We start from the raw sequence: 136,872 nt of genomic DNA, 5'->3' as shown, positions 1-136,872 counted from the left end.
CTCAGGAACAGGCACGCCCAAAGACTACAATGCCTGAGTGAAACTAATTCACCATGACTCATTTCAGAGTTTATTTCCAGTTCTTTAAATATGGAGAGAGGTGATGAGCAATTAAGTTGTGTAGAAAACCAAAACACACTTGGCCCAGAGCCCCAGAAGCAACAGGTATAATGATTACAGGTGGCCGGCTCCAGAGAGTCTGCCGTGATGGAAAGTGTTGGACCCCAAAGATGAGCCATATCATCTTGTGACCTAGGACTTTCCTGAACAGAAATATTCCATGTTGTTATGATGTCAGGTAAAAACTATGTCCCCTCACTTTTTTTTTATTTGGAAAGCATGGCCACTATAACTACCTGATGAATCCCACTGCGCCTACTCATTGTCTACTTGGCAAACACTGTAATATGCTTGAAAAATAAATCTACAGTTGAGAGAGCTGATATGGAAATCACCCCAGAGAGCTGAACAATGAACTTTACACCATACTTTTCAGGTGTCACCATTTTAATGAGTCTAATGGGACGAAGGCCAGGGGCCTCTGCTCTTCTCTTCAAGACAATAGCACCTCTGCTCTCTCCCAACCCAATTTCCGCTAAGTTCCCTAGAGTTTTGCTAAACTTTAGAAGCAAGGAATGGACCCTTGGGAGGCAGGCTGGGGCCGAGGGCCCCCTTGACCATTGCTCAACACTGCCATCCTCTTTTATGCTCAAACCCATGTCAAATAATTCCTGTCAGCTCAAATGGGACTTCATTACCTCTAAGACTATGCCATCCTAATTTTTTAATTTTATGTTCATTGGTGTTTTGTTCATATGTATGTCTGTGTACAAGTGTCAGAAGCTCTGGAAATTGAGTTTCGGACAGGAGTGAACTGACATGTGGGTCCTGGGAATTGAACTCAGGACCTCTGGAAGAGGAGCCAGTGCTCTTAACCACTGAGTCATCTCTCCAGCCCTGACATCCTCATCCTCATCCTCATTGTAGTCCCTCATACTTTCCTGAAACCAGGTTCCTTAGAAGTTCTCATTGCCCAGGCTTGTCTTGTCCCCAGGAACCTTGTAAAACTATGGTCCCTGCAATGCCTTTGGCCAGGATGCCCTGCCCTCAGCCTCTGTGTTCTGCTAACCTAGGTGAACTCAGCCATTACAAAGTATGTGTCTTAGTAGGCTCACAATAATTACGGCATTTTACCAAGGGTCAGGACAAGAAACAGGACTGGTAGCTAGAACTGGCATGCTCACCCCATCCTCCATCTGCATCTTTCCTACACCCCACCTCTCCCCAGAGAGCCAGGAAGCTGTAGACAGGCTTCCTCCTGCATCAGCTCCAGTGTCTACCTCCCTGGGGGCCTCCTTCTGTCAATGGGCTTCACTGCCAGTCGCTCAGGCTGGATGGATATGTCACAGCATCCTTGGCATCCTGCCCCCCCATTGACTTCTTTCCTGGTCCTGTCAACTGCCTGTAAGTCTCTGCTTTTCCATGTCTGTATTGGGTCCTCCTTGTCCTAAACCATGGCCATCTCTCACCCAGTCTGCCATGATGGCTGCTCACCTGGTCTTCCATTGTCTCCTCTTGCCCTCCCCCGGTCTTCACACACCAGAACAGTCTTTTCAAAATAAAATCTGGAATAGGCTTCTCCTTCATTTAGACTCCCCTCAATGACTTTTTTTTTCTTTTTGAGGCAAGGCCTCCCGGAGTCCAGGCTTCCTTATACTCACTATGCAGCTGAGAATGGCCCTGAACTCCTGATCCTCCTGCTTCTGCCTTCCCAGTGCTGGGATTACATGTGGCACCTGGTTACTTCTTTCATATGTATTTTTAAACTAATGTTTAATATTGTATTGTGTTATGCGTGTCATTATGAGGACACGAATGTCACAGTGTGCCTCAGCTGATCAGAGGCCCATATTGGAAGTCAGTTATCTCCTTCCACCGTGAGGTTGAACTCAGAGCCTAAGGTTTGTGTGGCAAGTCCTTTACCCAATAAGCCACTTCACTGCCTCTAATTACTTCCTTCTGCACTTAGAACAAAATCGGGGAAAGAAGCCCAAAGCTGCCCCAACTCTGAGCCTCACCTACTGCCTCCAAAACCTCAACAAGAACCACCACCCTCTTTGCTGTTCTCCAATCACAATGGCTTCCTTTCACTTCCTCTCTTTCATCACAGCCTCTGCTTTTGCAGCTCCCTCTTCATAACACTCTGCCGAAGGTGTGGGCCTTGCTCGCCATAGAAACCCACGTGCCAGGTAGCGCTGACTCTCCATATGTAGTATAAATGAATGATTGATGAGTAAGTATCCAGGTCAAAATGAAATGAGTGGAGAGGGGCACAGCCCAGAGGGGTGCTGGACTAAGTGTAAGAGGGCCTGAGGCCGGGCAGTTTTAGCGCATGCCTTTAATCCCAGCACTCGGGAGGCAGGGGCAGGTGAATCGCTGTCAGTTCGAGGCCAGCCTGGTTTACAAAGCTAGTTCAGGAAATCCAAGGCTACACAGAGAAACCCTGTCTCAAAAAACAAACAAACAAACAAAGGTCCTGAGAATTACTTGGCAGATCTAATCTAATGCAGGCTCTTCAAAAGCATTTCTTCCAAACTACATGGTCACGCTATGAAGACGACAAAGGAGAGATTCAAAAGGACGAACACAGTTGCCTAAGCCCATAGAGCAGACAGACAGAAGAGTCACCACAGGCTCACATTCAGACCAGAACTTCTCCCTGAGAGCACATTCCTATGTCTGCCCGCACCTCAGGCAACCTGACTGGCACTCCACCTTTGTCAAACAGACCAGCTCATTTACACTATACCTCTGATGACGTCTGTATGTCAAAGGTTAAGAACAGCCTGTTTTTCACAGCTCAGGAAGGAGAGCTTCCTGGGACTCAGTCCTATTAAGTGCAACCCTTCTCTCTGACAGGAGCTATAGATGCTGAAGAGGCAGTTAAACACTAAGTGGGCCAGCTGGTTGAGACCTGCTCAGCCTGTGGGCTCTGAGGGGTTTGCACACTACTTCCAGCCTACCTGCCTAGCCCCAAGGGAAAAGAAAGTCCCATTGCTAATGGCCAAAGCCAGAGTAGCACCACAGCTGGAAGCCACCCTCACCTTCAACTCCCACAATACAGATTTCAGAGTCAGCCACGGAGAAGATTGAATGAGGCCCTACAAGCTGACAGTGACTGACTCGCCCAGAACAGAGTTCCAGGTTTGGTTCCAGTGCTGAGCACTGAAAGTCCTGGCAAGACCACAGTGTTCCGTCTCTCTTATGGGCAGTCTGTCCAAGATAGCTGTCTAAACAAAGTACAGATCACCCCCCCTGGGTACTGGAAAGGAGCTGGACAAGGTGGTGCATGCCTTTAATCTCTGTGACGATGAGGCCAGCCTGGCTTACAAATCGAGTCCAGGACAGCCAAGGCTACACAGAGGAACCTTGTCTCGAAGGAAAAAAAAAAAAAGAGAAATGTGGGAATGAACAGGAGGGGCATAAAGAGAAGGAAAGAGAACTCATAGCCCAGACCCAGTCCTCCAAGGAGCCAAAAAAAAAAAAAAAAAAAAAGGAGAAAGAAAAAGAGAGAATCTACTATATACTGAAAGACGGACACACCCTCTAACTCATTAGAACACTTCTCCAGGCTCTTTCCACCTGACAATAAAGAAGTAGAGACACACGAGAGATCCCAGACACACAAGCCTGGGATCCACTTGTCTCAGGCAACCCAAATGTATGTTTACAACTCTAACACTCTGCCATGTGTTCATGGTGAGAGCCCGGCTCCGGTGTCTGCAGACAACAGAATATCACTCAGGAGACAGAGGCAAGAGAGTCACAAGCTCTAGGCATCCTGGGGAAAAGCAGTGAGGTTCTGTCTCCAAGAGAAAAGGACAAGAAGGAAAGAAGAAAAAGGGCCAAGTGTGCTGGTGCATGCCTGTAATCCCAGTACTCAGGAGGTGGCAGAAGACCAAGGGTTCAAGGCCAGCATTGGCTATGCAGAATATTGGAGGCCAACCTGGCCTACCTGAGACTCTGTCTCAGAAAGAAAACAAATAAATAAATAAATGATCTCATTTCAAAAATCAGGGAATAAAAGTGATTACTCAAGAATAAATGTATCAAGAAATATTTTACATCTATAAAACACCTTAAAGTCTACAACCTGAGCAACAGGCAGACATATAAAGCTGGATATTATCTCTGGGTTAGCTCTCCAAACGCTAGTGCATTTACCTAACATCACTCCCAGAAAATTAGGTGGAGAATGAAGGAGGGCAGGAAATATGATCATAAAAGAGACTGAGAAGCGTGAACAAGCAAAAGCAGCCATGAAAATAGCAGGAAAACAAGGGGGGTCCACACAGAAGACACTATTTAGAAAAGGAAGGCAGGAGGGTTATCCTGGGCTATACAGCAAGACCCTGACTTTGGGGGGGAGTTGGGGGGAGTAGCTAGGCATGATGGTACACACTTGCAATCCCAGCACTCAGGAGGCAAAAGCAGGATGATCAGGCAGCACGTGTACCATGCACGGCATGCATGTGGAGCTCAGGGGACAGCTTTCTGAGGCAGTTCTCACCTTTGCATAGGTTCTAGGGCTGGAGCTCAGGTCCTCAGTTCTGCAAGGCAGGCAAGCAAGTGCCTTCACCTGCTGAGCCAAGTCACCAACCCACCTTCCCAGGCTTTCCTTCACAGCACCACTCAAGTCCAAAGCAAAAGACGGGGATCAACAATGGCCCTTTCTTTTTGTTTGTTTGGTTTTTGTTTTGTTTTGTTTTTTGAGACAGGGTCTCTCTGTGTTAGCCTTGGCTGTTCTAGACTCACTTTCTAGACCAGGCTGGCCTCGAACTCACAGCCTACCTCTGCCTCCCAAGTGCTGGGATGCGCCACCACGCCCGGCTCATCAATGACTCTTTCTTTCCTGATAAGAGGCAAAAAAAAAGCTTGGGTAAGGACTGGCTAGAGACCGCAAAGGGGAAAAGAGGTGACCTACATAGCTAGGTGTCCAGAGTCAATGGAGCAGATGGAAAACTCTGCTTCTATCCATTCACGAGATAGGCCCAGGGAACACACTGGGATCCTGCCCCTCGAACTATCATTCTGGCACGGATCTTTGCATGGGCTCTGACCAAGAGGGCACTTTAACTGAAAAAGAGTACATAAGAGAGTTCAGATGAGTCAGGAGTGGTGGCGCACGCCTTTAATCCCAGCACTCGGGAGGCAGAGGCAGGCGATCACTGTGAGTTCGAGGCTAGCCTGGTCTACAAAGAGTCCTTGACAGCCAGGGCTACACAGAGAAACCATGTCTCAAAAAACCAAAAAGAAGAAGAAAAAGAAGAAGAAGAAGAAGAAGAAGAAGAAGAAGAAGAAGAAGAAGAAGAAGAAGAAGAAGAAGAAGAAGAAGGAGTAGTTGTTGTTCAGATGATTGGACAGGCCTCAAGAAACTGCAGGTGGAGGCTAAAGAAATGTCTCAGCTGTTAAGAACACTTGGTGCTCTTCCAAAGGATGTAAGTTTGGTGCCCAGCACCCATCTCTAACAGCTCACAGCCATCTGTACCCCCAGCTCAAAGGGACCCTACTCTGTCTTCTGGCCTCTACAGGCACCCATATCCACATGCTATACACATAGAGGGACACATAGACATAAACAAACCTTGAAAAAAATAATTAGAGCATGAGAGTCCCATGTGCCTCAAGGAGCTCAGTAGCCCCATGCATTTCCTATGCAGACTATCTCTGCCACCCCCTTCTCTTCCTGCCACACAGATACTAACACCCTTCTACGACTATTAAAAGACAAGTAAGGGGACTGGAGAAATGGCTCAGCGGTTAAGAGCACTGACTGCTGTTCCAAAGGACCCGGGGTTCAATTCCTAGCACCCACATAGCACCTCACAACTGTCTGTAACTCCATGATCTGACACCCTCACACACATACATGCAGGCAAAATATTGATGCACATAAAATAAAAATACTTAAAAAAAAAAAGACAAGTAAACCAGTACTGCAGAGAAAGACAGAGAGACAGAGACAGACAGGCAGGCAGGCAGAGAAGGGGGGCTTTTGCATGGTCCTGTCCTCATTTAATAAGCATTAGAAGATAATCAGAATGTAATCCTAGCTCCTCCCTACAGGGACAGGAAGAAAAGTCAAGACAACTTATCCTTGCCATCTTTCCATCTGGCTCTTCCTACAGAGATGATCAGCTCCACAAATGAGGAACTTTAGAAGGCAGGAGATGGCCTCTCCCCTAGTAACTTAATAACAGTTTTTAGCCAAGGACCCCAAATGATAGCTCACCGTGCTCTCCTGCAGTTACCCAGGATGCCAGGGACCAAAGAGCAAAAAGTGCCTCCATGAGGAAGAGGTATCTTAACATCCTGCCGATTTTGAGAGTTGAGACTCAGTTCAGGGCTGAGGGACTAGGTGGCTGTTTTCAATCTAATCCCAACGGTTTCATTTATGTAATAAACTCCCAAGATCATCTTCTCCTAACAATAAGGACAGTGATTGGCTGCTGGCATGTGGGAAATTTCCTGGCACTGCCAAAGAGCACATGAGAGGGGAGGGACCAAATACTGCCATGCAATATACATAACGCTCTCGGTCAAACAATGAGCATCCCAGTGGGCAGCTAGAAAAATGGATAGGTGGCTATCGTGTTAAAGGTCAGAGATTGGAAGGACTCAGTTGCAGTCAAGATGACAGAGGGTGAACCAGACCCTCTTCCTGGGTTCACACTGGGACTCCGAGGGGAGGACCAGGGATGAGAAAAAGAAACGGTCCAAAGCTGGGGGCTCGAGGGTCGGCAGGACTGATGACTCAAGCCAGCAAGTGAATTATTATCACAGCTCTTTTCAGACCCTCAGATGGGGAAGCAGAGTGCACGTCACCCAACAGCAGAACTGCAGGGAGCTCTGGTTCCTGTTTTACAAGGAACATTCTGGTACGGCAAGCAAAACATTTCATAGCTCGGGGTCTGGAACATTCACTGAACCACAGCTTACAAGGGAACTGTCAATCTCTAGGCCCTGGCTTCCCCCCCCTGCCCCCCCCCCCGCCAGAGCACCAGTCTATTGCTGGCTTTGCCAAAAATGACCCTGACAGGGAACAAAAGCTCAGTGTTCCCTGTTAAAGCCGCAGGATCAGCAAGGGCCTCTGGCCGTACCTAGCCCTTGACAGAGGCAAGAACTGGAAAGACATTTTAATAAGAAAATAACTGAAGCCGGGCGTGGTGGTGCACACCTTTAGTCCCAGCACTCGGGAGGCAGAGGCAGGTGGATCACTGTGAGTTCGAGGCCAGCCTAGTCTACAAAGTGAGTCCAGGACAGACAAGGCTACACAGAGAAACCCTGTCTCGAAAAACCAAAAAAAAAAAAAAAAAAGAAAAGAAAAGAACTGAGCTAACTATATAACTGAAACATAATATCCTGCCCATCCTTGGGAAGTATTAAAACCCATGGAAAGGCACATCAGAGTGTTTCAGCATCAATGCAAGAGCACAAAAGTTTACAGCCTGGTCCCTGAGGCCACTCAGGCAAATGAAGACAAAATGAAAGACAGTTGGTGAAATGAGAGAAGACGGCTGCTGTGACTCCGTCTTTCACATATGTCCCGCTTTATCACCTTTCCCCTTGCATTTTATTTCTGTTGCCCATGTCCTTGGTTGGCTGTCATATCTAATGGTGTCCAGTGACGCTGCTGAGCCTAAAGGATATCTAAGGCACAAGGTAAAAACTTTCTCCAGAACCAGGGGTGGTGGCACACGTCTTTAATCCCAAGGCTCAGGAGGCAGAGGCAGGCTGATCACTGTGAGTTCGAGGCCAGCCTGGTCTACAAAGCCAGTCCAGGACAGCCAAGGCTACACAGAGGAACCTTGTCTCAAAAAACAAAACAAAACCAAAACCAAAACCAAAAACTTTCTCCAGATATCCAAAAAGCCAGGCATGGGAGTGTCTGTGATTCCAGTACTTGAGAGGCAGAGACAGGTGGATTACAAAGTCAGCTTGGGCCACATCATCAGTTCAAAGTTCAAGGCCAGCCTAGAGCTACAGAGGAAGATCGTGCCAAAGAACAAAAACAAGATCCACCGGCGTTTAGAGCAAGGAAGTTACCCTTGTTAAAAGGTGGATGGTGGGGCTACAAAGATATAGCTCAGCAGTCAGGGAGCATGTGCTGCTCCTGCAGAGGACCAGCGTTCGGTTCCCAGCACCCACATGGAAACTTATAGTTACCCACAACTCCATTTCGAAAGGATCCAATGTCTTCTTCCAACTTCTGGGGGCCCAGGCACATACATGATGTACACATAGATATACAGGGCAGCAAAACACTCAGACATAAAGTAAGTAAACCTTCTTTTAAAAAAGTGAATGCTGGAGCACGGAAAAAACTGGTATTTGCTATCTAATAAATATGTATTTTGTATACAGTATTTTAACCCACATAATAGCACTTCAGAGGGAAAATCCTCTAAGTGGAGACTGATGGAAATTACTGTTAGAATAACTTAAGGATTTTACACATACAGTGGTTTTTAAGTGCATATATAAAATAATCCAGTCCTAGTATCAACCATGTGACTCTGGGGTCAGTTTCCAACACCACAGAAACCAAACACGGTGTCGCATGCCTGTGAACCTGGCACTGTGGCTGTGGCGATGGAGTCAGCTCCTCAGCTGCACATCGAACTGGAGTCCAGCCTGGAGTACTTGAGACTGCAGAAGACTGAGAGTGAGGCTGGGGTTAGCACTCAGGGGAACAATAGGTGATCCAGTCCTACAGCCAATGTTCTTAGCCCTTGGCTTTGAGACAGGGTCTTTGCTCTGCAGCCTGGACTGGCCTCAAACTCCTGAGCTTCCTGCTACTTCTTCTTGCTGGGGTAATGTAATCTCACCTGGCTGTAGCCAACGTTAATGATCATATCACACCGAGTTCGAGTCTAAACCTTTCCTTAAACAAAACTCAAACCTTTCACACTACGTGCTTATTGTAACCTGAGAAGAGGAACTTTGTCACCAACCCTTAAATGAATTCAGCTCTTTCACCGACAGCTTACTGCTGAGACAGTGCTAAGGGGGGCTCTGGAGAAAGGCAGAGTTGTTAAACCCTTCTTTCCCAACCTACCCTAGAATCAACCTTCTAGGGAAGGGAAGGCCAGTTCTCTGAACAGGGCGAGTTCTCAAGCCAAAACTCCACCTTCTTTCTGATGCCTTCAAACACAAGTGTCGGCCCACAAAGCCTAGTGTTGTGTTCCGGTGTTTGGGATGGCACGAGCAGCCTTCTTTTGCTGGCTTTTCTGGTTTCTGGATCGGACCGATACATTTGGGAGCGGGGAGGGGGGCGGGAGTGGGCGCTGTGCCAAGTTATCAGATGTTCCTGCAGTTTTCAAAGACTGAACTTCGGACTGCCGCCCCCCCCCATCCGAAGCCCTGTGCCTCTCAGCTGCAGTCTATGCTCTGCTGCCATCACACCCGCATTCATCCCTTGTCTGAAAGGTCCCTGAACACCCACACTCGGTTTCCAGTCATCGTCTTCCAGGGTGTTGGAAGCCGCAACATCATCCCTTACACCTAAGATCCGGAAATCCACCAAGACACCGCCCCTAGGCGGCAGTTCGGTTCCCATAGCAACTCCTCGGCGCACTCGCGTCGCGCTTCCGGTCTGGTGCCGGGGCGCTCCCGTGACGTCACGGCGCCGCTTTCCGGTGGCTGAGTCGAGTTGAGGTTGTTGTGGGCTGAGGGGCGCCATGGGGGCGACTGGCGACACCGAGCAGCCGCGGGGCCCCGGCGGGGCAGAGCGAGGCGGCCTGGAGCTGGGCGACGCGGGCGCGGCGGGACAGCCTGTTCTCACGGTGAGGACGCCCGGGCGAGGGCGGGGCTCGGGCCGGGCAGAGCCTCGGGCTCCCGGGCTCCAGGCCCGCGGGCGAAAGAACGCGGCGGCTGTGCGGCTCTAGGGGTGCCGTTTGCTCCGTGCGACGATCAGGATTCAGATTCTAGTTAGGTGACGTGGGCCTGATGTGACACCCTCTGAGCGACAGGTTTCTCCTCTCTGAAATGAACAGCATTAACCCCAGCTTGATGGAGTTGTGTGGTGGGATGGGCAGAGAAAGGCGGGCGGAGCGCCCTGACCCGTCACCCGCCTTGGTAGACCCTCGGTAAACACTGCTGCTCTTCCTGGAAAACCGAGCTTTGGACATATGTGGCGGAAAGCATTTTCCCAGTTCCTCCACCCTGACAGGGTCTTCCAGCCCCTGAATTCCCCTTCAGCCCAAGATGGGAGACGTGAGACGCAGGACCGTCTAGGTTTACCTCCATCCTCACTTTCTCCTCATCCTCACTATGAGAGGCCTCGGTGACACTGTCCGCTTGATCTCCACAGAACCCTTGGAACATAATGATAAAACACCGGCAGGTGCAGCGACGGGGCCGCCGCTCTCAGATGACCACAAGGTAAGGCTAGCCCTGGATGAGACCTACAGCCGGTTATGTGGACTTGGGGGAGTCCGACATCAGTGATGTGGGGGGGAAGGAGACTCGGGTGCTGCAGTTCTTACTGTAACCCTGTCAGTTCCACTTCCGAACTCCACAAAGCAGGGTAGGAATAAAAGTCTAGTAAGATCTCTGTGGTTGAGATCTGTAAGTCAAGATTCAGACATCTAGTGGAGACTGTGATGTTTGTTAACTGAACAAGTTTGGACAAGCCTTTAGCTTCTCTTAGCCTCTGTTTTCTCTGCTGTGATGTGGAGCTACTAGTTAAGTGTCCAGCCTAGGGAAGGGCCTTTGGAATTGTGCTTGTATTTTTTTTTTGACTTGGGATAGGGACGGTCATTTATTAATCACAGCACTTGGCAGAGAACAGGCCGACCTCTGTGAGTTTGAGGCCAGCCTGATCTACATAGTGAGTAGTTCCAGGGTAGCCAGAGCTACATAGTGAGACTCTGTCTCAAAGAAGAAAAGAAAAGAAAGTGTGTGTGTGTGTGTGTGTGTGTGTGTGTGTGTGTGTGTGTGTTATTTCATAAAGCCATTTGAAAATAATTTTCATTCCTCAGAATTATGATGAAATAAACATTTTAAAAATCCCATGTCAGTAACTGGCTGTGTAATCTGGGAAGGTGTGTTTGGAATGCTCCCCTGATTCTGTCTCCCTCCCGATGCAGTTTCACAGACCCAGCTATCTCTATGGATCTCCTCCGTGCTGTCTTGCAGCCTAGCATCAATGAGGAGATCCAGAGTGTCTTCAACAAGTACATGAAGGTGAGAGGGACACCGTGACTAAAACTAACAGTACTTCTAAAACAGTACAGTACAACCAGGTGCAGCGGCAAGCACAGCTACCCAGGAAGCTGAGGCAGTTGACAGCCCACCTGGACAATGTAGTAAGACCCCTTGGTCGGGGGGTGGGGGGGGGTGGGGGGGGGTGGGGATGCTTAGAATCCACTGTATAACCCAGGATAGCCTCACATCCACAACCCTCCTGCTTCTACCTGCCAATTCTGCAAAAGAATCGCTGACTTTTCTAGGGAGGGTCTCAGTAGTTAAAAGCACGTGCTGGTTTTGTATGGCAGATCCTAGTTTGTTTCTCAGCATCCACGTCAGGTGGCTTCACATCTGCCTGTAACTCCAGCTCTGAGGGATCCAACATCTCTGGTTTCTACAAGCACATTTGAATACATAAACATAATTAAAAATAATTTTATAAACCAGGCATGGTGGCATATACATACCTTTAATCCCAGCCCCTGCAAGGCAGAGGCAGGTAGATCTCTGTGCGAGGTCCGCCTGGTCTACATAGTGAGTTCCAGATGGGCTGGGGCTACATAATGACAATACATACATAGAGAGAAATAAATAGAAACGTTAATTAATATACTTTTTGATTTAATAAAATTACTGACTACAAGGTAGAGAACAGACTGCAAGAGGACCAGTTAGGAGACCAAAATAATCCCAGCAAGAGATGATAGTGGTTGGGGCCTCAGCAGTAAAGAAAAAGTTGATATATTTTTATATCCATGACTGTGATGTGGAGTGAAAGAGAAAAGGAAGTGTGTGCCTCCCAACCTATCTGTCCTGGGCAGCCATGGAAACAGCTGCCTTTGGCTCACTGTGAGGAGGGCAGGAACAAACCAGGGATCAGAGCTCAGTTTTGGGTCATTCATGTAGAAACCTACCTTCTACCCCATCTTTACATATAGTGGTCAGCTGCATGCTCCATGTCCCACTCTGGTTCAGTCCTTCACTGTTTCTCACCCAGGCCTCTACTGCTGGCCAGAGCTGACTGTTCTTCCCTTCTTTAAATCTACCCTCTACAGCTGCCAGAGGTACCTCTGAAATAAGAATAAAGCCAGTAGTGTCACTCCTGTGATGCCTGGGCTCATCTGAGCACTTTTAACACTGTTGTCAAATCTTACCTGACAATTTCTTTAAAGGTTTTTTTTGGGGGGGGGGGTTGTTGTTTTGTTTTTAAGAATTTTTGTTCTTAAATTTTTATTTATGTGAGTGCTCTATCTGTATTACACCTGCATGCCAGAAGAGGGCAGGAGATCACATCACAGATGGCTATGAGCCATCTTTAAAATTTTTTAAGTACAAGTTTTAGTTATGTCTGATCTTGCTCAAGGTGTGAATCTTTCCGGATTTATTTTTAATAAATGTATGCTACTTTTTGAAAAGATATTCTAGGGCCAGCAAGATGGCTCAGTGAGTGAAGGCCCTTCCCACCAAGCCTGACACTGACTGAGCCCCACATAGTGGAAGGAAAAAAACTGACACTCCCAAATTGTCCTCTGATTTCCACGATATGCCATGGAATACATGTTCACATACATGTACACAAAATAGATAAATAAGACTTAAAAAAAAATCAGATACCACTGTCCTCTGTCCCCACTTGCTACAGCCATGGTCAACCCCACCATGTTCTACCTTGCGGCCGATGGTGAGCCCTTGGGCTGCATCTCCAATGGCTGTGCTCTGAGTACTGGAGAGAAAGGATTGGGATATAAGGATTCCTCCTTTCACAAAATTATTCCAGGATTCTTGTGCCAGGGTGGTGAGTGACTTCACACACTAAAATGACACTGGTGGCAGGTCCATCTATGGGGAGAAATTTGAGAATGAGAACTTCATCCTGAAGCAAACAGATCCTGGCATATTGTCCATGGCAAATGCTGGACCAAGCACAAACAGTTCCCAGGTTTTATCTGCACGGCCAAGACTGAGTGGCTGGATGGCAACACGGTCTTTGGGAAGGTGAAAGAAGGCATGAGCATCACGGAAGCCATAGAGCACTTCGGGTCCAAGAATGGCAAGACCAACAAGAAGATCACCGTTTCCAACTGTGGACAGCTCTAATTCTTTTGACTTGTGGGCATCTTACCCACCAGACCATCCTTCTGTGGCTCAGGAGAGCGCCCCCACCCCATCTGCTTGCAGTACCCTGTAATCTCTGCTCTCGCTGAAGTTCTTTGGGTTCCATATTGTCCTCATTCCCCACCAAATTTAGCTGGATTGCAGAGTTAACTCTATGATTATGAATAAAAGTAAATAGGGAAAGAAATTAGGGCTAGAGAGATGGTCAGTGATTAAGAGCACTTGTTGCTCTTGCCATGGACCCAGGTTCAGTTCCCAGCACCTGATGGGGGCTCACAGCCATCCATAATTCCTAACTCCAGATCCAGCAGATCAGCAACCTATCCTGACCCCTCAGGCACCAGGCACACATGTGGTGCACACATACCTGCAGGCAAAACATATACAAAATATAAATCTTAAAATATTTTAAGATTTTTTTAAAAAAGATACTCTGATAATATAGAATATTTAATATTGTAATGCTTAATAATAGGCCTGACATGAAGTGCTTACTTGTAACTCCAGTACTCAGGAGGTGGAAGCAGGAGGATTATGAGCCCAGAGCTAACCTGAGCTACTACTAAGACTCTGTCTTAAAGAGTTAAAGGCTGGAGCCATTGAGGTGGCTCAGTGGGCAACAGTACCTGATGCCAAGCCTGGTGGCCTGAGTATAATCTCCAGAACGTGAATGACGGGAGGAGAGACCCGCCTCCACAGATTGTCATTTGACCTCCACCACATGAATGACGGGAGGAGAGACCCGCCTCCACAGATTGTCAGTTGACCTCCCCCACATGCATATACACAGTGTGTATGCATGTATACTACATGGCTTGGCCTGCCTAGCATACACTAACCCTGGGTTTGCACCTTAGCATTGCAAAAAAAATTTAATAATGTTTAATAACATTAAGTTGATGGGTAGAAGAATGAGTAGATGTGTAGAAAACAAACATAGTAGGACTTTGGACTGCATCCATGGAGGGTATTAGGTGCTTATTGGATAATTCAACTTTTCTATTTCAGTTTTTTGGTAAAATACTCTCTAAATCCAGGTGTGGCACATTTCTGTAATCTTAGTGTTTGGAGGGTAGAGACAAGAAAATCAGGAGTTCAAGCTCATCCTCAACTCCATAGCAAGTTGGAGATGAGTCTGGGGTACATGAGGCCCTGTTCTAAAAACAGACAGTAGGGCCAGTGAGACAGCTTACAGTGTGTAGAGCACTTGCCACAAAGCCTGACACCCTGGACTTGGATCCCAAACCACATGGTGGAAAGAAAGTACCAGCCCCACAGAATTGCCACCTGACCTCTGCACATACTGTGGCACCAACATGCTTGTGAACACATGACAATAGTAGACATCCTTAATGTTAAAAGCAAATAGAAAATAGTCCTTACAAAATAATACAAATGTTTTTAATAAAAGCTAAAAGTCACTAAGGCTTGCCTTCCAGAAATAGCTGACTGCCAACAGTGACCGTACAGCCTTCTAGCTATCACTTGCACAAACCTTGTCACCTTGACTGACTTCATTAATGTTTCCAGATCACATAATAGTTCACCCTGATTCTTCATAATAGTTATAGAATAGTCTCTTTCATCAATACACCAAACTTTTTTTTTGTTTTTTTTTTTGTTTTTTTTTTTTTGTTTTTTTTTTTTGAGACAGGGTTTCTCTGTGTAGCCTTGGCTGTCCTAGACTCGCTTTGTAGACAAGGCTGGCCTTGAACTCACTGTAATCCACCTGCCTCTGCCTCCCAGGTGCTGGGATTAAAGGCCAGCGCCACCACGCCTGGCAACACACCATAACTTAATTAGCTAGTTCCTAGGAGATTCCGATTGTTTACATTTTTTCTCAAGAAATACTGTAGCGGGGCTAATAAGTGGCTCAGCAGATGAAGGCCTTGCCACCAAGCCTGAAGACCTGAATTTAGACCCAAGCCTCAAATTGTGAACATTGTGGAAGGAACGCTCCCAACTCCTGGACGCTGTGCTCTAACCCCCACATGCAAACAATAAATAGATAATGAATGTAATTTTTAAATTTAGAAAACTATACTGCAGTGACACTATAAGTATGCATCTTTACTCACTTGAAAGGGTTTCTGAGGGGTTGGCTCCTTGAGGTGGAATTAAGGGGTATGGGGGAGAGAAAGTTGTTCTCCAGAAAGGCTATGTGCGGTCATTTCGTGTGTTCCCCCAGGTTTGGTTCTGTCTTTTCCTTGTTTTGTTTTGAGACAGGGTTTCGCTGTTTAGCCTTCGCTGTCCTGGAACTCACAGTGTAGACCAGGCTGGACTCGAACTCACAGAGATCTGCCTGCCTCTGCCTCCCAAGTATGCCACCATGCCTGGTACTCCCTGGTTTTTATGTTAAGCAAAGACATTGAATTGGCTAAGTGTAAAGTCACAGTGCATCCTCCTACTCGCCTCCCACAGTGGGAACATTGTAGCTTACAGAACTTCCCTATACCCAAGAGAGAACTGATACTTTTCTTTTTAGAGATACAATTCAGACACTTGTAAAAAGATTTATTTGTGCCTGGCGTGGTGGCCCACACCTTTAATCCCAGCACCTGGGAGGCAGAGGCAAGAAGATAACTGTGAGTTGGAGGCCAGACTCGTCTGAGTTTAGGACAGCCAAGGCTACACAGAGAAACCCTGTCTTGAAAGAAAAAGAAAAGATGATTTGTATGTGTTAACCCACTAGGCCATCTCCTTGGTCCAACTTGGATACTTAAATGTGTTCTCAGGTGCCTCTCCCGTGTTTGGTGCCCCATCATGAAGTCCTTAGCATCTTTGAATTAAGCTCTCCCTTTTACCCAGCAGAGGAAGCTTCTGCCCTACTTAGCCTTTGTTTGTTGATGTTGCTGGTATCTTGGGACTCTTGGACAGGTCGCCTTCCCAGTCCCATATATAAGGGATTGGGTAATGCAAATCCAGTCATGATATTCCATTGTCTGGATGTTCTCTGCCTGCATTGGCCCATTAGCTTCAGGCACAGCATTCCATCTTTACATGTGATTATAAAGTGGAGAGGCTGTGCATAAGCAAAGCCAACAGTCATCCGTAGTGTTCCCACATTACACATAAGCAAAGCCAACAGTCATCCATAATGTTCCCACATTACACATGTGCTCCTTTGGGTAATGCAGACTCCTGACCTTGTCCTGATATCCACCCCTAGTTCTTCCAGAAGGCAGCACTGAATGTACGAGACAATGTTGGAGAAGAGGTGGATGCAGAGCAGTTGATCCAGGAGGCTTGCCGGAGCTGCCTGGAGCAGGTAAGGCTAAGGATGCAGACAAAAGGTTCAGTCACTGAGTCGGCTAAGAAAAATGCTACTTTCCTTAGTGGCACTTGGGGAACATCAGGTTGAGCTCAGGGCAGCTGCTGACAAAGTAGGAAAAGAAGTAGCTTAACCATGTGCCCAGGTATCATACAGGTGGATGTAAGGGCTGTTTTGTTCATCCTTGTTTGACTATGAGGAAACTGCTTAGCAAACTCACAGAAACAGAATGAGATGGTGGTTACCTAGGAAGCTAAGGATGCTTGCAGTTAGAAGGAGGATTCATTCTGGGGTCTGACACTTGGAATGATGACAATGGTTGTTGACCTTCTTGTTTACTTGATATCTGCTAAGAAAGTACTTTTTATATATTTTTATTTATTCATTACATATACAGGCCAGAAGAGGGCACCAGATCTCATTATAGATAGTTGTGAGCCACCATGTGGGTGTTGGGAATTGAACTCAGGACCTCTGGAAGAACAGACAGTGCTCTTAACCTCTCAGCCACGTCTCCAGCCCCAAGATGATACTTAATTGTATACATGTGTGCATATACACAGTTGTAACTCTGTAGTGATATAAAACTGTGATAGCCATTCATACATACGTCAAATCAACACATTGTACCCTATATGTCTGTACTACAATAAAGAGAGAAAAAATTTAAAAGGCAAACCAGGGCCAGACAAGTGTTTGCCCGCAAGCCTGATGGCCTGAGTTTAATTCCCCTGAACCCATATCTGCAAGTTGTCCTCTGACCTACACACAAATGTCCACACATACACATGACCAGTAAATAAATAAGTGGAAATGTAACTTTTTTTTAAAAAAGGCAAACCAGGAAAACATTGTAATTCAAGATGTACCTCGTCTTTGCAAGTGGTTGGTCGCTCTCACTTCAAATAGTTATAGCCCCTTTTCTGTCTTCCTGCACCTCAAGTATCAGCAGATTTGACATCAGTTCTATAAATGGCTGTATTCCAAGACACTAGAGAACCTGTTTGCTTGTGTCAGCTGCTTTTATTAATAGGGATTGTCAGCGTCAACCACGTTCTTCACTTGACTGTGAATTTGTTAACTGCCTTGCATGGCTGTGAGAGACAAGCTACTCAGAGCCTCAGGAATAGGGCACTGCCTGAACCCCAGCTCCACCCTGAAGAGCACTGAAAACCAACGTGCCTCCTCGGAGACTGGAGTTTAAGCTGTCAAATTCCTTAGAGGCCAGATCCTTTACTCCAAGAAGGAGTGGCGTACATGAGCAGTTGTAACAGTTACTGGCAACAGACATTTGCTAGGAGGGTTTTCATACAGTTGAAGTGAAGCAGGGTTAGGTTGAGAAGACCTTCATTTACGTGCATCTCAAGTCCCCTCTGGGTGTGTATCCACATGTGCATGTGTGTGCTCCATGGCAAGCATGGAGGGTGTGTGTGCAGATGCTCTGTGGGAAGTGTTTAAAGTCAGAAGACAACTTTCTGAAGTTCTTCCTTCCACCAGATAGTTCCCGAGCATGGAACGCACTCAGATTGTCAATACGTATGTCCAAACACACACACTAATAATCAATACTTTTGTTTGAAGTTAAGCAGGCATGACCTCACTCACTGCATCACTGCTTTCCAGTCTCCTGATCCCCCGTGCATGCTGTGCAGCTAAGCCTGGCAGTGCTGCACTCCTGAGAAGCACGGCTGTGGAACTCAGGAGGTTTTGATCACTTGGAATCAGAGCAGAGCAAGGTAGGGCACAGGATGAGCATCCTTCGCTTCAGTTTTCTCATCTCTGAAGCTGGGAATAGAACACTCCTTGCTACCAGTGCTTTGCTGGGCACATTGGATGGAATAGTGTGTTTAAACTCACAGCCTAGCACAGGCACAGACACACGATACAAACATGCTACACATTAACTACATTGCAGTTAACCTGCATTTCAGAACCAGGTGTACTGGCATATACATGTAGTCCAGAGCTCAGGAAATAGAGTTTGAGGCCAGCCTGCTGAGTACATAGTGAGTTCTAGACCACCCTGGACTACACAGTAAGAATCTGTCTTTAGAAACAACACAAATGGGCTAGAGAGATGGCTCAACAGTTAAGAACACTGGCTGCTCTTCTAGAGGCCCTGAGTTGAGTTCCCAACACCTACATGTCAACTCATAGCCAGTTATAACTATAGTCCCATGGGGTCCGATGCCTCCTCTGGTGTGCAAACAAAACACCCATACAAATGAAAAATCCCAGGACCTGAGAGGCAGAAGCAGGTGGATATCTTTGAGTCCAAGGCCAACCTGGTCTACATAGTGAGTTCCTGCTCAGCCAAAGCTACACAGAGAAACCTTTTCTCAGAAGAAAAGAGAAAGAAAGAAAGAAGAAAAATAAACAAATAAACAAAAGCCATGTATTTCAGGTGACTGGGATACTTGGAAGCATTTTGTTTTGGCCTTCCCTTGTCTAAGCTTCAACCAGGTGGTGGTGGCGCACGCCTTTAATCCCAGCACTTGGGAGGCAGAGGCAAGTGGATCACTGTGAGTTCGAGGCCAGCCTGGTCTACATGGTGAGTTCCAGGACAGCCAGAGCTACCCAGAGAAACCCTTTCTTGAGGGAAAAACAGTCCATTGCCTAGTTGTGTGGCCTTAGGCAAGTTGCCTCACTTACTGTTTTCTCAGCTGCAAACTGGGGATGAAGGTTCTATCCTGAAGGTTATGAGGATTAAATGTGTTGAGGGTCTTAATACAAGCTCAATAAGAGTTCCCTGCTGCATCCTATTGATAGAGCACATACTGTACCTGATCATAGCCAAAAGACTGGACAGCAATTACTTGCTGCATTAAGATGTAAAAGTAGCTGGGCAGATGGCTCAGAGGTTAAGAGCACTGGCTGTTCTTCCAAAGGTCCTGAGTTCAATTCCCAGCAGCCACATGGAGGCTCACAACCATCTATAATGATCTAGTCACATGGAGGCAGAATACTGTATAAATAAGAAATAAATCTAAAAAAAAAAAAAAAAAGATGTAAAAGTATAGGCTGGAGAAATGGCTCACAGCTTCAATTCCTAGTCCCCCCCCATGGTAGTTCACAACTATCTACAACCCCAGTCCTAGGGGTCTAATAACCACTTCAGGCCTCTTTGGACATCAGGCACGCATGTAGACATACATAGAGACAAACACCCATACACATATAAATAAATCTTTTTAAAAGGGGGATGTGAAAGTGTGGGGATTGGGGAAGTGGCACACTGATTAGGAGCACATACTGCTCCTACAGAGGACCTGAGCTCAGTTTTCAGCACTCACATCGGTTAGCTCAACCATCTGTAACTCCAACTCTCATGCCCTTTGCCAAGTCTTCTCTCCTTGGGGTTTTTCACACCTCCTGGCTCTGTGCACGCACACACCTTTTGTTTTTGTTAGACAGTATCTAAACATGCAACAGTCCTTGTGCCTCAACCTCCTGAGTGCTGAAGTTAATGTGAGCTGGCTTTGTGCTGCAAAGCAGGTTCAGAGCCGCACACACTGTGCACACTCCAGCCTTTGTGTATTAGCTCTTCAACAATGATCATAACCAAAAAATAAAAATAAAAGGCAAATAGGTGTCTCACCAACTCCTTCCCTTTTCCTTCGTAGTCAAAAGGCAGAAACAGAATGTGCTTCATAGCCATTGTTTATAAATGGACTTACGTGCTAATCCTTGTTGGCTTGTTGATCTTTGTCCATGCTTTGTGTTGGTTATGGGAAAGTTAACCCATTCTGAGGTTGTGTTTACACACTGCTGCACTTCCCCACCAAGCTTACAATGGACAACAACACTGGTCTTTCCCTTCCAGGCAAAGCTGCTCTTTTCAGATGGAGAAAAAGTGATACCCAGATTGACCCATGAACTTCCAGGGATCAAGGTCAGAATCACTGTGCCCTAGGAATGGCCTTGGGAGGGGAGACATTCACATGGGAACAAGGTAAAATATATGGACCCAGGAAATTCCACACATCGTCCACAGGGCCACGTCCAAAAGACCCCCCTCAGGACTTCTGAGACCTGGGCCAGCTGGTGGCCAGAACATTGAGTCTAGGGGCCCTGCTTACTGTAGCTCCAAAAAATTGCAGCTCCCAGGCACTAACCTTGCACTGGCTCCCTTCCCTTTTCCTTCAGCGTGGCCGACAAGCAGAAGAGGAATCACACAGAGGAAGCCCCGTTCCCAAAAAAGTAAGTAAGTATGTCCTGTTGGAGCTTCCAGCTGGGAAAGAGCCCTTCTGTTCCAAAAGCTTTTCCAGGCCCGGGGTGGCAAGGAGAGAAACTGTCACTCTCCAGGGCACTCCCAAGGTCATTTGTCCATCTCTACTAACTGACCTGGCCCTGGCAAACTGGTGGCAGGGATGCTACCTGTGGCTAGAGCTCCACTCTCAGTAGACAACCCACTCCACTAACTGACCTGGCCCCAGCATGCTACCCACAGGTCAGGGCTCTGACAATTCTTCTTTGTGCAGAGGAAAGGTCGGCCTCCTGGACACGTCTCATCAAATGACCGGGCAGCTGCTGGCATGGTGTGAGTAGGGGTCACCAGTGCTGTAAGAGCTGAAGGGAACTGAGGGAGGAGTGGCTGTAAGTGGGAAGAGGCCAGAAGTGAAAGACCCACCGGTCCCGAGATCACTCGGGTCCATTGATCTAAGCTACTGTAGGAGACGGTTGCCCAGTATTGGGTAGTGAAGGGGCCATGAAATTGAGTTGTTTCATCCTGCTTTTACAAAACCCAGAACAGTTCCAGCGTCATTAAACATCAGACCTGATTCAGATTTGAGTGTTTAGAGTTAGTTGGTCTAAGTACCAGCTTACAGCTACTCTCTAACGAACACTGCAAGTTAGCTGGGCGTGGTGGCACTCGCCTTTAAGATCACTATGAGTTCGAGGCCAGCTTGGCCTACAAAGAGAATTCTAGGACAGCTAAAGCTACACAGAGGAACCCTGTGGGGGCAGGGGAGACGTCTGCAGTTAGCAGATTTTTAAAAAACAGTCAGAATTAGTTGCCCTAGTAGAGCATGGTAATAGGCACCTGAGACCCCTGTCCTTAGGAGGTGGAGGCAGGGGCCAGGATAATCAGGACTTAGTGGTTACTGAAAGCCAGCCTGGACTGCATGAGACACTGTCACCAAAAGAAAGGAAAAAAGATGATACAATTATTAAACAGCAAAGCACTGTTAGAGACTAGAGGATGGTTGTTTCAAAGAGCTCTTTTAAGTTTTACTCATAGAGCATTTTTAGGCGCATCACAAACTGAATAGAAGATACAGAGATATCGCAAACCCTCCCTGTCCCCTACTTCTATTTGTGTACCTGTTAGCAACACCTGACACTAGAGTGGCACGTTTGATACAATTGGTGAATTTGCCTTGGCTTAATGCCATCACCCAGTCTGAGGGCTACTGCAGGTTCATTCCTGGTGTTGTGAGTCTGAGTTTGCACAAAGTTAGTTATCATGGTCTGTACCCAGTTACTGCATCCTTCCTGAAGCCTTTTTGTTCTGTTCTGGAGACAGGGACTCCGTAACCCTTTCTGACCTGGAGCTCAGTACGTAACCAGGCTTTTCATTCCTCCTGAACACAAGGTGGGCAGGGCAGCTGCTGCCCTTACCTCTTTTCCTCAGACAAGAGAGCTGCAACTCACATTCCTGGGCTTACCCACCACAAAGTTCTAAAGTGCTTTCTGAGATGCCAGAAAACAGTGTGCCATCATCACCCTGGTGAACTTCCAGGCTCAGTCCCTCCGTCCATCACTTGGAGAATTCACCTGTCTTCTTTTCCTTCAAAGCAGATGGAAACCAAAATCGTGTGAGCCAATTCGCCGAGAAGGCCCCAAGGTATGTTGTGTGAGCCTGGCAGTAGCCGAGGCTCCGGGCCCCTGTGAGGTAGAGAGGGTGAGGTGGTAGATGATGTGCTCACGCCATTCCAGAGCCGTCTCCCCACCTCTGCCGCCAGCCTCCTTGGCCTCCAGACAGTTTCCAGAAGGAACAGGAATGAGAAGCAAAACAAAGAGCTGGGCTGGCTGTAATGTGGCTTAATCCCCAGCATGGAGAAAAAAAATGTATGTTCTTGTTTTTTGAGACAGGGTTTCTCTGTAGTCTTGGCTGTCCTGAACTTGTTTTGTAGACCAGGCTGGCCTCAAACTCACAGTGATCCACCTGCCTCTGCTTCCAGAGTGCTGGGATTAAAGACGTGCGCCACCACGCCTGACTCAAAAAAAATGTATTTTTTGTTCTGCTCTATATTTTCCTCATTGTCCACATGTATGATACACTGAGCAGGCCCTTCTCCATGCTCTGCTACTTTCCCATTAGTTCCCTTTGTTCCCCTCAGCAGTGTCACTTCTATATATATACACACATATATGATATATATGCCCTAGAAACTACATGTGAGAAAGCATACAGCATTGTCTGATACTGACTCGATTCATTATGTGATTCCTTGTGGACAGCATGACTTCATTCTTTTTTGGTTTTTGAGACAGGGTTTCTCTGTGTAGCCTTGGCTGTCCTAGGCTCACTTTGTAGACTAGGGTGGCCTTGAACTCACAGCAATCCACCTGCCTCTGCCACCACGCCCAGCCCATGACTTCATTCTTTATTGGAATTAGAGGGAAACTAAAGAGCAGGGCCTCAGGCACAGCTCCATAGCAGAGCACTTGCCTGGTATGAATGAGGCCTTTGGCTTCATTTAGTTTTTTAAGATAATTTTAAAATTCAGAGCATAGTGCTGTAAGATCACTGCAAGTTTAGGCAAAAAGTAAGTCTCTAAAGAGAGGCTGAGTCTTTTAACTGGTAGCCACTAACACTACTTTGTATGTGAGGACACCACCCAGAACCTGTTTGTGACTCTCTTACTCTCTGTGATGGTGTTACAAGATACAGTGTGTCCTGTTCTGAACTTGAGCTTCCTTTCCTGCCAACACCCTATGGGTACACATGATCTTGTTTTCTGGTGTTATTTTTTTTAAACAACTTTTTAAAAAGATTTATTTATTTATTATGTATATAGTGTTCTGCCTACACATCAGATCTCATTATAGATGGTTGTGAGCCACCATGTGTTTGCTGAGACTTGAACTCAGGGCCTTTGGAAGAACAGCGGTGCTCTTAACCTCTGAGCCATCTCTCCAGCCCTTCTGGCGTTATCTTATGCTGCCAATACATTTGAGGCTTGCCTAGCCATACAGCTAGCTGGACAGAGAGTCAACTCTCAGATCCAAAATCTGTTGGCACCTTTAGCCTCTGCCACCCCCAGGATATTTTACTATCTTTTTTATGATAAGAATTGTTTATTGAAATATGGAAGCCTGGTGGGGTAGGTAACAGTATCCCCTCTCCTTACTGTCAAGCCAGGTGGCACGTGCCTGCCTTTAATCCCAGCACTCAGGGAGGCAGAGACAAGTGGATTTGTGAGTTTGAGGCTAGCCTGGTCTACAAAGAGAAACTCTGCCTCAAACAAACAAAAGTTAGCTACTATCTTAGTTATGGTTTTTATTGCCGTGGTAACATGCCATGGCCAAAAGCAACTTGGGGAGGAAAGGATTAATTTCATCTTACACTTCCACATCACAGTCTATCAGCAAAAGGAAGTCAGGACTGGCACTCAAGGCAGGAAGTTGCTGCAGAGGTTATGGAAGGCTGCTGTTGACTGGTTTGTTCCTTGTGCCCCACTTAGCCCACTTTCTCTCTCTCTTCCCCAGGGTCTCAAAGTGTAGTTCCAGCTGTCCTGGAACTCACTATATAGACAAGGCCGGCCTTGAACTCACAGATTATCTGCCGCTTGTGCCTCCAAAGTGCTGAGATTAAAGGCATGAGCCACTGTGCCGCTGCTTTCTTGTAACATGTAGGACTATCTGCCTGGGGATAGTAGCGTCCACATTGGGCAGTGTTAAAGTAACTTATTCTCCTTGCTCATTTGTTGTCTGCGAGGCTTTCTCGGCAAGGAACTGCTCTGCTTGGCCTCAAACTAACTCAGCAATCTGCTCTAATCTTCTGGCTTCTTCTCATTTTCTGGCTCATTCTGTCTTCACCTGAGTTCTCTCTCTGCAACTCATCTCTCTATTACTGTCTTGGTAAAACTGCTCCTTTCTCTCTATAAAACTGCCTCTTAAGTAGCTTCCCTTTCCTCTCTGTTCTTGTGAGAGTTGGGCTTCTCCTGTTCTGTCAGATCTTCTTTGATTCGTCACTTTTCTGCCACTCAATTAGACATTATTTTCAAACATGGGTGCTTCCTCCTACAAACTAACTTTACCTTCGTTTGTGATTAAAGGCTTTTCTTTTCCTGATACTTGCTTTATACCAGGCTGGCCTTGAACTCAGATCTCTGCATCTGTCTCCTGGATTAAAGACATGATTGTATTCCAGCTGCATCACACAGACCTAGCTCTTTGGATATAATCTCTTGCCAGAACAGCCATGTTCTGAATTAATATTCCTCTACAGGGCAGGGCCTTCCCACATAAAACTAACTTAAAAAATGCTCTATAGACTTGTCTAAAGGGAGATGGGGTATTTTCTCAGTTAAGAGTGAGTCCAGGACAGCCAAGGCTCCACAGAGAAACCTTGTCCCTCTTCCCAAATGACTCTATCCTGTGTCAAATGGACACAAAACTGGCTGACACAGCCTCCTCATCAAGCCTCCTACAGTTGTCATGAGTTTTTAAACTTTGAAGAAATTTCAAGAATGCTAGTGATTCTGCCTCCCCTGAATCCTTCTGCTTTCTCCAAGCCCCCTCCTTGGTCTGAGCTCTTGCTCAGAGTGACCCATATACTAGGCATTCCCCGGCCCAAGTCACCTGAAGCTCCTGTGCGCCACTGTTACATTTATTTACTGTGTGTAGGTGCACAAGATCAGGTGGAGGTGAGAGCACGTCCCAGGGGAGTTGGTTCTCTCCTTCCGCTATAGGGTGCTGGGGATCAGGCACCTCCGCAGGCTCAGAGCCGGTGCTTTGCTCTTTGAGCTATCACGCTGGCTATCTAGACCTTTCTTATGTGTGTGTATGTGCGTGTATGCAGACACCAGAAAGGTCAGAAAGCATCATGTTGTTCTGAAGCAAGAAGTACAGGTGGTGTGGGCTGCCTGGTGTGAGGGCTAGGGTTCAAACAAAGTCACCTTGTCGTTGTCACACCCCTCAGCTTCATGCAGGGTGTATCTTCCTCTCTGCCTGCAGTTACACAGGCATGTCAAACTCAGCTTACCTAGGACGTGAAGGCAGTCTGGCTACATTTGTCACCCTATTGGTCACTAAAGTTGACTAAGGCGATCTGGCAGGCTAGGCAAGTGGCCTGTCCCACCCTCACCACTCCATGTGCACCCCTCCTAAAGCTGCATTCTTGTGCCAAGAGAGCAGCCCTCTTTGACAGATGAAGGTTTTTATTTGGTCAGGTATGCAGCTGTTGTGTGCGACCCCAGCCAGAACCTCCAAGCTAGCTCCAGACACAGCAGATCCAAATTGTGATGAGGATCTTTCTTTAAAAATTATTTGTGAGCCGGGCGGTGGTGGCGCATGCCTTTAATCCCAGCACTCGGGAGGCAGAGGCAGGCGGATCGCTGTGAGTTCGAGGCCAGCCTGATCTACAAAGGGAGTCCAGGACAGCCAAGGCTACACATGCCATACCTTTTTTTCCCCCTCTTCCTCCTCCTTCCTTCTTCTTCCTTCTTCTTCTACTACTACAGGGTTTCTCTATGTACCTTTGGCTGTCCTGGACTCACTTTGTAGACCAGGCTGGTCTTGAACTCACAGAGATCCACCTGCCTCTGCCTCCCGAGTGACACACGCCTTTAATCCCAGCACTTGGAAAGCAGAGGCAAGAGGGTCGCTGTGAGTTTGAGGCCAGCCTGGTCAATAAAGTGAGTCCAGGTCAGCCAGGGCTACACAAAAAAAACCCTGTCTTGAAAAACCAAAAAAAGGAAGAAAAAAAAAACCTAGTTGTTGTTGTTGTGTTATTCTGACATAGGGTCTCACTCTAGCCCAGGGTGGCCTCCCAAGTGCTGGCATTAAAGGTGTGGGCCACCACGCCCAGGGCCGCCCAGATCTTGTTTCTTTTTTGTTTTGTTTTGTTTTGTTTTTGTTTTTCAAGACAGGGTTTCTCTGTGTAGCCTTGGCTGTCCTGGACTCGCTTTGTAGACCAGGCTGGCCTCAAACTCACAGCGATCCACCTGCCTCTGCCTCCCGAGTGCTGGGATTAAAGTCCTGTGCCACCACCACCTGGCCCTGATCTTGTTTCTTGTTCCTTACCTTAGCCATCTTTTGTAGGGGAATTTTAATTTAGAACATGACTGTTCTGGCAAAAGATCATATTCAAAGGCCTTCTAGGTCTGTGTGATCCAGCTGGAATACAAACACCTTTAATCCAGGAGACAAAGGCAAGCAGATCTGAGTTCAAGGCCAGCCTGATACAGAGCAAATTTCAGGTAAAGAAAAGCTTAGGTCCAGGCGTGGTGGTACACACCTTTAATCCTAAACAATGAACGTAAAATTAGTCTATAGAAGGAAGCACCCATGTTTGAAAGTGATGTTTAGTTGAGTGGCAGAAAAAGTGGCAAATCAGAGAAAGATTTGACAGAACAGGATCTGCCCAACTCTCAACGAGAACAGGGAGGACAGAAGCTGCATGAGGGAGCAGCAGAGAATGAGCAGGAGAGCTCTACCGAGAGCATGAATGAGGGAGCCGCTACACACAGGTGAAGACAGAAGGAGCCAGAAGATTAGAAAAGACTGCTGGAGTTTGAGGCTAAGCAGAGAAATTCAGAGGCTGAGAGAGAAGCCAGTTTGGATAAGTCAGCTGGGAGAAGGGTTTGAGCCAGGACAGCTGAGTTGAACCAGCTGGCAGAGCTCCGAACAAAAGTAGCTTATTAAGCACTAAGTCTCAGAGGCTCAAAACATTCTAGGCCTCAGTTAGATTGTACTGAGAACAGACAGTTCCAAGAAGGCCTAGGTTAGCAGCCAGAGGCAGTAATCCTCAGAGACAACAATTGAAAAAAGACAAATAAAAGCCTTTTACAATCTTGGCCTGTTGTCTTCCCTCACCTCTTTGTATGCAGTCAAGCTCTCGCCCCTTGATGTCCTATAGTTCCTGTTCCCTCTTCCTCATCTTCCTCCTCCTCTCTGTTGGCTTAATTTAGGCCCTTCACCACTTGATGTTCTATTTGTCACAGCAGCCTCTGAGTTGCTCTTCTGTGATCATCCACATTGCTGAAAATAAACTGTCCTTAAAATGCACCAGGCTCTCACTTGCAGCAGAGGCTTCAGTGGTTCCCTGTGGTCTGTGGTTCCTCAGCCACCTGTCACTCACTTCCCCTCTCCTTTAGCAACACAGAGATTATATAGTTTCTTCAGTGTTCCAAACCAGTGCTCATCAACCTTGACATGTGACCCTCTCCTCCCTCTACCTGTTTGATTTGCACTCACTCTTCCAGAAGTAACTTCAGGGATTATTTCTTCAAGAGAGACTTTCTGCCTAGTCCAACCACCCCTTTAGTCGCCTCTCATGCCCTGCACCCAGCCATGTCATGGTACCATCAGGTAGTGGTCTCTCAGTATGTGTCCGGGACTCCTGGGGAACCATCTGTATCTTACCCCATCTCTCTATCATTTCTGGCACAGGGCCTAGCATATTGTAAGTACTCTGTTTCCTGCATAAACTGTTGAACAGTGGATAAGAGGGAAGGAGTGCTGCCACCCTGCCCAGCATATTAAACCTCCTCGGGGGCTGGAGAGCTGGCTCAGAGGTTAAGAGCATTGGCTGCTCTTCCAAAGGTCCTGAGTTCAATTCCCAGCAACCACATGGGGGCTTAGAACCATCTATAATGTGATCTGGTGCCCTCTTCTGTCATGCAAGGTTACATGCAGGCAGAGCATTGTATACATAAGAAATATCTACTTAAAAACAAATGAACCTCCCCATCACTGGCCTGTTTTGTTTTGTTTTGTTTTTCCAGTGGGACCCAGCTCGGCTGAATGAATCTACCACCTTTGTTTTGGGTTCTCGAGCCAACAAGTAAGTCTGAGGCCTTAGTACTAATGGGGAGGGGATTGGCTCAGGGATCCACTAACGGGGTCTGCACATGCTACCACTCATCTCATTTCAGGGCCTTAGGGATGGGAGGCACCAGAGGGAGAATCTACATCAAGCACCCACACCTCTTTAAGGTGAGTGCTGCAAGGGACAGGAGTGGGCCAGTGCATGGAGGTAGAGGCCTTAGAAACTGCAAGACACAGAAGCTTGGACATACATGACCTGGTAGTCAAAACATCTGGGTTCTACGTCCCTAGCCATCTCCTATACTTTGCCCGGCTATGCTAAGCCCAGTGTGGAGAGCTCCACTTCCTAATGGATGAGATTGTCCTGGGACAGTAGTGTAACCTGCAGTTGGCCTGCACTCTGCTATTCCAGCGAAGGCTGGGAACAGGCACAACCCACCCTGCCCAGCTTCTTTTCTGAGTTTAGGTTTTTGGAGAGTTTTGTTTTATTTTGCTTGTTTTTGGAGACAAGGTTTCTCTGTGTAGCCCTGCCTGTCCTGGAACTGACTGTGTAGGCCAAGCTAGCCTCAAATTCAGAGATCCTCCTGCCTTTATCTTCTGAGTACAGGCATCAAAGGTGTGTGCCACCACTGCCTGGCAACTGACTGGTACTTTTTACAGAAGAACCTGTTGTCAGTCTGGTAGATGACATCTTAGTGGCTTGTCTACCCTCCAGGAATATCCCTCATCTTACTTTCAACAACTGTAGAGAATTCATAGTATTCTTTTTTTGTTTTGTTTTGTTTTGTTCCAGACAGGGTTTCTCTGTGTGACCTTGACTGTCCTGGATTCTGTCCAGGCTGGCCTCTGCCTCCCTGAGTGCTGGGATTAAAGGCGTGTGCCACCGTGCCTGGCTACTTAGGACTGTTTTTCAAGACAAGGTCTCTTGTTGCCCAGGCTGTTTTTTAACTCACTCCAGGTCCTTCTGCCTCCATGTCCCAAGTGCTGGGATTATAAGCATGAGGCACCATGCCCAGCTAGTCCTTCCTTATTGGTGGATATTTCCTTCCTGCCTTCTGCTGATGAAAACTGCTCTACCAGATGATGGTGGAGAGTAAATGCCTGAAAATGAGATTACTGCATCAGCAATCACACCTTTTTAACTTTTTTATTATAATAATACTTGGGAAGTGAGATATTTCTTAAAGCCACAAGAGAAAGTAACCATATATGTGCTGGGGGTGGTCACAGGCAGAAAGCCCACATTTGAGATCAGCCTGATTTGCATATGAGACCTTGTCTCCACAAAATAAGGACAGTATTTTCAGCAGAGGGACCAGGGGTGACTCAGTGGTAAAGCGCTTGCCTAGCAATGGTGAGCTCCTATCCAGGTGTGCTGACACGTATCTGTAATCCCCAGCACTTGAGAGGCAAAGTATTGCCATGAATTCAAGGTTAACCAGGGCCATCTAGCAAGACTCCACCTCCAGGCAAGCAGTCACCTGGGTAGGATCCCCACATCTCTGTTTAAACAGCCTGCCCAATTTATGACCTAGCTCTTGAGCACTTGTGTGTCAAATAAATGCTGGCTGTCTCTTGACAAGGTCTTAGTTGGCCCAGGCAGACCCGAAATTCACCATAAAGTTGAGGGTGAACTCCAGATCCTCCTGCCTCCACCTCACAAGTGCTAGGATTATAAGCATGCGCCACCATGCCTGGTGGTACCACTCCCCATTTTACAAATGAGGAAACTGAGTCTGGAGGAAATTACTACCCAGACTTCTATCATCTATAGAGTTTAATTTAATCCTTACTCATCTTTGACTTTGGACTCTTGAACCAGGTGGTTTACATGATGCTACTTCTTGACTTTTGTTTTAGAAACTATGGTCCTGCCGGGTCCTAGCACATGCTCATAGTCTCTGTACTCAGAGGCAGAGACGGGGGATCCGCAGTTAGTCCTAGCCTGGCCTGTGTTGTGATGCCTTGTCTGAAACCAAAAATATAGAAAACACTGACCCCCCGTAATAATTAATAGGTGTTAGCAGGCACTTGTGATTATTTTTAAATAGGTTCTAAAATAATTGTCACTTGTTTCCAGAGATGCTGCATTTTAAGAAAGGGGAATTAGGGGAGAGTGGGCATATCCCCAATCTCTGGCTACTAGGTTGCAACCTCTGGCTTCCTGGCCTTGGTTTACCCTGTATTGTAGAGATTCATGCGCCTCGGGTATACACAGCTGGAACGTGTTCCCACTAACTTTATCCCTCGCAGTATGCAGCAGATCCTCAGGATAAGCACTGGCTGGCCGAGCAGCATCACATGCGGGCAACAGGTGGAAAGATGGTGAGTGTGTACCACTGCCAAAGACCCACCCAGGCCAGCTTTTGGCCACAGCTTGTCTCCAAATTTGGTAGACTGCCTAAGCACCAAAAATGTGGGGAAGGAGACACATATGAGACCTGTTCTTTCATGCTAAAGAGCAGACTGAGCATCCTAGGGCTCCCTCTCTCCCTCCCACACACCCACCCACTCCTGCAAGATTTGGATCATATTAGATGCCCATAAGAAAAAAAAAAAAGACTGTTTACAAGGCGTGTTGTTTGTTTTTCAAGACAGGGTTTTCCCTTTGTAACAGCCCTGGCTGTCCTGGAACTTGCCCAGCAGTGCTTCTTTCCAAATATGCCTATACATGGATTTTTATTCTTTGACCACAACAGTTCCCAGATACAACTGTGGGCTTCTCTCTCAGAATAGTATGGACACAGGGAACCATCAGAGACACAGCTGTGAAATGCCTTCTCAACACAGCAGGGACACAAGTCAAACGATGCTAACAGCCAGGCCTAGTGACAGACACCTTTAATCTCAGCACGTCGGAGGCAGAGGTAGGCCCACCTCTGTGAGTACAAAACCAGCCTGGTCTACACAGTGAATTCTAGGACAGCCAGAGCTACATAACAGAGAGGCCTGCCTCAAAGAAAGAAAGTAAATAAGGCCGGGTGTGGGGGTGCACGCCTTTAATCCCAGCCACTGGGATGAAGAGGCAGGGGGAATCACTGAGTTCAAGGCCAGCCTGGTCTACAAAGTGACTCTGGAACAGCCAAGGCTACACAGAGAAACCCTGTCTCAAAAAACAAAAAAAAATTTTAAAAAGTAAATAAGATGCTCACCATGGCAGGCAGAACTCTCCAGATTCTTTTGTTTTGTTTTGTTTTGTTTTTCAAGACAGGGTTTCTCTGTGTAGCCTTGACTGTCCTGGACTCACTTTGTAGACCAGGCTGGCCTTGAACTCACAGCAATCCACCTGCCTCTGCCTCCCGAGTGCTGGGGCTCTCTCCAGATTCTTATCTGCTCCAAGACGTCTCAGCTCAAACGGAGCCACGGCCATGGATCCTTGCTGTGTGTGCTGAAATGAGCATGCGTGCCTTTCTCCGCATGCAGTGTCTTCCACCTGAGTACTGTTCTGGCAACCCCATCTATGCCATCTGCTTTCTAGCAGCTTTCCCCACACACACCCCACCCCCGCCCGCCCAAGACAGGGTTTCTCTGTGTAGCCTTGGCTGTCTTGGAACTCTCTTTGTAGACCAGGCTGGCCACAAACTCAGAAAAGATCTGCCTACACTGCCTTCCAAGTGCCGGGATTAAAGGTGTGTACCACCGAGCCTGGCTTTAGCAGCTTTTTTATTTTGTGACTGCCCAAACTTTTATAAATGATTAAAAATTGTTGCCACTTACAACATAAAATGCAAATGCTATCAAGTAGAAACAGATGGGCAGAGCTAGGTGTGCTGGTGCACATCTTTAACCCCAGCATTTGGAAGGCAGAGGAAACCAGATCATTGTGAGCTGCAGGACAGCCGTGGCTTCAGTGAGACTGCCCCAAAAGGTGGAGGATGGTGAAAGGGACAGCATAGATGGAGCAGAGCCTCGGTAACAAGTCAGGAAGTTGAGGCAGGAGGTTTGTTTGTTTTCTTTCTTTTGAGATAGTTTCTCTCTATATATAGCCCTGGCTGTCCTAGAATGCACCATGTAGTCTAGCCTCAAGCCTGCCTCTGGCTCCTGATCACTGGGATTAAAGGCACCACCAGCCCAGCCAGGAGGAATTTTAACTCAAGGCCTGCTAAGCTACAGAGCAAGTTCAAGGCCAGGCTGAGCAATTTATTTAGCAAGCCCTTGCTTGTATCAGAATTTTAAAATAGGTTGTTTTTTCCAAAGGTCAGTAATGTTGTACCACATCTATAGTCCCAGCACTTGAGAGGTTAAGGCTGATCAGGACTTTAAAGCCAGCCTCCACAAGTTTGAGGCTACCCTGGGCTACATGAAACCCCATCTCAAAAAAGCAATTAAAAAGGAATAAGGCAGGCTGATGGGGATATATATAGCTCAGGGGTAAAGTACTGGCCTGGCTTCTGTGAGGCCCTAGGTTTAATCCCCAGTACTAATTTTTAAAATTGTATTACATTATTTAATGTATATGTGTCTGTCTCTGTATGTGGCACATAACTATAATCCCAGCACTTGGGAAACTAAAGCAAGAGTACTGCAGTGAGTTCAAAGCCAGCCTGGGCCTATGAGTTACAGGCCAATCCCAGGCACAGAAACACAGATACCATATATGAGCTCAAGGAACACAGACTGTGGCATTGTACTGACCCAGGAAACCCCAGTGCTGCAGCCACTGTACAGCAGCGCTCTTGACCAACCTTTCTTCTGCACAAACTCACAGCCATGTTGTCTGGAGTCCCCAGGGTGAACACCACTTCCTACTGTCTCCTCTGTATTCTTTTGGCTCTCACCATTTTGTTATAAACCACATCCAATTATTATTATTATTATTATTATTATTATTATTATTATTATTATTATTATTATTATTATTATTATTACTATTACTATTACTATTTTCTTAGGGGAAAGGCCATAAATACCCACAAATCCAGGTTCTGTGGCACATACTATAATCCAGCTATGGGGGTGGGGGAAAGAGTTGAGGAGGCAGGTCCCTTTGAGTCAGGAAGTTCAGGGACAGCCTGGTCAACTTTTTCTTTCTTAGTCACTGGTATCTACCCCACCTGTAAAGTTTCTGTCTGAGTGCAAGATGCTATCAAGGACCTCTTCCCAGTGTCTTCCTGCCTACTGCTCCCTAGAAATCTGTAACCTAGCAGGGCACTTAATAGAGTGTTTCTGAATTGGTGCAGAATGGATCAGAGGCCTTAATTGGTCTCTTTTTCCCCCAGGCCTACCTTCTGATTGAGGAGGACATCCGAGACTTGGCTGCCAGCGATGACTACAGGTAAAAGCCTATCCTCCATCTGCCGCTGTGGGCACATGGATGAGGCCATCACCCTCCCTATACTGTCCAATGTCTCCTCCAGAGGATGCTTGGACCTGAAGTTGGAGGAGCTGAAATCCTTTGTCCTGCCACCCTGGATGGTTGAGAAGATGCGGAAATACATGGAGACACTGCGAACAGAAAATGAGCATCGTGCTGCTGAAGCACCTCCCCAGACTTGAGCCAGCCTGCCTCCAAGACCCTCTTTCCCTGCCTGGCTGAGGCCATCATGGGGAGTTGGTCTAATTGGGTCTTAGCAGCAGAAAGCTGTACATGAGCTAGTCTATATAGTGACTCACTGCAGAGCACCCCAGACTGGCATGTGGTTCTATGTTTTTAAAGTTATTAGAATAAGAAGCAATTAAAGTTTGTAATAAATACAGATGGTGAGCCTGCCTTAATGACTGCTGACAGAACCAGGGCAGGAAAAAGTAGGTATCACCTGCCCACCCACCCCCACCTTAGTCGAAACACTGTGTTCTTTGCCAGTCTCCCTGTCCTTGTTCCAATTTAGGAATGTTGCACATTATGACAGCTAACCCAAAGGGACCACCTATGTGTAGCACTTGCTGACCTTGAACTTTTAGGGATCCTCCTCTGTTGAGGTTAAAGGTGTTCAGCACCATCAGACCTTTTGGTTTCTTTGAGACAGTCTCATATTAGCCCAGGCTAGCCTAGAGATGACCTGCCTGTCTCCACCTTCCAAGGGATTACCTGATCCATCTTTACTAATAAAAAGGGAGTCTCTAGGTTTTTTAAGTTCTTGAGACCCCAACAGAGGTAACTAAGTTATTTTAATAGGGTGAGGAGAAAAGGCTTCCGGCTTAGGGGAGGATAACACGTATCAAGTTCTTCGACTCTTTCTCCATAAGAAGTGATCCCTGCTGGACTTGTGCCTGAAGGGACCAGGGGATTTGGACAGAGGTCCAACCACTGCTGGGCGTGTGGTGCACTCACTCGTTACATCTCAACACTCCGAAGTGAAGGCAAGAAGGATCGAGAAGTCAAGTTTATATCTGACAGCACAACCAAATTACAGATGAGCGGCAGGAGTCCGGGTCCCAAAAGACCGGGCGGGGACGGGGGAGGAGCGGAATATACACGTGCATGGCTCCTTGACCCTTTAATGGAGTCGTCCAAAGGCCACCAATCCGCCACTGATTCGTTAATTAATGGCAGCCTTCCCCACCAATCGGCTCTCCGAGGTAGGCTCCGCTGTCCAATCGCGGCACGGTACTAGGTAGCCTAGCAGTTGCGCAGAGGCCGAGCGCTCCGAAGCGTCCCATTGGCTGGATCAAACCCAAGCGAGCCTCTGATTGGCTAGCGCTGCGGGAGGGTTGCAATTCAAACGCGGGCGGCGGCCCGCAGCCCCGCAGTTGCTCATTACTCTCCGCACTCCTGTCTCAGTGCCAGCGCTCCCGGGATGGCCTCTCAAAACCGCGACCCAGCTGCTGCCAGCATCGCCGTTCGCAAGGGAGCCGAGCCCAGCGGGGGCGCCGCCCGGGGCCCTGTGGGCAAGAGGTGAGTGGTGCGGAAGTCATCCCAAGGGGGGGCTGCTCATTCCCGGTAGCCGGTGAGACTTGGGACACTTGAGGGGCACCGGGAACGCAGGAGATGGAAGGCTGGCGGAGCTGCCAGACGGCCCTCAGAAAACGCCCTGGAAGGGTTGGGGTTAACGTGCTGAAAAAGGCTCACCCGGGTCCTCCTATAGATGGTGAGCGCCCGAGCTGAACCTGCCTTTGAAGGTGGGGCGAGGCCTCCATGACAGCTCCTCACGATAGTCGTCGGATGGGAGGTGATATAGCACCTCGAGAGCATCCGTGCCCCCAAGTGACCCCCGACTTCTCTTTGCAGGCTACAGCAGGAGCTGATGACCCTCATGGTGAGTGACTGCCTGTTCCAAGATCAATTGGCCTACCTTCCCATCCCCCACCCAATTATCGGTAGCCTTCTAAATTACATCAAGCCCCTTGCTAACCCTGTAGGTGTAATTTCCTCTCTTGTGGGAAGTCCTTTGAACGCCCACCCCCGCTTGGTCACTGCAGCCGCCTTCCCAGTCGTCGGAGGCTTATCTGAACTCCCTTCTTTTGGCTCCAGTGCTAACCTCACCCATTCCCCACCCTTCTTGGAATTGCTAGTCCCATCGGACCTTAGAATTCTCTCTTCTGGTGCGTGCGTCTCTGCTCCGTTACCTCTAAATACCAATCTGTGTGTTTTAGTGACATACTAAATATCTGAATTCCTGGTGACAAACAAGATTTTGGGAGAAAAGCTGCCTGGTGCTTCCCTGTCCCACCCCTTCCTCCCAGCCTGTGATCAGCCTTCGTTCAGTCTGACTCTCCGAAGCTTTGGGGCCAGGCTGTAATGATCTCACCTAGAGATCCTTTCCCTAAGCCTGAGTGTGTACTCTGGGATCCAGCAGTTGGGTGTTTTTACTTCCCCAGACATCCGGTGACAAAGGAATTTCCGCCTTCCCTGAATCAGACAACCTGTTCAAATGGGTAGGAACCATTCATGGTGCAGCTGGCACGGTAAGTGTGTGTGGGGGGAGGGTTGTGTGAGGGGGCCACCTTGCTGAGTGTGGTGGAGGGAGCGCTAATTCGGCTTCAGTCTCCTGTGCCACCAGAGCACATGGTCTGAGCCCTGTGGCCGTGTTCTTCCAGTACACTGGTTTAAGCAGTGCCATCTATATAGCCCATGATAAAGTGGGTGAGTGAGGGCCTTGGCTAGTGGGAGGGCACAAGCGGCCTCTCATCACTGCAGATCCAGTTTTAAGTCAGAAATCAGATCTGAGTCAAATCTGAACTGTCACTTTAGCAACTAAGATACTGAGGACCACTCTGATAGCCCTCAAGACGCCAGGTCACATCGCAGGAAGACACCATCAGGGACCAACTTAACATATAGTATGCTGGTCAGACACAGACAAACTCAGAAGTTCCTACCCGCTTGGCCCCTATTTGGGGTTTGGATGGAATGTGGGGATGGGGGTGCGTACAAGGTGGGCGGGAGACTTACTCTCTGCCCTTCTCTCCCCAAATGCCAGGTATATGAAGACCTGAGGTATAAACTCTCCCTGGAGTTCCCCAGCGGCTACCCTTACAACGCACCCACAGTGAAGTTCCTCACACCCTGCTACCACCCCAATGTGGACACCCAGGGCAACATCTGCCTGGACATTCTCAAGGATAAGTGGTCTGCGCTATATGATGTCAGGACCATCTTGCTCTCTATCCAGAGCCTGCTAGGAGGTAACTTCTAAGACCACCCACCCCTACACACCATGGGAGTTTGCCAGGGCTCCCCTGAACCAGCCTCTTTATCCCTCTGACTGTTGTGACTCCATCCACAGAACCCAACATCGATAGCCCTTTGAACACACATGCTGCCGAACTCTGGAAAAACCCCACGGGTAGGTCCTTCTCCAACCTTCAGAGGGACCCTAGGGCCTGGGTTGGGCTCCTTCATCATTTGCCCTGTTGCTTCTTCCATGCTCACATAGATTAAGAGATCCTTGGATAGAACATGTCCCCTGTACCTTTCCTGGGCCCTGGAAACAAGTCTATCAGGGAGCCAACTAGATGGCAACACAGGGGTATCTACTATACGGGGCCGGTCCATCACTCACCTGAGACCTGTGTGTTCTCTTCCAGCATTTAAGAAGTACCTGCAAGAAACCTATTCGAAGCAGGTCTCCAGTCAGGACCCCTGATGCAGGCTGTGCCGTTCTCCTTTGTGTGGTCCTCTTTGTTTTCGGATGGTCTGTCCTCTCCTTATTTCTAAGCTGTGGTGATATTTCTGTTTTATTTGTTTTTTAAATTAAGTCTGCTTGAACCCTTAACAATGTGTATTAAATAAAAACATGTTGGTTGTTTTTGTATAAATTGTTGCCTCTAAGTTACCCTGGGGTGGGGTTGGGTGGGGCGGCTAGCTTAACATCTGGGTCAGCAGTGAGGTCACTAAGATGTGACCTTGTATCTTAGTTACTTTATCACTTTGCATATATTTCTTCTGCCTATAAACTGGGTGTCTCATTAATGCTCATCTGCCTAGAGGTTATAGCTCCCTGGCAGAAGGTTTAATACAAGTGAGGACCCAAGTCCATTCTCAGCACTCAGGGAGGCAGAGGCAGTTGGGTCTCTGAGTTGGAGGCCAGCCTGGTCTTATAATTTTGAGTCCAGGGCAGCCAAGACTACACAAAGCAACCCTGTCTCCAAAAAAAAAAAAAAAAAAAAAAAAAAAGGTTTGTGTCTGAGGAGTTTCAGCATGCATTGGGAATTCACAGTGGCTGGCTATAGATGAGCCTAAACCAGACCTTAAACTCAAGAATGTGTAGGAAACCAGGCATGGTGGCACACGCCTGTAATCCCAGCACTCGGGAGGCAGAGGCAGGTGGATCACTGTGAGTTCAGGGCCAGCCTGGTCTACAAAGTGAGTCCAGGACACCCAGGATAACAGAGAGAGACCCTGTCTCAAAAAACTAGATAAATGAATAAAAATGTTAAAGATCTATTTATTTTATGTATATGAATGCTCTATCTGTATGTACACTGCAGGTCAGAAGATGGTTGTGAGCCACCATGTGGTTGCTGGGAATTGAACTCAGGACCTCTGGAAGAGCAGGCGGTGCTCTTAACCTCTGAGCCATCTCTCCAGCCCCATAAATAAATTTTTTTAAAATAAAAAAAAAATTTTTTTTTTTTAATTTAAAGCCAGGTGGTGGTGGCACATGCCTTTAATCCCAGCTCTCAGGAGGTAGAGGCAGGTGGATCTGTGAGTTGGAAGCCAGCCTGGTCTACAGAGTGAGTCCAGGACAGCCAAGGCTACACAGAGAAACCCTGTCTCAAAAAACCAAGGGGAGGGGGGAAGATTTAACAGACTCAGCCTCAGCCACTGAAGAGCACTACAGTGGGAAGAAAAGAGGAAGGGTGTTTCTTAGGGTGTGGGCACTCCAGGGGTGAGTACCCACAGGGAGGAGTGCCGGCTGCTAAGGTTAGCCAGGCGTCTGCTCTCCCACGGCTCACAGCCATGTGGAAATGCTTAGGTAGCAGGTAAAGTAAGTAGTTCAGGGGCAAAACACCTGTTACCAGGCTAGAGAATCTAAGTTCAGTCCCAGCACTGCGGGGAGGAGTGGGAGGGGCAGCTGCTTGAGTTTCATCTTGGAGGCAGCAGGACACAGCAGCAACATGAGACCTGGGTTAGGAAGATCCTCTTGGTCGCAGTTCAGATCAGGGGAAACATTAACTGTTACAGAACCAGGCAATGGTGGTGGCTCGAGTCATAAGGCCGAATGAGCTATGACAGCTCACAGTAGCCACTTAATAAATGTTGGTTGAGAAACCCTGTCTGGGGGTGGGGGGTGGGGGGTGGGGGGAAGGTGGGGAAGCAGACAAATAAATGTTGGTGATTTCTAAACCTTGGGGGATAGAGGATCCGGAAGGTGCTTGCTGGCAAGCATGACAGCCCGAGTTCAGTCCCAGCCCCCACATAATGTAAAGGGGGAAATGACTCCCAAAAGTTGTCCCTCCTGGCCTCTACACGTGTGCATGGACACACACATGTAACCGTAGTAAGTGTAATCTTTAAAAAAAATTTTTTTTAGCCGGGCCGTGGTGGCGCACACCTTTAATCCCAGCACTCGGGAGGCAGAGGCAGGCGGATCGCCTGGTCTACAAAGTTAGTCCAGGACAGCCAAGGCTACACAGAGAAACCTTGACTCAAAAAAACAAAACAAAAAAAAAATTGTTTTTCTTTTTAATTAAGTTGAAGGGCTCAGTGGTTAAGGGCACGTGTTGCTCTTGCAGCAGGCATGTGGTGCACAGGCACACATGCAGGTAAAACATTTATACAAATAAATCTAAAGAAAAAATTTAAATGTTTATGTAGGAGAAGAAGACAGGATGGGGCGGAGGGTACTGAGTGAAATAACAAAGTTCAGACTTTGGAAGAACGATGGCAGCTGGGCTGTGGTGTGGTGGTGCACGCCTCTAATCCCAGCACTGCAGTTCAGAGGCAAGCTTGGTCTACAAAGCAAGTCCAGGACAGCCAGGACTACAATCCTTTAGGGAGGCAGAGGCAGGTAGATCACTGTGAGTTGGAGGCCAGCCTGATCTACAAAGCCAGTTCAAGACAGCCAAGGCTACACAGTGAAACCTTGTCTCAAAACTGGGAGGGGTGGGGGTGGGGCGGCATGGGTGTGGTGGCACACGCCTTTAATCCCATCACTCGGAAGGCAGACACAGGCAGATCTCTTGAGTTCAAGGCCATCCTGGTCTACAAAGAGTTCCAGGACAGCCAGGGCTACAGAAAGACATTCTGTCTCAAAAATAAATAAAAATAAAAATAATGGTGTGTTGGGCATGGTGGTACACTCCCTTAACCTCAGCACCCAGGAGACTAGCCAAAGTTACATAGAGAGAACCTGCCTTAAAAGAAGGGGGGGAAATGGCAAAAGGTGATCTTTTCTTTCCCCCTGAGACAGTTTCTCTATGTAGCCTTAGCTGTCCTGGATTAGCTTTGTAGACCAGGCTGGCCTCGAACTCACAGAGGTCCGCCTGCCTCTGCCTCCCGAGTGCTGGGATTAAAGGTGTGCACCAACCACACTAGGCCCTAGGAGGGTGATCTTGATAATAGCCAAAGAAAGCCAGGCTGGGCTGGGCGTGGTGGCACACACCCTTAATCCCAGCCCTCGGGAGGCAGAGACAGGCAGATCGTTGTGAGTTTAAGGCCAGCCTGGTCTACAAAGTGAGTCTAGGAGAGCCAAGGCTACACAAAGAAACCCTGACTCGAAAAAAAAAAAAAAAAAAAAAACAAAACAAAAAAGAAAGAAAGAAAGTCAGGCTGTGGTGTTGCCTGTCTTTAATCCCAGCACCTCGGGAGACAGAGACAGGTGGATCCCTGTGAGTTCAAGGCCAGGCTAGTCTACAAAGTGAGTCCAGGATAGCCAGGGCTATTACACAGAGAAACCCTGTCTCGAAAACCCAAAATAATAATAATAATAATAATAATAATAATAATAATAATAATAATAATAACCAAAGTACATGTGCTATATATAATGTGTGTGTGTGTGTGTGTGTGTGTGTGTGTGTGTGTGTGTGTAGGTGGAAATGTGGCTTAGTGCAGAGCATTTGCTTAGAATTCATTCCCCTTGGCTCCATCTCCAGAACCAAGTAAGGGCCAGCATTTATTAAATGACATTTGCTATGTGTCACGAGCTATTCTCAGCACCTTACACACGAGAATTCTTGAATTCCTGTCCCCCAGTAAATAAATATTCGTGATCTTCGTTTTACAATTGAAGAAACTGAGGCACAGAGAGGTTGAATTTGCCACAGTGAGGATTCAAACCCAAGTAACCTGATTGTCAGGCTAAAGTCCTAGACTCAGCACCAGCTCGGTAGCTACTGAGTTGTAGGAAGGGTTAACGCGTTGTCTGAACCAGTAGGGTTGGGATTCCAGGGAGGAGATGGGATCTTAGCAGGGACATGTGGTTTGACAATCTGCCAGGTTCATAAGAAGGGAAAAGACGTTCTGAGTGTGAGAAGTTCACCCTACCTCCTCGGGATAGGATTTCATTTCAGCTAGGCCATGCCCTTGGCCCTCTGGAAGGAGGCTGAAGGCAGGGAGATGTGGGTCCGGGGCAAGGATGCTCCTTTCCAGCTCTGTGCCTGAATGCAGCAGCAACGCTGTCTGGGCAGCCCGCAGAGAGTAAATATAGCACACCCAAAATCCAAGAGGTTCCAGAAATGCTGAGGGAGCCGTGGGGGGAAGAAGCGTCGCCCTTCCTGAGTTCCACTGCCGCACACCCTTACCCTATCGGTCCTAGGTGCCTTCGCTCCACCCGCCGCCGGCTCACCCTGGGGCCCCCGCCCTCTTCCAGCACCAGGTGCAAGTGCGGGCCCACTTGCCAAGCTGCCCACAGCCAGCCCCAGCTGCCGGGAGGGAGTCGGTTGCGAACCTGCAAAACCGGTTAAACTCAGCCCAGCACTCCTCGGCCCAACGCTCAGGCTCGGGTGACCCTGCTCCTTTTCATACCCGACAGCTCCGTGGACCGCTCTGGGCGCCAAGCCAGCCAGACATCCCTAAGATCCCCTGCCCTCAATCAGTCCCCTGGTCAGCCAGGCCAGCTTTAAATTGTCAGCTTTATTCCTTCCAGCCACAAAGCACGACGGAGCAGCCCTTCTCGGGTGGGGCGGGGAAGGCAAGAGTAGAGTTGCCCACGCCCAGGGGACCTGCAATCTGGATGGAAGGGAAGGCCCGCTCCTTACTGAACGCCTTCCATCATCTTCAGGAACTCTGAGGAGAAGAAAAGGGACCAGGTCAAGGGTACCACTCTCGGGGCAGAGACCTGGCCAGAGCTCCCCGCTCGCAAAAGGATGCCTTAGTAACTAATGGGTAAAAGCTGCTGGAGCATTCTTGGGGCCCTCAGAAGAGTGGGCGGGAACTTAGGCTATGCCCAGCCCCACCCACAAAGCCAAGAGCACCCGCTGGCCCTCACCGTCGAAGTCAATGCGGCCGTCATTATTCTTATCCCCGTCCTTCATCAGGGATTCGATCTCCTCATCCGTCACATGCTCCCCAGACGCCCGGAAAATCTCAGCCAGCTCCTCAGCATCAATGTAGCCATCTGCGTTCCTTTGGGAGGGAGGGACAGAGCAGGACACAGGGTCACAACCCTACCCTGACCAGCCTGCTCCTTCGCCTCAGAACAGCATCCCATGCCAGTGATCCCAGAAGCCCCAAGCACCTGTCAAAGATGCGGAAACACTCTGCCAGCTCCTCTTCGCTCTTCCCCTTCGCATCCTCTTTCATCTGGCGCACCATCATGACCAAGAACTCTTCAAAGTCGATGGTACCGCTGCCTGCAAGGAGGAGGGGGCCCCGCGCTTAGTCCAGTGTACGCTGAGCTTGCCGCCCCATCCCCCACCCCCGCATACCCTGCCCGGAAGGACCCAACTCACCATCCTCGTCCACCTCCTCAATGATGGCGTCCAGTTCCTCTTTGGTGGGCGTCTGCCCTAGCATCCTCATGACAGTGCCCAGCTCTTTAACGCTGATGTCCCCGCCACCATCAGCGTCAAACATGTCGAAGGCGGCCTTGAACTCTACCAGAGAGAGAAGGAAGGAGGGATGGGTGAGGCCAACGGACCGCCAGCCTCACTCACACCTATTCTCCCCGCAAGGGTCCACTCTCACTCACCAGCGATCATCTCCTCGCTGAGGTAGGACCTGGCCTCAGCCTGTTGGTCCGTCTGTAGGAAACAACGGGAGAGAATCAGAGAGCAGAAGGGCCAGTTCTCGCCCCAGCCTCATTCTCCTCCACCACCTCTTGTATTAGGAAGTGCCCCTGGGGCCTCGGAACTATTCCAAACCTGCGGCACCTCCTGGGGACCCGGCAGTGTCCATCCCCAGTACTAAGGGACACAGGCTGTGTGACTTCTCTGAGAGCCAGTCAGGAAGCCTCTCATCCCAGCAGTGACCTTTGGCAAATCACGCCTATGCGGGGATAGTGTGAAATCAGGGGTGAGCGAGGCTTTGAATTGTGTTAGCACCATTCAAGGATGGTTTTTCTCGTTTCCCCTACCTCCCAATGCTGCCTGGTACTGGACCAGTTGGTCAATAAATATATGTCCTGAACTAAATCATGAAATGCGAAGTCACAGGATTTCTGCCAAATGGCCAGATGCTGAGACCACAAGAGGGGACCGGCAGCTTCGCCTCCGAGTGTTGGCAGAGGTGTAAAACTCTCACACTATGTCAAATGAGATGGGCCCTTGCCTTGGTGTGAAAATAAGAAAATTCTGTCCTGTTTCAACGTTCTTGTTTTGGTTTTTAGATAGTCTTTGTTGTTGTTTTTTTGTTTGTTTGTTTGTTTGTTTTGTTTTTGAGACAGGGTTTCTCTGTAGCCTTGGCTGTCCTGGGCTCGCTTTGTAGACCAGGCTGGCCTCGAACTCACAGCGATCTGCCTGCCTCTGCCTCCCGAGTGCTGGGATTAAAGGCGTGCACCACCATGCCCAGCCCAGATAGTCTTGCTATATATCTCAGACTGCCCTGGAACTCATGCTAGAAATCAGGCTGGCCCTAAATTGCCCGTTCTCTAAGTTCTGGGTTTACACGTGCGGAATGCCACACGTGACCCTGAAAGTAAGGTCTCTGAGACATTTCCCAGGTGGCTCCCAAGCTAGGCCATCTGGGTCAGGGCTTCGGACTTGAGCTGGTGGTGAGGAAGGGGTGACCAGTTCCAAGGCATCCTTCAGCCAGCTGGCCCGGATCCTCCATCCCTCCTCCGTCCCTTGGCCTGACCCAGGAGGAGAGGCTAATTTTAGTTGGGCATGGGCTATGGCAGCTGGTGTCTGGAGTCCAATTACTCCTTCAAGTGAAGTGGGGAGGGGGGACACAGAAGAAAGCGGCAGCCCCAGAACAGCCTCCGTGTCTGTGGATGGTCAGGGCCTCTACCTCTGGCCTGTCACCCACCCAACTAACCATAATCCTCGGGGGTTCTTAGAGGGGTACTTTCCCTCTCTGCCTGCCACAGACTTGCCTGGGCCTATGAAGCCTACTGTGTGTCGGTCTTGCAGGATGACTGTTTCCTGTCATGGGGGGGGGGGCATCTTTCCTATGAAGCAGACCGGCTGAGGCCCTTTCCACCCAGCTCTGGCTGCACAATAGCACTTTCTAAAGCCTCAGAAGGTGGCCAAGAAGTCACAAGCCTTAAGGATCAATTCCTGGGATATTCCGAACGACCAGCCCTCCCCCACCCAAGAGAAGTCACAGCCTTCCTCGGATGTCTCCGTAGGACCTGGGTTCCAGAAACCCTAATCTCCCACCTTCAGATGTCCTGTGAACAAAAGAGCGAGGACCCTTCTTGTCCTTACCATGGTTGCTGGTGACTGGGACTCCTCTGCTGTGGGTCTCCTCCTCACTTCACCACCCAAAGGTGCCCCAGATCTCTCTAGCCCCCAGGATTTGTAGGGGCATCCTCTCTTCCCTCCTCCCTCCTCCCCAAAACTGGATCCCCTGACCAATCAGATCCAGGAGTTAGCAAGCCCCACCCCTCCAAGAGTCCTAGCCCATTACCTAATTTAGCCAAGGGCCTCTGCAGGGAAATTTAAGCCTCTGAGCAGGTGGCAGGCTCTGACGTCCTCCTAGATTCCTAGGAGGAGGGCCTGCCCTGCTCCACTGTCTTAGGGAGCTCCTTTCCCCACTCCCCAACCCCCCACCCCCAGTATACTTGCTTCAAAATGGGGAGGATTTTCAGAATGAAATCAGTAGAATGGGAAAAGCCCAGGCTTGAAGTCCAAGATTCAAGACCCATTTCTTCCTCTGAGCCATGTGACTGAGGGCAGGTGGTGAGGCCCCTCAAAGCACACCTTCCTCCAAGAATGAAATGGCAAATGTGAACCCTGATGAATAAGTCACCTAGCTGGTGTTAGGGGCCTAGGGATGGTGCTTGGCCCAAGTGGGGGAAGTGATACCTAGGCCACCACTTACTGAACTCCCACAACCTGTCCGCGAGCTATGCTGAGCCTCTTGACCGTATGATCTCATCTAGGGTTCTTCCGGTTGAAGTGGTAACTATTATTATCGCCATCTGACTAAAGCATAAGTCGTACCGGTTGATAAAGAAATACTCCCCGCTCCCCTTTGGGGGCCAGATCTCCTGTATCCCAGACTGGCCTTGAACTCCTTATGTAGCTCTGAGGTTCTAATCCTTCTGCCTCCCCCCCCCCCGCCCCCTCCAGAGTGCTGGACTTTACAGGTATATGCCACCAAGCCCTATTCAAGTCCTTTGATTTATTTTGCAAAAAAAAAAGTCTCCTCTGGAGCCGGGCATGGTGGCACACACCTTTAATCCCATCACTTAGGAGGCAGAGGCAGGCAGATCTCTTTGAGTTTGAGGCCAGCCTGGTCTACAAAGCGAGTCCAAGATGGCCAAGGCTACACAGAGAAACCCTGTCTCCAAAAACAAAACAAAACAAAACAAGAGTCTCCTCAGTCAACTGGGCTGTCCTTGAACTCCTGGCCTCAAGCAACTCTTTTGCCTCAGTCTCCCAAATCACTGAGACTATAGGCCCACTAGATTTATGCAGTGCTGGGTGGGAATTCAAGTCGGGGCTTTGTGCGTGCTACAAGGCACTTTCTACCAACTGAGTTACATGTCTGGCCTTGGTAATTCTTTTAAAAATTAATTTATAAAAAATGTGTATGGGTGTTTTCTCTGCATGTATGTCTGTGTGAGTATGTATGCATGTGGGGGGGGAGGGAAGAATGTAAGCTTTGTCACAGGTGAAAACAGTCTTGGCGGGCTTTACCCTTAGATTAACCTTGAGATAGACTGGGTGGAGCCATCCTGGGCCTGGAATTCAGGAAGCTGACCTGGGGACTCCACCTGGACTATTGTTTTTCTTTTTTTCTTTTTTTTCTTTTTTTTTTTTTTTTTTGGTTTTTCGAGACAGGGTCTCTCTGTGTAGCCTTGGCTGTCCTAGACTTGCTTTGTAGACCAGGCTGGCCTCGAACTCACAGCGATCCACCTGCCTCTGCCTCCCGAGTGCTGGGGAGTGCTGGGATTAAAGGCGTGGGCCACCACACCCGGCCCTGGACTATTGTTTTTCTAATCGACCCTCAATGGGAAAAGGAGACTGCCCTTCGAACGCACATGAGACAGGCAGGCGGAAAGGAGAGAGCAGCAGCAGGTTCAGACCAGGCTTGAGTGCACGTGGATCAGCGAACGGGCTGGATCATCATGCAGGCCAGAGACATGGAACGGATACTGGAAGATTCACTCTTTTTCTCCTTTAACCTTTTTTCCCTCTTGTATAAGCTAGTTGGGTTGTATAATAAAGTTTAATTGCTAAGAAACAGAGCCTACATGTGTGCTCACCTAGAGGTCAGAAGAAGACATTACATCCTACAGTAGGGAGTCACCTCCGGAAGAGCAGAAAGTGCTCTTAACGGCTGAGCCCCAGCCTTCACAATTCTTATCACTTAACCTTTACTGTGGAAACATTAGGACAAGCATGACTCTGGGGACCCGGCTGGAAGAGCAATGAGGAGGGCTTGTATTGGGAGGAGAAATGAACATTGGCGGGGAAAAAAAGTGTTCTTCCATTAAGGTATGTTTATCCAAGGAAAGGCAGTTGGAACCCGCTTTTTGGTGAAAAAGATAGGTTCTGCTGGTTGTGGTGGTGCATGCCTTTAATCCCAGCACTCGGGAGGCAGAGGCAGGTGGATCGCTGTGGGTTCAAAGCCAGCCTAGTCTACAAAGTGAGTCCAGGACAGCCAAGGCTACACAGAGAAACCTTGTCTCAGAAAAACAACAAAACAAAACAAAGGTTCTCTAAGTAATAAAAAAGGCAGCCGTTTTCTTTTTCATAGACATTGCATATCTGCATATAGAGGCAGAACTTCAACTGCCTCTATAAAATCAGGGTCTAGAGTGTGGATGTTCTATTTACTGTGTCGTAGAGGATTAGAAGCCTCATTTTTTCTGTGTCTTTCTTTTAATACTATTATTATTATTATTATTATTATTATTATTATTATTATTATTATTATTTTGAGACAGAGTCTCAAGTAGGTCAGGCTAGCCCCAAATTCACTATGTAGCTGAGGATGACCTTGACCTTCCTTGTCCTCCAGCCTCTATCTCCCAATGCTGGGATTTTGCACATACGTCATCATGCGACGTTGAGAGTTGAGAGCAGAGATTGGTACATGCTAGGCAAGCACGGACTCTACCCACTGAACTCCATGCCCAGCCCTGGGGGCTCCGTCTCTATGAGCAAAAAGCTCATTTAGCAATGTAGTTGTTTCAGTTTCGTTTCTATTGTGAAATCCCTGGGGTTTGGATGTAAGCTTGCAACATGCAATATTCATAAATGCACATATATGTATGAAAATAGGAAAGGGGGCAGCTGCCCCTTTCCAAGAGTTCCACTGATCCTCTGTAGTGTGAAAATGTATTATGGAGGGATGGCGAGGTGGTGTTAGAAGTAGTCCTAAGGGAACGCACGCTGAGAATCCACAGGGTCCACGCTAAGCAGTGAGCTAGGCAAGGCTCATGGACAGTTACTAAATCAATAGAAAGAATGTGGAGACAAGGAAGGCTGAGGCCAGGGAGTGGTGGACCAGACTCCAAGGAAGGCAGATGGACAGGGGCAACTGGGCTGCACTCTTCCCCTATTTTTAGACATTCCCAAGAAAGCTCGGGAGGAGCCAGGCTAAATAAGGCCTCCCCAGGCCAGGCAGAGGACCACGGCATGACACTCAGGGGCATCCAACTTGGGCCATGCACACTGGGATCACTTGCCTCTGCAAAGAAGGGAGGCAGCCCTTAGCTTCAGCCCTCACTCACTTGTTCCTATGCCCATTTGGAGAAACAGTAAGAACCAAGGCCCTAAGTGCAGCCAAACGAGACCATAGCTGCCCGATTCTCAGTCCACTCTCTCTTCACGTCTTCTCACCTTGCACGGTGCTCCACTCTGGTCAGACATAAAACCCAAAATACCACCCTCTGTGATTAGCAGGAGTTTGCACACGCTAGAAGCTCCCTGTCACCTTCCTCAGCTTTCACACCACATCTTGCTGTATCCCTTCTCCCCCGCAGCTGTGCCATGTGGTTCCGGGAGAGAAACTGCTTCCAAAAGTTGTCCTCTGATCTCCACACTTGTACCACATCACAGGTGAGGTAGGCAATCCTAATAATTTTTTTTTCTTTCTAAGTGTGAGGGGCTGGAGAGATGGCTCAGTGGTTAAGAGCACTGTCTGCTCTTCCAGAGGTCCTGAATGAGTTTAATTCCCAGCAACCACATGATGGCTCACAACCATCTATGGTGTGATCTGATGCCCTCTTCTGTAGGTGTGCATGCAGGCAGAGCATTGTATACATAATAATAAATAAATCTTTAAAAAAAAAAAGAAAAGAAAGAAAAAAGATGGTGGGGAGATGGCTCAGTCTGTAAAGTACCTGTCACAAAAGCATTGGGACTTGAGTTCTGATGCTCATTAGCCTGTGAGACCATAAGCCCAGCACAGGGAGGTGTGATACGGCAGGGACTAGCACATCCCTTGTGCTTACTGGCCACCCAGCCTAGCTAAATGGATGAGCTCCAGGTAACATTTGACCTATACACACACACGCACACACACACACACACACGCACACGCACACGCACACGCACACACACACACACAAGTTTTGAAAGTGGTCTATCACTTTCACTGATATATTAATGGTGTCAGTTAAGAGTGTTCCATCTAGGGCTGGAGAGATGGCACATTGGTTAAGAGCACTGGCTGCTCTTTCGGAGGACCTGGGTCCAATTCCCAGCACCCACATGGCGGCTCACAGCTGTCTGTCATCCCAGTTCCTGGAGACCCAATACCCTCAACACCCCCAAAATAAATAAATAAATGAATATAAATAAATAGACTATTGGGGTGTTTCATCTAAGCCAGGCAGTGTGGTTCTCCTCTTCCCTGTGAGGCTGAGGTGCAGGGCTCGGAAGGCCATAAGCACTATAGAGATCAAACACTCTGGGAACCACTACGGGAGCTAATTAAACTTTTTTGTTTTGTTTTGGTTTGGTTTTTCAAGACAGAGTTTCTCTGTGTAGCCTTGACTATCCTGGACTCACTTTGTAGACCAAGCTGGCCTTGAACGCACAGAGATCTGCCTAACTCTGCCTCCCGAGTGCTGGCATTAAAGGCGTGCGCCACCATTACCAACTGCTAGTTCAACTTTAATCAGGACAACAAAGGCTCGTTGTGGAGTTGTGGGGAGTTGTGGGGGAGGGGCTTCCAGGATAGGTGTCCATAATTGGTTGGAACCAGGCACTTTAAGGATGCTTGTTTTAGCCGGGCGTGGTGGCGCACGCCTTTAATCCCAGCACTGGGGAGGCAGAGGCAGGTGGATCACTGTGAGTTCGAGGCCAGCCTGGGCTACACAGAGAAACTCTGTCTCGGAAAACAAAAAAAGAAAAAAGAAAAGAAAAAAAGAAAAACCAACAACAAAAAGGATGCTTGTGTTGCATTTGGCAGCACACTCCTATCATATGAAGGGGAGCACAGTACCTAATTATCCTATAGGCGCAGGGAGGGGAGAGCTAGCAGGGAGCTGTGTCAAGGGCCGTATATATATCAAATGTGGTTAGGGGCATCTCTGTCTAAAGACACTCTTCGGATGGAGTCAGACAGCGAGCCAGAGGCACTGCTGGGGAGGGGAAGTCCTAATGCTGAGCTCATACAGACAGGAAGGACTACAACCTTAAACAGCAGAGTCTTTTTTACAAGGCACAGGTGGCCCATGCTTTTAATCTCAGCACTTGGGAGGCAGAGGCAGGAGGATTTCTCTGAGTTTTAGGCCAGCCTGGTCTACAGAGCGAGTTCCAGGATAGTTAAAGCTACAAAGATAGACAATGTCTCAAAAAAAAAAAAAAAAAAAAGAGTGTCCTGAGTGTGTGTGTGTGTGTGTGTGTGTGTGTGTGTGTGTGTGTGTGGTCAGAGGACAACTTGCAGAAGTTGGTTCTCTTTCTTCCTCCACCATTTGGATCCCCGGAATTGAAACTGGGTTGCCAGGCTTCCTAGAGGGCGCCTTTACCCACTGAGCCATCTCGCTGGCCCACTTATTTGGGAAGGGGGATGGGAAGATGTTTTTATGGTTTTTTGCTTTTGTTTCTTGAAACAGGGCCTCACTACATAGCTCAGGTTGCCCTCTAACTTGCAATCCTCCTGCCTCAGCCTCCCAAGTGCCACAGCGGCAGGCATGCTGGGCCATCCTGCCTGTTCAAACAGACCAGATTTCTATCTGTGATTTCATAAACATCGCTCTTCCTTTCTTTCTTCCTTCTTTACTTTTTTCCTCCTCTCTTCCTGTTTGTTTAGTTGTTGTTTTGAGTTAAGCCTTGAAACTCATGATCCTCCTGCCTCAGCCTGCTGGGATTACAGGCATGCATGAGCATGCCTGGCTGACCCTCAGCTATGCACCCAGACTTACATGGCAAGTTAATAATAAGCCATGTGTGAAATGTGTTTTTTTGTTCCACATCTGCCTGTAAGCAAATGCAGAGCAGTTAGAGCTTGAAATCACTGACAAGCTTAAGTCACAGCTCCCCTACTCCCCACCAGGTGGGAGAACCACCCCACTTCTCTCAGGATTCATTACGTCACCCTGGTTGGTCCAGAGCTTGCTATGCTGACCAGGCTGGCCTTGAACTCACAGGGATCCACCTGGCTGGCTCCCAAGTGCTGAGATTAAAAGTGTGCACCACCATGCCTGGCTTTTTTCTAAGATTTTTTTTTTAATTGTGTGTGTGTGTGTGTGTGTGTGTGTGTGTGTGTGTGTGTGTGTATTTGGGTTTTGTGCACATGTGTGCAGGTACCGTTGGAAGCCAGAAGAGGGCATTGGATCCCCTAGAGTTATTGGCAGATATAAGCTGCCAGCTGTGGGTGCTGGAAATCGAGTTCTGGTCCTCCACAAAAACAGTATGCACTTTCGAGCTGGAGAGATGGCTCAGAGGTTAAGAGCACTGACTGTTCACAGTCATCTGTAATGTGATCTGTTGCCCTCTTCTGGCCCACAGGTGTACATGCAGGCAGAGCACGGTATACACAATAAATTTTAAAAAAGCTTCATCTTGATTTTTAAAAAAATACACACACACACACACACACACACACACACACACACACTTTCAACCACTAAGCCATCTCTTGAGGCCCATCCTCTGTTTCTTCATATTAAAAATAAACTACTACTGCCCAGTAACTGCCTCCTTCCCCCCCAGTCCCCACACCCTTCGGGTTTTCGAGACTGGGTTTCTCTGTGTAGCCTTGGCTGTCCTGGATTTGCTTTGTAGACCAGGTTGGCCTCGAACTTACAAAGATCTGCCTGCCTCTGCCTCCTCAGTGCTGAGATTAAAGGTGCTCACCACCACACAGGCCTTATAATTAATTGTCTCCTTTGTGATCAACATGGGACCGTTTATGGAATGCTTACAACAGGACACCATGAGTCCTAAAAAACGGAAATAAAGGTCAGAAAGGCCTTTCCATTCAGAAGTATCTCCCCCATGCCTTTTTTGTGCCCTGAAAGTGGGTAAGAGACTGTCTGAGATACCTTATCTCGAGACAGGATCTCTTCATATAACTCTGGTTGCCCTGGAACTCACCTCGGAGACCAGGCTAGCCTTAAACTCACAGAGATCCTTCTACCTCTGCCTCCTCCTTGAACTCAGAGAGAGATCTTTCTACCTTCTTCCTCGCGAGTGCTAGTGTTACAGGCATGCGCACAGTGCAGCCATGCCTGCCTGACCTTTGAGATACCTTGTTTTATTGTCTGACTGGCTGATGAATCTGCCTTGCTAGGCCTGACATCTAGGCTTGCGACAGGGATCGACCATCGTTTTCTTGACCACTGCTACCCTGCCGTAAAAGGTAAACTGCAATTCTCTAAGAGCTACAGCGATTAGCTGACCGACCCTGCGCTCGTGGAAAAATACGTCGGTTCAGGGACTCCACACTAGAAATCTTTGGCAAACTCTGCTACCTTGGACAAGTAACAGCCTCCCTGGGTCTGTTTTTCTGACTACTTCCCATAGGTGACGCTCAAACGAAACTGGAAAGCCCTAGGACGCTCACACCACACACTGGACTGAGGTTCTTACAAGAGCTGAAAATGTAATATGAGTATTAATATTCTTGTTTTATATGAGAAAACCTAGGATGGGCGAGGCCAGATTTCAAGCGGCTCTCAAGGAAGAGCCGAGCTCCCAAATACTGCAAAATTACACTGTAAAGTTACACAGCACTGTACAGAAAGTAGGAGGAAAGCTTGGGGCTGCCCCGGGAGTCCGGGAGGGCTGGGGCGGGCTGGGGCGAGTGCAGGAGGGGGAGCGGCCAGCCGGATCAGGGACAGTTTTTTTGGGGAGGCCTGGGTCTCCCGGCTGCACTTTGCGCCCTTCCAGAAGACAGGAGCCTAGGAGTACAGCAGCTCCCGGAGCGGGCAACTCGGGGCAGCGGCCTGGGCCGAGAGCCTCTTAAAGCCGCCGCAGGCCGCTGCACCGAATCCCCGGAGCCCTCCCCAAACGCACTTGGGACTCAGTGGGTGGAGGCGCGTCCCGGCCTGCAGGAGGAACTGGGTACAGGCGGTCCTCCAGCACGTCCCTATCGGCCACCGCCGCCGGGCGTGGCCTCCTGTGCCACGCCCCCTGACACGCCCCCGGGCCCCCCTCTCCCGGCGGGGGTCCCCACCTCCGCCGGCCCTGGACCCAGCGTGGCGCGCTCCCCGCTGGGTGCCATGGCCTCGCGGCTCCTGCACCGGCTGCGACACGCCCTGGCCAGCGATGGCCCCGGGGAGGCGGCGGCGGGCCCAGAGGCCGAGCAGTTCCCTGAGAGCTCCGAGCTGGAGGACGACGACGCCGAGGGCCTGTCCTCCCGCCTCAGCGGCACCCTCAGCTTCACTAGTGCAGAGGATGACCCGGACGACGACGAAGAGGACGACGACGAGGCGGGCCCCGACTCGCTAGCCTCCGGAGACGGGACTTCGGGAGAAGACGCAGGCGAGTGCGGGAGGACAGAGACAGGAATCCCAGGGCTCGGTTAGGCCTCCCCGCTGGACGCGTTCCGAGAGCATCCCGGGGACTCTTGAGTTATTCCCTAAACTCTTGACACTTTAAAGCTCTTTCAGGCACCTTTTGGCAGTGTGACCTTGTGTCACAACACCATGGGAATCACCCCATCTGGGGTTTTTTTGTGTGTGTGTGTGTATCTTAAATGCACAGATCAGGGAAACCAATGTATGCTACGCTAGCTGCTTTGGGTGGAGATTTTAGCATCGTCTGCTGTAAGCCAAGCGCTGGGATAAAGCCCATCTCGCTCTAGTGAATGAGGTCATGGCATTTTGTTTACGTTAACTGTGGCGCTCGCCAGCCCCTTAATAAGACTGGTCATGTGCTTGTGCAGAACGAAGTCCCCCACCTGATGGACAACGGGGCAGTCAACCCCTGGCCCGGCAGCTACAGGATTTCTGGAAGAAGTCTCGGAACACCCTGGTTCCACAGCGGCTGCTTTTTGAGGTGACCAGCGCCAATGTTGTCAAGGACCCGCCCTCCAAGTACGTGGTGAGTGAGGTTCCAGGAACCCTTGAGCGGGGTCTAGAAGTGTTGCTGAGAGAAAGTAGGGAATACCACAGCTCTCTGGGGATTGTAGCTATGCAGTTAGAAATGGCTGTCCTTATTTTACACCTGGGGGAACTGAGCCCAGATAAGAGGAGGGATGTAGATTGAACAAGTCCTCAGGCAAATGACTTCTTTCTCTGAAACTGAAAAAGTGGCCTTAAGGAGCTGCCCCCGTCCTAGTTTTGTTTTGTTTTGTTTTTCTAGACAGGGTCCCTCTGTGTAGCCTTGGTTGTCCTGGACTCACTTTGTAGACCAGGATTGGCCTTAAATTCAAGGTGATCCACCTGTCTCTGCCTCTGCCTCCCAAGTGCTGGTTTTAAAGGCATGCACTACCACTCTTTGAGGTTAAGAGAACTGATGTGTGTGTGCTGTCCTGTGTACCCTGTGGATTTTTTGTCAACTGCAGCACCACAGAGTATGGAGACCCAGGATTAAGGAAATGCACTTTGGATGCGAGTCAACTTTGAATCACATCCCATATATTCCACCAGTGGCTTCACCTTGGGTGGGTTCTATAACCTTTGTGGCCCCCAGTTTCCTCATTTGAGCAGTAGGAAACTGCATAAGATTATAACAGGAGGTAAAATAAGACCAGGCACAATTGTCTGAAGCACTGTCTGCCATTGTGAAATGTTAAAATGGTAGTGATATAGTTTCAAATTCCCTAATCTGAAATGCTTGAGAATCCTCGGCATTTGAGTGTCAACATGATGCCACAAGTGGAAAATTCCATGCCTAACTTCATGTGATGTGGGCTCAAAATGTAGACCCATTAAAAAATATTGCATAAGGAGCTGGGTGGTGGTGGCTCACGCCTGTAATTCCAGCACTCGGGAGACAGAGGCAGGTGGATCTCTGTGAGTTCAAGGCCAGCCTGGTTTACAAAGTGAGCCCAGGACAGGAAGGCTACACACAGAGAAACCCTGTCTCAAAAAACAAACAGCAGCAACAACAACAAAAATATCGCATAAGGACTTGAAAAGCTGAGGTAATGAGACTGCCACAAGTTCAAGGCTAACCTGGGCTAAAAAAAAAAAAAAAAAAAGCTAAACACCAAATGGGAATATTCTCATTGATACAGCACTTGCCTATCATGCTCAGGAACTCTGGGCTTTATCCCAAACCCCTGAAATTAGAGCTGAGTGTGGTAGTGCAGTTGGGAAGTAGAGGCAAAAGTATCAAGAGTTTGGTGGGCTGGAGAGAGCACTGCCTGCTCTTCCAAAGGTCCTGAGTTCAATTCCCAGCAACCACATAGTGGCTCATAACCATCTGTAATAAGAACTGGTGCCCTCTTCTGGTGTGCAAGCATACAGGCATACATGTAGTCAGAATACTGTATACTGTATACATAGTAAGTAAATAAATCTTTTTTTTTTTTTTTTTGGTTTTTTGAGACAGGGTTTCTCTGTGTAGCCTTGGCTGTCCTGGACTCGCTTTGTAGACCAGGCTGGCCTCGAACTCACCGCGATCCGCCTGCCTCTGCCTCCAAGTAAATAAATCTTAAAAACAAATAAGCCTGCCTCTTAAAAAAAAAAAAAAAAAGAGTTTAAGGCTAGTCCAGATACATAGCAAGACCATTTTGGGTTACATAAAAGAACAAAAAACCCAAACTACCTTTAGGCTGTGAATATAAAGTACATATAAAATACGAGTTTCAGGAGCCAAGATGTAATGTTTGGTTGGCAGTGCTTGCCCAGCACTGCATGAATGAGGTGTAGTGGCACACACCTGTGGTCCCAGCACTTGGAAGAGGAGGAGGATCAGGAGGTCAAGATCAGACCCAGCTACAGAAGCTCAAGGCCAGTCTCCTGGAAGACATGAGACCCTATTGCAAATGATGGTTTGTTGTTGTTTGTTTATTTATTTGTTTGTTTGTTTTTCAAGGACAGGGTTTCTCTGTGTAGTCTTGGTTGGTCTGAACTCTCTTTGTAGACCAGGCTGGCCTCGGACTTCTGGAGCACTGGGATTAAAGGTGTGCGCTACCACGCCCAGCTTTTTTTTTTTTTACTGTAATGATCTTGTATTTAGACTTGGGTCCCATTTCTAAGAAATCTCATTGTATATATGTGAATATTCCAAAACCTGAGCTATTTCTGGTCCTAGGCACTTTGGATAAGGGATATCATTCAGCCTGTTTTTTTTTGGGTTTTTTTTTTTTTTTTTTTTTTGGTTTTTCGAGACAGAGTTTCTCTGTGTAGCCTTGGCTGTCCTGGTCTCACTTTGTAGACCAGGCTGGCTTCGAACTCACAGTGATCCACCTGCCTCTGCCTCCCGAGTGCTGGGATTAAAGGCGTGTGCCACCACGCCCGGCTCAGCCTGTATTCTTGATCAGCTTTAAATTGGCAAAGTCAGGCATCCAGACCCTGCTGCAGCCTCCCGATGAATCCGTGCTGCAGCATTCCTGCCTCCAGTGCCGTCAGGGCTAAGGAGTTGAGTAAAGAGCAGTATGGAGCTGGATTCAGACCCCGTGTTTCCTTGCTGAGAAGCAGAGACTGGGAGAGCGAGAGAGAGACGTGACAGGCTCTGCTCCCTCCAAGCCAGCCAGTCCTGGCAGTGGCAACTCCCAGCTCGTCTGTCCCTCATCTTCACAACCCTCCTCTAACTGACTCAGCAACACAGGGGCCGGGAGCCCTGTCCCATATTTGGGGCTCTCCACCCCTCTCTGTTACCTTGGCAATACAGGCCACACCCATGGTGTGACTCTTCCACTCTGTGCAGGGACTGATAGATGATGCTTTTATATCTTGTTAAGGATCTAATCTTACGCATGCTACGTAGATGCTGTACCACTGAGCTATGCGCCCCTAGCCCCTGATGGTCCGATCTTAAGTGGCAAGTGCTCCAGAGCTTTAGGGTGGGGAAGTCAGCAGAGAGCAGCTTCCTCAGAAAAGAATGGGAGTGACACTGGAGACCCAGGTGGGTGCAAGGGCTTTAAAGAACGGCGGGGGCCATCCTCTGTCCACTCCTGTGTCTAGAAAATGAAGACACTTCCTCTGTACAGGGGGCACCCCATGTCTCCGTATTTCTTCTCCTGGGGGGGGGGGTCAAGAGTGAGGGTTTTAGAATCAGGGGTCCCGGCCAGTCTTTGTGCCCTCCACCCGCTCTTGGGGCCTGCTCCCACAGCTGACAGACACCTTCCTTGCGGTGCTGTAGATGAAGGTTAAGTGACGCCTCAATGGAGAAGTACTTGGTCCAGCATGAGGTACAGGGTAAGCACTCAGGGCAGTTAACAAAAGAGCAGTCACACCATGCTTTGGTGCCTCGGATGGTACCCATGGCCTCACGCACGTTAGGAAGTGCTCTGCCACTGAACTACAGCTGAGCCCCAACAACTATAGCCACTGTTATCTATCCTGGTGGGTCATTACACGTGTCAGGTAAAATAAATGGATATAAAATGGTCTTTGGCAAAAATATCAAAATTAAAAGTAGAAGGGAGGGGTGAGGAGTAAATATGATCAGAGTGCACTGTATACACATATGAAATTCATGTTAAGACTTTAAAACTCAACCTATAAACATAAAAGGCCCTCTGCAGAGTGGCTCTCCTACAGTGTGTCCTGTGGGAAATAGCTTTTCTTAGGGGCGTTTTTTTTGGGGGGGTTTTTTGTTTGTTTGTTTGTTTGTTTTGTTTTTGGTTTTTCGAGACAAGGTCTCTCTGTGTTAGCCTTGGCTGTTCTGGACTCGCTTTGTAGACCAGGCTGGCCTCGAACTCAAAGTGATCCACCTGCCTCTGCCTCCCAAGTGCTGGGATTAAAGGCTTGCGCCGCCACCGCCCGGCTCTTAGGGGCGGTTAATAACTGTAGAAAACAAGAAAAGAAGCTGAGCATGGTGGTCCCAGTACTAAGGAGGCAGAGACAGGAGGATCACTGTGGGTTCAAGGCCAGCCTGGTCTACAAAGAGAGTCCAAGACAGCGAAGGCTACACAGAGAAACCCTGTCTCAAAACAAAAACCAAAAAGAAAAGAGTGAGGCCTGGCAGGTGGGCTTATATGCCCAGTCCCGGGGAGGTGGAGGCAGGAGTACTTTGGTCAGGAGTTCAAAGCCAGCCTGGGAGAAAAAGGAAACATTATCTAGTCAGTATGTTTGAACAATACAGAATTGAGGGGTGTAAAATGTTTTTGTTTTGTTTTTAGTTTTTAGTTGCATTGGTGTTTTGACTGCATGTGTGTCTGTGAGAGGGTGTGGCATCCTCTGGAACTGGAGTTACAGACAGTTGTGAGCTGCCATGTGGGTGCCAGGAATTGAACTCAGGATTTCGGGAAAGAGTAATGAGTGTTCTTAACCACTGAGCCATCTCTCCAGCCCCCATTGTTTGGTTTTTAATGCACTGTGACCCTTCAAAAGAAGAAAGACCAGGTAAACCTAACTGGGATAACAGTACTATTTATTAGCAGTTCCTTTGACTACATTTGAGAAAAGGGTCTGGGCGTGCTGGGTAGCCCTTTAACATGGAACACTGGCAGGTGCCGGTTTAAGCCATCAGCAGTTTGGCATCAATTCTCATCAGTCCCGGCTAATCCTCACTCTGGTTTCTCCTGTCTGTGGTTAGTAGTTGTCTGGGTTAGTGTTTACCAAGCAGGAGCAGTTACATCCTAACAGTTTCTCTCTCGGTTAAAATGTTGCTAGTGCCCCAGGGAAGTACTCACTGGGTAAAAACACTTGCCTGACAACCTGAGTTTGATCCCCAGAGCCCATGGTGAACTGACAGAACTGACTCCCCCAAAGTTGATCTGACCTCCATATGATAGTGTGGCAAATGTGCACAAATATAGCTCATACATAACACACCATGCCACATACAACTAAAAATAAAGTGTAACTTGTACCACCTTTTGCCTAACTTATGAAGGGCAGGGTGGTATGAAACTAGGGCCTTGAGCATGCTTGGGCAACTCAGTGTTTTCGTTTGGTTTGGTTTGTGTGTGTGTGTGTGTGTGTGTGTGTGTGTGTGTGTGTGTGTGAGACATGGTTTCTCTGTGTAGCCTTGGATGTCCTCTGTAAACCAGGCTGGCCTCAAACTCAGAGATCTGGCTGCCTCTGCCTCCTGAGTGCTGGGGTTAAGGTGTATGCCACCACACCCAGCTTCTAAGATTTATTTATTATGTATACATTGTTCTGCCTGCATGTACTCCTGCAGGCCAGAAGAGGGCACCAGATCACACCAGGTGGTTGCTGGGAATTGAACTCAGGACCCCTGGAAAAACAGCCAGTGTTCTTAACCTCTGAGCCATCTCTCCAGCCTCTCAATCCTCTTTTTCTCTTTCTTTCTCTTTCTTTCTTTCTTTTTTGGTTTTTGTGTAGCCTTGGCTGTCCTGGACTCACTTTATAGACCAGGCTGGCCTGGAACTCACAGAGATCCACCTGCCTCTGCCTCCGAAGTGCTGGGATTATACCCAGTCCCCTCAATCCTCTTTTTGATGTTTATTTTGCGACAGAGTCTAAGTGCCCCAGGGTGACATTGAACTTCCTGTGTAAATCCTGTATTTAATCCTCCTGCCTCACCCCTCCTCTCATAACATTGTTCTTTAAAGGAACCCTCTTTTTCTAAAAATAAATTAAAAAGCTACCTTTATAGCACTACTTGTGAAAAGAGAAGCTAAAAAGTACAGAGGCTGCCAGGCCATTGGTTCAGGCCCGTAACCCCATCTTCTTGGGAGGCTGAGGTCATAAGTTTGAGGCTTGCCTTTGCTACATAGTGAATTTAAGGCAATCCCAGGCAATTTAATGAGATCCTATCTCACAGTAACATGTGTGTGGAAAGCACACACACACACACACACACACACACACACACACACAAAGCTAGGCATGGTGAAGCACATCTCTAATGTGTAAAGAGATGAGGATCAGGAGGAGTTCATATCCAACTACATACCATGTTTGAGGCAGTCAGGGCTACAAGAGAACCCATCTCAAAAAATGGAGGCAGGGTTGTTGTAGGGGCTGGAGATTGTAGCTTGCCTATATATGCTTACCTAACACAAGCAAAGCCCCAGAAACACATAGTTTGAGGCTGAAGGTGTCACTCAGTGGTACAGCATGCCTAGAAGGCCCAGGGTTCATTAAATCCTGCCAAATGCTGTTTCCTGAAGAGTGCTCTCAACTGACATTTCTGCCTCTTTCCTAAAAATAAAGATGAATCGTGTAAGAAGTACCGATCTATGCATGGGCTGGAGAGATGGCTCAGAGGTTAAGAGCACTGGATGCTCTTCCAAAGGTCCTGAGTTCAACTCCCAGCAACCATCTAGAATGAGATCTGGTGCCCTCTTCTGGCCTGTGGGTGTATGTGCAGGCAGAACACTGTGTACAAAATAAATACGTTTAAAAAAGAAAGAAAGAAAAAAGAAGTACCGATCTATGTTTACAAAAAGATAAAGGCATGGCGGCACATGACTGTAGTGCCAGCTACTTAGAAAGCCGAGGCAGGAAGATCACCTTACCTAGGACATCAAAGCCACCAAGAAAACAAAGAGATACCTGCCCCCATCTCAAAATGAAGACTAGGAGGAAAAAAACCATTCATGGTGACTTATGCCTGTAATCCCAGCACTTGGGGATGAGGCAAGAGGGTCACCAAGAGTTCAAGGCTAGCCTGGGCTACAAAGCCCCTGGACTGTCCTACAGGGAACCGGAGATATAGCTTGCATGGTTGGCAAGCATCTCCATCTCCATCTCCAGGGCTGCACACACTGGGTTGTGGTATTCCTGTAGTGTCAGCCAGGACCCATGAGACCATCCCCAAAAACCAAAACTCAGTCTTGCCAGCAAAACAGCCCAGCACTTGTCGTGACCTGATGACCTGAGCTCATTCCCAAGATGGAAGATGAGAACCAAATCCTGAAAGTTTTTCTCTAACCCCCACTTGTAAGCTATGGCATCCTGCTCAGATATGTGTGCCCAAACACAACACACACACACACACACACACACACACACACACACACACACACACACCAAAAAGAATTAAAGAGACTAGGCATGGTGACACATTCCTTTAATTTTACCATTCAGGAGGCTGGACCAGACAATTGGTGAATTAGAGGCCATCTTGGGACACAGTGAGGTTGCCCCAGAAAAGAATGGAACACAGTCTGGAAGTCCTGCTGCTGACGCAGTGTACCCCAGTATGTGCCACCTAAAAACCTTGGGCGCCAACACTCGTACAATTCCATACCGGAGCAAACAATGACCCAGACCCAGCAACTTTTCACTAGGGCAGAGGCAGATGTTGGGTTCCTGCCTTGCGTGAGGTCACAGGAAGGAAGCTGACTTGGGCTTCCTGGTCCAGTGAACTCACACTTTTTGCTACTGCGGCTGTCAGAAGACCTATCCTTTGGTCTAGTTTGAAAGAGCTTGGCCATGCCGCGTGGTAACGGCACACGCCTTTAATCCCAGCACCTGGGAGGCAGAGGCGGGCGAATCTCGTGAGTTCGGAGGCTAGTCTGGTCTACACAGTGATTCCAGGACAGCCAAGACTACACAGAGAAACCGTGTCTCGAAAAACAAAAACAAAACAAAAAAAGAAATTGGCCAGTAATGTAGGGACAGCTATGTATCAGCATGGCACACAGTTCTCAGATTGGCTCAGAGGCCCAAAAGATGGGTCTGGACTTCAGCTCACTCAAGCGCATTTCTGTCTTTCTTTCCCCCTGTGCTGCCTTGGGCCTGGGTCATTTCAGAGGAGCCTCAGGTAAGAGGGGCTTGTGTTCCGGGTCACTGCCCAGCATCTTCCTCCCTCCTAGGCAATCCCAGGGGGAAGAGGTGAGGTGGAAGAGGCAGAGGCAGAGCCCCCCACCCCCATCCCCCGCAGTGTGGAAGGGAGGGAGGGACCCACAGATGTTTTACATCGGCCCTGACTTGCACCTTCCCTACAGCTCTACACCCTCGCCGTGATGGGCCCAGGGCCACCAGATCGCCAACCAGCCCAGATTTCTCGCCGCTACTCGGACTTTGAGAGGCTGCACAGAAACCTGCAGCGGCAATTCCGGGGCCCCATGGCTGCCATCTCCTTCCCCCGTAAGCGCCTGCGCCGGAACTTTACTGCAGAAACCATTGCCCGCCGTAGCAGGGCCTTTGAACAGTTTTTGGGCCACTTGCAGGCAGTGCCCGAGTTACGCCATGCTCCAGACCTACAGGACTTCTTTCTGCTGCCCGAGTTGCGGCGGGCGCAGAGCCTCACCTGTACGGGCCTTTATCGTGAGGCTCTAGCCCTATGGGCCAACGCTTGGCAGCTGCAGACCCAGTTGGGCACCCCTTCTGGCCTAGACCGCCCCCTGTTGACTCTGGCTGGGTTGGCTGTGTGCCACCAGGAACTGGAGGATCCTGGGGAGGCGAGAGCTTGTAGTGAGAAGGCTCTGCAGCTGCTGGGGGACAAGAGACCCCATCCTTTCCTGGCACCCTTTCTCGAGGCGCATGTCCGGCTCTCCTGGCGCCTGGGTCTGGACAAGCGGCAGTCCGAGGCTCAGCTTCAGGCCCTCCAGGAGGCAGGCCTCACCCCTACCCCACCCCCCAGCCTCAAGGAGCTGCTCATCAAAGAGGTGCTGGACTGATGAGTACCTAGCTGCCCCAGGCTAGGGGGCGAGGGCTGAAAGGGGTTCTGGGAGCCCTTAAAGTAGCTCCCGAAGGAGTCTGCAGCAGCCCGAGAGGAACTTGGTTTGGCCGGGCTGGACTGTGAACAGGCTTTGGCTGGGATTACCCCAGGATGACACCAGGAGGAAGTCTCTTTGGCCTACCACAACCAGAGGCTGTGGCCAAAGTCAGAAATCAATGTTTCCTTTTCCATGGGCCTCTAAACCAGTGAAAGAGCTTGGCTGAAGGGCTGTGGACTGCTACTGGAGTCCTGGAATCCAGGGACAGGGGGGAGGGCTGTAGTTCTATTAAAGGCCAGCTACTCCAGTGTTAGCAATCTCTTTATTGGATTGAAAAGGCAGGAAGCCCAGCTCTCAACAGCCAGCGACTTCTGCCTCAGGAATGGCAGTAGAAAAAGTCCTCTAGGCCCCAGGCCGAGCCAGTTATCTTCGACTATAGCTTACTCTCTGCTATGCGAGGCTTCAGTCGGACCACACCCTCCTGGGCACAGGTCACGGCAAGGACCCCATCCCGACGCCACAGCCGCCCATGCACTAGTCCTCGAGAGCCACCTGTGGGCAAGAAGAAGGGTGAGACCGGCCCCTGCTTCAGTCAATGCAAGGCTGCTTTGCCTGCAGAGGGGTGTGACACAGGGCAGAATTGCCCCACACGAGGGCACGTTGAAACCTCATGGTTCTCAGTGCCAAGTATCCCTTTGTGAGCCTGTTATAGCACCAGAGGCTCCACTTGATGGCTTAAAAGCACTTTCCACACATCTGCTCACTTCCTCAAAAGGATCACACAGAGAGGCGCTCTGACAACAGGTTGCAAAGGCTTGGCCAAGCAGACTGCCATATCGCTGGCCACTTGTTAGAAACTCCAAGCCAAGTCCTCCCAGCTGGTAATTAACCCAAACTGTCACCAGGGGGAGGAGGGGGCTGCCAGAGAGGGCCTGAGACTGTGAGGGGTGGCCCCCTTCCTTTTCCATCTAGAAGCTCTACCCCGTGGTGGCCCAGCCCGAGCCAGGTTTCCTTACACGGGCAGAGCCCACTTAGCGCCGGCTTCATTCTCTGTCCTGCCTTCCTGACCATGACACTAAAAGTACAAAAGAGGCCCAGGGCAAAGCTGACTGAGAGTCCTGCCATGCTGTTGGTACTTAGGTAACCCTTTCCTGACTATGAGGGGTTGCTTACGTTTCATCCGTTTTATAAAGCAAAGCTTTTCTTCCTTTGAAGTGTACTTCATTATAGAAGAAGCCAGGGCTCTTAACACTAGATATGACAAGTCTGGATTTCTCTCTGTCCCCTACACGGAGCATCTAGAAGTGACACTGTCAGAGCCCCGAGTGCTCGGCCTCCTGTGCTAGTCACAGAGTCAGTTAGGGAGCTCCTTGGAAGCACGGTTTACAGCCGGATGGTGGCAATCCCAGCACTGGGGAAGGCAAAGGCAGGCGGGTCTCTGTGAGGTCCAGGCCATCCTGGTCTACATAGTGAGCTCCAAGACAGCTAAGGCTCTGTTACACAGAGAAACCCTGTCTCGAAAACCCAAACAACAATACCACCACCACAACCCCATAGTTCACTGAGGATGTAGCTCAGTTAGTAGAGGGCTTGCCTGGCATACAAGGGGCCCTGGACTTGATCCCCAGCACTGCATAAATGACATGGTGGCTTACACCTGTAATCCCAGCACCCAGAGGAGGTGGGAGGCTTATGTAGTGTAGATCACCTTTAGAGTGAGTTTGAGTCTAACCTAAGATATGTGAGACAATGGTTTAAAAAAAAAAAAAAGGCAGTTTCCTGGATCTGATCCAGGACCTGAACACATCTTTCAATCTGTTTAGAAAGAGCTCCCCCAAGTGGCAGTTTGATGGCTTACTAGGCTTAGACAGCCCTGTCTATCTAATATAACCCTATTAATTCAGATGAACCCCCCCCCCCAGAAGCTAGGCATGGTGGCTTCCAGCACTTGGGGTGTGGAGGCAGGACGATCAGGAATTCAAAGCCAGACTCCATTCCATATAGAGTTCAAGACCAGCAGGGGCTACATGAGACAAGAAGGCAGGGGGGCAGGGGGATGGTGCAGTAGCATCCAAAAATAAAGCAGGTTCCTTACCACCCCGAAGACATTGGCCCACGGGCCCACACTCACCAGCCCAGGGGCTCTCGCACTCATACAGCATCCAGTGGTCAGCTCGGAATGGGGCGTGGAACCACATGGAGTGGTCCAGCGAGACCATGAAGTTCACTTTATACTTGGACTGGTGGGGCAGCAATGCCGTGCCAAGGAAGGCGTAGTCAGAGATATAAGCAGCCACACAGCAGTGCATCTTGATGTCGCCCTCCCCTGCAACAGGTCCCAATCCCATCAGCCCTGGGCTCCTGGCCTTTCCAGCTCAGGTCCTGCAGGGAGGTGGGGGGAGAAATGGGCTGCCACACGCAAACTAGTCATTGTGCATGGGCACCGGGCCCAGGGCAGGACGTGTGTAAGGATAAAGGAGGTGGGGACTAAGGCAGGAAGTCAAATGCAAGCCATTCCCCCAAGTCTCCCACCTCAATCACATCTAGGGTTAGCTGTTGTCCCAGATGAGAGCCTCAGCAAGGACCCAGGAAGGCCCAGCAATGGAGTTACAGTCACCTCACCATGCTCATGTTAAAGGGTAAGGGTGGAAATGGAGCCAAATTCTTCATAACTCAGATTAGGAAACAGGCCAAAGAGAGAGGTATACCCAAGTGACAGAGGGAAAATGAGGCAAGGCCTAGATTCCTGGGGTGTGTTCCCCAATTCATGGGTCCTCTTACCAATATAGCCCCGGGCTCGCACCCAGAACATCTGTCTGGGCTCCAGTGTCTGCAGCTGGCTCAGGATGGGTGGGTTCACCAGCTTGATCTCAATAGGCACCTCTTGGGCAGCAATTCGGTTCAGACCCACCCGGTATTTCTCGTGGAGGTTAGGGTCCCTGAAAGTAGAGACGGGGACAGAACCATTTGCCACAGGGGGCTTCTGTCCTGGAAAGCTTCCTCATGTAGTTGACAAAGCAATGCAGGGTTTGAATCCCTTCCTTGTCACTTCAACCACGCAGGCTTGAGCAAGTCAGTCACCTCTGAGCCTATTTTTCCCATCTGAAACATGAATAATAATGTGACCTGTTTCACAGCAAGTGTCATACACAGTTAAGGCCTAGGCACTGCACTCGACCATAACTCGACTCCTTGCCACAACCTCATGTGACAAGTGTGGTCGTTACGGCAACTGAGAAGAGAAGTGAGCACAGGAGACCCAGGCTTGCTCGGCTGGTGCCAGGCAGTCTGGACCCACAGCCATACATCCTGTGCCTGCATTCTCTATCCTAAGCCGTGAGGAGCCTCGTGTGCCGAGGTGACGCCATTTCCACGGAACGCTCAGTGTTCTAAGTGGGTGGGCACTGCCATTCCCACCCCATCTGTGGGCGGCTTGTCTGCACTGTCCACTGTGGCAGCCACCAGCCGCATGAGGCTGGGGACTTGAAATGTGGCTCCTGTAACTAGAGAACAAATTCAATGAGGGACGTGGGATGGCGATGTGGCTCCACGGCAGGGAGCCTGTCTAGCATGCATAAAGCCCTGGGGATTTGACCTCTAGCACCACACACACAAAAGGATTGTTCATTCTATCCCATTAATTTTATTTATTTGCTTGTTTGTTTGTTTTTCCGAGACAGGGTTTCTCTGTGTAGCCTTGGCTGTCCTAGACTCACTTTGTAGACCAGGCTAGCCTTGAACTCACATCAATCCACCTGCCTCTGCCTCCCGAGTGCTGGGACTAAAGGCTTGTGCCGTCACCACCCAGTTCTAGCTCATTAATTTTAAAATAGCCTAAAGGGTTAGATGCTACCTTATTGACCAGCACAGTCCTAAGATCAGGCTCCTTTAACGACAATGCGTTATTTTTCCTTCTATGCTTTCCTCTTGTCTGTTAGTGGTTTAATACTCACACGGTGATGTGTGTGTACCTGTTATTTAACCCCCACAGCAGCCTTTTGAGGTAGTTATACTTAGCTCCATTTATAACCAAAGCTACAGGTTCAGAGTGGGCAAGCATTTGCTCCAACGCCCACAGCTATTAGGAACAGAATATAGACTTGAATCCTAGCCACTCAGGCTCCTGAACCCATGCCCACCCCACATGCCCTGCTGCTGCCCTAGTATCCAGCACAAGCAACAGGACCTCCCCCCCTTTGGCACAGCTGAAGAAGTGGCCACTCCCATATTTTAGATGAAGAATCTAGGGCCTCGAGAGGCTGGTGGATGGGGAAGTCCCATAGCAGGTAGGCCCTAACAGAGGTGCAGTGCCTGGCCAGAACCCACGTGTCTGTCTGGGTCTACATCCAGAGCTCCTCCCTATATTTCAACATTTATACAACTTTATTCATTGTGACCTCAATGAGAAATGTGTATTACCAAGGTAGAGTCAAACCATTCAGAAGACACTAAAGTGTAGATACTGACCAGTGAGCCGTACTCTGCAGCAGGGTCCCAGAGAAGGACACATCCTGCCACACATTAGCTCCAAAGCTGCTGTGCCATAGGCCCAATGCTGGAGAGACTGACAGTGGCTATTTATGTACCCAGTGGTTGTAAAAATACTTTACGGTCAGATTCAAGTACTGAGAATTGAATCTAGGGTCATTTTTTTTCTTTTTTCTTCCTTTCTTTTTTTCTTTTCTTTTCTTTCTTTCTTTCTTTCTTTTTCTTTTTTCTTTTTTTTGGTTTTTTGAGACAGGGTTTCCCTGTGTAGCCTTGGCTATCCTGGACTCGTTTTGTAGACCAGGCTGGCCTGGAACTCACAGCAATCCGCCTGCCTCTGCCTCCCAAGTGCTGGTATTAAAGGCGTGCGCTACCACTGCCCAGCTTCTAGGGTCAATTTTTAAAAATATGTTATTTCAGGGCCAGACATGGTATGCCTATAATCCCAGCACTCGGAAGGCAGAGGCAGGCAGATCTCTGTGAGTTCAAGACCAGCCTGGTCTACAAAGTGAGTTCAGGACAGCCAAGTCTACACAGGGAAACCCTGTCTCGGAAAACAAAATTTATTTCATTGATTACAGATGGGTGCGCAGAGATGCACAAGCACTAGGCATGTACATGAGTGTCAGAGGACAACCTTCTGGCCAGGCACGGTGGTGCACACCTATAATCCCAGCACTCAGGAAGCAGAAGCAGGTGGATCACTGTGAGTTCGAGGCCAGCCTGGTCTACAAAGCGAGTCCAGGACAGCCAAGGCTACACAGAGAAACCCTGTCTCGAAAAACAAAACAAAACAGACAACAAAAAAAGATCTGGTGCTGTCTTCTGGTATGCAGGCACACATGCAAGCAGGCAGAATACTATATACATAATAAATAAATAAATCTTTAAAAAAAAGAAATGGAGAACAGAAATATCAGAATGCATCTAATCTAGGCATGTGAGTACTGTTTTCTTTTTTATTAAAGACAGGATCTCTCTACACAGGGCAGGCTGGCTGGGGACTCCCCATGTAGACCAGGCTAGCTTTGAACTCTCACAGACCTGATGTCTCTGGCCTAAATGTGTTTTTTACTATAGGTCAAAGTAGTAAATGTTTTAAGGTCTGGGGTACAGCTCGGTGGTAGAATACATCTAGCATACACAAGGCCCCGAGGCTTGGTCATTAGAACCATAAAAATTAGATGAAAGAAGTTTAAAAATAAAACACCACCAACCCCTTTCTGGAATCCTCGGTGTCTCACCTTAAATACTGCTCAATGAGGCCCTCGCGGTCCAGCAGCTCTTCTGGTGGGGGTACAGTGGGCATGGAAAACTGGTGCTGCAGGGGGCTGGGCTGCATCCGCTGGAAGGAAGCCTGACAAATGAAGATGGCCTTGCCATGCTGCACGGCCTTCACAGAGCGCACTGAGAAACTTGCTCCTGTTCGTGTCCGCTCCACGTGGTACAACACTGGCACCTTTGGGTCCCCTGCAGTAGACATAAAGGGCACAGTGACCCTGCCGAAATCCATGGGCCCTATCATCATCACAGTTAGTAAGACAGACACTGCTGTTCTCCTCATCCTAATTTTTTTTTGTGTTTCGTTTTACTTGTTTTCGGACAGGGCTTCACCCTATAACCTAGGCTGGCCTGGAACTCTGGGCAATCCTCTTGCCTCCGTCTCTCAAATGCTACAGTTAAAGCTGAGAACCATCATCCCCCCCCCCCCTTTTTTTTGAAGACAGATTTCTCACTATAGTGCTGTCCCTTGCTTTTGGCAGAGACCCCAACAGTCGGGGGAGTGGGCTCGTCTACAGTAGAAGACAGGGAACGTGCTAGGTGTGCCCTGACTGGAAGCTGCAGGGGTGCCACCTAGAAGGGGATAGTCCGTGCAATTGCTTAGGGACACGCATTTGGCTTTCTCCATTTGGTCCAAAGTCAGGTAAAAGTAGAAGACCTGTCAATCATTGACCAAGTCCTGTCCTGAACTCACAGAGATCCGCCTGCCTCTGCCACCCCCGTGCTGGGATTATAGGTGTGCGCCACCACACCTGGCGCCAATCCACTTCTTGTTTCTAGGTTTTTAGTCTTTCTCTGCATATAAGTACCAACCTCTTCTTGTTACAGTAAATTGTATTGGGTTCAGCCTAAGATGGCTAGTAACTGACAGAGTCTGAAATGTACTTTAAAGCTACAAGCACTACATGCCAGGCAGAATCTAAACTAATACAAATTTACTCATAAACTAACATAAACAAACTACTCTAAATCTCATAACATTCCTCCTCTACTCTCTCAACTGTCAATCTTGGCTCCGCCCTCTCTCCAGGAAGTCCCGCCTTTTATATCCTATCTTTCTGCTCAGCTGATTTTATTTCAAGTCAGGATCTCATTGTAGAGCCCTGGCTAGCCTGGAATTTACTCTGTAGAGGATAGCTTCTATATCTCAGAGATCTGCCAGCCTCTGCCTCCCAGTGCTAAGATTAAAGATGTGTACCACCATGTCAGGCCTACATTTTGTTATTGTTGGTAGTGGTTTTGTTGTTTTGTTTTTCTTTTTTTTGTTGTTTTTTGTTTTTGTTTTTAGTTTTTTTCGAGACAGGGTCTCTCTGTGTAGCCTTGGCTGTCCTGGGCTCACTTTGTAGACCAGGCTGTCCTCGAACTCACAGCGATCCACCTGCCTCTGCCTCCCGAGTGCTGTGACTAAAGGCGTGTGCCACCACTGCCCGGCCTGTTGTTTTTCGAAGCAGAGTTTCTCTACACAGCCCTGGCTTTCCTGGAACACACTCTGAAGATCAGGCTGGCCTCAAACTCACAGAGATCTGCCTGCTTCTGCCTCCCAAGTGCAAGGATTAAAGGTGTGTGCCTATCAACTTATTCTATTTTTGAAATGAAGTGTTCCCTTATTTGAAAAAACCACAAAACAAAACAAGAACAACAACAAAAAAACAGCCAGGAGATGGTGGTGCACGCCTCTAATCCCAGCACTCGGGAGGCAGAGGCAGGGGGATCGCTGTGAATTCAAGGCCAACTTGGTCTACAAGGCAAGTCCAGGACACTCAAGGCTACACAGCCTTGTTTGTTTGTCTTGAAAAACAAAACAAAAAACCCCCACTAAAGCCAATTGATGTATGTAGGCCCCAATCTATAATGCCAACACCCACCATGCAGGAACTTGAGGCAGAAAGCTCAGAATTCCAAGCCAGACTTGGTAACCTAGCTTAAAAACAAAGAAAACCCACTCAGGTATCTCACTGGGCTGGAAGAATCCCAGTTTAAAAAGGCCAGAGTTGGGCTGGGATGCAGCTCGGTTGGCATAGGGCTTGCCTTAAATGAAGGAAACCGTAGGTTCTACCTAACACCAAATAAACAAGGTGTGGCGGTGTGTGCCCGAGGAAAGCAGGCAGGAGGGTTACAACTTTAGGGTCATGCATGGCTACACAGCAAATCTGAGGCCTCCACTATGCAAGCAGCTACATCACCAGCCCAGACCATGAGTTTGCAATGAGAACTCCCTGCACCCGAACACAGAGCTTTAAGAGGCTAAAAGATCCTATGGAAATATCTCTGGTCCCACTTCTCTTCTGTTTCACAGATGAGATGAATCTTAGCAAAAGAAGGTAACTCATTTAAGAGTACCTTGGCAAGTATTATGCAGCTGAAACTCAATCTCCAAACTGCCTACCCTCTAGTCCAATAGCAGTTAACAGCACTCTGAAGATTTAGCAGTCTTGACATTTGAACAATATAAAGAACAAAGAAGAGAGCCAGGTGTGGTGGTGCAGGCCCTCACTGTCAAACACTCGGAAGCCAGGGGCAGGAGATCTTTGTGAGTTGACGGCCAGCCTGGTGTAAATGGTGAGTTTCAGGCCAGCCAGCCAGGCTACACAGTAAGACCCTGTCTCAAAACGACAACAAAAGTGAGTAAGGCAATGGCGAGATGGCTTATCCATTAAGAGCACTTTTTGTTCTTGCAGAGGACCCATGCTGGGTTCCTACCACCTATGTGGTGGCTCACAGTCCCTTGTAACTCCAAATTCCAGGGGACGCGATGCCCTCTTCTGGCCTCGTCAGACAACAGGAAAGCAGCGTGGTGCACAGAAACTCATGTAGGCATATACATATGCCCATACACTTTTAAAAAAATAAGTACTTTTTTTTTTTTAATGAGTGAGTGTTGGTTATGGTGGCAACCTTTAATTTCAGCTCTTGGGAGGCAGAGGTAAGCAGATCTTTGTGAGTTCCAGGTCAGCCAGACATACACAGTAAGACTCTGCCTCAACAAAACAAAACAAGCCAGGCATGCTAGTGCACACCTTTAATCCCAACACTCCAGAGGCAGAGGAAGGTGGATTGCTGTGAGTTCGAGGCCAGCCTGGTCTACAAAACAAGTCCAGGACAGCCAAGGCTACACAAACCCTGTCTCAGGAAAAACAACCCAAACCAAAGAAAAAAATGAATAAAGAACAGAAGCCAAGCCTGGAGTAATGAAGACTGGGGCTAGCCAGGGCTACACAGTGAGACTCTATCTCAAAATAAAATACAACAAAAAGCTACAAAGATAGGCCCACCGAGAGCTGCTGAGCATCAGTCCACGGCAGTGAGAAACACAGAACAAGCACTCAGTCCCAGTGGGTGTGACAAGGATCTAGGTCAGTTTCAGATCCTGTCTCAGCCATTTAAGTGTTGAGATTACAGACCTGAGCCAACAAGATGGGCCCACTCCCTGTTTTTTATTTTTTATTTTTGGTACTTGAGATGCAACACAGACCTTCCCATGTGCTAGCCAAGGGCGCTACCACTAAGCTACATGCTCAGCCCCCCAGGTTCCTTTCAGAGGGATCCTCTTCTCTGATTCTCCCATCTCTTCCCCTTCAAAGCCAGGAAGGGAGAAGTGACTGCTGGGCCACCAAGGTGGAGCCAGCAAGCAGGGAGCCAGGGGACCAGGTTTACCTGCCCGAACAAAGTAGCAGTGCAGGGAGTGCACGTGGACGTCTTCACTCACAGACTTGGCAGCGGCCACCAGGGCTTGGCCCACAATCTGACCCCCAAAGAGCCGCTGGGAAGTGGGTACCCAGTAATGCCTTCCTCTGTGGGGAGAGGAAAGTGGAAAAGACTTGAGGGGTGCTCTGAGTTCCATAAGCCTCAAGTAAAGGATCTAAGGTTATTTGGGTCTGTAGTGACAATTCTGGAATTCTGATTTCTTAAACAGAGGGGGGGGGAGAGGAAGGAGGAGGAGGAGGAGAAGAAAAGAGAGAAGAGGGGAGAGGGAGAGAGGGAGAGGGAGAGGGAGAGGGAGAGGGAGAGAGAGAGAGAGAGATTGAGAGAGAGATTGAGAGATTAGAAACCTGTTTTCGTTTTAATCCCAGGTGTGGCGATGTGTGGCTGCTTTGGACTGCCCAAGGCAGCTGACTGATTTGCTTCCAGCTGCCTTGTGCTCTAACAGGGGTGTGGTCTTGCCAGCTGCAGATAGTTTCTGAGTTTGTGTGAGGCTTAGAATTCTGGGAACTTTTCACAGGGTCTATAAATGCTAGAGCCATAAGTGGCTGGGTCAGTGGCTATTGGTCATTTAGGGTTGTTGGTTATAGTTTGCTAGTAGTCATGCTCAAAGAAGAAACAAAAGGAAAGAAATTAGATTCAGGGCTCTCTCTCCCTCCCTCTGCCCCTCCCTCCTCCTCTTCCTCCCCCCTCCCCCTCCCTCCCTTTCCCTTATCTAGTGAGGGGGTGAAATGGGCAGGTGGGGAGGGATAAAGGTGGGAAAAAGAAGAACCCACAAAGGAGCAAAGACCAGCCACATAGGTCCATTTTCAGAACCCAGGGAAAGCCAAGGTCTCTGTTCTGAAATCTCTTACATCGCTTCATAAAACTTCAGGTTTTTATATCTGCCCAAACTTTCCGTGGACTCCAGCCACACGTCATGAGCCAACTCCCTTGGTTTACAGCAGGAGTATAGGAAGTAAGTCCACACAACTCGACCATTATCAATCCTGGCAGTTTCAAGTCCACAGTTTCTTCCCCTCCACAAACCAGGGAAAGGTAGAGGCCCCGAAAGGACATGAGGAATCCAAAAACAGATCTGGAGCAGATTGTATACATGAAAGATTGCCACTGGCACTCCGTAACTGTGACAAGGCATGCCTTCCAAGAACTGGCTTCGGAGCCAACAGGGTCCCCTCCCTGAGACATCCCAACTAACTCCCTGAAAGAGAGAGGGGGAGAGGGGGAGGGGAGAGGGAGGGAGAGAGAGGGGGGGGGGAGAGGGAGAGGGGGGGGGCGGGGAGAGAGAAGTTTAACTGTCCAATGGTCTGAAGTTGTGCAATTCAATTCAAATGAACAACCTGGCCTGGTGTTCCAGGTGAAAGGGCGAAAGGGCTTACCCAGGGCTGGAGCCTGACCCTGAGTCCTGGGGTTACATATTTCATTACACTACACTTTGTAAATCACTCCTGTTGCCGAGTGTGGTGGAACACGCCTTTAATCACAGCACTCGGGAGGCAGAGGCAGGCTGATCCATGTGAATTCGAGGCCAGCCTGGTCTACAAAAATTAATTAATTAATTAATTAAAAAGAAAGAAAATCACTGCTGGCCAAGACTATAATTACCTACGTGGAAGAGAGATCAAAGTAAAGATAAAGTCCGATAAAAATCAGAGAGATGTAGAGGTTGAAACTGTCACTAAACCGGGCATGGTGGTGCACACCTTCATCTCAGCACTTGGGAGGCAGAGGCTTGCTGATTATCTGTGAGTTCAAAGCCAGCCTGGTCTACACAGAGTTCCAGGCTGGTGCTGCACTCTTTCCAGCACTGAGGAGGCAAACGTGGGTGGGTTCCTCTTGGGATCCAGGCCATCCTGGTCTTTGTAGTGAATTCCAGGGCAGCCATGACTATATAGTGACACCCTGTCTCCTAAACAAACCAACAAAAATCCCATGCTGAAAAGAAAAAAAATCCCATGCTGCCAATCACCAACTTCAGTGATGCCCTGGAAGAAAACATACCCCAAGATAAATAATGACTTACCAGCCCCGTTAATGGTGCAGGGATGGGGTGAAAAACAACAGGGCAGTGAGCTTGTTAGAGTTGCGTATTGGTTTTAAAATCCGATCAGCTGAGTACCCTCAGGCAAACCACTGCCCACGGAAGTTGATTCTACCAGACTAAGCTGCCTTGTAGCGCAAACCAGTCACCCCCTCCCTTTTTAAACCCCCAGATCGCGTGAAGACCAAGGACGGTTGTCAGGGACACGCTTCAGAATTTGCACCCTGCACAGAACTCTTAACCCCAAGCGGGGGCGACGGGGAGCGGCGGTAATCGTGACTCTGTAGTGAAACAGGGGTGCGAGCCTGGTTCAGGGGTGCGGCCAGCTACCTGAAGAGATCTTCATCTAGCGGCTCGAGGTTGAGCACGCTGGTGACCAGCACACTACGGAGGTCCCCGGAAAGGTCGCCGCGGTCGGCGTCGCCGTGATCATCCCCGGGGGCCTCTGGCGCTGACATCCTGACCTCCCACTGTCTGCGCGAGACACGCGGAAACTTATACAGGCGCCCAGAGCTTCCGGCAGGTCGCCCCAGTGACCGGAAATCCCTAGGGCTTCGCAGAGCGAGACGCAGATGGTGATTGGTCAGTGTGCTTGCCAATTTCAGAGTGGGCGCGGCTACCTCTAGCTTACGATTGGAGAATGTTTACGCCAGTTTGGGAGTTCCGCCTCTTATTGGGTAAATTAGTTAGGGGGCGGAGCCTCAGGGCTGAATAATAAGGGATGAGTGTCATTTCCCTTCTGACAGTGAGCAAAGTCGATCCCAGGTTGCTGTAGCCGGTCTCCTCTCTGGCTTCTGACGAGCTCCCCATAGGCCACCAGTCAGGGCCGCCCTTGGGCCCGTGCCAACTGGTACCCAAGTGACCTCTGACCCCTGTCGCGATTCTGGGCTCTGGTGAGGGCCAGTCCCCGGCCATGGAGCTAGGCAGCTGCTTTAAGACCTACGAGGACTTCAGGGAGTGTTTCAGCGCCTACAAAAAGGAGACCAGGTGCTCCTTCATTGTCAGGGACTGCGTCTCCGTCCGCTTCCATAACCTCAACCACGGCACCTCCTTCCGCGAGGATATCCTGTAAGGGCGGGGCAGGAGGGTGGGGAGGAGGGCTGCCTGGAGGAGGAGGGCGTGCTGGGGCCATGTTGCTCATCCCTGCAGAAAAGCGAGGGAAACCTCACCGGCGTGGCCTTGGGCTCCGACTGCTTCATTCACAAGCCTTTCTGGAATTCCCAGTAACTGCACTTTTTGATGTTGTTGTTGTTGTTTTGTCTATTTGTTTGTTTATTGAGAGCATCTATCTTAAGCACAAAGCTTGTTGAGGAATGGGTCCAAACGCCTTGGTAATTTCCTCCATTAGTCTCTCCCCTTTACAAAGCAGTAATGTGCTCATTGGTTGGTTGGTTGGTTGGTTGGTTGGTTTGTGCTCTCGTTGATTCATTTTGTAAATGACTCTTGAGCTCCTGATACAAACCGTTGCAAACACCTTTCGTATCCAAGGCCGCCCTCCCCATTTCTCTCCCGCTTTCCTCTGCAGGGGTGTGTGTCAAAATTATTGGTAGAGTTGTTCTTCGGCGTCATGGGCTAAGAGCTGTGGAGAAGCGCACGTTTTTAGGGTGCAGGCAAAACATCCTATTATAAATTTAGCTTTTCGTTTTACCTTGAGAAAAGGAGTGACAAGGTGCATGTTTATAATCCCAGTGCTTGAAAGGTTAAGGCAGGAGGATCATAAGTTTGAAGCAAATCAGTTTTTTTTTAATGCAGGTTAAGGGCGGCGCCTTTTATTCCAGCACACTGGAGGCAGAGGCAGGCAAATCTCTGTGAGTTCGAGGCCAGCCTGGTCTACAGAGTGAGTGAGTTCCAAGGACAGGCAGGATTACACAGAGAAACCCTGGCCTCAGCTAAAGACTCTCTTGTGAAAATGAGGCCTGTTGTGGCCAGAATTTTGCTGTGAAATCCATTCATTACATGAATCAATTTGAAAGCCAAATCAAGTTTTAATGACAACATATCGTTCAACTCAAGAGTCAAACTGCACCAAAGTTTGAGACTGGCTTTGGGCTGTGTGGACAGCCTTTCCCAGACTAAGGAGCCTGACTGGTCTGGCTCTATTCTGACGTCAGGGCCATTCTTGGGCACACACAGAGATGAATAAATGCCCCTAAGGAGTAAAAGGCACAGTAGACTTGGACTTGGCAACTGTTGGGGATCAAAATACTAAAATAACAAATGGGGCTGGAATGACAGCTCTGTGGTTAAAGAGGACTCCTTGCTCTGGCAGGGCACTCAGGTTCAGGCCCCCAGCACCCACGTGGCAGATCACTAATTCCTGTGACTCCAGCTCCAGGGGTTCTAGCACATTCTTCTGGCCTTCAAGGGCTCCTGCAAGCACACAGTATACATACATAGACTCAGGCACACACACACACACACACACACACACACACACACACACACACACAAAGTCAATATATGTCAGGTGTGGTGGTGAATGCTTTTAAGTCCCAGGACTGGGAAGGCAGAGGCAGGCCTATGCCTTGTGGGTTCAAGATCAACCTGTTCTAAGTAATAAGTTTCAGGGCAGCCAAGGACTACATAAGAAGACCCTATCTCAAGAAATCAGTAATAATAATAAAGTGAATACTTTACAAGAAAATAAGGGCTGGAGAGGTGGCTCAGTGGTTTAGAGCACTGTCTGCTCTTCTAGAGGTCCTTAGTTCAATTCCCAACAACCACATACATGGTGGCTCACAACCATCTATACTGTGATCTGATGCCTCCTTCTGGCCTGCAGGTGTACATGCAGATAAGATCAGTCCTATACATAAATAAATAAATCTTAAAAAGAAAAGTACTGAACAGATACTTTTTTTGTTTTGTTTTTTAACATAAACCCTATCTAATTAGCCTGGGGAGCCTCAAGCTCGTGGCAGTTCTCTTATCTCAGACTCCCAAGTCCTGGGATTACAGACATGAACCCCCATGTGTGGCTAAGCCTTTTTTTTTTTTTTTTTTTTTTTTTGTCATAATTCCCTCCCAACACAATCAGGCTATTTACATAGGACACTGTGTTAGATATGGAATCTAGAGATGATTTAAAGTGTATGGGGGAGCTGTATGCAGAGCAACTACACTGTGTTATAAGTGAGACTTGAGCATGTTGTGGAACCTAAAAAACAAGACTCTATGTGGTCAATGTCTTCAAAGAGATATTCAAAAGGTGGCTGTGGTGGCTCTTGCCTATACTCCCAGCACTCAAGAGGATGAGGCAGGAGGATTGTCTGAGAGACCCTGTCTCCCCACCTCCCCACCCCCAGAGACAGAGAGATACAAAGTACTAACAAATGCTGGAGAAGTATGCATGGCTCCACAGTAAAGTGAGTGTTTTCCCTGGGCCTGTGAATGACCAGAGGCCAGCAGGAGAGCAGTGACTAACTACTAAGTAGCACACAGGGACCCATGGGAGTACAGACATAAATGTGTGAAGAAGGTGGCACACTGTAGACACTGTGGACTGCCATCCTTGGCAGAATGTGAGGTCCGTTGCAATGTGTCAGAAAGTGCTTTCCATGACTGGGATGTCTGGACTCCATGTTATGTGATGGCACCTTGCTGAAGTACCGTACAGCTAGGTCATCCCAGCACCCAGCATGGCAGTTGTCCATAGTGGGCACAAAGAATTGTATACATACATTCATTCATACATACATACATACATAGTTTAGGCATTTATTTTAATTTTTGGTTTTTCCAGACAAGGCTTCTCTGTGTAACAGCCCTGGTGTCCTCGAACTCACTGAGATCCACCTGCTTCTGCCTCTGCCTCCTGTGTGCTGGGATTAAAGGAGTGTGCCACCACACTTAGCTTAACCTTAAATTTTTAAAGATTTGTTTTTATTTATATTTGTGTATCTGTGTTGAGGCTAGAAGAGGACATTGGATCCGCTAGAGCTGGAGTTGAAGGCAGTTGAGAATCACCCAGTGCGCCAGGCATGGTGGCGCACGCCTTTAATCCCAGCACTTGGGAGGCAGAGGCAGGTGGATCGCTGTGAGTTCGAGGCTAGCCTGGTCTACAAAGTGAGTCCAGGACAGCCAGGGCTACAGAAAGAAACCCTGTGTCAAAAAGCCAAAGAGAGAGAAGGGGGGAGGATATCACCCAGTGTGTGCACTGGGGACTGAAGTCAGGCCCTCTGGAGGAGCAGCAGGCATTCCTAACTGCTGAGCCACCTCTCCAGTATAAACAGGGGCTGGGAAAGTGCTTCAGTCAATAAAGTGTCTGCCACACAAGCAAGGGAACTGAGTCCCAATTCCCAGTTCTGTGTAAAGCCTGTGTACTGTCGTGTGCCTCTGTAACCCCAGGGCTGGACGGGCAAAGGCAGGTAGATTCCCAGAGCTCCGTGGCTGGCTACCCTGAGCTGAGTCTCTGAGCTTCAGTTCACTAAGAGACCCTGTCAGAAAATAAGGTAGAGAGGCAGGCCTCAGTGGCACATGCAGAAGCAACAGACCTCTGTAAGTCTGAGACAGTGCTGCAAACCAGCCAGGGTAAGATGGAGAGTGATACAGGCAGATACCAGGTGATGACCTCTGGCCTGCAAACACATGCACATTCATGTACATGCACACATGTGTGCACACCCTCCTGTCCCTACCTCCCAGGCTGCTCTGCTTTTTGAAGGCCTGACTGCCTGAAAAGCTGGCAAAAGCTGGGCGTGGTGGCGCACCCCTTTAATCCCAGCACTCGGGAGGCAGAGGCAGGCTGATCGCTGTGAGTTCAAGGCCAGCCTGATCTACAAAGCGAGTCCAGGACAGCCAAGGCTACACAGAGAGACCCTGTCTTGAAGAACCAAAAAACAAACGAACGAATGAAAAACTGGCAAAGGAGGACAGGTGTGAGGACTGACATAATGATGACGCAGAAGAGGAAAGGAGCAAGCCAGAGCGCTAGGGCACATGCGTGTGTGTGTGTGTGTGTGTGTGTGTGTGTGTGTGTGTGTGTGTGTGTGTGTAACTTGTGCATCCTAAGCAAGAGTGATAGAAAGGTGGGGACAAGTCAGAACAGGGAGTTAAATGTGCAGTGTTAAACCGGGCATCGCCTTGACCGGCTCGCGCTGTCCTGACCGCTAAGTTGTAGGACATTTCTAATGTCATCTCCTCATTCATCCCATCAACGAACGTGTATTTAGCCACGGCCAGGCATTGGGGGAGGGCACGGAGATGAGGGCTGCGCCCCTGAAGACAGCGTCAGACTCAAGTAGCGTTCATGTGCACCTGCCTCTTGATCCTCAGCAGAGACGAATAGACTGCTAGTTAACCTTTAATCCCAGCGCTTGGGAGGCAGAGGCAGGCAGATCTCTGAGTCTGAGGCCAGCCCGGTCTAAAGAGTTAGTTCCAGGACAGCCCATACAGAGAAACCATGTCTCGAAAAATAAAAATCATGTTTTTGGTTTGATTTTTGAGGCCGACTCTCACCCTCAGGCCAGGCTGGCCTTGAACGTACAGTGATACTTTATCTGCCTCCCTAGTCCTGAGATTACAAGGGTAAGTCACCTTGTGTGCCTTGAATGGCTTGTCGGCTTGCTTGTATGGAAGCAGGCTCCTCCTGCCTCTCCCACACCTGGCTCCACTAGAATGTTGAATGTTGTTTGTGGAGACAGCCTCTCTATGTAGCCCTATCTGCCCTGGAACTTGCTATGCAGACCAGACTGGCCTCAAATGCACAGAGACCCACCTGCCTCTGCCTCCCAAGTGCTGGAAGTAAAAGGTGTGTGCCTCCACACCAGGCACTACTGAATGTTTTGGATCATGTATGCCATGCTGGCTCTGTATGGAACTCACTGCATGTGTTAGAGGAACTGGAGGGAAAGCGGCAGAAATGATTTTAGGAGATAATTTAATAGATGTTTCCATAGCCAAGTACATACACTATCCTAGCTGGGGTTCTATCCTGTGAAGAGTCACCGTGACCACAGCAACTCTTATAAAAGAAAGAATTTAAGTAGGGGTGGCTTACAATTCAGAGGTTTAACCCATTATTTTCATGGCAGGAAACATGGTGGCATGCAGGCAGACACAGTGATGGAGAAGGGCCTGAGAGTTCTAGCTAGCTACCTCTTGATCTATAGGTAGCAGGTTAACTGCCATACTAAGCCTAGCTTGAGCTTAGGAGACCTCAAAGCCCACTTCCACAGTGACACGCGGTCTCCAACAAGGCCGCGCCTCCTAATAATGCCACTCCCTATGGGCCAAGCATTCACATACGTGAATCTATGGGGGCCATTCCTATTCAAACCACTACACACGCTTAGTGGGGAAATTATTTTAATAATAAATATGTATATACTACATTCACATGAACTTCCTTACTAAACAGAGTAAAAGTGGCAAGCAGATTTAAAGAAAATTATTTGAGGCTGGAATATGGCTCAGTAGCTAAGAGCACTTGCAGCTCTTTAAGAGGACCTGTGTTCAATTCCCAGTCTATAACTCCGTTTCCTGGGCATTGAATGCCCCCTTCTAGCCTCCATAGTTACCAGGCACGCATGGTACACAGACATACATGCCAACAATTATATGGCTAATCCCACCATATGGGACTGGCTCTGAGCCTGGCTGAGACAGGAATGTCTAGGCATAGACAATGATTCTTGTTGACTAAAGAACCCCTATGAATTACTATTAGATGCCCTTCTTCACATAGCATGAATGAAGATTTACAGATGTCTTCTTTTCCTGCTCATACAAAGAGCAGAAACCCAGTCTTAATTGTTCCATGCATAATGCACACCTTTTATACACTTATAATTTTAGGACTGTATAATGCTTGTGAGAAAGTATATGCTTTCAGAACAAAAGAACCAGGCACTGACACTGGATCAGACCTGACAGGATGCATTCCTCACAGCATACTGGACACTGACATTCTGTTTGGAGAAAGTGATTGAAAAGAAAGAAGGGGGAATATAGAAATGTATAGGGAAGATAGAACAGAAAGTAGATTAGTGAATCTATTCCTCAACTTAATGCCTCAATTGTCACTCACAAGATATTTTTAATTTACTGATATAGAATGTTGTATATAGATGCAAAATAGATTCTAGATACAGTGGGATAGAATTCAAATGTAAGATAATTCTTTTTAAAATTTATTTATTTTTATTTTATGTGCATGGGTATCAGATTTTGGAGTTACAGACAGTTGTGAGCTGCCATGTGGGTGCTGGGAATTGAACCAGGGTCCTCTGGAAGAACAGTCAGTGCTCCCAACCGCTGAGCCATCTCTCCAGCCCTGGAAGATCATTCTTTATACACACACACTATATATATATATTTCTACTCTAATATGAGTTATTGTACCCATATAACTCAATTATAATACAAGCTTTATTTCCAATGCTTTGAAAATGCCATCAAGCTGTTTAGGAGAAATAGGTTTACAAATTAAATGTTAGTAGATTAAATCATGGTCATGTCAATTGCTAGTCTACTTTTATCACAAGAATATACATCTTTCTTCCACGGGCGTGGTGGCGCACGCCTTTAATCCCAGCATTCGGGAGGCAGAGGCAGGCGGATCACTGAGTTCGAGGCCAGCCTGGTCTACAAAGCGAGTCCAGGACATCCAAAGCTAACACAGAGAAACCCTGTCTCGAAAAACCAAAAAAAAAAAAAAAAAAAGAAAGGAAAAGAAAATACATCTTAGGTATAGCAGACAGATATAACTCTATAGAAAGACAAGGTCTTCAAAACCCCAGAGATATGCAGAATATGGCATTTAAAAATGTTTTTATTACTTTAAAGATTCATTGACAATAAGACAGGTTAACTTCTGGCAACACCCAGCCTACCTCAAAGAAGATTATGAGCATCAAAGAATCTTCTTACGGAGATGGCTTCAAATGTGGCAAACAAGCCACTGGGCAAAAGGCCTTCATTTCTACCACAGACAAAATCCTGCCTTAAAAAAGGGCAAGCTTAGATGCAGGCAGAGACGACAGCCAAACCCTGCCAAGACAGGGTAAGCAAGTCCTCAATAGTTCCTGCCTCACAAATATGTCTGTCAGATATATTGGGCCAGAAGGCTGAAGAAGATGCTCCAACATTATAGAGAGTTTTGGGTGACTGTTCAGGTAGCAAACTGTCTCTGTCATCTTTTCATTTGGAAAGCTACCAACCTGCACTCCCAGCATACTCAGATAATCAAGTTTACTCCTTCTCAAGTCTCTGAGGGAGTTGAAGACCAGGCAGCTTAGTTTTACAATGAAGCTTAATTGTTTAGGGGTTAAGATGTTTTTTGGTCTAGATAGGTGATCTAAGTTGACAATGACAATGTGTGATGGAGACTGATTTACATTCAGAAACTTAGACGCACCAAGATAGGAAAGATGTTTTCTTCAAGGCTGTCAAACACAAATAGCCAAAACACTAAGAATGTAACATTTATATAATTCCTGATTGTGTCACGGTTCTTCTTGCTATAGGTAATCTATTGTATATATGTGTAATGATATAAGTATATATGTACAAAAATAAAATAATTTTTTAAAAGACATACATGCCAACAAAGCACCCATACACATAAAAAATAACTTTAGATTTTTATTTGAAAATAACAGTGCAGATGTTACGTGGATAGCAATGGCAGATGTGCATACAGGAAGTTAGCAATTCAAGATCAGGAAAAGCTGGCATAAGGGTTAGAGTTGAGAGCTCTGGATTCAGCTAGCCTTTGTTCTTAGCCTAGGACAAGAGTTTTATCCGTTATGAAATGAGGCAGGCAGGAGAAGTGGCGCAACAGTTAAGGGCACTTGCTGCTCTTGTAAGAGTACTCAAATTTGGTTGTGAGCACCCTTGTCAGGCAGTTCACAACTGCAAGTATCTCCAACTCCGGGGCATCTGATGGCCTCTGCGGCACTCTGTGGGACTTTGAGGGCACTGCACTCGGGTGCACGTACATGTACAGAGACAGGCACACACCTAGAACTAAAAGTAAATATTTAAACCCTGTCTTGGAAACAAAGCCAAAGAAAAAAATTTTTTTAAGTTTTATTTTTGCTGGGCATGGCAGTGCATGTCTATAATCCCAGCACTTAGGGGGGCAGAGGCGGGTGGATCTCTATGAGTTCAAGGCCAGCCTAGTCTACAAAGCGATGCTTTTGTATGTACGATGCTTACCTGGGTGTGTTTCTGGGCACCACGTGCACACAGTGCCCATGGAAGCTATAAGAGAGTGTCAGATTCCCCTCAACTAGTTACAGTTGTGAGCTGCCATGTGAGTGTTGAGAACTGAACCTGAGTGCTCTTAACTGCTGAGCCATCTTTCTAGTTCTAAAAATAAATCTAAGAAGAAAGCAAGAAAGAAAACTGGGCACAGTATCTCACGCCTTTAGTCCCCGCACTCTGGAGGCAGAGGCAGGCAGACGGCTGTGAGTTGGAGGCCAGCCTGGTCTACAAAGTGAGTTCAGGACAGCCAGGGCTACCCAGAGAAAACCTGTCTCGAAATACCAAACAAACAAACAAAAGTGGACTAGGGAATGTAGCTGGGAGGGGGATGCTTACCCATGAAGCATGTGCAAAGCCCTGGGTTGACCCCCAACACTGGCAAAAAAAAAAAGGAGAAAGAGAACTGGAGGGTTTGATTAGAAAACACATATAGCATCTGAATTGTTAACTGTTTGCTGAAACTGTAACTGTAGCGGACTATAGAAAGTGGTAGGAGTGGCCGGGTGTGGTGGCGCAGGCCTTTAATTCCAGCACTCAGAAGGCAGAGGCAGGCGGATCACTGTGAGTTCGAGGCCAGCCTGGTCTACAAAGTGAGTCCAGGACAGCCAAGGATACACAGAGAGACCTTGTCTAAAAAAAAAAAAAAAAGAAAAGAAAAAAAAGAAAAGAAAAGAAAAAGAGAGGAAGAAAGTGTTAGGAGGATAGAATCTAGCCAGGACTAGTAGTACCTGCCTATAATCCCAGGACTGGGGAGGCTCAAGCAAGAATACTGCCATGAGTCTGAGGCCAGCCTCAGCAACATAATAAGTTCAAAATAGCCTGGGCTATAGAGTAAAAGCCTATCTCAAAAAAAAAAAAAAGTGGAGGAGACGTGAGAAGGCAGGCATCTTGGCTCAGTGGTGGAGCATTTACCTTCCATGTGCAAGGCCCTGGTTTCATACCAGCACCACAGAAAGAAAGGGAAGGGATACTGTTATTTATGAACTGGGTGGTAGAACATTTGCCTGGCTAAATACGCATCACTGCAGAAAACAAACACGAGGGAGAGACCTTTATTTCTGAAAGGTCGGGAGGCAGCCAGCTCAGGTGGTGGAGTGCTTGCCTCGCATGCACAAAGCTCAGAGTTCCATGTCTAGTCCCACATCAACCTGGTGTGTTGTACACTCCTGTACGTCCAGCCCTTGGGAAGCTAACATGGGAAATCACTGCAAGCTGCAGGCTAGCCTGGGCTACAGTTTAAGACTCAATCTCAAAAAACACCAGTAAATACATATATAAAATCAATATGATACATACAATGATATGTATGAGTGGGTGGCATATTATAATCCACTAGTTTGTATAATGACTGGAAATATAAAATCAAATCAAAATCTGGCATGGTGACATATGACTAATCCCAGCACCTAAGAGGCCAAGGAAAGAGGATTGTTATAAATTGGAGTCCAACACAGAGAAATGCTGTCTCAAAAAATAAATAAACAAGCAAACAAACAGATAAGCAGGAGTCCAGCCAGAGCTACATACTAAGATCTTTCCATATATGTGTATGTATATATACACATATATGGATGGATATATATACACATATGGATGTATGGATACACACACACACACACACACACACATATATGTGTCTGGTTCAATTCCCAGCACCCACATGGCAGTTCACAACTGTCTAACTTCAAGATCTGACACTCTCACACAGACATACATGCAAGCAAAATACCAATGCACATAAAATAAATTATAAAAAGAAACAAGCAAACAACAACAAAAAAACACTCTTCAAACACAACTTTATAAGAAACCCTTCTTGCAGGTCATAGAAGCAGTTTGTAAAGGAGAAAATACTTTGACCTTTTCCTTGATGGGCTGTCATTTATTAACATTTTTTTTTTTTTACAGTAAGTAGGGCTGTCTTGTCTTTGTCGGGTTTTGTGTGTTTTGATTTTGAGATAGGGTCTCACTATGTGGCTGGCCTGGAGCTCCGTGTAAAACAAGCCGAGCTTGCTCCTGAGGGACCCTCTTCACACTGCCTCTTGAGTGCTGGCTTACAAGCACCTCCCACCATGCCCTGCAGGAGAGCGGGGGTTCACTGCCGGTGAGTTTGAGGACAGCTGGGCTACATCTTAACTTACCCTGGCCTGTAACAAACCCTGCCCTGATGCCCCCAGTGAGTAGCCTCCAGCCTTCATGCAGCTCACTGGCCCACAGAAAGACACCTATCATTTTTGAAAAGTTGAAGCAGTTTAGGGCATATGTACCAGGCAGCAGAACAAAGACCAAATACATATTTCACAGTAGCACAGACATAGCAAAACTTCAGGGGGTGGGGGGGCTGTTTTTTAGTTTTTTGGTTTTTGGTTTTTCGAGACAGGGTTTCTCTGTGTAGTACTGGCTATCCTTGGACTCCCTTTGTAAACCAGGCTGACTTTGAACTCAGAGATCCACCTGCCTCTGCCTCCTGAGTGCTAGGATTACAGACCTGCACTGGCTCCTTCTGTGGCTTTGTTTTTTTTTTGTTTGTTTGTTTGTTTTGTTTGTTTGTTTTTTAATGCACTTTACAGACTGAGCCTCTCCCAGAGCCTCTGTGTAGGAGTTCATATTCTTCAGAGTCCGTGATGTACGCCAGGGGCTCTCGCCACTGCTGTCAGTTCCGTAACTACAGTTTTCACCTTGCTCAACATTACATATTCAGGGTCTTTGCTAGGAACTCACAGATGCTGTCTTACTTAACACATATTCTGAACTAGACCACTGTTATTAGTGTAATAAGGCTGTGTCACAGCAAAACTCATGAACAAAAATCTTGCCAGTGCTTCGATGCCGGCACCAAGAAGCAGAGAAGGCAGTTAGTTCTCTGTGAGTTCGAGGCCAGCCTGGTCTACAGAGAGAGTTCCAGGACAGTGAGAGCTACACAGAAAAACCCTGTCTCAAAAACGCAAAAAGAAAATCTTGCCAGTAAACTCATCATGTGGTCATGCACGTCTTTAATCCCAGCACTGGTGAGTCAGAAGCAGGCGGATCTCTATGAGTTCGAGGCCAGCCTGGTCTACGAAGTGAGTCCAGGACAGCCATGGCTATACAGAGAAACCCTGTCTTGAAAAAACAAACAACTAGTCACTTAAAAAAATCACCTCTACTTAACTATGCTTTCCTGCTTGGTCCTACAGTTCCCTTGACATCCTTGACAGTTTCTAGCTGATGAGTAAGTATTAAACAGCAGATGAACGCAATGCAAGTAAAGCCATTCAAACTGAAATTGCATACACAGCTCTCAAGAGTTGAAGGCCTGGTAAAATCCCTAAAGGTAGTGATGGAGAGCTGCCAGCCTCACGAAATGACAGGAGATAGGAAATCAACAGGGAAGACAGCACCAGAAACTTGACGAGGAGAGGGTTTGTATAGCAAGGAATTATACCCTAGGAAGCTTGATAACCTCCAGGAATACTTTTGTGAAACAAAATAGTAATTGAGAAATATCATAGACTTTGGGGAATTTGTACCAGAAACAAACACACAAAAAACCAAAGTCAGGCTGGGTGGTGGTGGCACATGCCTATAATCTCAGCACTTGGAGGCAGAGACAGGCAGATCTCTGAGTTCCAGGCCAGCCTGGTCTACACAGTGGATTCCAAGGCTACACAGAGAAGTCCTGTCTCAAAAAAACAAAACAAAAAAAATTGGTCTTTGTGTTTGCTTGGCTTGGTTTTTTGTTTTATTTTGTTTTAGATTTATTTATTATTTATACAGTATTCTGCCTGCATGTAGGCCTGTACTCCAGAAGAGGGCACCAGATCTCATTATAGATGGTTGGGAGCTACCATGTGGTTGCTGAGAATTGAACTCAGGACCTCTGGCAGAGTAGTCAGTGCTCTTAATCTCTGAGCCATCTCTCTAGCCCTTGGCTTGGCTTTTTAAAGATATATGTGAGCATGTGTTTCTGTGTGGTTCCTTACACGTGCGCATGTGCGGAAGCCAGAAGGCTGCCTTGGCTCCCTCTGAACTGGAATGTGCAGTACATAGGGGCTGGGATCTGAACTCCAGTCCTCATGACTAAGCATCCAACACTCTTACCCCTAGTTAGCTTTCTGTGCTGTGATAAAACACTGTGACCAGAAGCAGTGTGGGGAGGGAAGCACTTCCGTTTACAGTTCCACATCACAGTCCATCACCAAGGGAAGTCAGGGCAGGAACCTGGAGGCAGGAGCTGAAGCAGAGGCTCAGAGGGTGCTGCCTACTGGTGTGCTCAGCCTGCTCAGCCTATTCAGTTCCACCTGCTCAGGGGTGGCTCTGCCCGCAGTAGATGGGGGCCTTTCCACATCAACCATTAATAAATGTACCCAGGCTTGCCTATAGGACAGTCTTATGGAGGTATTTTCTCAGTTAAGAGCCTCTCTTCCAGCTGGGTGCACGCCTGTAATCCCAGCACTCAGGGAGGCAGAGGCAGGCAGAGTTCAAGGCCAGCCTGGTCTATAGTGAGTCCAGGACAGCCAAGGCTACACAGAGAAATCCTGTCTCAAAAAACCAACCCCCCCCCAAAAAAATCTCTTCTTTGCCCAGTGTGGTGTCTTATTCCTTTAATGCCACCATTCAGGGGGCAGAGGCAGTGGATCTCTGAGTTTGAGGCCAGCCTGGTCTCTATAACAAGTTCCAGGATGGGCAGGGCTACATAGAGAGACTCTGTCTCCAAAAAAAGAAACAAAAAGTTCCCTCTTCCCATGTTTCTAAGTTTGTGTCAACTTGACAAAAAACCAACTAGTTCACTTTCTCTGGCCCGGCTCTGGTTCTTTTGAGGTAGGATCTCATTGCACAGCCCTGGCTAGCTGTGTTGTCCTGCTTGACCTTGGATTTCCAGGGATCTTCCTGCCTCTGCCTCCTGACATTACAAATTTGTGCCATAACACCCAGTTCTGTCTGTCTGTCTGTCTGTCTGAGAGACAGGGTCTCACGCCCACCGGCCTCCAACTCCAGTTCCCTACTTCACATTCCAGAGTGTTTACATTACAGGTGTGCACCACGTGTGTGAGTGAGTGTGTGTGGACACTAAGCGTGGCCGTCACAGGTCAGGTGGGTCCTCTCCACTTATTCTGTTTTGGGGCAGTGTCTCTCACTGAGCCATACGTTCAGTGATCTGGCTAGACTGGCTGGCCAGCAGGCCTGCACCTCCTGTCTCCAGCTCCCCAGCATTGGAAGTATAGGCACACACAAGTCTACCCAGCAGTTTTGTCATTTTGGTTGGTTGGTTTGGTTTGTTGTTTGTTGTTTGCATGAGCACTAGGAACTAAACTGCGGTCCTCACACCTCACAGCAAACACTTTACTAAGCTGTCTCCCCAGCCCTTTTAGTCTCAGTTTTTTTTTTGTTTTGTTTTGTTTTTGTTTTATGTTTGGTTTTTTTTGAGACAGCGTTTCTCTGTGTAACCTTGGCTGGCTTGGACTTGCTTTGTAGACCAGACTGGCCTTGAACTCACAGCAATCCGCCTGCCTCTGCCTCCTGAATGCTGCGATTATAGGCATGTGCCACCACTCCCGGCCCCTTAGTCTCAGCTTTAAAAAATATTTATATGTTTTATGTGTATGAGTGATTATTCTACATATATGTATGTGCACCATGTGTGTGCCTGGTGCCCAAGGAGATCAGAAGAGGGGTACCAGATCCCCTGGGACAGGAGTTAGTAATTGTTGTGAGCCAGCATGTGGGAGCTAGGAACTGAACCCAAGTCATCTTCACCCAACTTGTTTGGGTCTAAGCTACTGAGCCCCTCCAGCCCCACTCCTGTAGCCACAATCTTTAAGGTAAATCCCATTCAGTTCTTCTTTTTTTCTCTCTCTCTTAATAATGTCTTCTATGAAATGCGTCTGTAGTCATTTTTTGGGTTGGTTTTGTCTGTGTGTTGAGGGAAGGGAGTTGGACTGTTTCTTTGTTTCATGCATTACATAGCCCTGGCCCTAAACTCAGGCCGGTGATCCTTCTTCATCCCCCTGAGTGCTAGGAATAGTCATATGGAACTTCCCCCCCCCCTCCCCGTGTGCTGGACCCTTTTGTCCTCAGTTACCTAGCAACTCTAGCTTACTGGGTAGCTGAGAAGAGTGGGCCTCCAAATGTGATTGGGTAGCTGGTAAGGCTCTTTGCATCTTTCCATTCTACATCCTCAAGCCTGTTGTGTTCAGGACTGCTCCCCACGTGACACAGATGCACAAGTCACATCCAAAAGAAGCCTTCCTTGGTTTCCTACAGATTTCCTGTTGTGGCTTTCTCCATAATTGGACAAGTGTCCTTGCTCAGCCCTCACAACATTACCTTAATTGGCTTAGAGTAGCAGGAGCTTCTCTAAGCAAGCAGTGTGTCGGGGAGGAACAGCCACCTGGATAGAGCTGCCTCTCTGTTTGGCAGGACAGGAGACTGTTGAGTTTACAAGACACAGTTTTGGATTAGATGCATCTGTGGTTGTCCCTCAGTGTCAGGGGGTGGGTGAGTTCCTGGATGCCCCTCACACATCAGAATCCCTGGACGCTCAAGCCTCTCACATAAAGTGGCACAGTACTTACATATACCTACACATAACCACCTTCATACATGATGTATGTAGTCATTGCAGCATACTGCTCCATGATTGGTGACACGGGAAGTGTCTGTATATATTCAGAACACTTCCCTTTTTGGCTCTACTGGGGGTTAAACCTAGGGCTTCACACGACAAAGGTCAGGGTTCTACTACTGAGCTACAGTCCCAGACAGGTTTCTGTTTTGTTTGTGTTTGAGACAGGGTCTTTCTAGTACAAACTAGCCCAAAATTCCCTGTGTAGCCCAGGCGAGTGTCAAACCAGTGTCAGTTTTTCCGCCTCAGTTTCGACGTGCTGGGATTACAAGCATGAGCCTCCATACCTAGCCTCACCCGATTAGATTTTAGGCGTTGGTGTGTTCATGGGTATGATGGTGTGGAGGGCAGGGCATGCGTGTGTATAGATCAGAGGACAGCTTGGTGAAGTCTGTATTCACCACCTTTTGATGGGCTCCAACTCAGGTCACCTTTACTTGCTGAGCCGTCCCCAGCCCTTGATGAGAGATCTATAAGGGTGGTAAAGGGCAGATGAGGAGGGTAGGAAAGGAACTCAGACAGAAATATTTTTCAAGTGGGCAAAATAATGGTTAGCTAGTTAGACTATAGGCAGGCAAGCTCAGTTCCAACCTCAGCTGTGCTGCTCCTAGCTGGGAGAGTACATCCTGGGCTCTCAGCCTTGGGAGCCTCCTTATGCCTGCTTCCCTCTGTGAAATGGAGACAAACTAGAACCCTTGCCAGTGTGAAATGAGACGTTAGGACCTCCCTGCTACCCGGCACAGACTCCTCAGCGCGTGGAGCAATGTGGGGGAGTGTCTCAACACGTTCACACAGTAGACACAGGATGGAGTCATGTCAGCGGCAGAGGAACAGCCTCGCTGTGCAAGGCCCAGAGTTTGGTCCCTACCATTGGCAGAAAGCAAAGGAAGGGAGGAAGATGCCAGGCAGGGTGGTCAGCCTGTCATCCCAGCACTTGGTAGGCTAAGGCCAGAAGATGGCCATGAAGTGAGACCCTGTTTCCCACCCCACTGTAAAAAAGGGAGTCAAGAAAAGGAGGGAAGTTGGATAAAGACTAAAAAGGAAGAATTAAAAGAATTACCTGGCTAGGTAATAGAGCCAGAAAAGTAAAAAGAGCTTTGTGGTTGGCAGTGGCTCCCCCAAACTGTCACTAAATACACAGCAAGTCAATATAGTCTGATGACTAGAATTGAACTAGCAGAAGGAAAGGCCCAGCTTTCTAGAAAAAAGAAAAACGATGGCTCCTTGTATCCTGAATGACGAATGCACTTCGAGATGAAGGGTGGGAGGGCCATGCAAACAAAGGTGCGAACGTAAGCAACTGCAGCAGACACTTCACAGCGGACACAGGAAGCTGGGGCAGTTTGTTGTTCTAAGACATAAGCAAGGTGGACAGGGGTGGAAACTAAGAGTCAGTGGTGCTTACTTGCTGGTCTTGCCATTCTACTAGGCTGCTCCAAGCCATTCCGAAGCAGAACTAGAGATGGCGCCACCCGTGTCCTGTGCTTACAACAGACACAGCTGCTCTCAGCCCCGGGCCCCTCCACCCTGTTATCATAAGACTCACATATCCTGTTTTGCTAAACTTGCCCCACAGGGTCGGCAAACTGGACCAGCTGGATAAGAGTGTTTGGAAAAGTGTAGGTGGAGCTCCATGTCATGCTAGAGGCTGAGATTTCTTTTCCCCTCTTCCTTGGTTTTTCAGCTGAGCCACTCCCTGAGGAGGCAGGGGTGTGGCCATCCCACCCAGTGGTGATCCATGATTCATTCGTCTATTATATCACTGATAGGCATCTGCTGAAGAGCAGCATTGTTAGATGCTAGGAACACACTGAGGAATGAGTTAGTCCTGGCACTTGAGACATCCACAGTACATGTTGATGGGCATGTGAACTACTAAAGCAGCTGGCTTTAGCTCTAACATAAACAAGACGCCAAGGCAGGCTCTGGGCTAAATGTTTTAGTTATGGTTCATTTAGTCTTTATGATAACCCTAATGAGCTTGTCTCGTTTTGTAATGGGGATACTGGCATACTGTGTCCACAGAGGTGAAATGGCTTGCCCAGGGTTAAACAGCTTCCCAGTGACAGCCAGGACTCAAAAAACTTAACTTGCCCTCTAGTCCCCATTTCACCTCTACTTGTCTTGATACCTACAGGTGTATAAAGGTGTATAAGACCACACACACACACATTACATACGTGTGTCTGTGTGTGTGTGTGTGTGTGTGTAATTTTGTTTTTTTGAGACAGCATTTCTCTATGTAGCCTTGGGTGTCCTGGATTCACTTTGTAGATCAGGCTTTGAACTCACAGAGATCTGCCTGCCTCTGCCTTCCTGTGTGCTGGGATTCCAGGCATGTGCCACCTTGCCCAGCCTTGTAAGACCTTTTAATTCAGGATTAATTACTGGAGCTTGGGGTCATTCCATAAAGGCTGACAAAAGAAGGGAGGTTGGGCCTTGAGCCCAGGAGTTGAATACGAAAAGAGAAAGAGCAAATAATTTGATAGCCATCCCCTTAGGGTCACCCATTTCTGTCTAGAATGCTAAAGCAAAAAGATGAAAGGGTGAGACTTTCTTAGACGGTTCAAATCGATCCATCAGACTAAAACAAACACTCCAGGATATAGACACTTCTCTTTACAGGAACAAACAGAGATATTCTCTTCTACAAATAAGCCCAGGCACATGTTATCCCCAGAGGACCCTGAAGTGCTCAGTGGACAGCCCTGGTCCTCAGAGAGTTGCTGTCAAGGAGGAGAAGGCAGTGTCCAAAATGAGTGAAGAGGGCTTTTTGGTTTTTTGAGGAAAGGCCTTGCTGCATGGCCCAGCTGCCCTGGAGTTTTTCAGCCTTCTTGCCACAGCCTCCCAGGTGCTAGATTGTAGGCACAGGGACCTTTGAAACAAAGAGACACTAGCTGGGCACTCTGCTGCGGTGCCGGCTTCCCCTCACATCCTGCCTCAGGTTGGGTTGTTGGCAGCCACAAATAGCAACAGACAGAATGACAGAAATTGGGCCATTAGGCCAGGTATAATAAATAGCTTACCTCTGTAACCCCAGCTCATGGGAGGCTGAGCCAGGAAGGTTTTGGCAAGTTCAAGACCAGCCTGGAGTACATCATGAGTTCCATGCCTGTCCCAAAGCTCAAAAAAAGAAATAAACTACAAACAAATAAGCTGGGGCCTTGGAACTGTGTGAAGGAAACACTAGGGGGTGTTGTAATAGAGATGAGAGAGGGAGCTGAAAATGTTGGGACTAGAGAGTTAATGCAGATTTTTCTTCCTTGCATTCTATACTGCTACACGGTCTCTAGGAAACGTATTGGTCACTGTAAACGGCTAACAGGTCTTGTCTTGAAAGGGACAGCTGGTACCTTTCTCACTGTCACCTCTACCTTCCCTAGATATGTGCAGGTGAAATTTGTCTGTATTCGGACGCAGTCGAACAGGAAGAGGACACGGAAGGTGGACCGGTGCCCAGCGTACCTGCTCCTGCAGTACAACGAGAGGCTAGACAGGCTGTTTATCAGTGAACTGAACACCCAGCACATACATGCTGATTCTAACAGTGCTGGACGAGCCCCTGCTAGCAAACCTCAGGAGGCAGTATGTCGGCCCAAACTCCAGCCAGTGCAGCTCAGCATCAAGAAAGAACTTGATACAGTAGAGACGCTCCCAGTAGAGCCATCCTTCTGCCTGGATAAGGCACACGAGCCCTCAAATCCAGAGCAGGAGGCCATCAGTCCTTCTGACCTGGCCAAGATAGCCAAAGTGATGAAGGACTTTCTCACGGTAGACGAGGGCTCAATGGCCTCTTTCAGTGTAGGTACCAGCCAAGACCTGGACCGGCTCAGTTTCCAGAGCAGCAAGATGAGTGACTTGTTCACCCGCTTCCCAGAGAATCTCCTGCTGCACCGGGTGGAAAACAGCCAGGGCCATATTCTGTACGCTTTCTTGGTGGAGAACAAGGAGCGAGAGAGTCGAGTGGTCCACTTCGCTGTGCTCAAGGCTGAGACAGCCCCTTCTGTGGCCAAGATGCTTAGTATCTTTACAGAATTCAACTCTGATTGGCCCAAGGTCAAGGTGGTCTTTGTGGACCCTTCCTTCCCGCACAGAGCTGTTCTTCAGGAGATCTTCCCTGCTGCCCGCATCCTCCTTTCTATCTACCACACAACTCGTCTCTTAGAGAAGAAGTTACATCAGAGTTCGGCAAATGCATCTTTCAAAAGGCTCATGAAGGAAGCTCTGCGAGAGGCCGTGTTTGTCTCTTCTGATGCAAGCCTAAAGAACCTCTGTCAGTTGTCCCAAGCCCTCCTGGATGAGGAACTCTGCAGGTTCCTCCAGGCCCATTGGTTCTCCTGTGAACTGCTGTGGTACATGCACGTGAGGAAGGGCCTGCATGCGTGTAACACCTACATGGACAGCCTGGATATAGTCACCAGCAAGGTGTCGAGCCTCTTTCGGGAACAGCGGTCTCTATTGGACTGCATCCTCCACTTTGTGGATTACATAGACATCTTTAATACCAAAGGTCTTAAGAGCTTGAACACCAATTCCCCCAAGTTAAAGAGGACTCGGCTCCCCAGCACGCCACCACGGCCCAAGAAGCCTTTTAGAATCTGTGGAGGGAAAGTCACCAGGCTCCCAGTGGAAGAGACAAAGCCAGACTTAAAGCAGTCTGAATTGCTGCAGCCCCAGGACCAGGCCTCCAGGAGTGGCATGCTAGACATCCTGCACCAGAGTGGCTCCGAGCTGGCCTACAAGCTGTGCCGGAATGAATGGGAGGTGGTGCAGAACTCCACCCACCTGGTGGACATGGCCGGGGACTCCGTAGCTGTCCAGCTGCTGGAGGACTCACACCAGGTGAGCAAAGATGGCCGTAGCTGCAGCTGTGCCTTTCAACAATGCTACCACCTGCCGTGTCGGCACATTTTGGCACTGTTGCACACCAGCCAGCAGCCAGTAGTGGAAGCCATGGTGTGCTGCCGGTGGCAGAAGAAATACCAGCACCTCCTTGGCCCCAGTGGGGAGCTTCGAGACCGAGGAATCATCCCAAACACAGATCAGCCTGAAAAGCAAAGTCAGAACCACATGATTCGGGACCTAAGCAGGGAGCTAGCCAACCTGCTGATGCAGACTGAGGGGCCAGAGCTGGAGGAACGTTGTTCCACCCTGCGCAAGATCGTGGACATCTGGGCCGACCCCTATCAGCTTCCTGCGCCCACTCAGCAGCCAGTTGACTTCAGAGATGTGGGTGGCCTCCCCTTCCTCTGGGGGAAGCTGGAGGAAGGAGACAGCCTCCCTCTTGATGAAACTATGGCTGGTGACTGAAGTGTTTGTCCTTGTACACTGCATCTCAAAACCTCCTTGGAAGTCTGAGAGTTCAAAGTGGGTGGGTCTTGCTGTAGGTCAGTGTTTTAATCCATGTCTTCCTAGGCAAGGGCTAAGAAGGTCTTAACCCTGGGGGCGAGGGACTCCACTGTGGCCTCCTGTGAGCCTGCCGCCTTTCAGCTCTCTACCTTTGGCATTCTATAGACACCTCAGTCATTGTTGAAAGCCAAAGTAATTCCACACTGAAAGGTCATACCCCTTTCTCCCCAGCCCCAGCGCTCAGATTACATTGACCCTACAGAGATGAACCCTTGCCCAGGATAGGATAAAACAAAATGGGCCTGGAAAGCAGCTTTGTTTTCAGAGACATTGACTGACGATGCTCTTTGGAAAATACCTGTTATGCATTTTTATTCACATTAATAAAGTTGTTTTTGTTTTTGTTTCACTTTTGTGTTTTTTGGGACAGGGTCTCATTTAGCCCAGGCTAGCCTCAAACATTCTCATTTCAAAGCAAACGAGTATTGTCTAATGGGCTGTGGTGCCAAATAGAAACTGCTGCTTCACATTCACAGGGTTAGTGATTTAGTGCCCCTTACTCTGCCCTCTGCCTCCCAGCTAAGCCTGCAACACAGATGATAGGGAGTTTTGCTCATTCTCTTTTGTTTTGTCTTTTTGGTTTTTCGAGACAGGGTTTCCTTGTATAGCCTTGGCTGTCCTGGACTCTCTTTGTAGACCAGGCTGGCCTTGACCTGAGATCCGCCTGCCTCTGCCTCCCAAGTGCTGGGATTAAAGGCGTGCGCCACCACGCCCAGCTAGAACTTCAAACTCTTGATTCTACCTCAGCCTCTGAATAGCTGGAATTACAGGCCTCAGTTTCTCCATAAAGCAAAGAACGCAGTACAACATGCGCACCTTTTCCTACACTTCTGTGTCTTTGGGGCTTGACACATGATACCCGACAAACTAAAGGTTTCCATATAAAACACTGCTTTTATTTTGGCCTTTGAAAGGTGCCGCCCTTCCAGCCTCCTAGACCGAAGGGAGGCTCCGCCCTCGGCCCTCCCCACCCCCTTTTCCCAGCGTGAACATCCTTCTGCGACCCCCCATTGGCCGCTTCTGGCCGAGCCCCCGTAACCCTGGTAACAGCCCCCGCCCTGTGGAGTTGCCAGTCCCGGATTGGTCCGCGGTTCCCAAGTTCGAAGGCGAGCTCTTTAGGCCTTTGGCCTGAGTCATTGCGAAGCTGGCGTGGTGATTGGCGAGCTTGGACGTCAGTCAGTCGGAGGTGGGCCCAGTGTGAGAAATGGCTGCCGCGTCGGCCGCTTGGGTGAGCTGTCTCGGCAGTGGAGGCGTGAAGTCGGGTCGCATCCTTTAGCGCATACGGCTTCCACCGGTGGGAGGTGGACTTCGGCTCCGCTGGGCTTGAACACGAACCTCAGCCTTCCGCATCCCCCACCCGGGCTCAGGTGAGGTCAGAGGTCGCCTTCCCTTCCCGGGCCACATTTTTGGACTCTACTGGATGCCATCAGGATCTGGAGCCAAAGACGCGGCTTCCAGTAGCCGTAATGGTGGACAAATGGCCCTACGTCTTTGAACCTGAGTCTCATCTGCGAAATGGGGACAGTAAATGGAGCCTAACGGGAAACATTTGCATAAAGCATTGCAGCCAGTCGGGATATACGTAGAAGTAGGAGAAGCTGCACACGTGTTAACCCCCTTTTATGGTGAAAGGAATAGAGTTTAAGAGAAAGCCACTGCTGGGCGTGGTGGTGCACGCCTTTAATCCCAGCCCTCGGGAGGCAGAGGCAGGCGGATCGCTGTGAGTTCGGGGTCAGTCTGGTCTACATAAGCAAGTCCAGGACAGCCAAGGCTACACAGAGAAACCCTGTCTCGAAAAACACAGAGAGAGAGAAAGCCACTTGGCTTGCTCAGTATTTCATAGCAAATTTTGAGCAATTGCTTTTTTCTTGGTATAAACCAAGACCAAAGAAGAGTTTGTAAGAATTAGAAGAATTTGTGGACAAAAAGGCTATTAGAATGTTATTTTTAAAAGAGTTGAACGTGATGACATGTGTCTGTATTCCAGCACTCAGGAAACAGAGGATTGCAGTGGCTTGGGAGCAAGTCAGGTCTGAATCCTGTATACACAGCCACGTTTTCTTCCTTTTCTCTCTCTCTCTCTCTCTCTCTCTCTCTCTCTCTCTCTCTCTCTCTCTCTCAATTGATTTTTTTGAGACAGGATTTCTCTGTGTATCAGCCCTGGCTCCTGGCTGCCCTGGGACTCAGTTTGTAGACCACCAGCCTGGCCGTGAACTCACAGAAATCCACCTGCCTCTGCCTCTGCCTCCCAAGTGCTGGCATTAGCCAGGTGTTTTCAATCCCTTGTGCTGCCAAGAGCTATATCCCACCCCCTCTGCCTCCCCAAAGCCCCGAGTCTTTATTTTTGAGACAGGACCTCTTAGAGTCTAAAATGACCTTGAATTGACCCTGCCGCTGCCTCCACCTCCCAAGTGCTGGGATTACAGGTATCTGTCTTGCCACACCCAACTCCCCAATCTTTTTGGGTTTTGGTGTGTGTGTGTGTGTGTGTGTGAGAGAGAGAGAGAGAGAGAGAGAGAGAGAGAGAGAGAGAGAGAGCGCGCAAGCGAGCGAGCAGGGAGAGTGTTGTTGTTGTTGTTAGAGTTTTGTGGTTTTTTGAGACAGGTTCTCCCTAAATTGCCTATATTGGTCTTAAACTGGTCTAAATGGACCTTGGCCTAATGATCCTTCTGCCTATGTCTTTTAGGTAGCTTGGCTCACAAGTGTTGGCCACTGCACTTGGCTTCATGCCTATTTAAGTCCCTGGGAAATATGTTTCTACAGCTGGCTTATAATGTTTATCTCATATCCAGGGTACTACTCTCCCCTAGGGAGACCTTCTGACTTTAATGTGTCCTGCCTTCCCCAGCACACTGGGACCTGTTTATCATTTTTGTGATGTTTATAGCCATTATCCAATGTGTCCTTATGTGCTCCTTGGTTATCTGCTCCTAAAAGTGTTTGATAAATCTTGAAATATTGTCTGGATAAGTAACTGAAGAGCCAGGTCCCTACTGTCTTAAGTGTCTCTTCCTTTCCACAGGCTCATCCGGAGCAGTATCTAAACCGACAGTCCACCTTCAGGCATCAGCTTGTGTGGCACTTGAGAAACTTCCTGCTTCCCTGACAGCAGCCCTGCAGAGGGAGTGTCCCAGCTTGGGCCTTAGGCCGCCCCCAGTGCGCCTCCATGGCCCTCACGGTGCTGAACGGGATTCTTATTAAAGACTCAAGCCCGCCTGCGCTGCTGCAGCAGATTACCAAGACCCCACAGCTAGACGCCTTCAACTACCAAAGCTGCTTCATGCAAGACCTCTTCGCTCATTTCCCCGAGGTCTTGTTTATGCACCGGACCTATAACCCAAGAGGCAAGGTGTTGTACACCTTCCTGGTAGACGGACCCCGGGTCCAGGTCGAGGGGCCGCTCGCCCGGGCCGTGTACTTCGCCATCCCTACCAACGAGGATGCCAGAGGTCTGGCCCAGATGCTCCAGGTGTTCAAAAAGTTTAACCCAGCGTGGGAGAGAGTCAATACCATCCTGGTGGACCCCCACTTCATCCTGCTGCCCACCCTGACTATGGAGTTCCCCGCCGCTGAGGTCTTGCTGTCTGCCTTCCACATCTGTAAGTTCCTCCAGGGCAAATTCTATCAGCTGTCCCTGGAGCAGCCTGTACAGAGTGTGCTCCTGTCCTCCCTGCAGAGCACAATGTGCTCTGCCACAGCCGGCAACCTGAGGAAGCTGTACACGCTCCTGAGTAACTGTATCCCCTCCTCCAGGCTGCCTGAGCTCCACTCCCACTGGCTGCTCAACGACCGCATCTGGCTGGCCCACCGCTGGAGAAGCCGAGCCCAGAGCAGCCGGTACTTCCGGAGCCTGGAGGTCACAGCCCACGTGCTCAGCCAGCTCTTTGGCACCACCCCGTTTGAGAAACAAGGCATGGCATCCGTGTTCCGATACATACAGCGGAACCCTTCAGACAAGGCCGTGACTCCCCAGGACAGGCACACTCCCTCAGACGGCAGCCTCGAAAGCCCCAACACAGAGCAGCTGGTGGAAGCCAGGATCCAGCACTCCCTCAACGCCATCTGCACGGGGCCAGCCGCCCAACTCTGCCTAGCGGAGCTCGCCGTGGTTCAGAAATCCATGCACCTCATTGGCTCCGGCTCCGAAAAAATGAACATCCAGATTCTAGAGGACACGCACCACGTGCGGCTCCAGGCCCCTGCCAGCTGCAGCTGCCACTTCAACCAAGCCTTCCGCCTGCCCTGCCGCCACATCCTAGCCGTGCTCAGTGCCCAGCACCAGGTGCTCCATCCTGACATGCTGCAGGCTCAGTGGACCTCAGGCTGCGCCACCAGCTTAGACAGCATCCTGGGCAGCAAGTGGAGCGCCAGTCTAGATAAGCACCTGGCTGTGACTCTCCTCACGGAGGAGGTAGGTCGGCTCTTAAAGCACTGCAGCAAGGAGGAATTCGAGCGTCGCTATAGCACCCTTCGGGAACTAGCCGACAGCTGGATCGGCCCTTACGAGCAGGTACAGCTCTGATCACACACATACACACCCAGTACTGGGAACTGAGCCTACAGGAGCACGTATGTTAGGCAGGCACTCTACCACTGCCTCTTTTGATTTCTCACTCTGAGGTAGCCTCTCACTAGGTTGCCCAGGCTGAGGCTGGCCTTGAACTCTTGATCCTCTATCTCCCAAGTGCGGACCAATGCCTCTATTTTGAGATACCACTCTCACTAGGCTTCTAGGCTCGTCCTGAACTCACTCTGTAGGCGGGCTGACTTAGAAACCTCTTTAACTAGCCTCCTGAGTAAGCAGCATTATAGGCCTGTGTCACAAGACCTAACTGCCGGTTATGCGGATGCCCTGAAGTGTTCATGTACATCCACGTCCTCCCTCCACACACTCCAGCCTCCTGCTAGAATGTGTCAGGCTCCATAGAGCGGAAGTCAGAAAGCCTTTTCCGTTTAGGGCTCAGTAGTAAACATTGTGGGCTTTGACGGTCTAATATAGTCTCTGTTGTGCATTCTGGCCTCAGTTTTGGCAACTTTTTCTTAAGGAAAAATGATTGGTAGCTCAAGAAGTTCCTGTCAACAGGTGATTCCTTCAGAGAGATGGTCGGTGATGAGGCTAAAGGGTCAGTGTTGGTTAATTACTGCCCCAGCCATGACATGACTCACCCGACACTGGCCCTGGAGCCTTCCCACAAAGGAAGTGGCTGCAGTAGGGGGAAGGGGTTGTCTGCCAAGCTTCCAAGTTTTCCTGCCCTACCCTGGGATCAATAAATTGAATGTCGTATCCCCACACTTGTCCTGTTGTCTGTTTTATACATGGTCCTTTAGAGCCGCGAAAGGAAGAGTCGGTAGGGCGGCGCTGCGTGTGTGTGTGTGTGTGTGTGTGTGTTCACTTTGTTCTTTTCACCTGCCATAGTTCTGAGGTCTGGTTCTGCTGATACCAGCATGAGACCCCAAGAAAGCCTCTCTCTAAGCCTCAACTTAATCTGTAAGCTAGGCGTCCTCACAGGCTGGGTGCCGGGGAAGAATTTTGTTCTGTTTGCTCTCGGCCAAGTGTCCATTCCCTCCATTTGCCCAAAGTCCCATCTGCCTCAGCAAGCTGGGACACAGGAGAGAGGAAAATCCATAGTCTAGGACTTTAGACAAGAACATTTTTCTCTACTCTCCAAACAGGGTTTTCTACCTAGGTAACCTGATTGAATCTGCTCGGATCTCTCCTGGCGTTATCAAGAATTCCCTGCAGGGTGGTCCTGACAAAGTGGTGCAGTTTATCAGGGTGGCTCAGTGACCCACACCCTCTCCCCACCCCTGCCGTAGTCATCCCCAACCCTATCTGCCCAAGAACCATACGGAGAAGCCGCCCTATGTATCTCATGCTATTTCATCTGACTACAAGCAGGAGCCCCTCCTGGACCTCACTAAAGGCATCAACCCAGAAGCCATGTGGGCATGTGCCTGCTCCCACTGCACCCCCTCCACAGCTCCCTCTGGCTCTGGATGAGCCGTCATGAAAGCTTGAGCTGCCCGGATCAGGTCCTCTTCCCTCAGGCCTGGCACAGGCACCGTGGGAATGCCAGCGATCATCATGGCCAGGGTAAGGATGCAGATGTCAGGTTGGGAGCCAGCCTCCTTCCCCCCTGCCTCGGAGGACATCGGCAGAACCCCAGGTGACAGCCCACACAGCAGCAGGGGCCGGGGCCTGCCAGGGCCGCCCAGGTAGGGAGCTCTGCTTCGGGAACAGGGGTCTGCCCAGCCCAAGCTCTCCAGCTGCCTCACAGGGGGCAATTTGGGACAGTATCGGTTGTATTCCTTCCTCCGAGGTGTCTCCCAGCTAACATTCCCAGAACAGCCCCTGGCTTCAGGTACTGCCAAGGTAGGGCCCCAGGCCTGGGCAGCAGGTGCCATCTGCTCAGCTTTCTGGCTCAGTGGGCCTAATCCACCAGGTGACACCACCACTGGCTCTGCAGGACTATAGAGGCCAAGGGACGAACCCGAAGAAGCAGCCCCACCTGCAGAGACAAGAATAAGATGGAATGTTATTCTTGGTCTCTTGGAGGAAGAGGCCCTGAGGGGCAGGGCCGGGGAGCAGAGGAATGTTAGCATGACTCATGTCTATAACTGCAGCTGGTCCCAATCCTGCAGGTGATGGGCAAGTGGGCAATTAGTCGAGGGCAGGGCCTTTTGGCTATCTTTTCTTCCGAGAGGACTAATTCCACGCTCAGCCCAAAAACATCCATCAGAGAGCCTCCACCTCCCCCAAAGCCAGGAAGCAGCTCTGTTGTCCTCTCCAGTTGCAGGAGCCCCCCTCACCCCCACCCCCACCGCTCACCTTGGTTAGAAGGCAGAAGACCCAGATGAGTTTGTGGAGACACGAAGTAGGACATGGCTGCCCCAAAGTCCCCGTGTGGGAGGGACTAGCCCTACTGCCCCTCCTGCCCTACTCTGCAGCTGTCTGCAGTGTCACCTCATAGTCCCCTTTACACTGGACGCTACCTCACAATACTGACCTGCTCATTATAGAACATGCATGTCACAATGGGAGGGGATTAAATGGACCCTGGACCAGGATCAGGATGTTCCGGGCTTCTGTCATTATCTCGGTCGAGATGCATCTAGACAGGTGTTTTCGTTTTACTTTCTTCCGGCGCTGGGGCTAGAACCCAGGGCTTTGCAAATGCGAAGAGTGAGCATCGCTTCAGAACTACATTCTAGTTGTGTTTTGTTTTGCTTTTTGTTGTGGTAGCATTTGTTTGTTTGTTTGTTGAGACAGGCTCAAAGTAGCCCTGGCTGGCCTGGACCATGCCACAGCCTACTTCCTGTTCCAAACCTATCTCCTGCTTGCTGGGATTAAAGTCATGAACTACCATGCCCTGTCTGGCTTTGCTTTTGTGTGGCTGGGCTCAAAGCCTTGGTCTTCCTGTCTCAGCTTTCTTTTCTTTCTTTCCCCTTTTTTTTTTTTTTTTGGAATTTATTTGTTTTTACTTTACATGCCTTGGTGTTTTGCCAGCATGTTTGTCTGTGTGAGGGTGTCAGGTCCCCTGGAACTGGAGTTACAGACAGGTGTGAGCTGTTAAGTGAGTGCTGGGAGCTAAATCCCCGGATCCTTCGGAAGCGCAGTCAGTGCTCCTAACCACTGAGCAATCTCTCCAACCCCCTGCCTCAGCTTTGTAGGTGTTGGGAATGTAGGTGTGTGTCACTACACCTGGCTCCACCAAGACAGTTTTGTTCCTCAATATCCTCATCTGCAAAATGAGAGTAACGCTGACACCTACCTCACCAGGAATTGTGAGCCTGAGATGAGGTTATCTCTATGGAAGCTCGTGATCAGAGATACAAATAAATGAGTCCACTGCCTTGTGGCATGAGTCAAGCTATTCAGTCATTTGCTAACCACAAAAACCAAGCATGGAGCACATGCCTATAGTCCCAGCAGGAGGATCACAATCCATTTTATAGCAAGGTTGAGGCCAAACTGGGGTACAGGTGTTTTTGTTATTGTTGCTGTTTTTAAATAATCTACTGGAGCCGGGCTGGAGAGATGGCTCAGTGGTTAAGAGCACTGTCTGCTCTTCCAGAGGTCCTGAGTTCAATTCCCAGCAACCACATGGTGGCTCACAACCATCTCTAATGTGATCTGATGCTTTCTTCTGCCATGCAGGTGTACCTGCAGATAGAGTACTTACATACATGAAATAAATAAAAAATCTTTAAAAAAATAATCTACTCGAGCCAAGCATGGTGGCTCACACCTGTAATCCCAGCATTTGGGAAGCAGAGGCAGGTGGATCCCTGTGAGTTGGAGGCCAGCCTGGACTACAAAGTGAGTCTATGACAGCCAAGGCTACACAGAGAAACCCTATCTCAAAAACAAAAGAACAAAAAACAGTGTCAAGTCAGGCATTCAGGCTCATGCCTATAATCCCAGAATATGGGAGTCTAAGGCCAGCCTAGGCCACAGGCAAGGCCTTGTCTAGAACAAAACAAAACAAAAACCATGTGAGGTGGCTCATGTCTTTAATCCCAGCACTCAGAGGCAGAAGTATACGGATTTGTATGAGTTCAAGACCAACCCTGTCTACAAATTGAGTCTAGGACAGCTAGGGCTACATAGAGAAATCCTGTCTGGAAAAACAAAAACAAAACAACCAAAAATGACTGAGTTTAATTCCCTCACAAAGCACAAAGGGAAGGAGAATGTTGAGGGATGGACAGAGGGACAGAGCACACGCAGTTTGTGTGTGTGTGTGTGTGTGTGTGTGTGTCTCATCAGTTGTCGTAGGTAATTCAAAGGAGTATACATGCTGGGGCGCCCTAATCTAGATTGGTTCTAAAATACTTCCTCTGACCTGCTGATTCTAGAAGTGCCTCTCCCAAGGCTGCAGAGGCAAGGAGACCCTCCAATGCTCAGAACACCAACATCAGCTCTATTTATTTCTGGCCCCAGTTGTTAGCCATTTGACCCCCCAACTTCAGACTAGCCACACTGCCCTGGAGGCAGGATGCACTCCTGTGGCTTCCCACCGGTGGCCACAGGCCTTCATTCATACTTGCAGAAATCCTTGAGTCCTTTGGGCAGGTGGAGCCCATCAATGGCCAGCCTGTGCACCACACTCTTCTGGATGACCAGACGACACAGAGTCTGTAGAGACGGCACTGTGGAGAGATGACGGTCAACAGCAAACAGTAGCACTAGGGCTGAAGGAGATATACGCCTTCATCCCTTCTTGCCATCAACTTGGGAATTAGCTTCTGCTCTCAGGCTCAACTTGGGAATTAGCTTCTGCTCTCAGGCTCAGCCTGCCTGGTGGGGCTGCTTGTATAGCTGACATCACCCTCTTCCTGAGAACGTTGGCCAGACCTGTTTTTAGTCTAACATGGCCTAAGCCCTTCGCCCTGCAGCAGCAGCTTCAAGTCTGCTTGGCCTGGGCAACCACAGCCCAGTCAGGACATAGCAGGTTCCAGTTCAATGAATTCATGACACATGCCCAGAGGTATAAGTGAAAGGTTTAAGGGGCTACAATGAGCCAGACCTCAGAATTTAAAAGTTCTCAATCTGAGTTCGATTGAGACCAGCCTGGTCTACAGAGTGAGTTCCAGGACAGCTAGGGCTACTCAGAGAAACCCTGTCTCAAAAAAACCAAACCAGCTGGGTGTAGTGATGCACTCAGGAGGCAGAGGCAGATGGATCTCTGCGAGTTTGAGGCTAGCCTGATCTACAAAGCGAGTCCAGGACAGCCAAGGCTACACAGGGAAACTCTGTCTCAAAAAACCGAAAAACAAAAACAAAAAAACCCAAAGTTCTAAATCTGGGGTCTGTGGAGGCTCTAAACTGATAGATCCAAATCTATGAACATTTTTCTAATAAAACCCACAACTCATAGCTGAATGTGGTGGCTCCTGAGCAACCCAGGGCAGGCTGAAGTAGAAAGGATTGTCAAATCTTTGAGGCCTACCTGGGCTACTGAGTTCCAGACCAGAGTAAGTTGGTCTTAGAAAACAAAAAATAAATAAATAGGGGGCTGGAGAGTTGGCTCAGTGGTTAAGAGCACCGTCTGCTCTTCCAAAGGTCCCGGGTTTAATTCCCAGCACCCACATGACAGCTCACAACTGTCTGTAACTCTACGGTCTGACACCCTCACACCAATGTACATAAATTTAAAAATTAAATAAAAACATTTTAAAAAAATAAATAAATAAATAAATATACAAAATTCTCAAGAAGTCCCAGGTCTAAAATTGGTTTTAGAACACCTACCTTAGGGGCTGAGTATGCAGCACAGCAAGAGTGCTTGCCTAGCATTCATGAATCCCTGACTTTGTTCCCAGGACCAAAAAAGAAGAAAAATCAGAAGGAGGAGGAGGAGGAGGAAGAGGAAGAAGAAAGAAAGAAGGAAGAAGCCAACCGTGGCAGTGCACACCTTTAATCCCAGCACTCGGGAAGCAGAGACAGGTGGATTGCTGTGACTTTGAAGCCATCCTGGTCTACAAAGTGAGCCCAGGATAGCCAAACCAAGGCTACACAGAGAAACCCTGTCTCAAAAACCCAAAAAATAAAAATAAAAAATAAAGAAAGAAGAAAAGAAGAGGAGGGGAAGTCCCTATCCTATTTGAAACATCTTCCAGACTAAAAGGGACCTTCAGGGTGTCTCAGTCAACCAGCTGAGATAAATCTACTGAGGCAGGCCTACAGCCGAGGAAATTACACGCAGATGCTGACAATCCAAGGCCTTGCTAGCTGGCTATGGAGTCAGTCCTAGCAGGTGCCTGTTCCTACACTGACCCAGAAGATGGTCACTACCAGGGGTGGGATACGTACAGCCATACTCCAGTTGGATGAGGCGCACACTCTTCGTTGAAGCGAACACATCTACCACAGCGTAGAGGGGCTGGGCAGCTGGCAACCCTCGGGCGCTGGGGCCCATGTCCTCCCCGTTGATAACGATGTGCATGTCAGCAGTCCCATCCTCACGCGGGCAAAAGAGAACACCCAGGCGGCTACGGCGCGCTGTGGGAGGCAGCACGTTTTGTTCATAGAGTTGATCCAAGAGGTGGCTATAAAGCCCTGGCCGACTGCGGCCCACCAGGCGGTCCCTGGGAATTCGGAACTGCTCGATGCGCAGATAGGGTTCAACCAGTAGGGCTTCAGAGCCGCTGGGGACCGCTGCCTCTATTTCTGGTTGACCCTCCAGGGGCACGCGGTTGTGATGGCGCGTGATAGCGAAGACCCAGCTGTGGCCAAGGCTGACCAGGTCAGGCAGTGAAAACTCGGGCACGGCGGCCAGACTGGCTGGGTCCAGAGCGGTCAGACCAAGACGCAGGTGCCCGCACCAGCCCAGCTCTTTTTCCTCTATCTCCACTAGGAATACCTGACCCGGGGCCAGAGGCTCGCGACTGAAGCACACACCGTGGGCGAAGCTCTCCACGCGTGTGGCTCGCGTCCCGGATGGGTCCACGCGGATATTAGCTCCGTGCACTTGGTGGAAACGGGTGGGAGGGGGCTCTGGGCACGCAGGGCTCCTTGGGCCACCCGACCCTACAGGTTCGGAGGCAGCAGCCATTTCCGCGCCACGAAGCCGACCAACTCATGCCAAGGGCTATTTTGGGCGGCAGGCTCAGATGGTGACCGCGGGGGGACCATGTAAGGCATTTCCCCCTTGGCCTACCTTCCCCCGGCTCTGCCCGGGGGTCCTAGCGCCGCTTGATCCGCATCTCGCCAGTAAAGTGTCCCCAGGAGCCTAGGGAACCTGGCTGTCAACACTATAATCATCTGATCTCTGGCACCCTAATAACCTTCAGGGCTATACACTTTACTTGGTTCACTGACCACTCCCGACCCTATACGGCAGATTTGAAAAAAGGGGAGAAAAAAAAAGGCGAGATATATAAGCAGACTGTCACGTGATGCGGAAGCTCACGTGACTAGGACTACACATGACTTTAGTCCACAGTCGCCTCCTAGAGAGAGAGAGAGCAAGGGCGTAAGGAAGAAGAGGTAGGGAGATTTTCCCGGCTGGTGGTCAGCGAACGTGGCTCTGCGGTCGGGAGCTGGACCCGGGTGGGGGGGCTTTCCCCGGAGATGCGCGCCATCTATTCCCCCAAGAACTACTGCACCGAAGCGCAAAGGATCTGGGGAACTGGTAAACATCCTCCGTCGGTGCTTCCTCCCGCAGATGCTCCGAGCCGCGCTGTGTCCACTGCTCTTGCTGCTGCTGGTGTCCTGGGCGTCCCAGGGCGAAGCAGCTCCGGACCAGGATGAAATCCATAGCCTTCCCGGACTGGCCAAGCAGTCCTCTTTCCGGCAGTACTCCGGCTACCTCAGAGCGTCGGAGTCCAAGCATTTCCACTACTGGTGCGCGGCCCTGCCTCTCGAGGAGGGCATGACAACTGGCCGGGCGAGTTTTTAACGACCCTAGTTAGGACGGGGCCTCTTGCTTGCACCAATCCTGCCCTGTGCTCTTTTTAGGTTTGTGGAGTCGCAGAAAGACCCAAAGAACAGCCCAGTGGTGCTTTGGCTCAACGGGGGTCCCGGCTGCAGCTCCCTAGATGGGTTTCTTACAGAGCACGGGCCCTTTCTGGTGAGTTGACACTGTGCTCCCTGCTGTGAGAGGGCAGGAGACTGGGAAAAGTAGGAGAGGAGGGACCTGTGGTTTTCCAACCTTTACTTTCCTTAAAGGCTATGTTCTGTTTTGTTTTATGTGACCCTTGGCCTTTTTGTACCTCTCATGGAGTGTGGCAATAGGTAAAGGGCCTAAAACTCTGTGTGGCCCATTTCTTTCCACCCAGCTGCCTGTTGGGACTCACAAAGCTATGTCTTTCCTCCCCAGGTGCAGGGAGATGGTGTCACTCTGGAGTACAACCCCTACTCTTGGAACCTGGTACACCTGTAGCTGTGGATTTTATAGGGGTGTCTGGGTACTTGAAGGGGGGTAGGGAGCGGTCTTCCACTCACTCCCTCCTCCCCTTAGATTGCCAATATGCTGTATATTGAGTCTCCAGCCGGGGTGGGCTTCTCCTACTCCGATGACAAGATGTATGTGACGAATGACACAGAGGTGAGTCTGTTGCCTGCCCGCCTGCCCCATTCTCCCTGTTGCATGGCCTCAGAGTCCACGTTTGGCTCTGTCACATGATCTGTGGTACCCGGCTCACTTCCTCCTGTACAAAATAAAATGGGTTGGGTTCATGATCTTGGAAGAGTTTTCTAGCTGAAGCATCGGGTCTCCTGCTTCCAATCTCGCCATGCTCAGGTGGCTCAGAACAATTACGAGGCGCTTAAAGACTTCTTCCGCCGCTTTCCGGAATACAAGGACAACAAACTGTTCCTGACGGGAGAGAGCTACGCTGGCATCTACATCCCCACCTTGGCCGTACTGGTCATGCAGGATCCAAGCATGAACCTTCAGGTGTGGGAGGGAAGGGAGGCACCTTGGGGCTGGGACCTAGGACTAGTGAGGTCAGCCTAGCCGCTCCTAACTAGCTTGGCCGTTGGCTACCCTGGCAGCTTGCGAGCTTCCTGCCTGGCTGCCACATCTGTCCTTCAGATTGAACGACCTCACCCACCCCCACAAACCACTCTGGATCTCAGCGTCTAGATTACAGGTCTAGCTGTAGGTCAAGGGAGGGTCCCCCTCGTTCCCCACGCTTTGGATGAGCTGAATACGCGCGCCGGCTGTTTCACAGGGGCTGGCTGTGGGCAATGGACTCGCCTCGTATGAGCAGAACGACAACTCGCTGGTCTATTTTGCCTACTACCACGGTCTTCTGGGGAACAGGTATGGGAGAGGGACAGTTGGGCAATGTCTCGGGGTGGTGCCAGTCATGAGGTCTCACACTTGTCCTCCAGCACGTGACATTCCTGCTCAGGTTTATGTACACAGGTACGGCCTGGGATTGGCCAAAGGGTTTGATTAACTTAGAGACCAGGATTTAAGCATTTGGAAACAGGCAGCCTGGGCTACATGGTAGGTTTAGGATCTGAGCCCAGACTTCATAGAACCTCTCAGCCAGGCGTGGTGGGGCATTCCTTTAACCCCTCGGCCAGGCGTGGTGGGGCACTCCTTTAACCCCAGCACTAGGGAGGCAGAGGCAAGGCCAGCCTAGTCTTACAAAGTGAGTCCAGGACAGCCAAGGCTACAAGAGAAACCCTGTTGGGGTGGGGAGGGACCACTCAAAACCATTGTTTTTTCTTTTTAAAAAGGCACTGAGCGGGGGGCTGTTTGTAAGGGGCGGAGTCTTGGGAACTGGGTTTGATAGCTCATGTGTCACACCCTGTATTGTCTTTCCTCCTCCCCTGGGGTCAAGATCTGATGAGACATTAGAGGGAGGAGGGACAGCATCCTGCCTCTCAGCATCTCTGCCGCCTTAAGGTCTTAAGCATCAGCACTTTCCCAATCTCCTACAGGCTTTGGACTTTGCTCCAGACCCACTGCTGCTCTCAGAACAAGTGTAACTTCTATGACAACAAAAACCCAGAATGCGTAAACCATGTGAGCGCCTGCCCCTTTCTCTGCACCAGCCCTTCCACCTTAGTCCTGAGCAATGGATCGCCTCCTCTCCTTGGGAACCTCCCATCTCTTCAGCTCTATTGCTTCTCTTTTTGGTGTTGCGGGGAGGGGGGGGGGGTTTGAACACGGGGCCTTAGGCATGCAAGACAAGCACTCTACCAGCTGGGCTGAAGTCCCCACCCACCCCATTGCCTTTCTGCCCTGAACCTTCCAATATTGTGGTCTCCTTTGGGAGAGCCAGTGAGGAGAGATTGAACCTCAGGGTGCTTAAGCCACTTGCCTTAAGTCACATGATGAGGAAGAGTGGTGCTAGGATTGGAGCCAGGTCTGGAAGATTCCTTCCAGTGAGCTCTCTCTGCCTATGAAAAAAGTAGATGAAAGGTGGTGACGGGCAAAGAGGTGGCGGAGCAGTTAATCTTGAGGGCAAGTGGGTGAGGTCATGGAAGGCAAATAGATCCGAAAGCATGATTATGTTGTCACAGCTCCTGGAAGTGTCTCGAATTGTGGGCAATTCTGGCCTCAACATATACAATCTCTACGCCCCATGTGCTGGTGGGGTGCCTGGCGATGATAGGTAGGTGCTCCTGGATGTACACCTTTGCCTAATCCCTCCTGCTCTAGAGGCCCACCACCCACCCTACTTTCTTGTTTTTTTTCAGGGACAAGGACATTTTTGCGGTCCAGGATTTTGGCAACCTCTTCACCCGCCTGCCACTCAAGCGGAAAATCTATCAGGTATGCAAGGGCAGGGCGTGAGCTCTCCCTGGGGGAGTAGGACAGATAAGTAAAGGCCCTCCAGGTACATCGCTGTGAGTTCGAGGTCAGCCTGGTCTACAAAGCGAGTCCAGGACAGTCAAGGCTACACAGAGAAACCCTGTCTCGAAAAACCAAAAAAAATAAAATAAAAATAAATAAATAAATAAATAAATAAATAAATAAATAAAATAAAAGTGAAGGCCCTCACCCTGTGTCCATGCCCCTAGATACTGCTGCGTTCTGGGGACAAGGTCCAAATGGATCCGCCCTGCACCAACACTACAGCCCCTTCCACCTACCTCAACAACCCGTACGTTCGGAAGGCCCTCCACATCCCTGCGGAGCTGCCCCCCTGGAACATGTGCAAGTGAGCTTTTGTGGCCGTTCTTGGTACATGGGGTGGCATCAGCAGTGGCTGCAGGGGTCCTGCAGCTAAGGGTTCTCAGAGGGCGGGGTGTGGACGTTCAGGGTGGAAATTAGCTGAGCAGGGTGTGTAGTGGTGTTGCCCTCCCCGCCCCCCCCTTGTTTGAACAGTCAAACAATTAACTCAGAAGTGGCCACACACTGACATTTAGTGAGTGAGTAGGCACCCTCCTGACTGCCACATGGTTGCCACCCAGAGCTGCTCGGTTCATTTTGTGACACCCCCCCACCCCCACTTCCACTAAAAGGCTAACCCTAGCTCATCAGAACCTAGTTAGGTCTTTCCTGGTGGGTCAGCACCCGTGCTCTCTCCTCTGTCTTTATTTGCTGTCACTTTCACACCTCCTGGCCCCCTACGCACTAAATGGTAGTTGTATCCCAGTCATTGGAACAACCAAAAAGATGTGCCCACACATCTCCAGCTCCGTTCTGATAAGCAAGCCCTAGAGAGGCTCTATACCCAAAGCCGGCCATTGGGAAGGTTTGACCTCGTTGACCGTCCTCTTCTATTCCCCGTGTTTTCTGCGTCCTGTGCATATGCTCCCGGCAGCTTCGTGGTGAACTTACAGTACCGCCGTCTCTACCAAAGCATGAACTACCAATACCTGAAACTGCTCAGCTCGCAGGTATGTGGATAAGGCACAGCAGGATCCAGCCGGGGCGCGGGGAGCTGCCCACCATTGTAGCTGTAGGCGCTAGAGTGACCCGTCAAGCGGGGCAGCTCTTTAGAGCCTGCTCTGCCACACCGTGGTTGTTGCTGATCTTCTGAGACTCTGCCTTGCTCTGTAGCCCAGGCTTGCTTTGAACACGTAGCAGTTCCATCTCAGCCCTCCCTAGTACTGGGATTACAGCTGTGGGCCAGCATACCCAGCTCTGGGAACATGGCTTACTCACTCTCAGCTGCATTTTTCTCATCTCTAAAATGAGGCTAATAAGCTGGGCATGGTGAATCAGACCTGTAAACTCAGCCCCAGGGAGACTGATGAGAGACCTCAAGTTCTAAGCAGCCTGGGCTCCATAATAAGACTGTCTTAGCCGGGCGTGGTGGCTCATGCCTTTAATCCTAGCACTCGGGAGGCAGAGGCAGGCGGATCTCTGTGAGTTCGAGACCAGCCTGGTCTACAAAGCAAGTCTAGGACAGCCAAGGCTACACAGAGAAACCCTGTCTCAAAAAACCGAAGGGTGGGGGGGAGACTTATTTGGGGTGGGGTGGGGGAGGGGTGGGTAATCTTCTCCCTATATATTAAAGCATCAACGTGGTGCTTCCTGGGCATGTAGTATGCAACGTGAGAATTTCAGGTTTCTGTGGTTAGCTAGCTGGGCTTTTGAATCCCTGAAAAGTAGGACTTGAACCAAGAAAGGGCTCGGGGCCTGAGCCTGTCCCACACCCCCCCCCGTTTCCCCCTTGTCCCTACTCCAGAAATACCAGATCCTGCTATACAATGGCGACGTGGACATGGCGTGCAACTTCATGGGGGATGAGTGGTTTGTGGATTCCCTCAACCAAAAGGTAAAGTGGTGCTGGGTGGCCGGACTGGTACGCCAGGAGCGGCTCTAGTCTGCAGTCCCCGAGTCCCCGGTCCTGAGGTCTTGAGTGCATCTGGGAAGCAAGGCTGCTAGGGCCACCAGCTGATGTCTCTCCCCGTGGGGCAGATGGAGGTGCAGCGTCGGCCCTGGCTTGTGGACTACGGGGAGAGCGGAGAGCAGGTAGCCGGCTTCGTGAAGGAATTCTCCCACATCACCTTCCTCACCATCAAGGTAGGATACTCTGAGCCTAGTGGGGGACCTCCCCACCCCAACCCTCTGGCTTTCGTTTGGCCTGGGTCACCCCTGATGCATCAGGGCAAACTTTCAGGGTCAAGAGGGGAAGGATAAGTGTTGGGGATCCAAGTCTCATAAGGCTTTGCTCCCCAGGGCGCTGGACACATGGTCCCCACAGACAAGCCCCAAGCTGCCTTCACCATGTTCTCCCGTTTCCTGAACAAAGAGCCTTACTGAGACCCGAGGAGACCCGAGGAAGTCCTCAGCGTGTGGTCCAGCCCCTCCCAGCCCCTCTCCAAGGAGAGAGACCTGTCTCCCCCCCATGCAAAATGCCCCTGTGGGGCAATTCCTGCTCTAAAACTGCCCAGACTTCGCACAGCCCTGTGCTACCCTAGCCTTTGGGCCACACAGAAGCAGCCTAGGCACAAATGGATCACTTTGTTGCCACCACAGTAAGGTGGCCTGACCTGCTTAAAATGCTCCATCCCAGGGCCCCAACAGAGCTCTTGGGCAGCCGAAGGAGAGGAGTGGATGGCTTGTAATTGATGGTTGACTGATTATGAAATTAAATCGGGCATAGCTTCCCACCGCATTCCTCTCTGTGGCACCAGGAACACTACAGCAAATGGCATGGGGGTCGGGAGGTTGGGGGTGCTGCTGAGAGGACTCAGTTCCTGAATGCCAGCTGCCTGGACGGGATGAAGGGCTCAGGCAGCTGCTGCAGAGGGTGGAGAGACACTGGCGGCAGGACGGTTCTGGTTAATCACTTCTCGAAGCCCTTTGGCAAAATGGAGATCAGCCCCGATGGTGAGAAAGCCCTGAGGAAGGGGACAGGCAGTGTCACTCATCGCTTTAGTTGGTTGGAGACAGCCTCCAAACAAACATTCTCGAGCAAATCTCAGGGTCCCCAGCTTTGCAGTGTATCTCCTCTGTGCTTATGTTTTGTTTCTGAATCAAATCCTTTGCTACTTAAAGAAGCACCTAGTGTTAGGGGGGACAGATAGATGGCATGGGAGTGTCGTATGGAGGGAAAGGCCCTGATCTAAATCCTCCCTTTCACAATGTACTTACCTCATGGTTGGTCACCACCTCACGCACGAAGTTGATGCCCTCCGGAAGGGGGATCTGCACGCCTCGCCAGGTACGCTCTGTGAAGAGGAGAGGCAAGCTCAGCCTGGGTCACCCAGCTTAGTCCCTGCTCCGACTCCTCCCTTCCTCATGCCCTCGGCCCCTACCATTGAGAATAGGCATCACTCCGATCTGCAGCAGCGTCTTCAGTGGGGCCTGCAGTGGGATCAGCTGAGGGGGAAAGGGCACAGACATGGGTGGTAGGGGTGTGTGAGCTGCCAGCCTGCCCCAAGGGCTGAACCCACCCACCCACTGTCATTCCCAACTCACTGCCAGAGACTCCAGCGCAGACTGATTCGAGTAGATTTGAAACCTGTAGGAAAGAAATGAGCCCTGTGACCCTGAAACCTGGGAAGGTCCTGTTCTTGGGGCTGTACCTAAAAGATGGCCCCAGGTGTCAACCTTTCAGGTTCCACCTGATCATCTTACCAGGTGTGCCAGCTGCCATTTCCCAGGTGTGCATCCCTGAGCGACTCTTGTCTTTGTAGCCCCTTTCTTTAGGCCTGCTACTTTTTATTTGTCAAGAATGTCCAGCCAGGCGCCATAGCACATGCCTGCAATCCCAGCACTCAGGCAGAGGCAGGCAGAACTCTGTGAGTTCGAGGCCAGCCTGGTCTACAAAGCGAGTCCAAGACAGCCAATGATACACAGAAATGCTGTCTCAAAAACAAAACAAACAAACAAACAAGATACTAAGCTTATTCAAAAACAAAATAGGGCTGGCAAAATGGCTCAGTGTGAGGCCAGGCATGGTGGCACAAGCCTTTAATCCCAGCACTTGGGAGGCAGAGGCCAAGTTCTGAAACAGTCAAGGCTACAGAGAAACCCCGTGGGGTGAGGGGAGGAAGAAAGAAAACATTTTTTAAAAAATTAAAAAAGAAAAAGTTGAAATGCCTGGCTCTCCTGGCATCATGTACAAAGCCTGGGTTCTGTTCATAGCACTGTGTGTGTGTGTGTGTGTGTGTGTGTGTGTGTGTGTGTGTGTGTGTGTGTCTTTGCATGCCTGGGTAACGGTGCACAAGTGTGTAGGGGTTTGTTTGGAGATGTGCCTGTGAAGGGTAGAGGTCAAACTCAGGTCATTATTCCTCATGCACCATCCACCATGTCTTGAGACAGAATCCCTCTTTGAGATAGGAAGTGAGCTCTAGGGATGCTGTCTCCTCTTCCGTGTTGGGGTCACAACTGTTGCCTCTAAGCTCAGTTGCTTTTCAGTTGGGTCTTAGGGGTCAAACTCAGGCCCTCATTCTTGACTTCATTCAGCCAAGCTATCTCTCCAGTCCTTGGGGTTTTTTTTTTTTTTTTTTTTGAAACAGGGTTTCTCTGTGTAGCCTTGGCTATCCTGGACTCCCTTTGTAGACCAGGCTGGCCTTGAACTCACAGAGACCCACCTGCCTCTGCCTCCAGAGGCTCAATTTTTTTTTTCCAAGACAAGGTTTCTTTGTGAAGCCCTGGCTGTCCTGGAACTCACTCTGTACACCAGGCTGTCCTCAAACTCACAGATGTCTGCCTGCCTCTGCCTCCCAGTGCTGGGGATTAAAGGCGTGCGCCACCACACCCAGCTTAGTTGATGGTATTTGAGATGAGAGGCTTGCTATATATATAGGTTACCCTTGGCTGGCTTCCATAAATTTCCTACCCCAGCGTCCTTGGTGATAGACTTACCTGGTCAAGCTGTAACACTGCTGAACACCGAGTGACTCAGCCCTCACTCACAGCTCTAAGAATCTGGGACTTTTACAAATCGTTTGTTACTCATGAGGAAACTGAAGCTGGAGAGGTGAAGTCATAGCCGGAAGTCACATGGTTGTGTGGACTAGACCCCAAGCCCCTGCACCCCTGAAATGTCTCAGGTCTGCCTCAGAGCAGCACTGTACAACTTTGTAAGTGCTCCTTGTCTGCACTGTTACTGTGTAACGACTGGTGCAGCCTAAAGGCTGTTTAATTATTATCACACAAATGCAGAGAGTCGCACATGGCCAGGGGCAGAGGAGCAACCTAAGGGCTGTTTAATTATTATCACACAAATGCAGAGAGTCGCACATGGCCAGGGGCAGAGGATGACAGATACTCAGCCCTAGGAAGTAGAAGGTATTTTCACCTATATTTAGCGGAGGAGGAAATGCGCCTTACAAAGATAAAAATGACTTGCATCCAGGTCACCACTGCACAGCAGCTGAGGGTGATGCCCAAACCAATGTCCCATCCTCTTTGCTATGTGACCTCAGGTGTGCCTTACTGAAGCAATTTACTTGCCTCTAATTAATACCTGCTTTGCCTGCTTCTACGTGGTGGGAGAATGCAGGGTTTAAGAAACCACTGTTAGTCAGGAGTGGTGACGCATGCCTGTAATCCCAGCACGCAGGAGGCAGACCGCTTCCAGTTTGAGGCCAGCCTAATCTATACACCGAGTGCCAGTCCACATAATGCTAACATAGTCAGGCCTTTAATCCCAGGAGACAAGAGACAAGCAGGTCTCTGCATTCAAGGCCAGCCTGGTATAGAGCAAGTTTCAAGTAAAGAAAAGCTTAGGTTCAGGCGTGGTGGTGCATGCCTTTAATCCCAGCACTCAGGAGACAGAGGCATGCAGATCTGCATCAGTGCTGTCCAGGCAGTTCTGTGGAGTCAGTGAGCTGAAAGGCAGTTTTTTGTTTTTTGTTTTTTGTTGTTTTGTTTTTTAGAGACAGGGTTTCTCTGTGTAGCCTTGGACGTCCTGGACTCACTTTGTAGACCAGGCTGGCCTCGAACTCACAGCGATCCGCCTGCCTCTGCCTCCCAAGTGCTGGGATTCAAGGCATGTGCCACCACATCTGAGGCAGTTTTTACCAGGAGAGCTTTACAAAGAGAGGTTGGAGAGTGAACAAGCTAGACACAGCTGAAGACAGATGAGCCAGAGGATGAGATGGAGCCAGAAGATTAGCACAGATGACATGAGTTAATCCGAGGCCAAGCAGAGCAATTCAGTGAGAAACTGAGAGAAGCCAGATTGAATCAGCCAGCTTGGAGAGGAGTTTGAACCAGAACAGCTGAGTTGAACCAGCCAGCCAGAGCTCAGAAAGAACTAGAAAGGGTAAGCTTATTCAGCAGGAAGTCTCAGAGGCTGAAAGCATTCTAGGCCTAGATAGATTGTACAGAGGGTAAAACCTTCTAGGCCTAAGCCTAGGTTGGCAGACAGAGGCAACAATTACATCAGGTGAAAAAAAAAAAGGATACTTTTAACAGTTCAGTTTTTGTATTGTTGAAGACTTACGGGAATAGCTCAGTTTTAACCCCGTGGTTCTAGTGGGCAAGTGCCACTATCCTGGTGACGTTAAGGCTCAGACATGAAGGGCCCACTCCAGATCTTTACCTACCACATACCTGCGAAGGTCCAGCTTTGTTCGCAGCGCCTTGCCCCGGAGCGTCATCTTAGCACTGAGCCGGGCTTCCTGAAGAGAAAGTACACGGGGACATTATGAACTGCAAAGGTCCCCAGCCCACTTCTTACTGGCCCCGGGTACCCTCAATCTGGGGTCCATACCATAATCATCTTGGACAGCTCCACTTCAGGCAGCATGGGCGGGGCCAAGATGATGGTGACACTAGCAGTGACAGAGATGGTGGTGCCTGATGGCCTGATGGTACAACGTGGGGGGCTCATGGCCTCCAGCTTCAGCTTTAACGGGGAGTTAATCTCTGTAGGGCTCTGGAGACATTAAGGCAGGCAGCTCACAACCCAGGCATCATCTGGTGAGCACTGGGCATGGGTGTCGGGGGTGGGGTCGACAAAGCCTTAGGCCTTTTGGAGGCAAGGGGTTGCAGGTACAGACTGCTGTGGTACCATACCAGGCCATTCTGACCTCCACTTGCCCAGTGAATTGGTTAAAGTAGTGTCCTTCCTTCCTTCCTTCCTTCCTTCCTTCTCTTTTTAAATGGCCTCTTGCTGCATTGCCTAGCTGGTCTTAAACCCTGGACTCCAGTGCTCCTGCCTTCAAGTGCTGAAATTATAGCACGTACCACACCCGACACCTGACCCTCCCCCACTTTACTGACTATTCACCCAGACTCAAACCCCAACGGGCGTACCCCAGGGATGGCCTTTTGAACTGAACACCCCAGCCTGTGCCTCCTCAACTCTGAGCTGATCTACAGGCCACATAATACTACTAACTGCATATGCTTACGCATTGCTAAACATGATTCTGAACCAGGTCTGGTAGCAAAAACTGTAATCCCAGTGTTTGGGAGGTCGAGACAAGAGGACCAGGCAGCGTTCATACTTATGTATCTAAACCTTTGAGGCCAGCCTGGCCTCCATGAGATCCAGTCTCAAAAAGAAACACTCCCTTAAGCAGAGTGCATTTAAGTCTCACACAACCAAGTAAGCCAGGGACATTATCCTTGTTTCTTGTTTGTTTGTTTGTTTGTTTTTGAGACAGGGTCTCTCTGTGTATCCTCCTTGACTGTTGGCTGTCCTGGACTCACTTTGTAGACCAGGCTGGCCTCGAACTCACAGCAATCCGCCTGCCTCTGCCTCCCAAGTGCTGGGATTAAAGGCGTGTGCCACCACACCCAGCCTTATCCTTGTTTTTGTATGTGTTTGTGTGTGTGTGCGCGCGCGCGCGCGCGCATGCGTGTATACGTGTATATTCGTTCTAAAGGTCAACTTTAGGTGTCTTCCTTTACAACTGCCAACCTTATTTTTTCTTTCTTTCTTTTTTGTTTTTTGTTTTTTGAGACAGGGTTTCTGTTTACCCATGGCTGTCCTGGAACTTACTCTGTAGACCAGGCTGGCCTTGAATTCTGCCTGCCTCTGCCTCACAGTGCTGGAATTAAAAGCATCCACCACCACACCTGGCACCAACTTTATTTCTTAAGTCAGGGCCTCTCCCTGAACCTGGAATCCGCTGGCTGAGCTGGACTGGCTGGCCAGCAAGCCTGAAAGATCCTCTTGTGTCCTCCCCAGAGCTGCTGCTCCCAGCTTTTATGGGCACTACAGAGCCAAGCTCAGGTGCTCACACATCCAAGGCAAGCACTTTACTCCACGAAATGGACTATAGTTGTGCAAGGCTGTGTGGTTACCCAGCTGCAGAAAGGACGAGTGAACAGGAACTCAAGCAGCCTGGCAAGGCAGCCGGTGCTTCAAACTAAACCGCCGCTGCGTTGACAATGAAGATAAAGCAGTAACAACAACAGCTGTTGTACGGAACGCTCGGACTCCAAAGCAGCTGCTGTTCTAATGACACATGCTGCTTCATTGAAAATGATTGAAAATTCACGACAAGCCAGACGTGGTGGCGCACACCTTTAATCCCAGCACTCTGGAGGCAGGGGCAAGCGGATCTCTGATTTCCAGAACAGCTTGGTCTACAAAGGGAGTCAAGGACAGACAGCATGGCTGCACAGAGAAACCCTGTCTCAAAAAAAAAAAAAAAAAATGAAGCCAGATGTGGTGGCGCACGCCTTTAATCCTAGCACTCAGGAGGCAGAGGCAGGTAGATCGCTGTGAGTTCGAGGCCAGCCTGGTCTACAAAGCGAGTTAAGTTCAGGATAGCAAATATAACACAGAGAAACTCTGTCTCTAAAAACCAAAAAAGGGGGCTGGAGAGATGGCTCAGAGGTTAAGAGCACTGATTGTACTTCCAGAGGTCCTGAGTTCAATTCCCAGCAACCACATGGTGGCTCATAACCATCTATAATGTGATCTGATGCCCTCTTCTGGCCTGTAGATGTGCAGGCAGAGCACTGTGTAAATAATTTTTAAAAATAAAAGAAAAAACCACAAAAACTAAAAAGAGAAAAAGAACAAGATAAAGAAAACTCATGGGGGCTGGAGAGATGGCTCAGAGGTTAAGAGCACTGACTGCTCTTCCAGAGGTCCTGAGTTCAACTCCCAGCAACCACATGGTGGCTCACAACCATCTCTAATGTGATCTGATGCCCTCTTCTGGCCTGCAGGTGTACATGCAGGCATCGCACTGTATACATAATAAATAAATCTTAAAAAAAAAAACAAAAACCAAACAACTCATGACAAGCTCGTAAGGTTGTGTGTGTAGAGGAGGTCACCATGGAGTCACACAGACTCAAATTCCCGTCATTTACAAAACTGAACCAAATTTTTTGTTTGTTTTTTGAGACAGTTTCTCTGTGTAGCCTTGGCTGTCATGGACTTGGCTTTGTAGACCAGGCTAGCCTCGAACTCACAGCGATCCGCCTGCTTCTGCCTCCTGAGTGCTGGGATTAAAGGTGTGAGCCACCATGCCAGGCAAAAATGTGTTCATTAATGACACCATATGTGTGTGTGTGTGTGTTATATGGAACATATATATGTGGAATATATTATATATAATATTTAAATTTATTTGTTTTTAATTATTTAATTTTATTTTATGTGCATTAGTGTGAAGGTGTCAGATCCTTTGGAACTGGAGTTACAGCCAGTTGTGAGCCACCATGTGGGTGATGGGAATTGAATTTGGGTCATCTGGAAGACCAGACAGTGCTCTTTAACCACTGAGCCATCTCTCCATCTCCTAAATGAAAATATTTATATTTAAACATATTTATTTAAGTTATAATTATTTTTGTTCTATGTATAGGGTATTTTTGCCTGCACCTAGGTCTGTGTATTACATGCATGCAGTGTGCGCCTTCAGAGGCAAGAAGAAGGCACTGGGTCCTTTGTAACTAGATTTACACACAGTTGTTAGCTACCATTTGGGACTGGAAACCAAACCCTGGGTCCTCTTTGAGAGCAACAAGTACTCTAAACGCCTGAGCTATCTTTCCAGCCCCATGGAGTATATTTCTTAAAAAAAAAGAAAAAAAAAAAGTAAGCCCAGTGTGGTGGTGCACACCTTTAATCCAAACCCTAGGAAGGCAGAGGCAGGTGATTTCTGTGAGTTCAAGGCCAGCCTGGTCTACAAAGGGAGTCTAGGACAACCATTGCTGTTACACAGAGAAACCTTGTATCGAGAAAACAAACAAAACAAAACAACAGCCAGGCCATGGTGGTGCATGCCTTTAGTCCTAGGGGCAGATGGATCTCTGGGAGTTTGAGGCCAGCCTGGTGTACAAAGCAAGTTCCAGGACAACCAGGGCCACACGGAGAAACCCTGTCTAAACAAACAAAACAAAACAAAACAGAAAAAGAAAGAAAGAGAAAACCAAACCAAACCAAAACTGTGGACTGCGGTTGGAACTCAGGGCTGTAAGCATACTAGGCAAGCATTCTACCAACTGAAGTGTATCTCTAACCCCGTTTTAAAGTTTTTCAACTCCCTCTCTCCTTCTGCATCAAATAAAAGTAAATGAGCATAGTAAGCCTTGTCCTGAAGACCCCGCCTAGCCTCCCAGCTGCTCTGTGAAGACAAGGCAGGAAGTGCCAACTGTTCTTCACAGAGTGGGAAATAGGCTTGGCAAGGTGAGAGGCCTTACCCACAGGCTCCTCTGTAACCACCGGAAATACCCAACTGCACCACCTCACAGATGTGTAGGTGGGGGTAACCTCCAGCTCTGACCACACCCCTGCCTCCAGCCAATACTCACCAGGAAAACAATGCTCCCAAGGTAGGTGGCTCTCAGAAGCATGTCCAGGTCACTTGGCACCTGTGGGGGGGGGCGATTAGGAATGAGACAGGGTCATTGGCCTCCTGTCATGGGCCCTTCTTACCCATCCTCAGACAAGCCCTGGTCTACCTTGTCATCAACAAGTGTCAGCTGTAGGGCTCCAGCCCGGAAGTAGCTCTCCATGGCAGAGTCAAAGAAGAACTCAGAGAAGGCCACGTACACCATCCTCTCGTCTTCCTCCAGCTGTGGCTCCACCGACCAGTTGTGGAGGCTCCAGTTCCCTTCCTTCAGGGGGAAGAATGCTCCCTGGAAGTGGGAGCTCAGCGTCAGGGTCAAGGCCGGTTGGGTTTGTTTCAGGCACAGCCAGGAGCTAAGGGGAACCAGACTCGATGGCTGTTCTGGAAAGACTCACAAAGCTTCGCTCTCAAAAAGCGTTGCAGCGAAGCTTAGGGAGGCTTAGGAGGGAGCGAGCACAAAAAGCAAGGTGTGGGGTTGGAGAGATGGTTCATTTGCTAAGAGCATGCACTGCTCTTCCAGAGGACTGGGGTTCAATTCCCAGCACCTACATAGAGGCTTAGCAGTCTGCCAGTACCAGGGGATCTGACTCCGCCTTCTTCCATCCTCCCCAGGCACTGCATACCCTTACATACGAGTGGGCAACACACTGAGACACATAAAATAAATAAGCCAGGCCAGAAAGAAACAAATAAAAAAAAGAAAGGCAGAGAGGACCAGGAAAAATAACATGGCAAAGGAGGCTGAGTGACCTCCGATATTGGGCAGCAGGAATCACCGCCACATTTACAGACCCATCATGGCTGCCCAGTTCCAAGTACTCACCACCGCCTCTCTAGTTGTGTGATTTTTGAGATGTGGCTTTGCTATGTAGCCCTGGCTGGGCTCAACTTCATGGTAACCCTCCTGCCTCAGTCTTTTGTATGTTGGTATATAGCAGCGTGTGCCATCGGGAGTGCTGCCTTCAGGCTCTCTAACAGAAAATGTGCCCACACCACAGCCCTGGAAGGCACGCTATCTCAACATGCTCTGGGCTACATATGAGGCATATTAGGCAACAAACACAGGTTGGGGAAGACGTTTGCCTAAGGTCAAGCAGCCTGCCAGGGATGGGATCAGGATTTGAACTTAAGGCGGTTGAGCTGCCGAGTCCATCGACTGTCCTGCTTCCGAACACAAGAAGGAGCAAAGGTGTTCACATACCAACTGCTGACCTCCCGCAAGCCTTTGCATCCTTTAAATGAATACAGCTGGGGGCTGGAGAGATGGCTTAGCAGTTGGGAGCACTGACTGCTCTTCCAGAGAATTCCGGTTCAATTCCCAGCACCCACATAGCAGCTTACAACTGTCTGCAACTCCAAGATCTGACACCCTCACACTGGACGTACATGGAGGCAAAACACCAATGCACATAAAATAAAAATAAGTAAATAAAAATTACTACGGCTGGGGTGCCCTATTTCCTGGACCCATTCCTGCTCGACATGAGCCCTCCCCTCTCTCCCTCTCCTTATAAAATACTTATAAAAGTCACCCCTACAACCTGGTCTACAAAGACATACAGGACAGCCAAGGCTATCCAGAGAAACCCTGTCTCCAAGAGGCAGAGGCAGGCGAATCTCTGTAAATTCAAGGCCAGCCTGGTCTAAGAAGCCAGTCCAGGACAGCTAAGGCTACAGAGAATCACTGTCTCGAAAAAACAAAACAAAACAAAAGTCACCTCTGTGGTCCACACACTTCATTCCTCAAGTTTGTGAGACAAGAACCTGAAAGCAGTCAAGCATGGTGGGTCATGTTTTTTTTTAAATCCCAGAACTCAGGAGGCAGAAGCAGACATATGTTTATGAGTTCAAGGCCAGCCTGGTCTACATATGGGGCTCCAGGCCAGTTAGGGCTGCAAAATGAGACCCTGTCTAAAAGCAAACAAACAAGCAAGCAAACCCTGAAACCCACTGGTTCAGGATGGCTTTGGGCGCTGTCCATTTTCTCTCTAGCTCCCCTACCTAAGCCCACCTTGGGCAAAAGAAAACGTCTCCATCAAATTCAAAGATACCCCAGTAATTCTTGTATCCCAGTGATTTCCTGACCAGGAACTGAAGCGGGAATCCACCTGGGAGGGATCTCATATTGAGATTCCAGCCACTCCAGATGTCAAAAATGCTGGAAGGCAGAGTCTGGGTTCATCACTTTGCAGTCCAGTCTCGAAGGCCAGAGTTGGGGGGTGGGAGTGGGAGGGGAGCGGGGAGTGGGGGCGCCAGGGAAGTCCACTAAGCTCGTCATGGATGGATGCTGTATGAGCCTGTTAAAGATACTCATGGGTTTTGATTCAGCCTTGCCCTGGTCCCCCACCTTGGGCTGGTACTGCAGAGCGGTATAAACTCCTGCCTGCTCCCACTAGGAGGCCCCCTGGTCCATTTTTCTGCAGTCCTCTCTGGCCTTTCCTCCCCCATCATATCACTACCCAGGCATCAGTCAAGAACCCTCCCTACTTGGGGTGGGGTGGGGGGAGAGAACAGGAGGTAGGAACAGGCCAGGTGGGGCAAGGACCCCAAGTTGTGAGAAAGTCCTAGCTGGAGGCAGGGCCACCAGGTGAGCGTTCTGTTCTGTCACGAGAGACCCTGTCTTGAAAAAATAAAAATAAATAAATAGATAGATAAATAATAAAAAAATCTTAATACAGCTGGATTTTCTTTTTTCTTTCTTTCTTTCTTTATTTTTTTTGCTTTTTCGAGACAGGGTTTCTCTGTGTAGCCTTGGCTGTCCTGGACTCACTTTATAGACCAGGTTGGCCTCGAACTCACAGCAATCCACCAGCCTCTGCCTTCTGAGTGCTGGGATTAAAAGCGTGCACCACCACCACCCGGTTTTTCTTTTCTTTTTTTTTTTTAAGATTTATTTATTTATTTATTATGTATACAATATTCTGCCTGCATGTACACCTGAAGGCCAGAAGAGGGCACCAGATCTCATTATAGATGGTTGTGAGTCCCCATATGGTTACTGGGAATTGAACTCAGGACCTCTGGAAGACCAGTCAGTGCTCTTAACCTCTGATCCATCTCTCCAGCCCCCTACAGCTGGATTTTCACACCCACACATCCAACTATACTTAAAAACAGCAGTTGGAAGCCAGGTCGTGGTAGCTCACGCCTTTAATCCTAGCACTTGGGAGGCAGATCTCCATGAGTTTGAGGCCAGCCTGGTCTACAGAGCGAGTTCCAGGATAGAGAAACTCTGTCTTGAAAAACCAATTAAGAAAAAAAAAAAAAGAGTTGGTTCAGTGGTTAAGAGCACCAGCTGCTCTTCCAGAGGATGTGGTCAGTTGCCAGCAACTATAGGACAGCTCACAACTGTCTGTTCTTCAGGGCTTCTGACACCCTCTTCACACATGTGGTGCAGATCCATACATGCAGACAAAACCACCCATACACAGAAAATAATAAAAACAAACCTTGAAAAAGAAGGAGAAGGAGGAGGAAGAGGAGAAGAAGACACATCTGTTGCCTTTAATACAACCTCTTGGGGTGCAGAGGCAGGAGAACCTCTGTGAGTTTGAGGCTAATCTAGACTACAAAGTGAGCTCCAGGACAGCCTCTCTCAAACAAACAGCATTGTCAGACTGGCAAGATGGCTCATCAGGTATGGGAACTTGCCACCAATCCTGAGGACCTAAGTTCGAGCCCCAAGACCCCAGATGGAACAACTCTCACAAGTCATCTTCTGACCTCCACATGCTTGCACACACACACACACACACACACACACACACACACGTTATGTGTCACACAAATGTGACATTTTATATAATGAACTAGGACACCTTTAGATCATGATCTCCATTGGGGAGAGGGGCTTGAACTCCAACCCCCTCATGTGACTCACAGGCTTGGGAGAGGCAGGGGATGGGCAGGGCATAATCAAGGAAGTCCCTGGAGTAAGGACTTTCTAGGCGCACAGCTGGACAAGAGGAGCTGCAGAGACTTGGAATGTAGCTAGGAAGGTGGGTGCTAACCTCTGGATCGGGGGGAGGGGGGGCCTTAACCTCAGCCTGCAGCTGCAGGAGCCAAGCAGAGCAGGAGTGGCCCTCAGAGCCCTGCTCCATCGGCCAGAGAAGAGGGATGCCGCCTGGCATTCAGAGGTCACAGGCACCAACCCAGGCAGCTCACCCGGAATTCCATATCCAGATTGCCATTGGAGACCACAGGATCCTTCAGGAGGGAGTAGTCTATGCCGACAAGCTCATCCACAGAACTACGCACTGCAGAAAGGGGTTCGAGTCACTCCAAGCCCGGTGGAACTGGCTCTAGTCTTTCAATCATAAACATCATAAACGGATAAACAGTGACACCTCCCCCCAACACACAAAGGGTTCTTTTTGCTTTTGTTTTTTCAAGACAGGGTTTTTCTATGTAGCCCTGGCTGTCCTGGACTCGCTTTGTAGACCAGGCTGGCCTTGAACTCACAGCGGATCTGCCTCCCAAGTGCTGGGGGTTTTTTTTTGTTGTTGTTGTTTGTTTTTTGTTTTTTTGTTTTTCGAGACAAGGTTTCTCTGTGTAGCCTTGGCTGTCCTGGACTCACATGTAGACCAGGCTGGCCTCGAACTCTGAGATCCACCTGCCTCTGCCTCCCAAGTGCTGGGCTTACAGGCATGCACCACCATGCCTGGTCCACGTAGGGTTCTTACCCGAAAATCAAATTGGCTTTAAGTGGAAAGCACTTAGTGCTGGAGAGGCGTATGTGCTCAACAATGAGGCTATTGCTAGCTCCATCTACTCCTATGGCTACTGTAAGGTTTTCACCAAATCACTAAGCAAGACTGAAAAGGAGGGGCCAATGACATGGCTCAGGAGCTGAAGGAGCTTGCCTCCAAAGCCTGGCAACCTGAGTTCAATTCCCAGAACCCACACAAAGGCAAACAGGGAAGATGGCCTCTGACTTCCACACATACACCATGACACGGGTAGACACACACACACACACACACACACACACACACACACACACACACACACATGCAGTGATAATAATATACTTTAAAATGGCAAGGGAGTCACTTCCTCTGCCTTCTTTTTATTTATTTATTTATTTATTTTTATTTATTACATATACAGTGTTCTGCCTGCACACCAGAAGAGGGCACCAGATCTCATTACAGATGGCTGCGAGCCATGATGTGGTTGCTGGGAATTGAACTCAGAACTCTGGAAGAGCAGACAGTGCTCTTAACCTCCGAGCCATCTCTCCAGCCCCTACTACCTTCTTTTTCAGTGCCCTTTACCCAATGGACCTCATGGGACAAGATGGCTGAGCCACAGTAGACAGACATGGTGGCTTATAAAGAAGGGACTCACATAACTGAACACCCACGAAATGCAAGCTAATGAAGGCAAATGGGACCCCATGAGCAGCAGGTACATATTAAAGACCTTGACAATTCCTGGGGGGAGGTGCTGCCAGTCAAACTGGGAACCCAAGGCCCACCGAGAAATTTTTTACTTACCTAAGGTTACACAGCAAATCACTGACACATTTGAACCCAGGACTGTTCCATGGCTGGGCTGGGAAGGGGCCTCTCTGAGATGCAGTGTGGTAGCACACAGGTTCCACCTACCCCTAGCCCAAGCTCCAGTCCTGGCCCCACCAGCAGTGACTCACCGGGCACTGTGTCCAGAAGAGAATTGAGCAGCACTGTCCCAGCATGGTAGAGCACAGGGCAGATCTGGGAGGCAGGGCCAGAGTCAGGGCTGCTCAGAGCCAGGCCACCCCTGCTTTGCTCCCCAGGTCTGCCACCACCCACACCTGCTGGTTGAGGAGGAATCGCATCCCCGAAGTGACAAATGTGGAGAAGAAGTTATACATCCTCCTGCAAGGAGAAGAGAGCCTGGGTTAGCCCCTGCCCCAACCACAGTTATAACAGGGGCGCCTTAGTTCTAGCCAGCTCCTCAATAGAATCAAAGATCTAAGCCCCTGCTCCTCTCCAGCTTGACCCTTCAAGGCTCCCTCCCCTGCCATCTGCCTGGCACTCTCACAGATGCTCAGAGCCCCCACATCCAATCTGTAACTCGGATGCCCTATCCAGTGTTCCTGCCCTCTGCGGCCTCCTGACTGGGCTCAGATGCCTCCTCTTCCACTCAGTCTTCCCAGATTACCCCCCCATCAAAATCCCACCACCCAGGACACTACCTTGCTTCCACCTATTGGATCCTCATGACAACTATTTTTTTTTGGGGGGGGAGGTTTTCGAGACAGGGTTTCTCTGTGTAGCCTTGGCTGTCCTGGACTCACTTTGTAGACCAGGCTGGCCTCGAACTCACAGCAATCCGCCTGCCTCTGCCTCCCGAGTGCTGGGATTAAAGGCGTGCGCCACCATGCCCGGCCTGACAACTATTTTTAATCCTAGTTGAGCTCCAAATACTAAAGCCTCAAGGCCTGGGGTATGTTATGCTTGTCGAACAAACAAAATCCAACAATGTGCAAACACCAGATGACAAATCTATTGTGTTTCCCCTCAACCAACCAGCGCCAAGGATCCAGGACCCCAGTACGTCACTTGTTGTTGTTGTTGTTGTTGTTATTGAGAATGTTGTACAGGCCCAATGGTGTATACTAATCCTATCAGTCTCACAGTGGTTTTGGTTTTGTTTGACACAGGGTCTCACTGTGTAGCCTTGACTTGGCCTAGAATTCACTACCTAGTCCAGGCTGGCCTCCAACTCACAGACACCCACCTGCCTCTGCCTCCTTAGGGGCTGGAGTTAAAGGCGTACACTATCATGCCTGGCTCCAGTGTTCTTTTTTTTATTTTTTTAACATTTATTTTTCTTTTCTTTTGCTCTTTCTCTCTCTCTCTCTCTCTCTCTCTCTCTCTCTCTCTCTCTCTCTTTCGATTTTTTGAGATAGGGTTTCTCTGTGTAGCCTTGGCTGTCCTGGACTCCCTTTGTAGACCAGGCTGGCCTTGAACTCACAGCGATCCGCCTGCCTCTGCCTCCCGAGTGCTTGGATTAAAGGCGTGCGCCACCACTGCCTGGCTCCAGTGTTATTTTCTAAATCCAGGTACTGGTGATTGAGGCCAGGGCCTCATGCATGCTAGCACTGAGCGCGCTCCAACCCCAGGCATACTGATCCTAACAATGACTTTTCTTACATGCCAGGGACTGTTCTGAACATTCTGTACCTAACAACACAGTGCTCAAGGATGACCTGGGAAAACGGACTTCGTTCTCCTCCTCACACTGAGCGTCGGTGATTTGCCCATTTTCACAGCCAGGAAGTAGTGGGGTTAGGACTTGCACACACTCAGTGGGAATCCCAAGCCTTGGTGCTTTCCTTTTCTACACTAGGTAATCGGACGGTGGGGCTCAAAAGGTGTGCCCCGGAGCTAGGACTTACCTTAAGGTTCCCCCAAAGGCCATGTTCATCTTAGCGACTGAAGCCTTGCAGGAGACATTGGACACTTTAATCCGACCAGTGGGATCCTGGGAGAGCTGAAGACCTGTTCGGATGGACACACCCTCGGCCGAGGCGTTGATGTAGCCTCCATCGTAGCTGCCAACGGAGATTAACCGGGGCTTCACCACCCTTCTCTTCCCTTCCCCATACAGCATGACACCTCTGTTTTCATATGTGTACAACATGTTTCTGTTCTGTTTTGTTTTTTGTTTTTCGATACAGGGTTTTTCTGTGTAGCGCTGGCTGTCCTGGACTTGCTTTGGAGACCAGGCTGGCCTCGAGCTCACAGCGATCTGCCTGCCTCTGCCTCCCAAGTGCTGGGATTAAAGGTGTGCGCCACCACCACCCAGCACAAAATGTTTCTGATCATATATGTCCCATTGTCCTCTCACCCCCCTCCATGCTTGAACCCTTCTTCCCAACATTACCTGCCTTATTTCAGGAGTTTTTTTTTTAATGACCCAGTGAGTTTAATTGGTGTTGTTTGCATAAGCATAGATATGACATTATTAATTTGGAGTATGGGCCCCTTACAGCTAGCCAGTCACTGCCTATAGCTCCTCAGCTAGGGGTAGAGACTCACAATCTCTCCTGATATATTTTCTTCATCTTTGCCAGACATCCTACCAAGCCGTCCCCTTGAGTGGAGAAACTGAATGCTGGGGAGGCTAAGAGACTCTAGGCCCAGCCACCAGCCCCACCCCATGGGCGCTGGGGACTCACAAGAACCAGTAGAGGAGCTGCCTCCGGAAGCGTAGCCCCAAGGATGCGTTGGAGATGTTCAGCAACAGCTCCTGGTCCGGCTGGAAATGGAGGTCCGAGGATATCAACTGCAGATGTGTGACCTTCACACTGTAGAGGGCAGGGTTAGGGTTGGTCTGGGAAGCAGGCTCACCTGACCACAGGGACTCCATCCCTCCTCTTGTAACCACAGGCTGGGCAAGCTAGGTAGGTGGGCTGGAATTTTTTGCCCCTCAAGAACCCTACTTGGATCAGGTAACTCAGAGATCTCTGTTCTCTGAACTCAGGGGTTAAAAATGGCCCCTCTCTTCTCTCTGTCTCTTTCTCTCTCTATTTAATGTTTAAAAAATAGGGAGTCACTGGGCATGGTTGTGCACACCTTTAATTTCAGCACTCAGGAGGCAGAGGCAAGCAGATCTCTAGGTTTAAGACCAGCCTGGTCTACAAAGGGAGTCCAGGACAGCCACGGCTACACAGAGAACCTTTGTTTCAAAACAAAGCAAAAACAAAAACAAAAATAAAAAACAAAACAAACAAGGACAAGCATTCTCCATTGTTATTTATATACCTATCTTGAATTTGTGAGCCCAAGTGATTCTTTTGTGTGTGTGTGTGTGTGTGTGTTTGTTTTTTGTTATTTTTGGTGTTTTGGTGTTTTGTTTTGTTTTTTTCCAAGACAGGGCTTTTCTGTGTATCCCTGGCTGCCCTGGACTCGCTTTGTAAACCAGGCTGGCTTTGAACTCACAGTGATCCACCTGCCTCTACTTCCCAAGTGCTGGGATTAAAGACATGTGCCACCATGCCCGGCTCCAAGTGATTCTTTTGAAGGAATTACATATATATGTTTGTATTATATGACACACACAATATACACACAAAGTTTTTTGTTTAAAAACAAAAGCTGGAGGCCGGGCGTGGTGGCGCACGCCTTTAATCCCAGCACTTGGGAGGCAGAGGCAGGCGGATCACTGTGAGTTCGAGGCCAGCCTAGTCTATATAGTGAATTTGGCCAAGCAGGACTACACAGTAAGACCCTATATCAAGAATAAATAAACAGAAACTGGAAATATGGCTCAGTGGTTAAGCAAACTGGCTGCTTGTCAAAGGACCTGGTTCAATTCCCAATACCCATATGTCAGCCCACAACTGCCTAACTATAATTCCAGGGGTTTCAGCACCCTCAAATAGACATGAATGTAGACAAAACAATAATGCACATAAAATACCTCCCCCCCTTTTTGAGACAAGGTTTCTTTGTGTAGCCTTGGCTGCCCTGGACTAGCTTTGTAGACCAGGCTGGCTTCGAATTCACAGAGATCCACCTGCCTCTGCCTCCCAAGTTCTGGGATTAAAGGTGTGTGTCACCTCGCTCAGCAAAATAAAATCTTAAAAGAAAAAGAATAAAGGGCTGAAGAGATGGCTCAGAGGTTAAGAGCACTGACTGCTCCTCCAAAGGTCCTGAGTTCAATTCCCAGCAACCACATGATGGCTCACAACCATCTATAAAGAGATCTGTTGCCCTCTTCTGGCCTGCAGGTGTACATGCAGACATAACATTGTATACAAACAAAGAAAAACTAATTTATAAAAAAAAAAAGAAAAAAGAAAAAGAATAAATAAAAATAAATCTAGGGGCTGGTGAGAGGGCTCACAGGTTAAGAGCTCTGGCAGTTCCTCCAAAGGTCCTGAGTTCAATTCCCAGCAACCATATGGTGGCTCCTAACCATCTGTAATGAGATCTGGTGCCCTCTTCTGGCCTGCTAGCTCATATGCAGGCAGAGTATGGTTAAAAAAAAAAAAAAAAAGCCGGGCGTGGTGGTCCACTCCTTTAGTACCAAGAAAAACACTTTAAAATAAAAAATAAAAAATCTATAGTCTCGTTGCTTGCACTTTATCCTCTGCCCACACTGTGTTTTTGTTGTTTTGTTTTAAGGTCTAATTTCGCCTTTAACTTGTGATCTAGGCCCCTCCCACCGAATGCTGGATCACAAGCCAGGCTTTCCACCAGTCCTTTGATTTTGCCTTCATCACTTTAACTCACCCCACATCATCACAGCTCTCCTGTTTCTCCCATCCTAAGCTTCTCCCCTTTAAGCGCCACTCTATGCCCAGACTGTACTCTCACTCACAGGTAAATTCTTCAAGAACACTTGACAGTGTTCTTTGGTCCAAGCTTCAATTCTACTGGTTCGTATTCCTTTTTCCCCTGGGACCTCCTACCTCCAGTGCTTTACCCTGTAGCCCCGCCCATTTCTTAGAGTCCCATCCCATTTAATTGGCCACGTCCCGACCCACCCCAGTCCCGGGAGTCTACCAAGCCATCCCACCCTCTTTGATGCCCTGCCCCCAGGCCCTGCTCACTCCGAGATATTGTAGTAGAAGTGGCCCTTTGCGCCGTACACGTCTGGGATGGTGATGGCCTCCAGCTCTTGCTCCAGAAAGCGCAGCCCCTCCTGCTTCACTGAGGGAGTACGCAGACCCTTAGCTAGCTCCCGCGCCCTCAGCCAGGGCGCCCCACCCGGTCCACGCCGCCCTCAGCACGCCTTACCCAGCTCTAGCGCCGCAGAGGTGACACGGATCTTGCAGCCCGGGAGCTCCGCGTGGGCACCTGCTAGGAGCGCTAGGAAGAGGGCCCATAGCAGGGCCATAGCAACGGAGCCTGGGGGCGAGGTGGGGTTGCAGGTGTCATCTGGGCAGCTCAAAACCACTCCTTGGGAGCGCAACTAGAACCGGGTGATGGCCCCGGACGGGCAACTAGAAAAGGGTGCTGCTGGCCCGGACCGTTACTTCCCATAAAAATGAACTTGTCTCCATTTGCCAGAGGGAAAAAATTGAGGTTCCAAAGTGCTATGAGACCTCTGTCTCCAAAGGATTTGGGGCTCGGTTCCCTTGTGTAACCGCCGCGTGAAGACTTTGGACCTCAGGAGGATGAGCACCCTCCACCCCCACCCCCACCACCACTTTCCCTTTTCTTTCAGAGGAGGGCGTGTGCTGGCTTGTACCGTTGGTATGGCAACGACCACACACGCATTCCTGCTAAGTTGCTTGCGGTCTCTCAGGCCCCGAGCCCGGGTGGCCTCCCTGAGCACTATCTTCTGGTCCCCCAGGTCCTAAATCTCTCTTATCAGGAGGCATTCAGCCCGGTGCCCCACCCCCGCCCCCTCCTTCATCCTACCTGGGTTCACTGAGCCACGTGGCTAGGAGGGCCTGGGGATGCGGTGGGGACGCACCCCAACTCACTTAGTGTTGGAGCTGGGGGACAGCACGGCCAAGTAGGGGCGGCAGGCAACGCAGGGGATCCGAGCGGCGGGGTCTGGCGGGCAGCCCCGGTCCAGCAGCCTTTATAAGCTCGGGCCTCCTGACCCCCCTCCTCTTTGGGGGCTGGGAGGGGACAGGGCGGGACGCTGACAGCCTTGAGGGTGGAGAGCCTGCGACAAGCCCAGCTGCTGTCTGGACAAGTGGAGGACTCACTCCTAAAAGAGCGAGAAAAGTGAAGAAGGCGGCTTACCAAGCAGCGGCTGTCAAATTCCAATCACGCAGGCGTTCGTGCACGCTCTTCATCAAACCTCTTCCCTTGGGTGCGGAGCCTCAGTTTCCTCTTCCAGTACAGAGTGCCTCGTTATGGCAACGTCCACGTTGGCTTCCATGAAAGGTCAGGGAAAGTCAATGCCCAAGCCTTTTTCCTTTCTTTCTTTTTTTTTTTTTTTTGTTTGTTTTTTGTTTTGTTTTGTTTTTCGAGACAGGGTTTCTCTGTGTAGCCTTGGCTGTCCTGGACCCGCTTTGTAGACCAGGCTGGCCTCGAACTCACAGCAATCCACCTGCCTCTGCCTCCCTAGTGCTGGGATTATAGGCATGTGACACCACACCGGCTATTTTTCCTTTCTTTCTCTCAGAACCATCTCCCTGCTGGCTTTGTCATGGGGCCCCAATCTACCTGAGGATTTTAGGGCCTCGGGACCTTCCCCTCTTGAAGAAGCAGTCCTAACAAGTATTAAGCCAGGGGAACGCTACAGGGGTAGGCCAACTACAATCACCCCAGAGGGAGGTTTCTCCTTCCCGGGGGACTCTGAATTCCTTAGCGAAGCCTTGAGGCTGGCTTCTCCTTACAGTGCCCCACCCCCACCCCCCACCCCCACCCACCACCCCCGCAACCCATGCACTGCCCACACACTTCAAAGCACCAAAGTGGAATGTAGACAGCAGATGCCGGCTATCTTTTTGCCTCTGTGCAGGCAAAATAAAAAGGGGGAACTGACAGAGATATTTGCTGAGCATATACTTAACACTCAGCCAGCTCAGCTTGGTCCAGGACCTTCCTAGATTCAGAACTGAGCATGGAAATCCATGGCGGCGGCGTCTCAGGCAAACCAGAACGGCTAATCACCTGGATCTGGGTTTAGGCTCTTACAGTCTGTGAGGGTGGCTGGCTTAGGAATTCTCTCTGGCAGGAAACTGGAAGTTGAGACAATTCTGTGACTGTTCCTGGAGAATTTGGGGATAGTTCCTAAACAGTGTGAGGTGGGGTTGACAGCCCCAGGAGATGCCCAGACTCCTCTCTGGGGGACCAGTGTGCACGTCCTAAGATGTCAGTCCTTAGGACCCGATATAGTCACTCAGGTTATTTTCTCCTAAAACCATAAGGTAAAAATTTGGAGCGGGGGGGGGGGGAGGAGCAGCAGCGAGTTTTTGTTTTGTTTTGGGGTGTGTTGAGATAGGCTGATCTTGAATTCTCTATGCCACTAAGGATGGCCTTGAACTTGGGATCCTCCTGCCTCCCAGTGATGGCAAGTGGCCACCATCTCTCTTGGTCTATGTGGAACTGGGGATGGCACACACAGGGCCTTGTGCATGCTAGGCCAACACTCCACCATGGAAGCTACATCCCCAGCCTTAATGTAAGGCACTGTAAACATAAATGGGTCTAGTGCAAGTGCCGGGCATAGTCTCTGCTGTACCATTAGCAAGGAAGAAATGGCGTTATGGTTAAAGGCACACAAAGCTGAGCATGGTGGTACGCACCTTTAATCCAGTACTCGGGAGGCAGAGGCAGGTGGACCACTGTGAGTTCCAGGCCAGCCTGGTCTACAAATCGAATCTAGGACAGCCAAGGCTACACAGAGAAACCCTGTCTGGAAAAAACAAGAAAACAAAAAGCCAGCAAACAAAAAGCACACACTGCAAGTGAACGGAGCCTTGAGCTGAGAAAGTGTGGAGACCATCCAGAGGATTCCAGGCCTAGGTGGCCTTGAGTTCAAGTGAGTGGCCTTCCAGATTCTGACATAAGACATAAACCTGGGGTCTGGAACGATGGCTCAATGGTTAAGCACATAATACATTTAAGGGGGACTTTAAGAGTTCATTCCCAACCTGAAACCCCAGCTCCAGGGGATCCGACACCTCTGTCCTTGGTAGGCACCGTAGTCACATGCACACCCTCACAAAGGCACGTGCACATAATTAAAACGAGCCTTTTAAATCGTGAAGCATCTTGAAAAACAAAACAAACAAAAAAAACCCACAAAGGTTTGGCGTGGTGGCCCACATACTTAATCCCAGCACTAGGGAGGCAGAGGCAGGTGGATCTCCGTGAGTTCAAGGCCAGCCTAGTCTCTAGAGCGAGTCCAGTGCATCAAAGCATTGCCTTACATGCACCAGGCCCTGGGTTCAGTTCCTAGCACCTTCTAAAAAAAAGAGAGAGTGTGTCTTATCTTCTGTCTGCCCTTTCGCCCTCATCTCTTCCCGCCTCTTCCTCTCCTGCCATCTTCTTTTTTCAGAGAGAGTCCCTGTGCTGGCCAGTTGCTTGAGGGGGCCACCAGTGGCTCCTGACTCTATGTTCTCATCCTAAGCCCTTCGTCCTGCTTCTGCATCCCGGCCTTTCTGGTCCTTGAACATGTGCCTTTTTCTTGCTCAGGGCCTCCGCATCTGCTGTTCCCTCTGTCTAGAATGCTCTTCCACCTTCCTCAGGTTGGCTCTCGTCGTTCCATTTGCTGGTTAACTGGGATGTTTTTCAGCAAGCTTCCTTCCTGGCCTACTTAGCACTTGTTCTCAAGCACACAGCCCAGTTGATTTTGTTGTTGTTTTACTCTAAGAAAGGGTCTTGATATGCAACCTTGGCTGGCTTGGAACTCACTATTTTATATATAGGTATATAAATAAATTTTCTCTTTCTTTCTTTTTCTTTCTTTATTTCTTTTTTCTTTCTTTTTTGAGACAGGGTTTCACTGTAACCTTGGCTGTCCTGGATTCTCTTTGTCAACCAGGCTGGCCTGAAACTCACAGAAATCCACCTGCCTCTGACTCCCACGTGCTGGGATTACAGGCGTGCACCTCTGCGCCCAGCTCTTCCTTTTACCCTGGCCATAGCCTCCCTCCCTTCTCTCCTCCCAGACCCTTCCTCTCCCACAACCTCCCCTCAGCTCACTCCTCATCCACTTCTCCCTTTCTCTTCAGCAAAGGGCAAGCCTCCCAGGGCTTTCAACCAACCGTGGCATATCAAATTGCAGCAAGACTAGGCACCTCCCCAAGCACTGAGGCTGAAGGAGGTAACCCAAGAGGAGGAAAGGATCCCTAAAGCAGGCAGAAAAGTCCCAAATAGCCTCTGTTAGGAGTCCCGCAGGAAGACCAAGCGACACACTGTAACACACACGCAGAAGGCCTAGGTCAGGCCCATGCAGGCTCTCTGGTTGTTGGTTCAATCTCTGTGAGCCCCTATGAACCTGGATTGGTTGATTCTGTGGGTTTTCTTCTGGGGTCCCTGACCCCTCTGGCTTCTATAATCCTTCCTCCCCTCTTCCAATGGATTCCCCAAGCTCCGCTTGGTGTTTGGCTGTGGGTCTCTGCATCTGTTTCCATCAGTTGCTGGATGATGCTTCTCCCATGACAATTGGGCTAGGCACCAACCACGATTGTAGCACAATATCACTAGGAATCATTTTCTTTTTTCTTTTTTTTCTTTCTTTCTTTCTTTCTTTTTTTTTTTTGACAGGGTTTCTCTGTGTAGCCTTGGCTGTCTTGTACTCACTTTGTGGACCAGGCTGGCCTGAAACTCACAGCAATACACCTGCCTCTGCCTCCCAAATGCTGAGATTACACGCATGCGCCACC

At 49.1% G+C, this 136,872-nt stretch overlaps 12 protein-coding genes and 1 pseudogene across 17 annotated transcripts in view; 7 read left to right on the top strand and 6 right to left on the bottom strand.

The window, feature by feature from the left end:
* Positions 1–9,615, bottom strand: part of WFDC3 (WAP four-disulfide core domain 3) — a 15,256-nt gene extending 5,641 nt beyond the window's left edge. The window contains exons 1-2 of the mRNA XM_084775980.1: positions 9,506–9,615; positions 6,293–6,372 (exon numbers count right to left, since the gene is read on the bottom strand). Coding sequence (XP_084632106.1) covers positions 6,293–6,372; positions 9,506–9,555 — 130 coding nt within the window. The 5' untranslated portion in view covers positions 9,556–9,615. The remainder of the gene's footprint in view (positions 1–6,292; positions 6,373–9,505) is intronic.
* A 42-nt stretch (positions 9,616–9,657) lies between these two features.
* On the top strand, positions 9,658–34,332 carry DNTTIP1 (deoxynucleotidyltransferase terminal interacting protein 1). 2 transcript variants are annotated; one of them, XM_084775977.1, is made up of 13 exons: positions 9,658–9,845; positions 10,373–10,443; positions 11,151–11,247; positions 16,535–16,633; positions 20,460–20,528; positions 20,783–20,836; positions 21,118–21,176; positions 22,436–22,484; positions 28,594–28,652; positions 28,744–28,804; positions 30,890–30,961; positions 33,856–33,911; positions 33,994–34,332. In XM_084775977.1, the coding sequence occupies exons 1-13, from the start codon at positions 9,741–9,743 to the stop codon at positions 34,130–34,132; spliced, it is 990 nt and encodes a 329-aa protein (XP_084632103.1). In that variant the 5' UTR covers positions 9,658–9,740; the 3' UTR covers positions 34,133–34,332. The 2 variants fall into 2 exon arrangements, with proteins under 2 accessions (XP_084632103.1, XP_084632104.1); XM_084775978.1 differs by having other exon boundaries at positions 9,660–9,845; positions 22,439–22,484.
* LOC311594374 (peptidyl-prolyl cis-trans isomerase A-like) lies at positions 11,254–13,552 on the top strand (annotated as a pseudogene). The gene has a single exon. The product of its transcript is annotated as a peptidyl-prolyl cis-trans isomerase A-like (transcript).
* Positions 34,333–35,265: 933 nt separating the features above from the next.
* Positions 35,266–37,834, top strand: UBE2C (ubiquitin conjugating enzyme E2 C). Its single transcript, XM_084775979.1, has 6 exons — positions 35,266–35,471; positions 35,805–35,832; positions 36,395–36,481; positions 36,997–37,201; positions 37,303–37,362; positions 37,604–37,834. The coding sequence occupies exons 1-6, from the start codon at positions 35,374–35,376 to the stop codon at positions 37,660–37,662; spliced, it is 537 nt and encodes a 178-aa protein (XP_084632105.1). The 5' UTR covers positions 35,266–35,373; the 3' UTR covers positions 37,663–37,834.
* A 4,242-nt stretch (positions 37,835–42,076) lies between these two features.
* On the bottom strand, positions 42,077–44,948 carry TNNC2 (troponin C2, fast skeletal type). The gene is made up of 6 exons (XM_084775243.1): positions 44,828–44,948; positions 43,153–43,204; positions 42,914–43,057; positions 42,700–42,814; positions 42,451–42,587; positions 42,077–42,248 (listed from the first exon to the last, which is right to left on the bottom strand). The coding sequence occupies exons 1-6, from the start codon at positions 44,828–44,830 to the stop codon at positions 42,217–42,219; spliced, it is 483 nt and encodes a 160-aa protein (XP_084631369.1). The 5' UTR covers positions 44,831–44,948; the 3' UTR covers positions 42,077–42,216.
* Positions 44,949–52,834: 7,886 nt separating this feature from the next.
* Positions 52,835–63,027, top strand: SNX21 (sorting nexin family member 21). 2 transcript variants are annotated; one of them, XM_084777950.1, is made up of 3 exons: positions 52,835–53,509; positions 53,913–54,070; positions 62,004–63,027. In XM_084777950.1, exons 1-3 carry the CDS (start codon positions 53,248–53,250, stop codon positions 62,676–62,678), a joined length of 1,095 nt encoding a protein of 364 aa, XP_084634076.1. In that variant the 5' UTR covers positions 52,835–53,247; the 3' UTR covers positions 62,679–63,027. The 2 variants fall into 2 exon arrangements, with proteins under 2 accessions (XP_084634076.1, XP_084634077.1); XM_084777951.1 differs by lacking the exon at positions 52,835–53,509 and having other exon boundaries at positions 53,923–54,063.
* ACOT8 (acyl-CoA thioesterase 8) lies at positions 63,021–74,766 on the bottom strand. Of its 2 annotated transcripts, XM_084777948.1 has the most exons (6): positions 74,554–74,766; positions 72,138–72,274; positions 68,447–68,672; positions 65,499–65,656; positions 64,849–65,043; positions 63,021–63,269 (listed from the first exon to the last, which is right to left on the bottom strand). In XM_084777948.1, the coding sequence occupies exons 1-6, from the start codon at positions 74,679–74,681 to the stop codon at positions 63,151–63,153; spliced, it is 963 nt and encodes a 320-aa protein (XP_084634074.1). In that variant the 5' UTR covers positions 74,682–74,766; the 3' UTR covers positions 63,021–63,150. The 2 variants fall into 2 exon arrangements, with proteins under 2 accessions (XP_084634074.1, XP_084634075.1); XM_084777949.1 differs by lacking the exon at positions 72,138–72,274 and having other exon boundaries at positions 74,554–74,722.
* Positions 74,767–74,937: 171 nt separating this feature from the next.
* ZSWIM3 (zinc finger SWIM-type containing 3) lies at positions 74,938–95,792 on the top strand. Its single transcript, XM_084777942.1, has 2 exons — positions 74,938–75,291; positions 93,418–95,792. The coding sequence occupies exons 1-2, from the start codon at positions 75,137–75,139 to the stop codon at positions 95,342–95,344; spliced, it is 2,082 nt and encodes a 693-aa protein (XP_084634068.1). The 5' UTR covers positions 74,938–75,136; the 3' UTR covers positions 95,345–95,792.
* Positions 75,162–100,735, top strand: ZSWIM1 (zinc finger SWIM-type containing 1). 2 transcript variants are annotated; one of them, XM_084777947.1, is made up of 2 exons: positions 75,162–75,291; positions 98,466–100,735. In XM_084777947.1, the coding sequence occupies exon 2, from the start codon at positions 98,610–98,612 to the stop codon at positions 99,963–99,965; it is 1,356 nt and encodes a 451-aa protein (XP_084634073.1). In that variant the 5' UTR covers positions 75,162–75,291; positions 98,466–98,609; the 3' UTR covers positions 99,966–100,735. The 2 variants fall into 2 exon arrangements, with proteins under 2 accessions (XP_084634073.1, XP_084634072.1); XM_084777946.1 differs by lacking the exon at positions 75,162–75,291 and adding an exon at positions 96,358–96,810.
* On the bottom strand, positions 100,493–104,213 carry SPATA25 (spermatogenesis associated 25). The gene is made up of 2 exons (XM_084777953.1): positions 102,273–104,213; positions 100,493–101,952 (listed from the first exon to the last, which is right to left on the bottom strand). The coding sequence occupies exons 1-2, from the start codon at positions 102,325–102,327 to the stop codon at positions 101,333–101,335; spliced, it is 675 nt and encodes a 224-aa protein (XP_084634079.1). The 5' UTR covers positions 102,328–104,213; the 3' UTR covers positions 100,493–101,332.
* Positions 104,214–104,347: 134 nt separating this feature from the next.
* Positions 104,348–107,300, bottom strand: NEURL2 (neuralized E3 ubiquitin protein ligase 2). The gene is made up of 2 exons (XM_084777952.1): positions 106,260–107,300; positions 104,348–104,596 (listed from the first exon to the last, which is right to left on the bottom strand). Exons 1-2 carry the CDS (start codon positions 106,999–107,001, stop codon positions 104,481–104,483), a joined length of 858 nt encoding a protein of 285 aa, XP_084634078.1. The 5' UTR covers positions 107,002–107,300; the 3' UTR covers positions 104,348–104,480.
* Positions 107,301–107,307: 7 nt separating this feature from the next.
* Positions 107,308–113,472, top strand: CTSA (cathepsin A). The gene is made up of 15 exons (XM_084777945.1): positions 107,308–107,435; positions 107,614–107,792; positions 107,907–108,018; positions 108,268–108,318; positions 108,409–108,495; positions 108,691–108,846; positions 109,124–109,215; positions 109,845–109,929; positions 110,430–110,521; positions 110,607–110,682; positions 110,931–111,070; positions 111,677–111,752; positions 112,547–112,636; positions 112,780–112,884; positions 113,041–113,472. The coding sequence occupies exons 2-15, from the start codon at positions 107,614–107,616 to the stop codon at positions 113,122–113,124; spliced, it is 1,425 nt and encodes a 474-aa protein (XP_084634071.1). The 5' UTR covers positions 107,308–107,435; the 3' UTR covers positions 113,125–113,472.
* Positions 113,408–132,674, bottom strand: PLTP (phospholipid transfer protein). Its single transcript, XM_084777944.1, has 15 exons — positions 132,317–132,674; positions 132,130–132,229; positions 129,751–129,879; positions 128,968–129,123; positions 127,378–127,441; positions 127,234–127,297; positions 125,745–125,836; positions 121,693–121,869; positions 121,543–121,602; positions 117,533–117,697; positions 117,373–117,440; positions 114,286–114,328; positions 114,123–114,186; positions 113,959–114,035; positions 113,408–113,705 (listed from the first exon to the last, which is right to left on the bottom strand). The coding sequence occupies exons 1-15, from the start codon at positions 132,414–132,416 to the stop codon at positions 113,595–113,597; spliced, it is 1,470 nt and encodes a 489-aa protein (XP_084634070.1). The 5' UTR covers positions 132,417–132,674; the 3' UTR covers positions 113,408–113,594.
* Positions 132,675–136,872: the final 4,198 nt, after the last annotated feature.

This window comes from Acomys minous, assembly GCF_964271855.1.
Source record: "Acomys minous genome assembly, chromosome: 3".
NCBI lineage: Eukaryota > Metazoa > Chordata > Mammalia > Rodentia > Muridae > Acomys > Acomys minous.
This window is presented reverse-complemented; position numbering and strand designations above follow the sequence as displayed.

Bases quoted from the DNA above. Each gene is read 5' to 3' on its own strand.
- ACOT8 (XM_084777948.1), bottom strand. From the start codon at position 74,681: ATGTCAGCGCCAGAGGCCCCCGGGGATGATCACGGCGACGCCGACCGC. The intron at 72,275-74,553 runs GTAGCTGGCCGC...CTCTCCCCACAG, and splicing joins CTAGATGAAGATCTCTTCAG to AGGAAGGCATTACTGGGTAC. The intron at 63,270-64,848 runs GTGAGTGTGGGC...TCTTGCCCACAG, and splicing joins GTGCGAGAGCCCCTGGGCTG to GTGGCTCTCGAGGACTAGTG.
- CTSA (XM_084777945.1), top strand. From the start codon at position 107,614: ATGCTCCGAGCCGCGCTGTGTCCACTGCTCTTGCTGCTGCTGGTGTCC. The intron at 109,216-109,844 runs GTATGGGAGAGG...AATCTCCTACAG, and splicing joins CACGGTCTTCTGGGGAACAG to GCTTTGGACTTTGCTCCAGA. The intron at 110,683-110,930 runs GTATGCAAGGGC...CCATGCCCCTAG, and splicing joins TCAAGCGGAAAATCTATCAG to ATACTGCTGCGTTCTGGGGA.
- SPATA25 (XM_084777953.1), bottom strand. From the start codon at position 102,327: ATGTCCTACTTCGTGTCTCCACAAACTCATCTGGGTCTTCTGCCTTCT. The intron at 101,953-102,272 runs GTGAGCGGTGGG...TTGTCTCTGCAG, and splicing joins TCTTCTGCCTTCTAACCAAG to GTGGGGCTGCTTCTTCGGGT.
- ZSWIM1 (XM_084777947.1), top strand. From the start codon at position 98,610: ATGGCCCTCACGGTGCTGAACGGGATTCTTATTAAAGACTCAAGCCCG.
- PLTP (XM_084777944.1), bottom strand. From the start codon at position 132,416: ATGGCCCTGCTATGGGCCCTCTTCCTAGCGCTCCTAGCAGGTGCCCAC. The intron at 129,880-132,129 runs GTGAGCAGGGCC...TGCCCTCTACAG, and splicing joins TTCTACTACAATATCTCGGA to TGTGAAGGTCACACATCTGC. The intron at 114,329-117,372 runs GTATGTGGTAGG...TCTTTCCTACAG, and splicing joins ACAAAGCTGGACCTTCGCAG to GTTTCAAATCTACTCGAATC.
- SNX21 (XM_084777950.1), top strand. From the start codon at position 53,248: ATGGCCTCGCGGCTCCTGCACCGGCTGCGACACGCCCTGGCCAGCGAT. The intron at 53,510-53,912 runs GCGAGTGCGGGA...GTGCTTGTGCAG, and splicing joins GACTTCGGGAGAAGACGCAG to AACGAAGTCCCCCACCTGAT. The intron at 54,071-62,003 runs GTGAGTGAGGTT...CCTTCCCTACAG, and splicing joins ACCCGCCCTCCAAGTACGTG to CTCTACACCCTCGCCGTGAT.
- NEURL2 (XM_084777952.1), bottom strand. From the start codon at position 107,001: ATGGCTGCTGCCTCCGAACCTGTAGGGTCGGGTGGCCCAAGGAGCCCT. The intron at 104,597-106,259 runs GTACGTATCCCA...ATCTCTCCACAG, and splicing joins CATCCAACTGGAGTATGGCT to TGCCGTCTCTACAGACTCTG.
- DNTTIP1 (XM_084775977.1), top strand. From the start codon at position 9,741: ATGGGGGCGACTGGCGACACCGAGCAGCCGCGGGGCCCCGGCGGGGCA. The intron at 16,634-20,459 runs GTAAGGCTAAGG...TTTCCCTTCCAG, and splicing joins GCCGGAGCTGCCTGGAGCAG to GCAAAGCTGCTCTTTTCAGA. The intron at 22,485-28,593 runs GTATGTTGTGTG...TTGTTTTTCCAG, and splicing joins TTCGCCGAGAAGGCCCCAAG to TGGGACCCAGCTCGGCTGAA.
- ZSWIM3 (XM_084777942.1), top strand. From the start codon at position 75,137: ATGGAGCTAGGCAGCTGCTTTAAGACCTACGAGGACTTCAGGGAGTGT. The intron at 75,292-93,417 runs GTAAGGGCGGGG...TACCTTCCCTAG, and splicing joins TCCTTCCGCGAGGATATCCT to ATATGTGCAGGTGAAATTTG.
- TNNC2 (XM_084775243.1), bottom strand. The intron at 42,815-42,913 runs GTGAGTTGGGTC...TCCTCCTTGCAG, and splicing joins TGAGGAGGTGGACGAGGATG to GCAGCGGTACCATCGACTTT. The intron at 42,249-42,450 runs GTGAGGGCCAGC...TCTTCTCCTCAG, and splicing joins CGGCCGCATTGACTTCGACG to AGTTCCTGAAGATGATGGAA.
- UBE2C (XM_084775979.1), top strand. From the start codon at position 35,374: ATGGCCTCTCAAAACCGCGACCCAGCTGCTGCCAGCATCGCCGTTCGC. The intron at 35,472-35,804 runs GTGAGTGGTGCG...TTCTCTTTGCAG, and splicing joins CGGGGCCCTGTGGGCAAGAG to GCTACAGCAGGAGCTGATGA. The intron at 35,833-36,394 runs GTGAGTGACTGC...TTACTTCCCCAG, and splicing joins AGGAGCTGATGACCCTCATG to ACATCCGGTGACAAAGGAAT.